The following is a 141,665-nucleotide window of genomic DNA, read 5'->3' as shown; positions in this document are numbered from 1 at the left end:
ATTTCAACGACTTGAGATATTTGCAAAAATAAAGTTCATAACGGTATGTTTACATTCTGTCCAGCCTGTGTTTAAACCCCTGTTAACCCCGTTGATCCTGCACCCTGAATATATTCCATTTGAGTTTCTAGCGACGATATCCGAAAATTTACGAGCGAACGCGAGATTGGTCTCAGGCAGCTCATGAAAACGAGAGCGCCGATGGCGTTAAAAGCATAGGTGCAAGATACAGGGAAGAATGGCGTCACGTGGTATAATGTAGTTCGATATCGCCATCCGCGAATTTCTCAAATCAATAATTTCAAACAATTACCGACTATTTAAATAGATAATCTTTCCATTTACATCAGTGTTTGAAACGCTTATGAAAAATAATTACCCAAGCCTTTCAAAATTTAAGCACGGACTGATCTGTATCGATTCTTTTCTCTATTCTTTTCACAAATGAAAATAGACGCTACCCTATTCGTCTGCGTCAAGAATTTGTCGTAAAACTTGTGGTAAGCGTTAGATGCAGACGTGCACAACAGATTGAGTTCTGAATACAGATTTCTGAATGCAGATTTTTATAGAAACTCCTCACAGCAGTTACTTCCCTTGCTTCGCCCGGTCAGTAACTTCTAGTATAAGGGAGGCCACTGCGTAGGAGATTGAGATTTATAGTGCAGATAGAATTGTTTTACGAACGAAATTTGTTATAGGTTATAAGAAGATTTTTTGACATAAAACGGTCTTAGAAAAATTCACTAAAAACGGTGTCAGCAATATTCTTGGAAGAAAACGTTAGAAAAACGTTTCCAAAAAAAAGTTGTAAGAATGACCATATACTAAATTAAATAGATATTTCGTCTGATTTTTGATCAGGTAAGGCTTCATAAAGGGCAACCGATGGATGTGGATTTTCGAAATGTGGTATATACCATAAGCATAGGTGCGTAAACGCACCTATGCTAACAATGCCGTGCGTTCGACGCTGTCCGAAGACAATCTCGCGTTTGCTCGTAAATGTTTGGATATCGTCACGGTAAATTCACATGGAATAGATTGTGAAACAAAAATGTTTGGCTATTGCTATAAGGAACACTGATTTTTTATTGCTTAATTCTATTTTACGAAATATGCGTTGATTTTGAGTATTTATGTGGCTTTAACGGATGAGCCACTATCTCGGGTAGGCTTAATTTTCAAACAGCCGGGTTCCTCGAGTAAACTCTAATCTCTGGTTTATTGGTTACCATCGGCTGTCTCTGTAACACCGTGGCCATTCTATCCCACATTTTTACTTGCTAAGTATACTAAGCAGATCTGTTGCTGACTACTTTATAAATTTGATTACATTTGTGTGATGGTTATATTGGGAGCAAAATATACAGGCATCGTATAATTAAACTAGTTAAGTTCTCTTTTACGTTTATTAAAATCATGTCCCCGGAGTCAAAACTTACCAGGCCCCTTGGATGACATGATTAATGTAGACTTATCCAGTAAATATCGTTAACAATCGTATTTTCTGAATCGTCAAGGGGAACGAGTTTAATATTTGGCGAATAGCATCGTATTATTGTCCTCTCCTTAGTTTATTTAGATCATGACCATGTGGTCAAAATTGTCCTAACCATATTGAATACATATTTTTATGCATACAGTCAAAACTTGAATGGGTTCTTTTTCTGTCTCAGACCAAATCAAATCTGTCTCATGCAGAGTAAAAAAAATATGATAAGAACCAGTTTTAACGCAAACATAACAAAGCCTGCACCTAGCAGTGTTACCTTCATGTCTCATATTAGCGAGATCGAGCCTTTAGGGACTCTTGTTAAATATGTCAAAAGTGCTCAGAATGATGAGACCGAAACTCCACCAACCAGTTCCAAAGATAATAGATCGCAATTCAAGGTCAAAGCTCCTATGTAAGAAATTAATGTTAAGCACTTTGACAGGATAAATGTTTTGGTCCAGCATGTGCGTATTCCAAATATCTATGAAGTACGTATTGATAAGCATGATGAGAAAGAGTGTCTTACACAAAAACGAAATTCCTCTTTTTCATGTCACACTTCAAATTCAAAGATAAAGTATACCAAATCAACCTTTAAGAATTCATCCGGCGTGGATTGAGGTTTAAAACCATTTGCATATATGACAAAGGTTGCGAGTCGAAGTGTCAACCACAAGAACCAGTAACTCATGTCCAAGTTCAATGTCAAATATAGTAACAAACTCGAAACACATTGTGCGGAGCATACTAATATCCTTGACCGGCATGAATGGATTTTCAAATAACATTGAAGAAGTGACAATCATGTTTTGTCAGAATTTCACACACAGGAACATGGTTTCTAGTTCTAAGGTCACAATTCACGCTGATCGATCATTATTTTGTCTTGTGCATAACTTGACATTGGAAGCGAATTTGTCAATGTACCGGCCGTTGACAGCCACGACCATGAAGCCCACTTTTAAATTCAATGTAAACATTTAAAACCACACAGAAAAAATGAGAATGAATTATATACATGCATTTTTATGGTATTGGACTTTTAACAATTGTAACAACTACATGTAGCAACATACATAAATGTCAAAAATGGCCTTTTAGCTCAAATCTAGATACACTATAATTCATGCATATACAATATGTTTGTTCTGCGGTTATCCATCATGTTTTATGCATTGGTCAGATTCAAATGTACTCTACATGATGTGGAGACATATTGCGTGTAAATGACTTGTTTCAATAATGGCAAAGTATGAATTATTTCAAACGAAATCCACTCACCCATCCCATTTTATTTCAAAATACAAATGAAAATCTTAAAACTGTTTTGTGATCAAAATATCTGATAGTTCTATCGAATATGGTCAATGAGTAACGTCCACATCCCATAATGCCAATTGTCAATGCCTCAGCCGATGGCTTGAGCATAATTTTATTTTCAAAGCCGATGTCATGACCATCTACTAAGTAGCCACGGCCGTTGTATTGAGCCGTTTTTCTTGAACCCCACTCGAATTTAAACGTTGATAAAAATGTTGTCTGTTCATATGGGATGCTGTAATTTGGAATAACCGAAGAGAAATGATTAAATATTTCAATGAAATGTTGTTCATATTTATCTTTGATCTTAATCATGTGTAATTAGAGTTTTGACAAAGAGAGTGGTGAATTTTGTTTGATTTTTTTACCATATTCTAACGGATTTCTTTAAAAGTAAGCAGCTAGGAAGGTAAGGATTACGTTCCCAAAGTCATTCCTAATTTGGCTCTCAAAGAACACACGCAAATCTGTTCAATTCATTGCGTAAAATATAAAGAATAGGGAAATACTTACACTCCGCTCGACATATATACAGTACCGCAGCCGATGGATGAACCACAGACGATGCGTTAGTAACGGTGGCATGGAGGTGACATTCACTCCTCTTTTTTTAAATTGCACTCCTCTTTATTCTATCTCGTGGCCACGAGTTAGCTAAGTCGGGATCTCGAGATAGCTATGTCGTGGCCACGAGATAGAAAAAAGAGGAGTGCAAAACTAAATAAAAGAGGCGTGCAATTAAAAAAAGAGCGGTGCAGTAAATAAAGGAAGGGAGCATTAAACAAAAGAGGAGAGAATGTCGAGATCTCGAGATCCCGACTTAGCTAACTCGTGGTCACGAGTTAGTCAGCCAATCAAATACTATCTTGTTCCCTCAAATTAATCAGCCAATTAAAACGTCCCAAAAGCAAGGCTCTGCTATAACATAATATACTACTATTAGTACTACTATTACTACTGCTACTACTTCTGCTGTTGTTGTTGCTGCAGCTACTACTACTACTACTACTACTACTACTACTACTACTACTACTACTACTACTACTACTACTACTACTACTACTACTACTACTTCTACTACTACTACTACTACTACTACCACTACTACTACTACTGCTACTGCTGCTGTTGCTAGTAGTAGCAGAAGTAGTAGTAGTAGTAGTAGTAGTAGTAGTAGTAGTAGTAGTAGTAGTAGTAGTAGTAGTAGTAGTAAAATTAGTAGTAGTAGTAGTAGTAGTAGTAGTAGTAGTAGTAGTAGTAGTAGTAGTAGTAGTAGTAGTAGTAGCAGTAGTAGTACTAGTAGCAGTAGTAGTAGTAGTCGTAGTAGTCGTAGTCGTCGTCCGTCGGTCGTCGTCCAGTCGTCAGTCGGTCGTCTGTCGGTCGTCCATCGTCCGTCCTCCGGTCGTGGTCCGTCGGTCGTCCATCCGGCGTCGTCCGTCCATCGTCCGTCCTCCGGTCGTCCGTCGGTCGTCCATCCGGCGTCGTCCGTCGGTCGTCCCTCGTCCAAACATCGGTCGTCCGTTGGTCGTCCATCAGTCGTCCCTCGGTCGTCGTCCCTCGGTCGTCGTCCCTCGGTCGTCGTCCCTCGGTCGTCGTCAATCGGTCGGCGTCCGTTGGTCGTCCGTCGTCGTCAACGTCGAAGTGGTAGTCGTAGAAGTTGTAGTAGTAGAAGTAAAATTGTAGCAGTAGCAGTAGTAGTAGTAGTAGTAGTAGTAGTAGTAGTAGTAGTAGTAGTAGTAGTAGTAGTAGTAGTAGTAGTAGTAGTAGAAGTAGTAGTAGTAGTTGTCGTAGTAGTAGTAGTAGTAGTAGTAGTAGTAGTAGTAGAGGTAGTAGTAGTAATAGTAGTAGTAGTAGAAGTAGTAGTAGTAGTAGTAGTAGTAGTAGTAGTAGTAGTAGTAGTAGTAGTAGAAGTAGAAGTAGTAGTAACAGCAGCAGCAACAACAACAGCAGTAGTAGTAGTAGCAGTAATAGTAGTACTAATAGTAGTATGTTATGTTTTATCAGAGCCTTGCCTGCTTTGACCAGCTATACATGTGCGTACAGAATATTTACACATGTTACGCAAAATTTGATTGGCTGACTAACTCGGGATCTCGAGATAGCGAAAATTCTCTCCTCTTTTGTTTAATGCACTCTTCCCTTATTTACTGCACCGCTCTATTTTTAATTGTACGCCGCTTTTATTTAGTTTTGCACTGCTTTTTTTCTATCTCGTGGTCACGAGATAGATAAAAGAGGAGAGCAATTTAAAAAAAAAGAGAAGCACCGCTCTTTTTTTAATTGTACGCCGCTTTTATTAAGTTTTGCACTCCTCTTTTTTCTATCTCGTGGCCACAACATAGCTAACTCGTGGCCACAAGATAGAAAAAAGAGGAGAGCAATATAAAAAAAAGAGAATTGAATGTCACCTCTATACCACCGTAGTTAGTCGATTGCACGGTGTGATTATTATCCAATCGAAATAGATGATGCGTTTAGTCCTTTTCCACCAGGGATTAGGATATATTGATGTTGTGATTTTTTTTGTATGCAATTGGAAAATGACTAATTTCAAACCGTAAACAGGATTTTAAAGTAATATAGGCCTGCTTACAGACAGCGAAATAATATGGTCTTTAACTCTTTCAGTGCTGGAACCGAATTTTGAAGGCCTTTGCAAACAGTTTGGGTCCAGATGAGACGCTACAGAACGTGGCGACTCATCAGGGTCTAAACTGTTTGCTATTCTGATAGTATTCTTAGAAAAAAAATCAAAGGGTTAAGCAATTTGTGTTTTTAAGATTGTATTGAATGTGTTGCCTTAGTTCTCAGCAATGAGTTTTACACTGTTTGCTCCGTGTAAAGTGCTCAGTGAATAAACGGCAACGACTATGCATGACATCAATTAAAACATATATATATATATATACTCAACTGAAAAGTGAATACCTTTAGTACAAATTAATTAATATGAATGAAAATTTGATTCAAGTTACTTCTTGCTGCAGTGAAAGCCGGAGAACAACATGGGCGACCACATTGAGAAATTCATTCAAACGCGTCGCAGCGGTTTCTTTTTCTAGCTTAGTATTATATTGGCAGCCGAAATAAAAACAAACGATCTATTTATATGGCTTTTCCGAACGTATTTAATATTATTATTATTTAATAACGTATGTAATTTAAAACAAATCAGCATTAATGAACAGTCATATTGCGCTATACGATAATATAAAGATAGTACAAATATGGATAGTCTTTTTTCCTGAAAGGTATCAGAAGCATGACAGAGTTAAGTCAATTATTCACAATACTCAATACGGGTTAACGTACATGTTCAAGCGTACAATTGAACTAAATAAAGTAATTATTTTACTCAGTTTTGTATCCAGTAGGGATAAATATAAATTTACACAGAACAAGTTCCACTCTTTTCTGATATCTTTCGCCTAAATAGGCTTTTTCAAAGTTTGTTTTAACAAATTTACAATATAAAAAACAATATTAAATATAAATTATATATTTTATATTGTATATGCAATTGTTTTGTTGAGGAATAGAAAGAAAATGTAGTTAATTTGTTAAATTAAACTTTGAAAAAGCCTATTTAGACTCCAAGATACCTGAGATAATAGAATGCGCTGTTAACAGCTCAAACACATTCGTCAAATTAATTCAACAAAATATCAATCAAACATCCATAAATATTTATGAAATTGCATTTCATGCAAATGAATCAATCATTATTCTTTCTTTCATAGGTTGAAGCTGTAAGTTATAACGTTGTAATTGCCCTGAACTGTGAATGTTTCTTGAATAACTCGATTACTAACATGCATATTTCAAAACGCTTCGAGGCTCAAATTTGGTTCGGTTTTTGTCAAGATTGGAATTTTACCTCAGTGTTAGATAGTGCATTCATCTTCGTAGAAAAAATACATATCAGATCATTTAGCATTGTATGATTCTACACACACATAGATTAATAGAATAATCGTAATTCAATTATTTTTACATGAAAACGTTGCCAGTTTTAAAATGTTATTGTTTTTACTACAAGTGACATATAGACTGTCAAGACATAACCACAATTCTATTGTAATTATAAAGCGACACAGCGCATTGTATTTTGCAGTTTGGGAAACATGTTTCTATTGGCAATACACATATATATATATATATTGGCAATTTGACAATGGTAGTTTTATTTAAGTTATGTTTGAGCAATTGTTATTACCTTTTAAAACAATATATTAGATTTATATATTTATAGCAGTTGTAGCATCGTGTCTGTAAACATTGTACATGTAAACAAATCAATAGTCTAATATCTCCAATTGCAGGCTGATTTCTACACCTAAGTGGCATGTGCTCGATTGGTCCTTGTCGGCTCGGGTACTACTTAAATGTACCCCGGGTACTCTTATGTATACTTAAATGTATTTCGGGTACGGAAAACATACTAAAACGTACCCGACCAATTTAGACTGTACCCGAGTGTTATTCCCGCCTCAAATTAGATGTCGTAAAACGCGCTACGAGATACAGAACACATTTTTTTTAACAAAACCTGCCTCAACATGCTTTTTGAGTATAAGTTTCGATAATATAGAGGCCATTTTAAAAAAATATTAACATACATATGAACATAATTAATTTGAAAAAAAAAGCCGACAACGACAAATTAAGCGTCCCGGGTACGCTTTAGTATATTTTCCGTACCCAGGGTACCGTTAAATATACTTAAGACTAGATCTACCCGGGGTACATTTAAGTAGTACCCGAACCGAAAATGATCAATCGAGCATCGATTGTATATTCAAATCAAGTAATATTTATTTATAAAGTCGGGTATTTCAAACATGATAATACAAGCTCTGAAGAGCTTTTAAAGCCGACTTACTCATAACATTGCATGATAACAAACATGATATATAGCACATACAATGAAACATAATTATAATAATCCTGCAGTTGAGAACAACAGAGAATATGAGTATTAATAAAGTATTGCTTTAAAAGACTAGAGGTAACTTAATATTACTTTAAAGTTACATTACTACTCAAAATCAACGAAAATTTTGTACAATTTGTCGTAAAATAAACTTAACCAATTAAAAATCAGTGTTCCTTGTGGCAATTGCCGAAATTTTTACGTCACATGTGGTCTGGTAAAATACGTTTGAAGATACAAAATGCTCGTTTTTATTATTGTTTTGCATATTTAATTCCATTTTAATTTCCCGCAACGATATGTATTCATACGACACATGAACACTAACATGGTGTTCGTGTGCCGTATGAATAGATATATTCGTGGTAAATTAAAATGGAATTAATTGTGTCACAAATAAATAAAAACAAGCATTTTGTATCTACAAACATCTATTAAACATACCACATCTAGCGTTGAAATAGTGGATATTGCAATACGGAAAACTGATTGTTTAGGTGTTAACTTTATTTTACGAAATACTTTACGAAATGTTCGTTGATTTTGAGCGTTAAAGAGGCTATCGTGTACATGTACTTAAAATATCAGACATATTAAGTACTACAGAGCTTAGTAATTAATAAAAAGCTATAAAACTTGTACTTCTGCTGCAGCAGAAAAAAATGCTGCTAATGCTGCCCGAGCAGCATATTTGCGGCTCGAGCAGTATCTAGATGCTGCTCGACCAACAAAATTCCTGCCCGAGCAGCATTTTTCTCTGATGCAGCAGAAAAATCATGCTCGACCAGCATATATTTTTAGAATAAGCCCTTGAACCAGTCAGCCAATCAAATTTGAGCTTACAAACGGACGACATAAGCCACCTATACGGAAACGAAATAGACATGACAATAACTTTAGAAACAAGAGGGCCATGATGGCCCTGTATCGCTCCACTGTTTTTTCTTTGCAAAAAAACGTGCAATGCGCATGGGTTGAAATGTACTTAAGCATGTGACTTTCTCTTTCTATCCCTCGTCCCACTGGGGGTTTAAAGTTGGAAGGGTGAGCATTTTTATATATGGAAAAAGTTACTACCGTGTTAACTAAACAGACTTAAAAGCCCGGGAATTGTTGCACAGGTCCTTTGCTTATAACGTAGGTACATTTATCACTCCAAAAGATATTGGCGTTCTTTCTATGTCACAAATTTTTAGATGCTGAAGATCAAATCTATACATTTGATTTGGAAAGGCCTGAGAATATTATGATAATCTAAAGATTATTTCTTTATATTTATAAATGTATTTAATTAAGTAATACATTTGACTTCTAAGATCAATTCATAACTTATATTAAGAAAATTATAAAATGGTCAGAAATATATATGGATTGTTGAGCAATTTACAATCATATCCACAATTCATGAGTCACGATTCACAAATGGAACAATGAATCATTAGTTATTAAAAAGCAGCATATACGATAGTTAAGAACATTGCACTTCATTAATTTCAAAACCTTCTCTTGGATACAAAGTTTGAGCTTACCGTGCAGTATCATATATTGACTTTTCTTGAAATAATTATGTTCATGGAAGTTGTGTTTTTAAAATCAATAATATATTATTAAACTTGTTTAAACACTACAAAAAAGACATGAAATTAACATGTCATACAAAATATTTTCATCCGGATATATGGTCACTTTCGACATATTTAAATAAAACCCGACTTTTTTCAATTTGTAAGAAAAACATTCATAACACATGTTCTTACTTCAACGCCTTTGTAAGCAGTCACCATCTGACCTAAAATGACACTAAATGACAGGGTTTTATCTCATGTTTTCAAGATGTTGATGTTGTTGTTGGTCACAGCCAAACGGCCGCAGTAATCTCCACTGGTAAACGTCACACGTTCAGTTTTGTGAGCCCCGGAGCCGGGTCAAATTTGAGCCCAGGGGAATAATTTGAACAAATTTGGTAGAGGACTATTAGACATTACTACATACCAAGTTTAGTAGCCCTAGGCTCTATAATTAAGAACAAGAAGATTTTTAAAGTTTGCACACAATAAGCCTTATTTAAGCATATGTTCATTTTTGTGACCCCTGGGGCAAGGTCAAATTTGTTCCCAGGGGCATAATTTGAACAAACTAAGTAGAGAACTATTATATGTCACTACCTACCGAATTTGGTAGAAATAGGCCCAATGGTTATGGACAAGAAGATTTGTATAATTTGCACAAAATGGGCCCAATATAAGCATATGTTCAATTTTGTGACCCCTGGGGCAAGGTCAAATTTGATACCAGGGGCTTAATTTGAACAAACTTGGTAGAGGACTATAAGATGTCATTACATACCAAATTTGGTAGCCCTATGCCATACGGTTATGGACAAGAAGATTTTTAAAGTTTGCACAAAATAGGCCTTATATAAGCAAATTTTCGATTTTTTGACCCCCCATGGCAGGGTCAAATTTGACCCCAGGGGCATAATTTGAACAAACTTTGTAGAGGACTATTAGATGTCACTACATACCAAATTTGGTAGCCCTAGTCCCAATGGTTATGGACGTTAAGATTTTTAAAGTTTGCACAAAATAGGCCTTATATAAGCAAATTTGCAAATTTTGACCCCCCAAGGCAGGGTCAAATTTGACCCCAGGGGCATAATTTGAACAAACTTGGTAGAGGACTATAAGATGTCACTACATACCAAATTTGGTAGCCCTTTGCCCAATGGTTATGAACAGTTAGATTTTTTTAAGTTTTCACAAAATAGGCCTTATATAAGCAAATGTTCAATTTTTTGACCACCCGGGGCAGGGTTAAATTTGACCCCAGGGGCATAATTTGAACAAACTTGGTAGAGGACTATAAGAAGTCACTACATAGAAAATTTGGTAGCCCTAGGACCAATGGTAATGGACAAGAAGATTTTTAAAGTTTGCACAAAATAGGCCTTATATAAGCAAATTTTCAATTTTTTAACCCCCCGGGGCAGGGTCAAATTTGACCCCAGGGGCATTATTTGAACAAACTTGGTAGAGGACTATAAGATGTCACTACATAGCAAATTTGGTAGCCCTAGGCCCAATGGTTATGGACAAGAATATTTTAAAAGTTTGCACAAATAGGCCTTACATAAGCAAATTTTCAATTTTTTACCCCCCCCCCCGGGGCAGGGTCAAATTTGACCCCAGGGGCATAATTTGAACAAACTTGGTAGAGGACTATAAGATGTCACTACATAGCAAATTTGGTAGCCCTAGGCCCAATGGTTATGGACAAGAAGATTTTTAAAGTTTGCACAAAATAGGCCTTATATAAGCAATTTTCAATTTTTTAACCCCCCGGGGCAGGGTCAAATTTGACCCCAGGGGCATAATTTGAACAAACTTGGTAGAGGACTATAAGATGTCACTACATAATAAATTTGGTAGCCCTACGCCCAATGGTTATGGACAAGAAGATTTTTAAAGTTTGCACAAAATAGGCCTTATTTAAGCACAAATTTCAATTTTTTGACCCCCCGGGGCAGGGTCAAATTTAACCCCAGGGGCATAATTTGAACAAACTTGATAGAGGACTATAAGATGTCACTACATAGCAAATTTGGTAGCCCTAGGCCCAATGGTTATGGAAAAGAAGATTTTTAAAGTTTGCACAAAATAGGCCTTATATAAGCAAATTTTCAATTTTTTGACCCCCCGGGGCAGGGTCAAATTTGACCCCAGGGGCATAATTTGAACAAACTTGGTAGAGGACTATAAGATGTCACTACATACTAAATTTGGTAGCCCTAGGCCCAATGGTTATGGACAAGAAGATTTTTAAAGTTTGCACAAAATAGGCCTTATATAAGCAAATTTTCAATTTTTTGACCCCCTGGGGCAGGGTCAAATTTGACCCCAGTGGCATAATTTGAACAAATTTGAAAGAGGTTCACCACATGAACATTCCTGAGAAATTTCATCAGAATTGGACCAGTAGTTTAGGAGAAGAAGATGTTTAAAGAAAAAGTTCACGCACGCACGCACGCACGGACGCACACACGACGGACACAGGACCATGACATAAGCCCCGCTGGCCTTTGGCCAGTGGAGCTAAAAACTGCAACAAACTGATAATATGTGTTTAAATCAATTATTATTAAATTGTCATCCTTTTTTTTCGTAGTTGTTCATCAAATAATAATTAAGCTTTTAAATCTATAAGTCATGTAGGAACATGCAAATTTGGTTGATCAATTGCTCTAACGTTACATGATTTATGACAATGTGTAATCTCTTTCTGATTGGCTGATTCCATAATCTAAAAATAATGGTCGAGCAGAATTTTTCTGCTGCAGCAGAAAAAATGCTGATCGAGCAGAAAATTGCTGTCCGAGCATCATCTAGATGCTGCTCAACCAGCAATTTGCTGCTCGACCAGCATTTAAATGCTGCTCGACCAGCATTTTATTCTGCTGCAGCAGAAGTTATATATATATATATATATATATATATATATATATATATATATATATATATATATATATATATATATATATATATAATACGGCTCAAATAAACGTTAATAGTCTTTATAAAATAGGGAACCTGATTAATTTACATTGCTTGCATGTACACAAATATGTAAACACATGAAAAGCAAAACATAAGGGTAGACATAAGGAAGAAAAACAGGGATTATAAGCACTTAAGTTTACAAACTAAGGCACAGAGTAAAGATCATGCAGAGAACCATATCTAAGAGGAGACAATAGCAAATACAAGGACGTATTTTATATAATAACCTTTTCAGTGTCACAGGCTACACATTTTAATATTTAAAATATATTTAATTATTGATGCAAGACGGACAAGAGCAGACTGATCCATTCCAGTACCCAAACATGGATTTAAAGGAGTTGAAGGATGAAATTTGTCAAAAATGATTTGGTAAATTATTCCAGAGTTTTGCAGCTGTGTATCTAAAAGAGTTTATACCATAGCCTAATTGTAATTGAATACCTAAAATTATAAGAATGTTCTTTAATTTCAACAAAATCATTTAAATAAGAGGGTCCATCCTTATTATTAATTTAGAAAAATTCTTAGGAAATTATTCTTAAGCGCCTTATTTTAAGGGATGGAAGACCAGATCTTGTGTGAAGAGCATCATAATCTGAAGTAAAATCATCGTAAATGAATCTAAGTGCTCTTTCTTGATTTTGGTTTTCAATTTTCTTTGTATTTGTTTCATTTGTAAAGTGCAAGGTAAGTGGGCAATAATTAAAGTTTGATTACATAAAAGATTGATACATTGTGATTTTACAAAGCTTATTTAAATTATGGCCAATTCGCTTCATTACATTTAATTGTCTTGATGCCTTAATACAGATGTTACTTATGTGAGAGTTAAAACTAAGATTAAAATCTAAAGTAACACCAAGAAGAACAACTTTATCTTCAAATTATATGTTTACATCATTAAATTGGAAAATAATATCTAAGTTGTGAGTTTTCTACCCAAGGGACATTTATCAGGGTTTGCTTGCATTGTATTTTCATGGAACCATTTAATGAGACTTAATCATTTTCAAGAACATTGACCAGATGTTCTTGTGACGTACTTCTAAAAGCGAGTGTATTTCCAAGTTTGATTCTGTTATAAATTCAAATATATCATTAATAAATATATAAAAAAGGACAGGACCTAGAATAGAACACTTAGGAACTCCCTTCAATGTCTCTTGGAAAGAACTATGGACATCACCAACCCTGAAACATTGCTGCCTTTGTGATAGATTACTATCAATTAAAGATGAAGACTTTTCATCAAGACCATAGTACATGTATTTCAATTTCAAAACTAATAGATTATGCGGTAAATAGTCGAATTTAAGCCTTTTAGAGATCCATCAAAATAGCTGGAACGTAATGGTTTTTATCAAGAGATGCTTTCCAATATTCAATGATTTAAATAATTTCAATGAAAATAAATGCAAGTTTGATGAATACAGACTTTCCTCCTCTTCATTGCAGAGGTGTGTTAAGGCGGTGGTCATTAATTCACCATCATTCTTCTGAGGCAACAGTTTGTGGACTTCTTTGATTGTCTTTTTCAGCACACCAAACTGCTTCTCCATTCTCGATATTGCCTTGTTTTGGACTTGTTTGAGTTTTTTACACCTGGTGGTAGCCAATGTTGCGCCGCGGAACGGCGTTGACACAGCCCCGGGCATAAAGGAATCATCTTCTCACCTCGAAATGTCACTTAGGACAAGCAGCTCTATGTAACGGCCCTCCATTTGATTATATCTCTTTTTTACGGCCTCCCTGGCCTCTTCATTTGTTCCAAACACCACAAGGCAATTTCCACTGTGGCGTTTGAGGAAGTTTACGTAGACCGGCGAAATCGGCTTCAGAAAATTAAACACATCTTCTGCCTTTGCCTTCCTGGGGAGGCCTCTCATTAGAGTTTGTGCCGGTTCCATTTCTCCTTCGGTGACACTCCAAAAAAGATGTGGATGGCAGTGTCGCTAGGGGAGTTGTTAAAACTAAACGAATTTGTTCCGTGGCAGCCCCAATTTTGAACACACTGGAACTGGAATCCTGCTGAAATACTGGCTGTAGCTGCTGAGAAGCTTGCTGCGTTTTTTTTCTGTGCGCTCTCTTTTATAACAATCTGTGAACTCATTTGTTTTCTGAGCAATACGATTGTGGTCTGGGGCATTGTGCTGGTTAATGCATTCAGCTTGATCACTGAACCAATTTCCCTCTCGTTTGTTGTTGGTCGCTCGACCTCTGCCTTTTTCTTGTTCATGCACAGGTACAGATGCTGCAATTTTCCTCTCGTGTGTTGTTGGTCGCTCGACCTCTTCCTTTTTATTTCTTGTCCATGCACAGGCACACTTTCGTATCGTCGGCATATAAAAAGACTTTGCTGTCGTTTTTCATGGACGCAGGGAGGTGGTTTATAAAGGCGACAAACAAAAGAGGACCCAAAACGGATCCTTGAGGAATACCGATTGTCACATCTTTGGACGTAGAGCTTTCATTATTCACTACTACTATATGTTTTCTTTCAGACAAAAAAGCCTTGATCCAATTTATGTACACTGGGCCGAATCCATACATTTGTAGTTTATGTGTTAGCAGGCGATGACTAACTTTGTCGAACGCCTTCATAAAATCGCAATATGCGGTGTGTATGTAGTAACCAGCGTCTATAGAATATGTCCACATATCAAATAAAGTAAGTAGCTGTAGAAAAGTTGATCTCCTTGGTATGAATCCAAATTGCTTATCTGTGAATGGTTTATTTATTTACAGTCATGTGTTTTATCATATGTTCACGAACGATAAAATCCATTACCTGGCAAATTATGCATGTTAGGCTCACCGGCCTATAATTTCCTGGATCCTTCTTGTACCTTTTCTTGTATATTGCAGTTGAATTTCCACTTGAAAGCGGTTTACTTAGCACGGAACACAGTTCTTTCAATACTCTTGAACTAATATAATCAGGCCCAGATGACTTGTCTATTTAAAGCTTTTTCAACTGTTTTTCACAATTACTGGAGTTATTTCTATACTGTTTGCATAATCGTTATTTTCAATAACAGATGCTGCAATTTCCCTCTCTTTTGTTGTTGGTCGCTCGACCTCTGCCTTTTTGCTTGTCCATGCACAGGCACAGATGCTGATTGTTTAACGGGTAAGGCTTTTCTTGGGGCGTTGTCCAATCATACATGCAATGGATGTCTTCCTGTAATTTCAGACAATCTTCATAGTTTCTGATTTCGCGAAACAAATTTGAATCGTCGGCATATTAAAAGACTTTGCTGTCGTTTTTCATGGACTCAGGGAGGTCGTTTATAAAGGCGACAAACAAAAGAAGACCCAAAACGGACCCTTGAGGAATACCGCTAGTCACATCTTTGGATGTAGAGCTTTCATTATTCACTGCTACTATATGTTTTCTGTCAGACAAAAATGCCTTGATCCAATTTATGTTCACTGGGCCAAATCCATACGATGACTCACTTTGTCGAACGCCTTCATAAAATTGCAATATGCGGTGTGTATGCAGTAACCAGCGTCTATAGTATATGTCCACATATCCAGTACAGTAAGTAGCTGTAGCACAGTTAATCTCCTTGGTATGAATCCAAATTGCTTATCTGTGAATAGTTAATTTATTTACAGCCATGTGTTTTATCACATGTTCACAAACGATAGAATCTATTACCTTGCAAATTCTGTATGTCAGGCTCACCGGCCTATAATTTCCGGGATCCATCTTGTCCCCTTTCTTGTATATTGCAGTGACTTTAGCAAATTTCTACTCAAATGGAAGTTTAGCTTCAGACAGAGATTTGTTAAATATTATTGAAAGCGGTTTACTTAGCACGATAAACAGTTCGTTCAATTCTCTTGGACTAATGTTATCAGGTCCAGATCACTTGTCTATTTTGAGCTTTTCCAACTGTTTTTTTTTCCAGAATAACTGCAGTTATGTCTATATTGTTTGCATAATCTTTATTTTCAAGTGCGACTTCAGGCTCCTATTATGTGGTAACGGGGCAAATACGGGCCAGTTAGCGTACCTTCGGTGACAATTTAACCGGAAACGATGGCACTGAGACGCGCGATCGAACTTGGCGCATGCGTGACCTATCGGGACACACAAGTCTGCCAAGTTTCGTCGCTCTAGCACACCTACTCTGAGAGATAAGTGCGACTTCAGGCTCCTATTATGGGGTAACGGGGCCAATACGGGCCAGTTAGCGTACCTTCGGCGACACTTTCACCGGAAACGATGGCGCTGAGACGCGCGCTCGAACTTGGCGCATGCGTGACCCATCGGGACACACAAGTCTGCCAAGTTTCGTCGCTCTAGCACATCTACTCCGAGAGATAAGTGCGACTTCAGGCTCCTATTATGGGGTAACGGGGCTAATACGGGCAAGTTAGCGTACCTTCGACGACACTTTCACCGGAAACGATGGCGCTGAGACGCTAGCTCGAACTTGGCGCATGCGTGACCCATCGGGACACACAAGTCTGCCAAGTTTCGTCTCTCTAGCACATCTACTCCGAGAGATAAGTGCGACTTCAGGCTCCTTTTATGGGGAAACGGGGCCAATACGGGCCAGTTAGCGTACCTTCGGCGACACTTTCACCGGAAACGATGGCACTGAGACGCGCGCTCGAACTTGGCGCGTGCGTGACCCATCGGGACACACAAGTCTGCCAAGTTTTGTCGCTCTAGCACACCTTCTCCGAGAGATCAATGCGTCTTCAGGCTCCTATTTTGGGGTAAAGGGGGCCAATACGGGCCAGCTAGCGTACCTTCGGCGACACTTTCACCGGAAACGATGGCACTGAGACGCGCGCTCGAACTTGGCGCATGCGTAACCCATCGGGACACACAAGACTGCCAAGTTTCGTCGCTCTAGCACACCTACTCCGAGAGATGAGTGCGACTCCAGGCTCCTGTTATGGGGTAACGGGGCAAATACGGGCCAGTTAGCGTACCTTCGGCGACACTTTCACCGGAAACGATGGCACTGAGACTCGCGCTCGAACTTGGCGCATGCGTGACCCATCGGGACACACAAGTCTGCCAAGTTTCGTTGCTCTAGCACACCTACTCAGAGAGATAAGTGCGACTTCAGGCACCTATTATGGGGTAACGGGGCCAATACGGGCCAGTTAGCGTACCTTCGGCGACACTTTCAACGGAAACGATGGCACTGAGACGCGCGCTCAAACTTGGCGCATGCGTGACCCATCGGGACACACAAGTCTGCCAAGTTTCGTCGCTCTTGCACACCTACTCCGAGAGATAAGTGCGACTTCAGGCTCCTTTTATGGGGTAACGGGACCAATACGGGCCAGTAAGCGTACATTCGGCGACACTTTCACCGGAAACGATGGCACTGAGACGCGCGCTCGAACTTGGCGCATGCGTAACCTATCGGGACACACAAGTTTGCCAAGTTTCGTCGCTCTAGCTTACCTACTCCGAGAGATAAGTGCGACTTTAGGCTCCTAATATGGGGTAACGGGGCCAATACGGGCCAGTTAGCGTACCTTCGGCGACACTTTTACCGAAAACGATGGAAATGAGACGCGCGATCGAACTTGGCGCATGCGTGACCCATCGGGACACACAAGTCTGCCAAGTTTCGTCGCTCTAGCACACCTACTCCGAGAGATAAGTGCGACTTCAGGCTCCTATTATGGGGTCGGGGCCAATACGGGCCAGTAAGCGTACCTTCGGCGACACTTTCACCGGAAACGATGGCACTGAGACGGGAGCTCGAACTTGGCGCATGCGTGACCCATCGGGACAGACATGTCTGCCAAGTTTCGTCGCTCTAGCACACCTACTCCGAGAGATAAGTGCGACTTCAGGCTCTTATTATGGGTAATGGGGCCAAGACGGGCCAGTTAGCCTACCTTCGGCGACACTTTCACCGGAAACGATGGCACTGAGACGCGAGCTCGAACTTGGCGCATGCGTGACCCATCGGGCCACACAAGTCTGCCAAGTTTCGTTGCTCTTGCACACCTACTCCGAGACATAAGTGCGACTTCAGGCTCCTATTATGGGGTAACGGGGCCAATACGGGCCAGTTAGCGTACCTTCGGCGACACTTTCACCGGAAACGATAGCACTGAGACGCTAGCTCGAACTTGGCGCATGCGTGACCCATCGGGACACACAAGTCTGCCAAGTTTCGTCGCTCTAGCACACCTACTCCGAGAGATAAGTGCGACTTCAGGCTCCTATTATGGGATAACGAGGCCAATACGGACCAGTTAGCGTATTTTCCGCGATACTTTCACCGGAAACGATGGCACTGAGACGCGAGCTCGAACTTGGCGCATGCGTGACCCATCGAGACACACAAGTCTGCCAAGTTTCGTCGCTCTAGCACATCTACTCCGAGAGATAAGTGCGACTTCAGGCTCCTATTATGGGGTAACAGGGCCAATACGGGCCAGTTAGCGTACCTTCGGCGACACTTTCACCGGAAACAATGACACTGAGACACGAGCTCGAACTTGGCGCATGCGTGACCTATCGGGACATACAAGTCTGCCAAGTTTCGTCGCTCTAGCACACCTTCTCCGAGAGATAAGTGCGACTTCAGGTTCCTATAATGGGGTAACGGGGCAAATACGGGCCAGTTAGCGTACCTTCGGCGACACTTTCACCGGAAACGATGGCACTGAAACACGCGCTCGAACTTGGCGCATGCGTGACCCATCAGGACACACAAGTTTGCCAAGTTTCGTCGCTCTAGCACACCTACTCCGAGAGATAAGTGCTACTTCAGGCTCCTTTTATGGGTAACTGGGCCAATACGGGCCAGTTAGCGTACCTTCGGCGACACTTTCACCGGAAACGATGGCACTGAGACGCGCGCTCGAACTTGGCGCATGCGTGACCCATCGGGACGCACAAGTCTGCCAAGTTTCGTCGCTCTAGCACATCTACTCCGAGAGATAAGTGCGACTTCAGGCTCCTGTTTTGAGGTAACGGGGCCAATACGGGCCAGTTAGCGTACCTTCGGCGACACTTTCACCAGAAACGATGGCACTGAGACGCGAGCTCGAACTTGGCGCATGCGTGACCTATTGGGACACACAAGTCTGCCAAGTTTCGTCGCTCTAGCATACCTACTCCGAGCGATAAGTGCGACCTCAGGCTCCTATTATGGGGTAACGGGGCTAATACGGGCAAGTGAGCGTACCTTCGGCGACACTTTTACCGAAAACGATGGCACTGAGACGCTAGCTCGAACTTGGCGCATGCGTGACCCATCGGGACACACAAGTCTGCCAAGTTTCGTCGCTCTAGCACACCTACTCCGAGAGATGAGTGCGACTTCAGGCTCCTATTATGGGGTCGGGGCCAATACGGGCCAGTTAGCGTACCTTCGGCGACACTTTCACCGGAAACGATGGCACTGAGACGCGAGCTCGAACTTGGCGCATGCGTGACCCATCGGGACACACAAGTCTGCCAAGTTTCGTCGCTCTAGCACACCTACTCCGAGAGATGAGTGCGACTTCAGGCTCCTATTATGGGGTCGGGGCCAATACGGGCCAGTTAGCGTACCTTCGGCGACACTTTCACCGGAAACGATGGCACTGAGACGCGAGCTCGAACTTGGCGCATGCGTAACCCATCGGGACACACAAGTCTGCCAAGTTTCGTCGCTCTAGCACACCTTCTCCGAGAGATAAGTGCGACTTCAGGCTCCTATTATGGGGAACGGGGCCAATAAGGGCCAGTTAGCGTACCTTCGGCGACACTTTCACCGGAAACGATGGCACTGAGACGCGAGCTCGAACTTGGCGCATGCATGACACATCGGGACACACATGTCTGCAAAGTTTCGTCGCTCTAGCACACCTACTCCGAGAGATAAGTGCGACTTCAGGCTCCTATTATGGGGTCGGGGCCAATACGGGCCAGTAAGCGTACCTTCGGCGACACTTTCACCGTAAACGATGGCACTGAGACGGGAGCTCGAACTTGGCGCATGCGTGACCCATCGGGACACACAAGTCTGCCAAGTTTCGTCGCTCTAGCACACCTACTCAAAGAGATAAGTGCGACTTCAGGCTCCTATTATGGGGTCGGGGCCAATACGGGCCAGTTAGCGTACCTTCGGCGACACTTTCACCGGAAACGATGGCACTGAGACGCGAGCTCGAACTTGGCGCATGCGTAACCCATCGGGACACACAAGTCTGCCAAGTTTCGTCGCTCTAGCACATCTACTCCGAGAGATAAGTGCGACTTCAGGCTCCTGTTTTGAGGTAACGGGGCCAATACGGGCCAGTTAGCGTACCTTCGGCGACACTTTCACCAGAAACGATGGCACTGAGACGCGAGCTCGAACTTGGCGCATGCGTGACCTATTGGGACACACAAGTCTGCCAAGTTTCGTCGCTCTAGCATACCTACTCCGAGCGATAAGTGCGACCTCAGGCTCCTATTATGGGGTAACGGGGCTAATACGGGCAAGTGAGCGTACCTTCGGCGACACTTTTACCGAAAACGATGGCACTGAGACGCTAGCTCGAACTTGGCGCATGCGTGACCCATCGGGACACACAAGTCTGCCAAGTTTCGTCGCTCTAGCACACCTACTCCGAGAGATGAGTGCGACTTCAGGCTCCTATTATGGGGTCGGAGCCAATACGGGCCAGTAAGCGTACCTTCGGCGACACTTTCACCGGAAACGATGGCACTGAGACGCGAGCTCGAACTTGGCGCATGCGTAACCCATCGGGACACACAAGTCTGCCAAGTTTCGTCGCTCTAGCACATCTACTCCGAGAGATAAGTGCGACTTCAGGCTCCTGTTTTGAGGTAACGGGGCCAATACGGGCCAGTTAGCGTACCTTCGGCGACACTTTCACCAGAAACGATGGCACTGAGACGCGAGCTCGAACTTGGCGCATGCGTGACCTATTGGGACACACAAGTCTGCCAAGTTTCGTCGCTCTAGCATACCTACTCCGAGCGATAAGTGCGACCTCAGGCTCCTATTATGGGGTAACGGGGCTAATACGGGCAAGTGAGCGTACCTTCGGCGACACTTTTACCGAAAACGATGGCACTGAGACGCTAGCTCGAACTTGGCGCATGCGTGACCCATCGGGACACACAAGTCTGCCAAGTTTCGTCGCTCTAGCACACCTACTCCGAGAGATGAGTGCGACTTCAGGCTCCTATTATGGGGTCGGGGCCAATACGGGCCAGTAAGCGTACCTTCGGCGACACTTTCACCGGAAACGATGGCACTGAGACGCGAGCTCGAACTTGGCGCATGCGTGACCCATCGGGACACACAAGTCTGCCAAGTTTCGTCGCTCTAGCACACCTACTCCGAGAGATGAGTGCGACTTCAGGCTCCTATTATGGGGTCGGGGCCAATACGGGCCAGTTAGCGTACCTTCGGCGACACTTTCACCGGAAACGATGGCACTGAGACGCGAGCTCGAACTTGGCGCATGCGTAACCCATCGGGACACACAAGTCTGCCAAGTTTCGTCGCTCTAGCACACCTTCTCCGAGAGATAAGTGCGACTTCAGGCTCCTATTATGGGGAACGGGGCCAATAAGGGCCAGTTAGCGTACCTTCGGCGACACTTTCACCGGAAACGATGGCACTGAGACGCGAGCTCGAACTTGGCGCATGCATGACACATCGGGACACACATGTCTGCAAAGTTTCGTCGCTCTAGCACACCTACTCCGAGAGATAAGTGCGACTTCAGGCTCCTATTATGGGGTCGGGGCCAATACGGGCCAGTAAGCGTACCTTCGGCGACACTTTCACCGTAAACGATGGCACTGAGACGGGAGCTCGAACTTGGCGCATGCGTGACCCATCGGGACACACAAGTCTGCCAAGTTTCGTCGCTCTAGCACACCTACTCCGAGAGATAAGTGCGACTTCAGGCTCCTATTATGGGATAACGAGGCCAATACGGACCAGTTAGCGTATTTTCCGCGATACTTTCACCGGAAACGATGGCACTGAGACGCGAGCTCGAACTTGGCGCATGCGTGACCCATCGAGACACACAAGTCTGCCAAGTTTCGTCGCTCTAGCACATCTACTCCGAGAGATAAGTGCGACTTCAGGCTCCTATTATGGGGTAACAGGGCCAATACGGGCCAGTTAGCGTACCTTCGGCGACACTTTCACCGGAAACAATGACACTGAGACACGAGCTCGAACTTGGCGCATGCGTGACCTATCGGGACATACAAGTCTGCCAAGTTTCGTCGCTCTAGCACACCTACTCCGAGAGATAAGTGCGACTTCAGGTTCCTATTATGGGGTAACGGGGCAAATACGGGCCAGTTAGCGTACCTTCGGCGACACTTTCACCGGAAACGATGGCACTGAAACACGCGCTCGAACTTGGCGCATGCGTGACCCATCAGGACACACAAGTTTGCCAAGTTTCGTCGCTCTAGCACACCTACTCCGAGAGATAAGTGCTACTTCAGGCTCCTATTATGGGTAACGGGGCCAATACGGGCCAGTTAGCGTACCTTCGGCGACACTTTCACCGGAAACGATGGCACTGAGACGCGCGCTCGAACTTGGCGCATGCGTGACCCATCGGGACGCACAAGTCTGCCAAGTCTCGTCGCTCTAGCACATCTACTCCGAGAGATAAGTGCGACTTCAGGCTCCTGTTTTGAGGTAACGGGGCCAATACGGGCCAGTTAGCGTACCTTCGGCGACACTTTCACCAGAAACGATGGCACTGAGACGCGAGCTCGAACTTGGCGCATGCGTGACCTATTGGGACACACAAGTCTGCCAAGTTTCGTCGCTCTAGCATACCTACTCCGATAGATAAGTGCGACCTCAGGCTCCTATTATGGGGTAACGGGGCTAATACGGGCAAGTTAGCGTACCTTCGGCGACACTTTTACCGAAAACGATGGCACTGAGACGCTAGCTCGAACTTGGCGCATGCGTGACCCATCGGGACACACAAGTCTGCCAAGTTTCGTCGCTCTAGCACACCTACTCCGAGAGATGAGTGCGACTTCAGGCTCCTATTATGGGGTCGGGGCCAATACGGGCCAGTTAGCGTACCTTCGGCGACACTTTCACCGGAAACGATGGCACTGAGACGCGAGCTCGAACTTGGCGCATGCGTAACCCATCGGGACACACAAGTCTGCCAAGTTTCGTCGCTCTAGCATACCTTCTCCGAGAGATAAGTGCGACTTCAGGCTCCTATTATGGGGTAACGGGGCCAATAAGGGCCAGTTAGCGTACCTTCGGCGACACTTTCACCGGAAACGATGGCACTGAGACGCGAGCTCGAACTTGGCGCATGCATGACACATCGGGACACACATGTCTGCAAAGTTTCGTCGCTCTAGCACACCTACTCCGAGAGATAAGTGCGACTTCAGGCTCCTATTATTGGTAACGGGGCCAATACGGGCCAGTTAGCGTACCTTCGGCCACTTTGCCCTCGATCAATGCCGGGCTCCAAACATTACACAGGTACTCAATTATGCGCAAGAGGAAGGAAATGAAAGCAGCAGGGCACAGACTAGTTGACGATGTTACGGCTCTCAACAGTGCATTGATGAATAGACTGTCCCTACATCCAGCCATAGAGACAACTTGGTTTTTTGAACGGTTCGATCCGTGTTTGCGCTCACCAAGAATCAAGAGCGCAGCAGGGCAGCAAATAAGATTTCATGTCAATTAGTTTTCACTGCAAGATTTTTGAAACAATTAGTTTTTTTCCCTCAAATCAATTTGTGAAAAAGTTTTTTTACAGTTGATAACAAACTTACCTTTATTTCCAGATGAGATGATCTCTTTAATTTTCGGCTATGACAATTTGTAGCAATTCTTATTGCAATAGATTAACTTAAGTCATTATGTATTCACATTTTCAATGTTTGTTTGTTTATATTAATGAATTCATATAATTGTCTATTCACAAAGCATATATGATGAGTTTTTTTAACACTCTTGTGTTTCAGTCTCAGAGCAGTGTTTTGCACTGATTTTTTCCTTTTCTGTCACAACGTGTGATATTAATTCCGATTAAACACGAACTTGGATGTGAAAATTATGTGTCTATACAACTACTAAAGCACTTGAGATCTTACATTGCTCAAATAAGAACAGGTACCTTGCCGATGCGGATTGAAACCGGACGGTTTAGAAACCTAAAAATCGAAGAAAGACTGTGCCTTCTGTGTAAAACACCCAATCAGGTCGAAACAGAATACCACTTCTTATTTGAATGTCTATTTTACCTTTGTTTAAGATTATCATATTATAACTGTGCATCAAATATAAAACCAATCATAACTAACATTCCATATAACGAGAGGCTAACATGCATGCTGACTGATCCGACTTAAATGAAAACAAATCAATATGTAAAGTATATTACCTATGTAAATAATATTAGTTATTTCTACATGAACTTGCAATACTATGATTGTTAGTCCACTTTTTAATTATTAACACAAGTTATTCATCTATACTATCCATGTTTATACTTTAAACAATTTAACTCTTTTTATTTTCGTGATCTTCACACTATTTTGCACTATTTTGATGTAATTTTATGACTTCACCGATAACATGTCAACTCAGTGACTCGAAAGCCATTTATATGGCTGGGTAGTACAATGTTTTTGTGAATATTTTTGCTTATTATTATATTGATCGTATTATTGCTGTAAATACCAATGATTATTTATGTACTATGCGTCACTTTAATAAAATATACAACTACTACTGAAACACTCTTTACAACGTATTAACCCGACGGTTCGTTTCGCGTTACAAATTGAAAAAACATTCTTAGCACTTCCGCGTTTAGAACTTGATGCTGACATGTTCGCGTAGTTTTTAAGATGGAAGAAATGTTTTATGTAGACACCATTCTGAACCAGTGTTCATAAATACTTTTCACTAATGTTACACCTGCACTAAAGGTAAAAAATATACTAATTCAAATCGAACACAGGACGTAGGGAATCGGTAAAATAAAACGACAAATAATCGATTGCATTTTTTTCCAATTTCGTAATCGTTTATTGTACGATCGATTATTTATTTCAATTCGTTTTCTGTCTAATGCAAATCGTAAAAACGATAAAACGATCCTTATCTGTTGACCTGGCGCATAAAGTTTGACATCCAGGACAACATCAACAATGTCATAAGCGAATACCGGGAAAACCGTCAGAAATGAACAATAATATTGTTAGACAGTGTGGACATACCAGGACGTTTGCTAGTAAGAAAATAATTATAATAGCACTAATTATATTTTATGATTAACTATCACTTAATCATTTAGGGCTTATTCTTAACAGTATTGTCAAATAGCACTTTCTCTAGCCGAAAACTGTTGTAAAAACCAAAGTATTTTTGTGTATTGTTAAATTCTCGAGAGACGTTATCTACGTCTCTGAATTCTCTAAATGAAAAAGACTGAACAGCTTTAAATAACATGACTTCTTGATTGCAGTATCATTGAATTATTTGTGATTTTGTGTTTTAAGATCAACTGTAGTATTAATGGCTTATCCTTGAAATATAGCCAAATGACATTGTATTTAGCTGGTAACTATTGTTGAAATATAATCAAGTCTTTTTGTATTGTGACCATACCTAACTGACTATACAGCTTTAAAGTGTATGGCTATTTCATATATAGCAGTTCAAAGGTATTTTTGTAAAAGGCTGACACACTCCAATAGCTCAATCTATGCATAAAGGTTATTTTGAACATGTACATTTGTATATTGATCTAACATATTCCACCTGTAGTTGGGCATATGCCCAATGGTCATTTTAACCATATGCACAGTCGCGATTCTTTTAGCTCAGCTATATTTTTAATGGACGTTTATAGGCTCATGTTGAATTGTCGTTTTCAACCAAATGTAACTAGATAGACTCTATATAGTATTATTCCCAATAATTGCGGTTATGTCCGAACATTTTTATTAAATATACGATATCTAATTGCAACACAACAACTTATTTTCGGTCAATAATAATGAAGTCATTTATCTTATCTATACTGATTAATCACCCCATTCTAGAGACGTCGCTGTCGTTAGTGATATTGCATGGTACGTATTGCAAAAATTACATGTTATATATTTTAATTACGCTTTCCAGCCTTTTAACGGAGACATGTCTTTGAACTGTGCACCCGCTAATCATAAAAAATTTCTCGTATAGATCTATAAAGCAAAGACCTACCAATATGTATATTGATAGGTCTTTGCATAAAGTCACTTAATTTGAGAAATAAAAATAGGCACCAATACATTGTTTTCGTATTTAAAGAAAGAACTCGCCGTGAAGCCATGGAAGGTCATGTCAGGAATAATAATAACAAATAACAAGAGAGTTTTTTAATTCTCTTCACAAGAAGAAGATAGTATTATATCTACCTAACATAAATGTGCCTTTTATTGTTTACGGAATTTACGTGAACACATCCCAGGTGCTATCGGTTAGAGCGCCCGCATTTTAAAGGATTTGAGTACCAAACAACTACAACAACAACATAGTAACAACAACATAAAAATTAAAATGTCTCAATTCAAGAAAACGGGTAAAAAGAATTTCCGCCAAAGGAAACGATCGTCGGAAAGTGATCTTGATTCAGACGAAAATGACAAAACAAGGTTCATAATGACCTTATTTTCATTGACGTGCAGCGAAATATGTATTCGCGATTATGCCATGTAATTTCGTGATGCATTTATAATTCGGTACTTTATTTACATCAACAGTAAACGTTGACCGGTTAGAACACTCTGAACAGTCTTTCAGTAAAAAAGAGGTAGTATATTTATGCCCCCCTTCGAAGAAGAGGGGGTATATTGCTTTGCACATGTCGGTCGGTCGGTCCGTCCACCAGGTGGTTTCCGGATGATAACTCAACGGATCAATAACATATTTCTAATGCATTCATCTAGGACATGGATCACTCATAATTATTATTATGCCCCCCTTCGAAGAAGAGGGGGTATATTGTTTTGCGCATGTCGGTCCGTCGGTCGGTCCGTCCACCAGTGGGTTTCCGGATGAAAATGCTTAGGCCTAGGATCATGAAACTTCATAGGTACATTGATCATGTCTCGCAGATGACCCCTATTGATTTTGAGGTCACTAGGTCAAAGGTGGAGGTCACAGTGACCCGAAATAGTAAAATGGTTTCCAGATGATAACTCAAGAACGCTTATGCCTAGGATCATGAAACTTGATAGGTAGATTGATCATGACTCGCAGATGACCCCTATTGATTTTGAGGTCACTAGGTCAAAGGTCAAGGTCATGGTGACCCGAAATAGTAAAACGGTTTCCGGATGATAACTCAAGAACACTTATGCCTAGGATCATGAAACTTGATAGGTAGATTGACCATGACTCGCAGGTGACCCCTATTGATTTTCAGGTCACTAGGTAAAAGGTCAAGGTCACGGTGACCCGAAATAGTAAAATTGTTTCCGGATGATAACTCAAGAACGCTTATGCCTAGGATCATGAAACTTGATAGGTAGATTGACCATGACTCGCAGATGACCCCTATTGATTTTCAGGTCACAAGGTCAAAGGTCAAGGTCACGGTGACCCAAAATAGTAAAATGGTTTCTGGATGATAACTCAAGAACGCTTATGCCTAGGATCTTGAAACTTGATAGGTTCATTGATCATGACTGGCAGATGACCCCTATTGATTTTCAGGTCACTAGGTCAAAGGTTAAGGTCACAGTGACCGGAAATAGTAAAATGGTTTCCCGATGATAACTCAAGAAAGCCTATGGCCAGGATCATGAAACTTCATAGGTACATTGATCATGACTGGCAGATGACCCCTATTGATTTTCAGGTCACTAGGTCAAAGGTCAAGGTCACAGTGACAAAAAACATATTTACAAAATGGCTGTCACTACATCTGAGAGCCCATATGGGGGGAATGCATGTTTTACAAACAGCCCTTGTTTGTTAGTTAGTTTAAAATTTAAGTAAGTCTAGAATAGTTGGTAGTGCAATAAGTCAAATTATAAGAACATCGTACCAACAAGAAGACTCACCCTCAGCATGCATGAAAATACCTTCTAAATACCATCATGTAAAAAGGATGTACCATGTTTCGTCCCATCACTAATTCACCCCATACCGGCTCGCCCCGCCTGCAATTCAGTTAGCCCCGCCTGCAACTCAGTTCGCCCCATCAGGTTTTCACATCGCCCCGCCCATCTGCGATAACCGATTCGCCCCATATCTTAAATATCAGTGCCTTATATATTTACGACCTTGATGAGTAGGTGTGAAAATATTATTTGAGTGCCTCGTTATCTTGAATGATTTACATTCGTCTATTCGTCTGTAACATTACATATCTTGGAGTTATAAGGTTGTATATGAGCGGAAGAATCGTGCAGAGACTGGGGCATATGTTATACATGTGTCACTCATAAATCCATAAATACATTATACTTGCAAATTATCACCCGGGGTTGACAGTGGCTGTAGCCAAATTCATTTTGTTTCTTCTTTGTTTAATGTAAAATTTCATGGTTAATCAGAACTTCGTTAAACCGAAGAAATTGTTAATTTGAGGTGATTCTGTCGGTCCCAACACTATAATTCGCAACTAATTATCAATCACTAATCCGAAGTCAAAACTGCATACACCAATTAAAACCAGCTGCTAATTGAGCATAATTTCGCACGTTTGTTGTCTGCGCGTGGCGTGTTAATTTTTATGTCCCCCACTATAGTAGTGGGGGACATATTGTTTTTGCCCTGTCTGTTGGTCTGTTGGTTGGTTGGTTTGCGCCAACTTTAACATTTTGCAATAACTTTTGCTATATTGAAGATAGCAACTTCATATTTGGCATGCATGTGTATCTCATGAAGCTGCACATTTTGAGTGGTGAAAGGTCAAGGTCATCCTTCAAGGTCAGAGGTCAAATATATGTGGCCAAAATCACTCATTTTATGAATACTTTTGCAATATTGAAGATAGCAACTTGATATTTGGCATGCATGTGTATCTCATGGAGCTGCACATTTTGAGTGGTGAAAGGTCAAGGTCATCCTTGAAGGTCAGAGGTCAAATATATGTGGCCCAAATCACTTATTTTATAAATACTTTTGCAATATTGAAGATAGCAACTTGATATTTGGAATGCATGTGCATCTCATGGAGCTGCACGTTTTGAGTGGTGAAAGGTCAAGGTCATCCTTCAAGGTCAGAGGTCAAATATATGTGGCCCAAATCGCTTATTTTATGAATACTTTTGCAATATTGAAGAAAGCAACTTGATATTTGGTATGCATGTGTATCTCATAGAGCTGCACATTTTGAGTGGTGAAAGGTCAAGATCAAGGTCATCCTTCACAAGGTCAAGGTCATCCTTCAAGGTGAAACATCATTTAGGGGGACATTGTGTTTCACAAACACATCTTGTTATAAATTTGTCAAAAGCCGATAATTACTTATTTGTGTTGTTGTGCATTCTTTTATCACAAACAAACGAGATATGTTAGGTCTGAGTAAATGTTTTCTAATGAAATGCACCATATATAAACTCTACGTTTTTAAGATGATATCAGTACAAAGTGTATGATAGAAAGATGTCGACGCCGTTACTTTTTTCCCAACCTTACGTCGATAAATCTGGAGAAGGGCCCAGTACCAAAGCAGGAGAATATCCGGCAGTTAATAAAAAAGGGGGTCAAGCGGCGTGATGGACAAAAACGAGGAAGTCGAGGAGGAAGCAAAGTCAAAGCTTCAAATAGCAGATAAATTTGGCGTTACTTTCAATAAGAGAAAAATGAAAAAATAAAAAGTATTTATTCTTCCAATCGTTACAAACATACCGGTAAATTTTATATAGAATTAGTTTTATGTTATTTAAGTAAAACAATTATTTACAGTAGCGTGTAACCTAACCATGTGAATTCTGCAATTTTATTTACAGAAACACAAAAGTCTTCTGTCAGATGTTTATTTCGAATTATCGTTAATCCAATTTATTTTTTTAAGGTCCTGACAACTTCGAAATAATATTTTTAAAACGTATATGTAATAGTATTCTGTTTTGGTTAACGCTTAATGAACACCTTAACACACATAAATTTATAATGGGGCGATCTGATAGGGATCTGGGATGATAAGAAATATCATATGGGGTGGATCGATGGGCGAGTCGGTATTTTCAGCATGGGGCGATAGTGCGTCGGGGCGAATCGTCTGGCACCCTGTAAAAATTACTACAGACTCAGGGCCCTCACACTACTTTGGGGGAAGGGGTCCGCAGCCCTTAGGAGGGGGAATTTTCGCGGCGTTTCCCTTTTTGGGGGAATTTTTTACTAACTCTCTCATTATGTCATTTGTACATGTTTGCACTATATTCATTGCATTTTTCATAATTAAGTATGTTTGAAAAGATTAAATTGAAATAGAATTGAAATATAATAATCATGAGACACATCTTTCTATCAAAAAAAAAAAAAAAAAAAAAAAAATTTTTTTTTTTTAGGGGGAATTTTTCCCCCCAAAAGGGGAAAAAAGTATACTTTTCAGGTGGGGGACTGCCGCCGAAATTCGGCGGCAGGTTTGATAGATTGAGGGCCCTGAGACTCAACGCATTTTTCCCGAGGACCATCAGAGATTGGAACAAGCTGTCGCTGACATAGTATCTGTGGGGTCAATTGAGTGCTTCAAAGCTCAATTGGCCAAGCACTTTATATATAAACTGTAAAGAACTCTGTTTTTAACCTGTACATTCTGGACTTTTAATTGTTTGTTCTTCAACTTTTCTTCAACACCCACACTACTACATAATAATCAACGAGTTGATTGTGGTTGTCAATCGGTAGAAGTAGAAGAAGTAATCCAACTCCTAGCTACCGTCTCTCTGTGTCTTGAATGAGTTTTTGAATGCTTTTATGAGTACATATGTACAGCTCTAAGTTCTTTTATGAGTTCATATGTACAGCTCTCAGTTCTTCATCAAAGAGCCAAAAACCATGAATAAAATTTGTCTCAATTATGTATATTAAATCAAGTTCAATCAACCTTATACAAAGTTACAATACTTGTTACAATAAACATCAATTTGCTTGTCTTTTGTGTAGAAATGCTCAAACAAAGTTGATTAAAAAAAAACATGAAGCCAAAGCAAAAGTTTTGATTCGACTCCACGCGTCAAGGCGATCTTTCTTGCAGGGGATTCTTGAGATAGTAAATGTATATTTTACTTATATTGTATAATTGGTATGCTCAGCCTTGTTAATTGCAATTCTCACACATTTCCATGAACCGCTGACGTGTTGAAACTTGTATATGTTAAGATTATTATTCTGCAAGTATACCAAATCAATTCTGCAAGTATACAAAATCAGGTTAGTTGATTTGGTATGTGTGTTAGAGATAAATTTATAATATTTCTGTGTTTATTTATGGCAGAAAACATTTGATGTGGCTCATATTACGGATTAAATACAGGCAGCAAGTTTACATGAAAAAAGCACTTACGCGTTGCAACTCCCAGTGACCCAGAGGGTCAGGAGGTGGAAGTTGGATTATTGCAAATTCGTCGATAATCTGTAAAATGAGCCACATAAAATGTTTTGTGGCATAAACAACCAAAAACGTATAATGAATATGTCATATTTTACTTATACACTACAAACTTTCAACTGACAGCATCATACCAGACAATCATACACTCAGATAAAAAAAAATAGTGCAGCTTAATCTTTTCCATTCCTTTGATATGATTGTAAATTCAAAACTTCCACTTTCTTTTTGATAAGTGGTATGCTGTTAGTGTATTTATGACACAGTTTTAATATACTCTTTGTAGAAAAAAATATCTTTATGTCTTTAAAAGTAATGTATTATTGAAAAGAGAACCAAAATTGATATTACTTATCATTAAAATATTGAATACTTACAATCTTAAGTCAATTCTGCAATATCTGGTTGCTCACAAATTAATAGGATGTGCACAGGTGTCGGCCTAGGGTCAAATTTTAGGGAGAAGTCATTTCTCTCTTGACTGGGCATAAAGGAAAATTAAACAATCAAGAAAGAAGAAATCAACAAAGCAAAATACTCTCATATACCATTCAAATGTGCATGACAATGCATAATATATTTACATCCATACCATACCCCACAAAATGTTTTTGGGGGTTGGGTGAGGTTATATTTTGGTATTATAGATTTAATAATAATTTATTTTATTTTTAACATTATAATATGCTTGAAATCATATTTCTAGTTGAAACAACAATAAAACCAGTTAAATACACAGTCATTTAAAATCACACCAGTGTTTCGGAATGTCGTCAACAAAAAACTTTGCCTTAAAAACTGCAAGCCTTTATCTACACCTACCAATTCTGTTGGTCTTTGATGCGAGTTTCTAGGGAGTTTAAGCGGTAAGCTTTGTAACACCATCATCTAGTGGCCTTTTCAAAAGGCATTATTTAACATTCCATTACCAGAGGAATGCAACATATTCAATAGGGCATTAATGAATTAGCTTTAATAGAGAGAATAAGATGTGTAAAACCTTTAACATTTAACTGAATTGGATTTTCAAAGGGTGTGTAGAAATAAATTATGTTTGCTATAATTTAAATGGGAGGTTCCTTTACAAGTAATGTTTTTTAATCTATTGACAAAATGAGGGCAAAATTAATTTCTCATGGCTGTTTAAAAAGCAAAATAAGTCTACTTTTTTCCAAATGTTTGCGCAAGTTGAGCTCTAAGCCAACCCTGTGTGCGTTTTAGTTTTTTGCAGCTTCTAAACAACTTTTAAGCTTTTAAAGCAGTTTTTGGAGTGTCTAGATTTTGTTTTAATATCACTATGAGTGAACATCCACTCTTTTGTAGTTCAAAGTTGGAAGACATTAAAGAATTACAGAAGACCAGAGAACGCCAAAAAGGAGTTGATATAGTTGGTTTGGCGCTTGGAAAGAAAATTCCCATCACAGAGGAAAGAGATAGTGTAAGAAATTCTGCTACAATCATGTTGATTAATGTTATACATCTGTGTAATTTGTTAGTGTCATTTTAGCTCAAATCGACTGATTATGTTTAAGTTTAGCTCTTGTGACTGCCTTTTGTCAGTCTTCCATCATGTGAATTGGACATTTGCCTGTAGTTTTGGTGCCGCTTTTATTGCCCAGTCTTGATATAATTTAGTGACAACATTTGTCCAAATGAAATCTCAGCCAGGTTTAAACTTGATCATCTTTGATCTATAACTTGATCACTTGGTTGTATAAAAGAAAAAGCTTGTGAACACATGTAAGAGGCCACATTTCAAGCCCAGCACTTACTTATGTAACTAAAACTTGATCAGAAGATTTGTCCCAACCATTTCCTGCTAAGTTTGAAGCTGGGTCACATGGTGTAAACAAATCTAAGTAAAAAAGGTCAACTTAAACAAAGGTTGTGAACACTCTAGAGACCTTATTTATTGCCCAATCTTCATGAAACATGGCCAGAACATTTGTCCAAACGATATCTCAATTGAGCGTGAAACTGGGTCATGTGGCATCAAGATCACTAGATCAAAGTAAAAAAAAGCTTGTGAACACTGTAGAGGTCACATTCCTTGCCCAATTTTCATGAAACATAGCCAGAACATTTGTCCAAATGATATTTCAAAGAAGTGTGAAACTGGGTCATGTGGGATCAAAATCAAGATCACTAGATGGAAGCAAAAAAAAGCTTGTGAATACTCAAGATGCCTTTTTTGTTGCCCAATCTTTGTGAAAGAACATTTGACTTGATGGTATGTTACCTGGGTTCATGTGGGATTTAAACTTGGGTATTATGACAGATGAGATATAAATTAAATATGGCCGCCAGGGGCAGGGGCATTTTCCTTATGCGGCTACTGTGAAACCTTGTTAACAGTCTAGAAGTCACATTTTTATTCTTTCATTTATTAAAGTACTAGATCATTTGTTCTAATGATATCTTGGCTCAACTTGAAAATGGTTTTGATCCTTTGAAATAATGGCAGCAAGGGTTTAAGTAAGTTTCTCTTAAAGGGCTTAAATGAAATTACTTGAATTCTGCAGAAGTCACATTGTCTGTCAAATTTTCATAAAACATTATTAAAACATTTTTTCTTATGATTTATCAACTGAGTTTAAAATGGGTCTGGTCCTTTGAAAAACATGGCTGCCAGTGACCAGAGCATTTTTTGTTTATATGGTTGTGAAACACTCGTGAAAGTCACCCTTATAATTTTACCTGATCATCAGTAAATTGTTGAGGACATTTGTTCTGAATATTTCTATGCTGAGTTTGAAAATGACTCCTGTCTGTTGCAAAGCATGGCTGCAAGGAGGCTAAGCAGTTTCATGGAACTTGCTCAGAACATAATGATATATCTCGGCTAAATTTGAAAATGATTCCAGTCCTTAAAATCATGGCCATAAGCTGACGTCCAGTTTTCCTTGTATGAAGTTGGTGAAACCTCGTTAGCAAGTTGGAAGTCACATTTTTTGCTCCATTCTCATGGAACTTTCTCAGAGCATCAAAATTTTCTTCGAATTATATTAAGGTAAAGTTGGAAAATGATTCCTGTTCATTGAAAAATCTTAGTTGCCAGTGGCCGTGGCAGTTTTCTTTATAAGGCAAGGTGCAACCTTGTGAACACTTTAAAGTCACAATTTTCACCCAATTGTTTGAAACTTACTTAGAGCATCTGTTGTGATAATATCTCAGATAAGTTGTAAAATGGTAACGGAAACATCTCATGAGCTTCTCAGAACAGATAAGTTCCTTCTGGTCTCAGTTGTGTGTTTGTGCCTTAGTTGGCTCTCTTGTATTTAATAATGTAGAATTTATTTACTTTAAATGAATTTGCACTAAATTAGATCATATTATTTGCATACCATGAAAAAGCTTTAAATAAAACTTGTTTTAGAAGATTATTGATGTTGATCCACATAATTTCACCTGTGGCTGTGCTATTTTTATGTCCCCAACTATAGTAGTGGGGGACATACTGCTTTTGCCCTGTCTGTTGGTCTGTTGGTTGGTTGGTCTGTTGGTTGGTTGGTTTGCGCCAACTTTAACATTTTGCAATAACTTTTGCTATATTGAATATAGCAACTTGATATTTGGCATGCATGTGTATCTCATGGAGCTGCACATTTTGAGTGGTGAAAGGTCAAGGTCATCCTTCAAGGTCAGAGGTTAAATATATGTGGCCAAAATCGCTCATTTTATGAATACTTTTGCAATATTGAAGATAGCAACTTGATTTTTGGCATGCATGTGTACCTCATTGAGCTGCACATTTTGAGTGGTGAAAGGTCAAGTTCAAGGTCATCCTTCAAGGTCAGAGGTCAAATATATGTGGCCCAAATCACTTATTTTATGAATACTTTTGCAATATTGAAGATAGCAACTTGATATTTGGCATGCATGTGTATCTCATGGAGTGCACATTTTGAGTGGTGAAAGGTCAAGGTCAAGGTCATCCTTTTAGGTCAAATATATGGGTCAAAATTGCTCATGTAATGTAACTTCTGCAATATTGAAGCTAGCAATTCTATATTTGACATGCATGTGTATCTCATGGAGCTGCACATTTTGAGTGGTGAAGGGTCAAGGTCAAGGTCATCCTTCAAGGTCAAACATCATATAGGGGGACATTGTGTTTCACAAACACATCTTGTTGAAAATATTTATCTATCTCATGAATTAAACTGGATAAGTTACCAAAACCACCTAGTATTATCTACAAATCGTAAAAAAAATACTTTTTATGTCTGTTACAGCATGATCCATTCAAGATGATAACTGGTGGCTATGTAGACATGAAAGCTTTAAAGTCTAGGTAAGTGATAACTGGAGGCTACGTAGACATGGAAGCTATAAAGTCTAGTTAAGTGATAACTGGAGGCTATGTAGACATGAGAGCTTTGAAGTCTAGGTAAGTGATAACTGGAGGCTATGTAGACATGAAAGCTTTAAAGTCTAGGTAAGTGATAACTGGAGACTACGTAGACATGAAAGCTTAAAAGTCTAGATAAGTGATAACTGTAGGCTATATAGAAATGAAAGCTTTAAAGTCTAGGTATGTGATAACTGGAGGCTATGTAGACATGAGAGCTTTTAAGTCTAGGTAGGTGATAACTGGAGGCTATGTAGACATGAATGCTTAAAGTCTAAGTAAGTGATAATTGGAGGCTATGTAGACATGAAAGCTTTAAAGTCTAGGTAAGTGATAACTGGAGGCTATGTAGACATGAGAGCTTTAAAGTCTAGGTAAGTGATAACTGGAGGCTATGTAGACATGAAAGCTTTAAAGTCTAGGTAAGTGATAACTGGAGGCTATGTAGACAAGAAAGCTTTAAAAGCTAGGTAAGTGATAACTGGAGGTTATGTAGACATGAAAGCTTTAAAGTCTAGGTAAGTGATAAGTTGATAACTGGAGGCTATGTAGACATGAAAGCTTTAAAGTCTAGGTAAGTGATAATGAATACAAGATTGCATATGATTGTATCATTTTATTAGCTCATCTATTTTTTGAAAAAAAATTATGAGCTATTGTCATCACCTTGGCGTCGGCGTTGGCGTTGGCGTTGGCGTTGGCGTTGGCGTTGGCGTCGGCGTCCGGTTAAGTTTTGCGTTTAGGTCCACTTTTCTCAGAAAGTATCAATGCTATTGCATTCAAACTTGGTACACTTACTTACTATCATGAGGGGACTAGGCAGGCAAAGTTAGATAACTCTGGCGTGCATTTTGACAGAATTATGTGCCCTTTTTGTACTTAAAAAATTGCAAATTTTGGTTAAGTTTTGCGTTTAGTTCCACTTTTCTCAGTAAGTATCAATGCTATTGCATTCAAACTTGGTACACTTACTTACTATCATGAGGGGACTGGGCAGGCAAAGTTAGATAACTCTGGCATGCATTTTGACAGAATTATGTGCCCTTTTTATACTTAGAAAATTGACAATTTTGGTTAAGTTTTGTGTTTAGGTCCATTTTATTCCTTAAGCATCAAAGCTATTGCTTTCATACTTGCAACACTTACTAACTATCATAAGGGGACTGTGCAGGCAAAGTAATGTAACTCTGACTGGCATTTTGACAGAATTATGTGCCCTTTTTATACTTAGAAAATTGAAAATTTGATTAAGTTTTGTGTTTAGGTCCACTTTATTCCTACAGTATCAAAGCTATTGCTTTCATACTTGCAAGATTTATGAACTATCATAAGGGGACGGTGCAGGCAAAGTTATGTAACTCTGACTGGCATTTGGACGGAATTATGGGCCCTTTATACTTAGAAAATTGAAAATTTGGTTAAGATTTATGTTTTGGTCACTTTACCCCTAAAGTATCATAGATATTGCTTTCATACTTGGAACACTCACAAACTATCATAAGGGTACAGTAAAAGGACAAGTTGCATAACTCTGGTTGTCATTGTTACGGAATTATGGCCCTTTTTTGACTTAGTAACTTTTAATATATGGTTAAATTTTGTGTTTCGATCCACTCGAAGTATCAAGGCTATTGCTTTCAAACTTCAAATACTTACATGCTATCATGAGGTTACTGTACCTGGCAACTTGAATTTTACTTTGACCTTTGAATGACCTTGACTCTCAAGGTCAAATTATTAAATTTTGCTAAAATTGCCATAACTTCTTTATTTATGATTAGATTTGATTGATACTTTGATGAAACTACTCTTACCTGACATACCACAATAGACTTCACCCAAACCATCCCCCGTGCCCTCCCCCCCCCTCCCCCCCCTCCCCCCCCCCCCTAATTTTTTTTTTTTTTTTTTTTTTTATAAGATCATCTCACAAATGACCACCACACCCTCACACTATACCCCCACCCCCACCCCCCCACCCCCCCCCCCCAAATTTTTTTTTTGATTTTTTTTTTTTTTTTTTTTTTTTTTTAAGATCATCTCACAAATTATCACCACACACCCTCACACTATACCCCCCCCCCCCCGATTTTTTTTTTTTTTTTTTTTTTTTTTCGCTTTTTTGGAAGATAATGTAATAAATGTCCACAACCCCACACTATACACCCCTCTTCACTCCACTCCTCCCTCCTTTGTGATTGAAAATGAGAGTCCCTTCACCTTTAAAAAGAAAATAGATGAGCGGTCTGCACCCGCAAGGCGGTGCTCTTGTCTTAACATGGATTATTAGAGACAAATAGATTTATTTGGGTATTGGAAAAATACAGGCCACCATTATTTATGTCATTGATGTTTCGTTGACTTTATAACTCTGTATTGTAAAGATAGTCTGTCGAATTTAAAAAAGGAAATGTGATTGTGTTTTACTAATTTTTATGTTTTAGTACTGAGATATGATTTTTGAAATGCATTTAGGGGCACTCCACTGACAGAAGATGAGAAGGAAGCCATTGGAACTGCCTTTGCAGCAGAAACAAACAAGAGGGATGAAGATGCAGAGATGTATACGACATTCTTAATTTCATTTTTAATACTTGGAACTTTTGCGTGACCATTCTTGAAACAGGAGCTTATGATAATTTTTGTCAAGTCATATTATTGTCTTCAATAGTATGCTAAATTGGAGAGCTGGCCGAATGGGTAGGGAATAAGATATTAAGGCTACTTAAAGTCTGAGTGGTTTGAATACTTATGGAAAAATAATGTTTATTTCATCTGCTTAATCCCACAGGGGGTTATAGGAATTCCTATAAACAGTTGATCCATCTGTCAATAAGAGTTTATTTCGGCTCCATATTTCCTTCATGAATTTTCATGAAACTTGTTTTGTAATTTGAGATGATGTGCTAAATATATTAGTCAGGCTGGCAGCTCTAGGTCAAAGTCGCATTTGAAGGTGGACGTTTGAGCATGTATATTAGTCAGACTGGCAGCTCTACGTCAAAGTCACATTTGAAGGTGGACGTTTGAGCATGTATATTAGTCAGGCTGGCAGCTCTAGGTCAAAGTCACATTTGAAGGTGGACGTTTGAGCATGTATATTAGTCAGACTGGCAGCTCTATGTCAAAGTCACATTTGAAGGAGGACGTTTGAGCATGTATATTAGTCAGGCTGGCAGCTCTACGTCAAAGTCACATTTGTAGGTGGACGATTGAGCATGTATATGTAGTCAGGCTGGCAGCTCTAGGTCAAAGTTACATTTGAAGTAGGACGTTTGAGCATGTATATTAGTCAGGCTGGCAGCTCTACGTCAAAGTCACATTTGAAGGTGGACGTTTGAGCATGTAAATTAGTCAGGCTGGCAGCTCTACGTCAAAGTCACATTTGTAGGTGGACGATTGAGCATGTATATGTAGTCAGGCTGGCAGCTCTAGGTCAAAGTCACATTTGACGGTGGACGTATGAGCATGTATATTAGTCAGGCTGGCAGCTCTACGTCAAAGTCACATTTGAAGGTGGACATTTGAACATGTATATTAGTCAGGCTGGCAGCTCTACGTCAAAGTCACATTTGAAGGTGGACGTTTGAGCATGTATATGTAGTCAGGCTGGCAGCTCTACGTCAAAGTCACATTTGAAGGTGGACGTTTGAGCATGTATATTAGTCATGCTGGCAGCTCTAGGTCAAAGTCACATTTGAAGGTGGACGTTTGAGCATGTATATTAGTCAGGCTGGCAGCTCTACGTCAAAGTCACATTTGAAGGTGGACGTTTGAGCATGTATATTAGTCAGGCTGGCAGCTCTACGTCAAAGTCACATTTGAAGGTGGACGTTTGAGCATGTAAATTAGTCAGGCTGGCAGCTCTAGGTCAAAGTCACATTTGAAGATGGACGTTTGAGCATGTATATTAGTCAGGCTGGCAGCTCTACGTCAAAGTCACATTTGAAGATGGACGTTTGAGCATGTATATTAGTCAGGCTGGCAGCTCTACGTCAAAGTCACATTTGAAGGTGGACGTTTGAGCATGTATATTAGTCAGGCTGGCAGCTCTACGTCAAAGTCACATTTGAAGGTGGACGTTTGAGCATGTAAATTAGTCAGGCTGGCAGCTCTAGGTCAAAGTCACATTTGAAGGTGGACGTTTGAGCATGTATATTAGTCAGGCTGGCAGCTCTACGTCAAAGTCACATTTGAAGGTGGACGTTTGAGCATGTATATTTGTCAGGCTGGCAGCTCTACGTCAAAGTCACATTTGAAGGTGGACGTTTGAGCATGTATATTTGTCAGGCTGGCAGCTCTACGTCAAAGTCACATTTGAAGGTGGACGTTTGAGCATGTATATTAGTCAGGCTGGCAGCTCTACGTCAAAGTCACATTTGCAGGTGGACGTTTGAGCATGTATATTAGTCAGGCTGGCAGCTCTACGTCAAAGTCACATTTGAAGGTGGACGATTGAGCATGTATATTTGTCCTGCTGGCAGCTCTACGTCAAAGTCACATTTGAAGGTGGACGTTTGAGCATGTATATTTGTCAGGCTGGCAGCTCTAGGTCAAAGTCACATTTGCAGGTGGACGTTTGAGCATGTATATTAGTCAGGCTGGCAGCTCTACGTCAAAGTCACATTTGAAGGTGGACGTTTGAGCATGTATATTAGTCAGGCTGGCAGCTCTACGTCAAAGTCACATTTGAAGGTGGACATTTGAGCATGTATATTAGTAAGGCTGGCAGCTGTACGTCAAAGTCACATTTGAAGGTGGACGTTTGAGCATGTATATTTGTCAGGCTGGCAGCTCTACGTCAAAGTCACATTTGAAGGTGGACATTTGAGCATGTATATTAGTCAGGCTGGCAGCTCTAGGTCAAAGTCACATTTGAAGGTGGACGTTTGAGCATGTATTATCAAGTCAGTGCACTTAAACCGAATTTCATTATTCTTTTCTCAAATATTAATCAAAATAAGGCATGAGGAAATCACGCCACCTCAAGGTCAGCATCACTTTCTAAATGCCAAAAGGATCACAATTGGTAATATTTCTATCTTTAAGTCTGCCATGTTTTCTTCATTTTACAATTATTTAAAATTATTCCATATTTGATAGTTTTTTCGCAAAATACAAAATATAATGTCATTTTTTCAATATACCTAAGTCTTTGAACAAGCTGCTTGAACTAAATTTATTGTCCTCTTATAGATGAGCTTGGGTATTTTTAAATGCACACAACAAGCCAGTCTTTCTGATTCTAGGCAAAAGTATGTGGAAGAAGAGCTCAAAAGAAGGAAGGGACATGTTACAGATGAAAGCATCAAGCCAGGACAGTCAGTGGTCTAAGTTACTTTCAAAACATATCTTTCATGACATTTATTAACATATAATGGAGCAATTAACAAACCATACTTTGCCCCACCATATGTCTTTGTTTGTATGTCTTCGTATGATAAAAAAATGTGTTTTGCAATGGCATGTTGTTTTGAACCTCTGAAATATACAGAAAATTACAGATATTGTATGTGAGTCAACTTCATGCTTTTTATGTATGCTTTAATGTTAAATAATAAAATGAGCCGCTAAGTTCGAAAATGGGCCTAAGGAAATACCCGAATAGTGTAGCTTCAGATATGCCTCTGCATCCATATACTCTTATGAAAAATGTCATAATGTCCTCATAGTAGACCACAACATCTTGTGTAACAGCGGGGCTTCCTCTGGCTCAACATTTTCTGTAGCCAAATTTACCTTTTTATGTTTGAATTCTTATTACTTTGGATATTTTATGGATGATAATGTAGAAAACATTTTAGCCAAATGGAGTTTTTTGTAGCCAAATTTCTGTGTTCGTAACCATTGGCTAATTTGGAGAATCGCAGAGTAAGCCCTGGTAAAAAGGTAACTCCTGACCAGAATGCAGAGGATGGCCTTGAACTATGCTTTCTGCGTTTGTCATAAACACATTTTTGCATGATGCGGCCCAAATATCATCAGTTTTGCATGACTGGTTATGTGTGTTTCAGATCTTCTAGGGAAGGCACTGGTTTGTTTGAATTGCCTGACAACCTGAAGTCAATTCAGTCACGCTTCAAGAAGTCAGAAGACATGTTGTCCAGTCAGATGCTGTCTGGTATTCCAGAGGTGGACCTAGGCATTATGTAAGTATTGGTGATTTATTTTTTATTTTACCTTTTTTTTATTGAATTTGTTTTTATTTGAAACTTCATATTTAATTATGTCTTTATATACAGGTAATTGACAAATAGCTAGAAAACCAAAAAACTGTTAAAATCAATTAAGTTCTGTCAAATCTGATTATACATGCATACAATTTGTTGCAAAAAGCATTATGTGAATGATGTAAATATTCAACTGTCTCTGTTAATTATTTATGAAAATACATGTATACATGTATCATTTCCATCTGAGCCAGGGGGGTTTATATGTTAGTGAGCATGCACACAAAGTCAATATATGATAGGTATGATATGGGTCCAATAATTATTTATAATGAATTAAACTAATAACTCATTTTCACGATATACATCAGTTTTTTCTATTGTTTTTATTGTTTTCAAATCAGGTGTTTTAAAATGAAATACAAACCCCTTGAAATTATTTGCACAATGGTTGCATACTTACACAAATATTGGGTTATTTTACCAATATGTGGGGACATATTTGTACCAATCAAAAGTGCAACTTATTATAATGTACTGGCTGTTCTTTTCAAGATTGGTTTGGCAGCACTGTTTACATGAAAGATCATAACCTATCAATATGGTCATAATTTAGGGCAAAGATTCGCAACATTGAGGAGACAGAAGAGGCTAAACAGAAGCTGATTGATGAGAGACGTCGCAAGAAAGAGCAGGTGTCAGAGTTTGTGCCTACAAACATGGCCGTGAACTTTGTGCAACACAACAGATGTAAGTTTAAGAAAAAACATTGAATGATCCTTCAACGGTCAGGATGCTTTAGGATTTGAAATTGTGAAATATTGAACTGTGGTTGTCACTTTAGTATTGAATGGGTTTTATAGTGAGGGGCTATGAGGTCCTTTAGCATCGAAAGCAAACCTACCTAATTATCCCCCACCATAGGCGTTTGTTTGGGCGTTGTCCGGCCGGCCGGCCCTCTTGTGTCCGGAGCCATATCTTGGAAGTGCTTTGGCGGATTTCATTGAAACTTGGTATTGGTATATATAAATATAAATATAAGAGGATGATGCACACCAAATGGCATTGTACACCATTTGTTAATGACGGAGTTATGGCCCTTTGTATTTAAAAAAAATGCTTTTTTAGCTCGACTATTATATATGTAATATATATAGTAGAGCTATCCTACTCACGTCGGCGTCTGCGTCAGCGTTAGCGTGCAAATGTTAAAGTTTTCGTACTACCCCAAATATTTTCTTTGTCCCTTGACATATTGCTTTCATATTTTGCATACTTGTCTACCAACATGACCCCAACCTATAAACAAGAGCAGACAACTCTATCAAGCATTTTGTCATAATTATGGCCCCTTTTCCACTTAGAATATGCAGCAAATGTTATAGTTTTATATAACCCCATTTATTTTCATTGTCCCTTGACATATTGCTTTGATATTTTGCATGCTTGTTTACCAACATCACCCCAACCTATAAACAAGAGCAGACAACTCTATCAAGCATTTTGCCCCTTTTATACTAAGAATATGTATATTATTGATAAATCTATGTTAAAGTGTGCGTACTACCCCAAATATTTCCTATATCCTTTGACATATTGCTTTTATATGTTGCATACTTGTTTACCAACATGACCCCAACCTATAAACAAGAGCAGACCACTGTATCAAGCATTTTGACATAATTATGACCCCTTTTACACTTAGATAATTGAACATTTTGCTTAAATTGCCATAACTTCTTTATTAATGATCACATTTTATTATTACTTTGACAAAACAACACTTACCTGAATACCACAATGGATTCCACCCAAACAATACCTCACGCCCCTACCAGAATCCCTCCCCCCCCCCCAACCTCTCCCCCCAATTTTTTTTATTATTTTTTTTAAACATCTAATAAATTACCACACCACACATTATACCCCCCTCTCACCCCCCATCCCCTACCCCCCCACCCCCCCTACCCCCCCACCCCCTCAATTTTTTTTTTGGAACATCATCTAATAAATTACCACACCCCACATTATATCCCCCTCTCACCCCCACCCCCCAATTTTTTTTTTAAACATCATCTAATAAATTACCACACCCCACATTATACCCCCCTCTCAACCCCCCTACCCCCCCCCCCCCCCCCCAAAAAAAAATAAAAACAAATTGTTTTTTTCCTTTTTTATTTTTGAAAGATTGTCTAATAAATTATTGAATATGAACAATTTCTACATGATGGCTTACGTTATACTGTCAAGCACTCGAATAGTCGAGCGCGCTGTCCTCTGACAGCTCTTGTTTGTGCCAGAAGCCATATCTTGGAAATGCTTTGGCGGATTTCATTGAAACTTGGTATGAGTATATATATATGCATAAGAGGATGATGCACGCCAAATGGCATTGTATTCCATCTGTTAATAACAGAGTTATGGCCCTTTGTATCTTGAAAAAATGCTTTTTGTTTGTCAAAAATAACATTTTTGGGTCCAGAAGCATATTGGCGGGGATATCAATTCAACGAATTTGCTTGTTAAATTACTCGACTCGTGAAAGTTGCGATGCATTTCAAATTATTGATGCAAGTTCCAGCCATTTAATTTTTACTGAAATATTTTTTTATTTGTTCGTGATCTTGTACTGTTGGGGGAAGCCATAGTACCCTGAGGAAAACCCACCTGTTGGTAAGGTGAACACCAACAAAGCTCACATGCCCTGGGAGCAAGGATTGAACCCAGGTTGCTTAGGTGAAAATGGCGTGTACCAACTACTGCGCTAACTTGACAGGCAGTAGTCAGTGATGGCTTCTTTTTTATTTCAAAATGATTTTTTCTGTGTTTGCCATTTAAGTTAATTCTGTTACCTAATTTCAGTCAATATTGAGGACACAGCTTCCGTGTTGAAGAAAAAAGAAGAGCCAGTGCCAGTGAAAAAGGCTCGAGTGGGTGATCTTCTAACTGACAAGGGTAAGTAGATGAGCATCAGAAATGTTATGAGTATTCTGAAGTAAGATATCTGAATTCAAACACCTGTAAATGGCTTATCGGGCTATAATAAGATTACATGGAGAAATAATTAAAATTATATTGTGGAAGCTTTTATGTATCTTGATTTTTAGCTCGGCTGTTTTCGGCGAAAATCCGAGGTATTGACATAGCCAGCTCGTCGTTTCGTGTCCGTCGTTGTCCGCGTCGTGCTAAAACCTTAACATTTTGTCAAGGTTTTGAACATTGGCTCTAAAATCAAAGTGCTTCAATCTACAACTTTGAAACTTTATATGTAGCTGCACCATGATGAGTTCTACATGCCACACCCATTTTTGGGTCACTAGGTCAAAGGTCAAGGTCACTGTGACCTCTAACAAAAAAAACACACAAAAAAACAATCTGACAAGCTTTCATTTATTCAAAACTGCACCTGCAGCCGAGCGTGGCACCTGTTATGGGGTGCTTTTGTTTTAATGATGCAGCACAGGTGTGCAACATTAGAGTTTACATGGTTAAATAGAGTAAGCTTAGCTTGGGAAACCTGTGGTCAATGTTGGTATATACAATCTTACTTTTTTAACAGATAGACCGACAGACAGACAGTTTATTCAAATGTATGCAAATGTACATTGTCTTCATCCTCACTCATTATTCTCTGTAATACTAGACATAACATCATTACATCACATCAAATAAATACAATAAATGGTAAGAACATGTTGGTTCAATCAAAGCAGGAGTGAAGTTTATTGAACAGTATTATTATGAATTGTATTTCTTCTAACAAAAGCTTCTTTGATAAATTTGCACACATAAATTATTGATTTTTCACATGAAACTAGTAACTTGTGGAATTTATTTACAGATAGCTAAATATATAATGTACGGCTTATATATTGTTTTCTTAAGTCAGTGTAACAGCCCCATATACTTATAAAATGGCATTCATTTTCTAAATCAAAGTCATTACAACATAGCAAAAAATGTTCATTTCGTGGATTGTTACTTTGAGTGTAAATGCCAGTTTGTATTCTCAACAGGTGTGCAGAGACTCTAAATCATACAAAAAAGCGCATTCTTCTTGGAAGTAAATTATCTAAATATTCTTCATATTCCAATGAGTTTGGAAAACTTATTACATATTTTATACAGAATTATTATTCATGTTACCATACCATTCTTGTTTAAAGTCGTCAACAAGTCTGCCTTTAAACTTGCTAATAAAACCAAAACAGCTAATATAATTATCAATAACAATCGGGGATACAAGTTAAGTAGAAGTGGTACCAGAATATAAACTTAATAAGAATTGTATACAATTGCAAATACTTTTTATTTGTACAGTCAACAAAAAATTCATGTAATAATGACTGGTACTTCCTAGTGTTGGGAAATCCCTAGTGTTGTGCATATTGCTCTTAGGTCACATAGACACAATTTGGGGTTTGGAAGAAGTACAAGTAAACTGGTCAATATTGTTGGATATTGGGTGTATTAGTCATGAAAGTAAACAAAATTCAATTTGTTGTATCATTGAATTATGATTTATGTAATTCATGTTACTTTCCTCATTCATATACAGGTCATAATATTGACTTTGAAATCGTATCTACTGGTACACACTTTTCCAGGTCTTGTGAACAGATTTAAAGTAGCTGAAAAAAATCATTAGGTGTATTGAACTGAAAAAAGTATAGCATCTAAAATAATAAGCATTATTATAATATCTGAGAGATTTTTTTTTATATATTTGCCTCCACTATGATTGAATTTGGATGTTTTTGAACTTAAAGGCATATTTAAAAAGGTATGTAATCGTAATAAATAGTTTCCAAATAATTGACCAATTACATATGCTTTGGAACAATTTCTTAAGATCTGAGCGTATTTTAAAGTAACTTCACAGGAATTATCATTGGGTGACCATCTTTCAAAGTATCGTTAGTTCAAATCCTTCTGGTCAGCTGCAAGTGTACACCATCAACCATATTTGTAAAAATGAAAACTTCAAAAATCTCTAAAAACCCCATAGGTCAGGAGTTTAATATTTGGTGTTACATCATCAAGTGGTCCTCTAGTGAGTTAGATCAAATCATGTCCAAGGAGTCACATGATTTATACAGATTTTAATAGTAAATACAATGTAACTTCAAAAATCTACTCTGAAACCACAGACCCAGAGATTTGATAATTGGTTTGTAAAATTAGAGAGTGGTCCTGTACACAGTTTTTTAATCTTGGCGTCAAAATTAGCCATTCCCCAGGGTCACCATATTTATATGGACGTTTATAGACTTATAACTTTTTTTATGTGAAACCACAAGGCCCACAGCTTTTATATTTGGTATGCAACATCAGATAGTGGTAATCTACAAATCATGCACAGGGGTCGAAACCGACCATCCATAGGATCACATATATATGAAATGTTATGGAAATACTATAGTTTTCACTCCATTTTCAAAATAGTAAAATAATCCAGAATTGTTTTTATTGTGTTTAAACCACAAAACTGAGACATTCATAATCTCACATTTACTCTGCAGCTTTTATTGTTAATTTCAGATGGGCGACCTCTTACTGTACAACCCGATGAAAAAGCTACAGACAACTACCACTTCGACAAGTTCAAGAGACAGATGCGCAGATGACCAAAGTTGATCTGCCATACTGTGACAGAAATGCCTTATGACCTTCTCCCTTGGGGTTTAGCTGTTGCTGAACGTTGATAGTATCATGTGACATGACAGAACAATGAGCTTACCTAATGTAATACTGTAACAATACTTGATGTCAAAAGCTTTTCTGTACTGCGCGCATTATCAGGGTGACAGTATTTTGGAGAAAGTTGCTGGAAACATTTGCAGAATAAAGACTGGCTGCGTGAGCATTTATTCTAATTGTTAATACATCACTTGAACTTTACTTAATAGTTTATACAGTGCATAATGTATGTTAAATTAAAACTTGTTTAAAACTACAGGCAGCTATTGCCTGTCACAATTGGTAATTTATGGTAAGTTGTATATATTCTAAGAATGCTTCATATTATCATCAGAGGGTTTTGTGAGGAAGTGCAGCAGAGTCGAAGGACCATAACTCTTTAGTATTTTAACACTAATAGCACTTTGTTTTTTTTTTATTTTCAGAGCATATTTGCAAAAGTATTGAAGGAATTGTAAATAAGACCTCATAATTGCATTGTTTGAGGACATTTCGAGCTGAAGTGCAGAAGAAAACCTCTATTATGTTTTAGCATAATACAAGGACCATTAAACTTTCTTATTTATATCCAGAGTTATTGCCCTTCAATTAATGTTCTTGTGTGGAGACACATGCTTTAATGCACTATAAAACATTTGCACCAATCATATATAGGCTAATCTGGGTGATGTTGGATCAAAGCATGTGTACAGGGCCAAATAATAGAAAAGGCTTTTGCTCACTCTAGTTCAAGTTTTTGTATTTGTAAGAGATGCCTCTGGCTTCTGACTCATTTTAAAATATGTAAAATGAAAGGATGTGTGCAATAGTAGGTGAAAAAAAAGTGAAGACAAAAAAGCACAGGCTTAAGAATGGTAGTAAAAATGTGTTATACAATTGTCAGTTATAAAATATCAAAAGAATTATTTTATAGAAAAATTACATTTTTATGATATGATTCTGTGGTTAAATTGTTACTTTAAAAAAAGAATATAACTGCATGTAAGTGTAGCGAGATAAATTTTGATGAATTAAAATGTTACGGCGTCTTACAGAGAGTGTTACAGTGCATTTACTACAACATGTTTAAGGTTACGGTGGGTGCTAGAGGTTTCGGTAAATAACAAGTTCGGTAAATTGTATTTATATAGTAAATGCTGTGGAGGGTTCGGTGAAATGGATCTTTATAGAGGTAATGCCACCTATTATTGCCTTACATCAGGGGCATATATTTGCAAACTGGTGATTAATTGTTAATTGGTTAATACATGCAATGCCTACAGTAAAGAATTTAGGGGCATGAAAGAGCTACTACTGAACTTTTTAAAAAGAATAATTTTAGGTACCAAACCAAAAAATGTAGATTGAATTTAAAATGTATTTTTATTGAAAGTAAATTAACAATTTAAATAAACTAATACTAAAATGTTTAAAGATTTGGTGCATTTATTAAAAAAAAAGTAATAATAAATGTTGATTTAAAGACTGAAATAATAGAAGATCTTCAATTTAGATTAATGCTATTAACAAATGTTCAAAGTCTTGTAAAATATTGTAGTACTGATTTATTTTAAACAAGAAATATCTTTAAAAAAGATATACGGCGTTGATTGTGGTTGGATTTGGTGAAAGGTAAAGAGTTCAATGAATGAGATCAAAGATAGCGAATGTCTTTTTCTTAGCAGTTCTTAGCTGCATCACACACAGTACGGGATGTTACGCGGAGTTTTCGCGGCTTATTTTACATTATTACATATTGCTAATCATAAACCTATAGATACAAAACAAAAAACCAAAAGAAGAATTGAGTGAATTTAAAACATTAAGTCAACCGGCCACACGCAAAGTATCCGTACATATTTTAAATATTCATACGCGCGTTCTTCGAACAAACCTGTTTTAGTGGTTTGTCGATTATTAACAGTATCGAGAATCATCGCGCTCATGCTTAATACATTAGTCAATATGGTGGAATAATTCTTGTTAAATTACCCGGTAATAAAAAATATTATTTATCATGGTTTTGTTGAAAAAACATTAAGAATCTAGTATTGGCATGACATAATTATATCGCTGAATATTTTCATTTAACATATTTCTGGTCTAAAGAAAATTCCACAGTCCAGGGTATATTGCCCGAGTCGAATAGACTTCAGCCCTTATCAGCAATACAATAAATGTCTGTAGCTGTTAATGAGATAACATGCTGAGAATGACCCTTTGAGGAGGTTAACCCGAGTAAGTGATTTATTGCTGCTGACCACAAGTCTTCCGGATAACCCAAACACTTCACCTATAGTTCACGCGAGAGCGTCTATTATATAACGATTATTTCACTGGCCGCGAACGACCATGATACTGGCGCTTGAAATCCTCTGAAAATAAAAGGTGCACGCACAAACTGCATTGATGTCGAGAGTTGAGTGTAAAACTGTTCTATCCGTCAAGTATTTTCATTAGAGATAAAATTGTTTCATGCAGTAAAACAGTGTTACAAAGACGCTTCCATGTTTCCAATGTTCTGGTGGTATGTTCAAATCAGCCAATTGAATAAATGAAGTGTATTCATTTGTATTTAGCCGCGGGAAATTTTATTTGAATTTTATTAAACACTTGCAAAGGTCAGGTAAGGTGAAAATCTGGCTTATACAGCTACGCCGAAAAAAAGATCAGCAAATATTTATGAATTTGCGATTTTAAGATTAATTCAGTCTTTAATTAAATATGTAAACTATTATTTTATATGAAAATAAAAGTGCCAAATCTTTAAAAACTGTATAACTGATTGATTAAAAAAACGCCATAATCATGGCATAATGAAATATAAAAAAATATTACCCAAATGAAGTCTTGCTTTAAAATGACCTTAATATGTTATTGAATTCCCCACTTTCGAGGTGTGAAATATATTTTACATTCCTGTTAAATTCTTTACAGTAATTGAAGTAATTATTAGCTGTTGTTGTTGCAATCAATGACAACCTCCATAATCCCGTCCGAAATGCTACTATCGTGGAACGAAATCTCCATGGTTGTAAATTTGACTTCTTGCAGGCGCTGAAACGGTGTAAAGAAGACGCCGTAAGAGAAGATACCGTAACATGTACACGGAGTTGGCATGCTACAACTTTTTTGCACAATCGGATAGAAATCACCAATAATAGTATACAGATGGGCATCACATGTTTGTAAAAGAGTGAATTTGATACAAATCATTGAAAATATTCATCATGACAAAAACTGCAAGCCGGAAACAACGAATTTATTTGATGTTCTATGTTTTGAGCTTGCACTTCTTTCTTTTATCATGATTTCACGCTAGAAAATGTCACGATAGCTTATGAAGCGAGTAAAGAAACATTAATAAATGAAAATAAATGCCATATCCCGTATGGCGTTTTACGTGTAAGTTTAAACACAGAATTTACCTAAGTAAACGCGTGTGTATGTCTACAACTGTCAAGACGCTGTAACCGTTGTAGCTATGACGCCGTTTCGCTTTGTCGTACAGACGCAACTCTAATTGTAATGTAGTTCAGCGGGGGTGATTTAAGTCAATGTTTTATATACACGGTGTGAATAAATATTTCCTTGTTTATAATGTTCCATATGTCCCGTGTTTCCTTATATTGAATGTTCTATATATTGACCCTGTTTCATTATATTCAATGTTCTATATTTCCCGTCTTTCATGATTAGTTGCATGTATGCGCATCTTGATAAACGGCGCGGCAAAGCGTTTATATTGTTTAAGGTTGCTATTTCAGCTGTAATGACTACGATATATGGTATTCTATCAATAAGATATTTTATCAACATTTGAGCATGAACAACCCCTTGGAAAATGGCACAACGACGGTAAAGTACTTGTACTTAATTAACTATCACTGTGGGGAAACGGACACCGGACTTTATATACAAAATATTTATTTCTAGGTACGCAGCAGTCAGCTTATTCGGTTAAGGGCAAGATTTTCTACAGTAATACTCTTTAAAGGTGTACATACGCAGAAACAAATCGGTTTAAATAGTTTATCTCTATCATGTTACTACAACGCAATGTAAATGCAGTAATTTCCATAAGAAGTTTTATGTATAGGTCCGTCTAGCTTATGCCACCTTATTGAAAACCATGTTTCAAATGATATCTCAAATTTGCAAATTAAATGTGTTTTTATGATAATATTAAATATAACTTGTTAAGTATCCTGTACCACCTTGTGTGCTCCAAATAAACATCATTCGTTTAAATTTTAAGAAACACAGACCAACGTGTTCATCAATACATGAACATGTATTAATATGGTTGCGTATAAACCATCAAACATGCCCATCTAGTTGTTATAAGGGATGGCAACGAATACCGATATTGGTATTCGGATATTCGGTCATCCTTCCGAACGAATATTCGGATATTCGGTCAACATCTGTTAGAAAAAAATCAACTATGTTTACCGTACCATTACTCCATGAATTCTACTTTCGTTTTTACCGGAAGTTCCCCGGAAGTGACTAAATATTGACACAGCATTGCCGTCGCTAATTGTTAAAATTGAATGACGAAAACTGTTTTTAAACTTTTAATATTGTAAATCAACAATAGAACGAGAAACATAATATTTACATGACGACAAAACAATTACATAACAAAACAGTTAGATCTATAAATAATTTAAGCTAAACTTAAAGATAGTATTTACATAGCGAACACGTGCTTTAATATTGTACATCAACAATAGAACGAGAAACATAATATTTACATGACGACAAAATAATTACATGACAAAACAGTTAGATCTATAAATAATTTGAACTGAACTTAAACGTATTATTTACATAGCGAACACATGCAAACAAAACACCGTTGCCACATTTAAAAGTCACTCGGATCGGCGTCACTGGGCACATGAACATTGTTCTTATTTAAAAACACGATTGCGTCGACCAGATCACTGGCGAGTCTATTTCTTAGTTTATTGATGAGCAATCCAGTGGTTGAGAATATGCGCTCAGATGGCATAGAAGTTGCAGGTACATATAGAACACTCCTAGCAACATACGCGACTTTCGGAAATTCGCTCTCGTGACGTTTCCACCAGTCAAGAGGTTTAGCGGTTGGCTCCATTTTCACAAGCAAATATCTCTGAAGTTCGTCAGAATTCTCTTGCTCGGTTAGAGGTTGAGTAAATTATTTTCTAAAAGCTTTTTTGATCGGACAACGTGATTTTAACCATACGATCTTTTTTGTTTTTCACACCAAGTCGGCACTTCCTTTACTTATTTAATCTTTTATCATGTTAAATGTAATTCGAGTTATTAGATCAAGACGGGTCGGTGTTTTAATTGCCATACGGTCTTATTTGTTTTTTTACACCAAGTCGGCTTTTCCTTTACTCATTTAATCTTTGATAATTTTAAATGTAATTCGAGTCATTGGATCAAGTGCAGGTCGGTGTTTTGATTGCCGATGCGATTAGAACCTATCATAATTTTGACACAAAGTGACTGTCTTTGTTAGGCAATTAGCGGGATTTATGACCGGTATACTGTCATCACCATAGCGACGAATTATCCGGACTAAACATTATGACACGAGGAACGACTTTTTGTACAATGTTTGAAGCAAATTTCACGAATACTAAGTCTTTGAAATTACTCGATTTTTTTATTTTTTTCTTCCGAATATTCGATTCGGAAAATAGTATCCGAATATTCGGTCCGGGACCGAATATTCGGATATTCGGATATTCGTTGACATCCCTAGTTGTTATCTAATTATATTCATATAAAGCCACATTGTATGAGCAAACATACCGGTTAGCATATGTACAAACATATAATGCCCCCTTCGAAGAAGAGGGTGTATATTGCTTTGCTCATGTCGGTCGGTCGGTCCGTCCGTCCGTCCACCAGGTGGTTGTCAGACGATAACTCAAGAACGCTTGGGCCTAGGATCATAAAACTTCATAGGTACATTGATCATGACTTGCAGATGACCCCTACTGATTTTGAGGTCACTAGGTAAAAGGTCAAGGTCACGGTGACCCGAAATAGTAAAATGGTTTCCGGATGATAACTCAAGAACGCATACGCCTAGGATCATGAAACTTCATGGGTAGATTGATCATGACTCGCAGATGACCCCTATTAATTTTGAGGTCACTAGGTCAAAGGTCAAGGTCACGGTGACCCGAAATAGTAAAATGGTTTCCGGATGATAACTCAAGAACGCATATGCCTAGGATCATGAAACTTCATGGGTAGATTGATCATGACTCGCAGATGACCCCTATTGATTTTGAGGTCACTAGGTCAAAGGTCAAGGTCACGGTGACCCGAAATAGTAAAATGATTTTCGGATGATTATTCAAGAACGCATATGCCTAGGATCACGAAAATTTATAGGTAGATTGATCATGACTCGCAGATGACCCCTTATAATTTTCAGGTCACTAGGTCAAAGGTCAAGGTCACGGTGACCCGAAATAGTAAAATGATTTTCGGATGATAACTCAAGAACGCATATGCCTAGGATCATGAAACTTCATAGGTAGATTGATCATGACTCGCAGATGACCCCTATTGATTTTGATTTCACAAGGTCAAAGGTCAAGGTCACGGTGACCCGAAATAGTAAAATGATTTTCGGATGATAACTCAAGAACGCGTTTGCCTAGGATCATGACACTTCATAGGTACATTGATCGTGACTCGCAGATGACCCCTATTGATTTTCAGGTCACTAGGTCAAAGGTCAATGTCACAGTGACAAAAAACGTATTCACACAATGGCAGCCAGTTCAACGGACAGCCCATATTTTGTAGGGCAATACTAAGGACGGTTAGCTGCAATACCCATAGCACCAAAATAGTTGACATATCGATACTATCTAGGCCTATAGGACATTCGATTTGTCCATAACATCTTCATTGTTCAACGAACACAAATAAACTTTTAATAGTTAGTCTAAAGTAATTAAATAAAGTTTGTCTATATAGCATGTTGATTTATGCAAAGACCTATAGATAACATGTTATCTATAGGTCTTTGATTTATGCCTTTTTGATTATTTAATACGATACCGAAACGAGGAATAATGACTATTTCTACACACTTATTTTACAGGGCATAATTACAACACAGATTGTACAAATCCTAATATCGTACGATAGACAAATAATCGGAAAATATACATAATTCACTTTAACACAAATTAAAATGTATAAGTATGAGAAATCCTTTTACAAAGGAATGACCAACTACGAACAATCTTATTGCTATTTCTGAACAGAAAAAATACGCAATATTCGGAGAACGTTTCCCCACAGTGGACTATGGACCCATTTCCAATGCATGAAAGCCATAGCCTCACATTATGATTTGAGCTATAACAACGCGACGGAATTTCATTAAATTTGCTAATTAAATAGCTTGATTCAAAAGTCTGCATTACGTATACAAGCCTTAATGACACTATTGTTTCGCGCAAGTATGGTGCCTGGTTTTCGGTGATGTAAGTCAAACCGTTTGTTATCATTCTGGACGCATTTTTCGGCATAGCTGTATAAGCCAGCTTTTCACCTTACCTGACCTTTGTTAGTGTCCTATAACATTCAAATAAAATTTCCCGCGGCTAGACACGAATGAATAGGAGGTTTTGGGGATTCCGATAATGACGTCACGTTTGCGCATGCTCAAATTTTGGCCGTCAAAACTGCGGCCATTCTGCTATTGTTTGCATTGATGAAGCGCACTTCATTTATTCAATTGGCTGATTTTGAACATACCACCAGAACATTGGAAACATGGACGCGTCTTTGTACTACTGCATGAAACAATTTTATCTCAAATGAAAAGGCTTGATAGATAGAACAGTGTTACACTCAACTCTCGACACCAATGCAGTTTGTGCGTGCACCTTTTATTGCCAGCGCCAGTATCAGGGTCACCTCGCGGCCAGTAATAATCGTATAATATAGACGCTATCGCGTGAACTAGGTGAAGTGTTTTGGGTTATCTCGAATACTTGTGGTATTCAAAGGGTCAATCTCAGCATGTTATCTCATTAACAGCTCCAGACCATTATTGTATTGCTGATAAGGGCTGAAGTCTATCTGACTCAAGAATCTGGCGTATAAACTGGACTGTGGAGTTTTCTTTTGACCAGAAATATGTTAAAAGAAAATATTCAGCGATATAATTATGGTATGTCAATACTAGATTCTTAATGTGTTTTCAACAATCAAATTATAAATAATACTTTTTATTAATTTAACAAGAATTATTCCACCATATTGACTAATTAAGCATGACCGCGATGATTCTCGATACTGTTAATAATCGACAAACCACTAAAACAGGTTTGTTCGAAGAACGCACGTATTTATATTTAAAATATGTATCGATACTTCTCGTGTGGCCGGTTGACTTAATGTTTTAATTTCACTTCCATTCTTCTTTTGGTTTTCTATTTTGTATCTATATGTTTATGACCAGCAATATGTTATAATGTAAAATAAGCATCGAAAACTCCGCGTAACATCCCGTACTGCGTGTGATGCAGCTAAGAACTGCACAGAAAAAGGCATTCGCTATCTTTGATTTTATTCATTGAACTCTTTACCTTTCACCAAATCCAACCACAATCAACGCCGTATATCTTTTTCGGTGTAGTTGTATTAAGCCAGCTTTTTACCTTACCTGACCTTTGTAAGTGTCCAATAAAATTCAAATAAAATTTCCCGCGGCTAGGTACGAATGAATACACTTCATTTATTCCATTGGCTGATTTGAGTATACCACCGGAACATTGGAAACATATCCGAGGATTGCTTGCGCAAAAGCGTTTATAGTTAAAGGCTATGTTCTCATATTTAGTACTTACTTCCATATTCCTGTCAACATGTAAAAGTATAAAGAGCAGTGGAAGCGAGGCCTCACTTCGATGCATTGCATTTAAACCCGCGAGGTATCGGGTAAATTCGCGGCCAGTATGTGAATGTCAGAGTTTATATACAGGTCATCACCGGAGTTCGCGGCCAGTAAAATAATCGTTATATAATAAAGACGCTATCCGTGAACTAGGTGACCTGGAATTTTCTTTAGACCAGAAATTTGTTAAATGAAGATATTCAGCAATATAATTATGGTAAGTCAATAGTAGATTCTTAATGTGTTTTCAACAATACCACGATAAATATTATTTTTGATTAATTTAACAATAATTATTCCACCATATTGACTAATGTATTAAGCATGAGCGCGATGATTGTCGATACTGTTAATAATCGAATCAAATAGCAATGCCCGACAAACCACTAAAATAGATTTGTTTGAAGAACGCGCCTATAAGTACGGATACTTCGTGTGTGGCCGGTTGACTCAAATGTTTTAATTTCACTTCCATTCTTCTTTCTGTTTTCTGTTTTGTATCTATAGGTTTATGACCAGCGATATGTAATAATGTAAAAAAAAGCCGCGAAAACCCCGCGCAACATCCCGTACTGCGTGTGATGCAGTTAAGAACTGCACAGAAAAAAGACATTAGTTTAAACCTATTAATTTTAGCTCGATTGCATCGACAGCCTAAGGCTCCCGAGTCCGTTTCCTGGGCCTACATGGTGTCTTTGGGGGAGATCTTTGGAACGCTCCCACGGTGGGGATCGAACCTGTGACCTTTCGGTCGCTAGGCGGACACCATATCCATTACACCACGGCGATCTATAAAAAAGTCATTCGCTATCATTGATTTGATTCGTTGAACTATCAACGCCGTTTATCTTTTTTAAAGATATTTCTTGTTTAAAGATATTTCTTGTTAAAACTATGTTGGTATCTGTAGTGAACCAGTCACTGGTAGTGTGATGCATGAAAAAGACGTTTTATCGAACTTAGACAAATATCTAGAACATTCGCATCACGCTATAAAAGGTGTGTGTGCATTCATACTGAATGTTCCACACCTTCGATAATCAGGGACTCTATTGTCTCGGTGAAGGTTCATCTAACATAGACTCTATTGTCTCGGTGAAGGTTCATCTAAAATAGACTAAAAAGCAAAATAACGTTATCAACAGCTTTGCATGCGTTTTTAACAGGTCGGGACAAAGATCCACCAATACAAATGAACGTTTATAAGTCTCCGGTTGGACATGTGTCTGTGAAAAAAGCTCATACGTATCATAGTTGAAGTCAGGGTCACAATCTGGATCGAAGATTTTGTCAAAATATTTATTTTAATTAAATAACCATGTTATATTGTTTATAACTCGTTACTTTCGCGCTACATATTCAGGGATGCTTTGTCGCGGATCAATACTCTTCGGTTTATTTACAGTAAAATGAATACTGGTCTTGCGGCGGGCATACAAAAAATGTTATCTTTTGTTTATTTCTGTATAAGATATTCCTCTTAAAATATCAGCTATAATTACCTCACTTATACATGCATCGTCATGTGTTAATGCCAAACCTTTGGGACAAAATGAGCCGCGTCGTGCGAAAATGGGTTTTAAGACATATGTGCCTAGCGCAGCTCCAGACCATCCAGCGCAGTTGAGCATTCCGGTCAGAAGCTACCCTGTCCCGTATAAATTCACGCACTTAGAGTGTACAGATTAAATTCTGAAGCTGAACTGCTCGGATATTGCCTTCGACCCATTCCCTAATACTGCGACTCAAATACGAGCATCTTACGTGCGTATCATTCGTGGGCAGCTTGAGTTACAAGATGTTATAGTCTGTGTTAGGTTTAAACCTTTGCTTTGTGTAAGCACATGTTGAGTGTTCATGTGTTTAACTACAGTGGTTGTTTCGAAAGTGTAGCTTTAATTATTTAATATAATTAAAAGCCTTATGCTATAGCGGTCATCAGAGATCCAGACCGCCTTGTGTATAGGCACAGATTGGTATGAAGCTACGCTGTCCGCTACAAGGGAAGCTGCTGACCAGACTTCGTGACCGTAGCTACCCTGGTATATATAGCATAAGACCCATTTTTCCATGACGTCGGTCATATTGACTTATTGCCGCTACAACACATAAATAATTGTCATAATAGATCCCTGAACTAGCTCAAACATGTGTTGTATTTTCATAGTAATTAGTGTTCAATAAATAAATAACGAATACACAATAGTCTAAATTTGCATGGTAATAATTGATTGAGCCTATATTTGGATATAACTCATATTGTGTCCTATTCTTGCAGTAACCGAAAATGTGAATATGCATACAATAGTTAGATGCTGATTAAATGCATTTAGAACATAAAGGTGGTGATTTAGAACACAAGCACGCCATGATTTAAATTTAAGATAGTAGTAAAGGCACGCGTACTATGCACTATTAATGTGACGGCTTTATATAAACTAGAGGATTGGCACGTCCGAAGCAGCCGCTGTGATTATTCTAAAATGTCATTTGGTCCTAAAGCGAAGGATTGCAAGGTGTAGGCTCATAGAACGCACAGGCGCTACTTCACACGATGACATCAGCAACGGAAGAAATAGAACGCTCGCTCGGCGGGACGTGGCTTCTAGAGCGTAGTGAAAACGTGACGGAATATCTGACTGAACTGGGTGAGCGCTTGAAATTCATATTGGAAAAAAAGTACAACAAATAATACCAGTATACAATATCAAGTTGAGTTATACTAAACAGTATGAAAAATGCAAACGCAGCACTTTTCAAACTTTCTTTAGAGGGTCGGATAATGCAAGGATACATAACTATCATTAATACGATTTTCTTGATATGTTGCTCGTTAACATGAAAGCTCATTTAAATAATTCTGCTATCGGATGCATGTTTATCACTATTATGATATCGTGATGTGTTTGTATTTCATGCAACATTTCGTTTCTCTCTGCGTATCGTATTAAAAGTAGGTTTGGATAAGTGATTCACAATAGGTTGGAGGGAGTTCAATCAATATTATTGAACGATGAAAAACGGGAACGAACTTCATTAGAAATCTAAAACCAATAAGCAACCATTTCAGCGGGAAATGGAAGTTAACTTATGTGAAACATATAACAACTAGTTGACCCTTCGAGCTAGATCGATGGTCTGAGTAGTATAAATACTACGTCGGCTGTCTTTCCTTTTTCATATTGATTTCATTGATATGCTGATTATTATTTTTTTACAATTTAAAGTTCCATCGATAGGCCGACAATAATCAATTTTCAAATGTGTATCCTGCACTCATTTGTGTTCCAATAAATTACCTCCTAGCATTATTTTTGTAACAGCCACGGGGACATAATCAGAATCTTTCATACCGGGGTATATGGTAAGATATCGGACGGTAGCTCTTAAGTATCTTGTTTCTGAATCAGACAGGAGTCGGAAACTATGTAAGGCGTTCGATGACTGAAGTTGAGTCAACGCAGACGATAAGCGTATTCGGTGACGTCATACGTCTAGAGATGAAGTGCGGTGACAAACAACACGTAAAACTTGAATTCCGATTGAACGAAGAATTTCAGATAGATGCCGGACAACCTAGTTTGGTATGTGAATTTAAAATATTGTTACAATTTTCTAGATTTAAACGATGCGCGATCAAATGCATTTAAAATAGAAATGGTGGCAGAACCAAGATCTTCGTTACAATGAATGTGTCTGCAAATTATCCGACACATTAACAATTTAAGTTTGTTTTACTGGATGTATCATTATGCGCTTATAGCACAATACTTCTATTTAACGCGCAAGCAACCATATCTTTAAAAGTTCTCCTGGCTACATGGCCCGACTCATTATCCAGTGGCCCGCGAATGAGTTCAGTCCATACTGAGAAAGTCGACATACTAGTTATTGTAATTATAGAACGCAATTAATATATAGTTCAAAGTATGTTATTTGTCATCTTTATCACACGTACCCCCACAGGCAAGGGCCTGTTGGGAGCACGGCGCCCTTGTGCTGACGGTGCGACGTCTGGGCTGTCGTCGCCTCCAGGTGATAGAACGGCGCCTGGTAGGCGACAGGCTGGTGCAGGTATGAAACGGGAATGAGGGTTGAACTTTAATTATAATCTAGAATTTTTTATATGCTAAATATCAGTGTTCGGTACAGTTTAATTTCAATAGTTGCCTACAAGTATATGTACGATCATTCGGAGTTTATTAACTAATTAAATTCTGATGTGGTCATACTGTCCTTTGTTTGTGTCCAGACGATGAGATGTAACAATGTCACGTGCACACGTGTAATGAGGAGAATGCAGACCACGTGAACAAGAAGTGACATCACTTATCAGATCATATAGACATGCTGTGCAGTTCGTGTACTGAACATCTGGTGCTTTTCCAGAAAATTAATTGTACATTTGATGAAATGAGAGGCATAAAACGTGACGATAATTTATATAATAGATGTATAATATTCACGTTGTTATGTTGAAAATTGTACAAATCATCAACAACAATAAACACAATAAGAAATAGAAATGACATTGGGAAACAGAGGTACGTTACTGGTACACAAACATGTCATGTTAAGATCTCTGTCATATTAAACACTATGTACAATTTAGAACTAAAGCTTTGTCACAGACGTGACGAAAACCCCCACATGCCGCATTGACACAGAATATTTTGCATGTTGTCTTCACAAAAAACAGCGGACACCATGCTCAATGTTTAAAACGCACTAAGTGACCCCGTGACCTGGTTTTTGACTCTGCATGGCCCATGTTTGAACTTGACCTACACATCATCCAAATACAACTTCTGACCAAGTGTGGTGAAGATCGGATGAAAACTACTTGAATTAGAGAGCAGACACCATGCTGAATGTGTAAAATGTACTAAGTGACCATGTGACCTAGTTTTTAACCCGGCATGAACCATATTCGAACTTGACCTAGACATCATCTAGATACAACTTCTGACCAAGTTTGGTTAAGATCTGATGCAAACTACTTTAATTAGAGAGCGGACACCATGCTCAATGTTTAAAACGCACTAAGTGACCCCCGTGACCTAGTTTTTGACCTGCCATGACCCATGTTCGAACTTGGCTTAGACATCATCTAGATACAACTTCTGACCAAGTTTGGTGAAGCTCTGATGACAATTACTTGAATTAGAGAGCAGACAACATGCTGAATGTTTAAAACGCACTGAGTGACCCTGTGACCTAGTTTTTGACCCCGCAATGCCCATGTTCGAACTTGACCTAGAAATCATGTAGATACAACTTCTGACAAAGTTTGGTGAAGATCGGATCAAAACTACTTGAATTTGAGAGCGGACACGGACGGACCGACCGACAGACCGACCGACCGACAGACAAGCTCACTCCTATATACCCCCCTAAACTTCGTTTAGTGGGTGTATAATAAGTATAAAATACAAGTAAAATTAAATTCCATTTGTTTCTTCCTAGTATTGTTATGATAACAACACGGAGTAATAACAATAAAGCAAAAATGCACTTTTAATTTTTTTAAATAAATAATCAACAACCACTCAGAATAAACATGTGATGTTCTTTAACAGGTGATACATTGTTATTCAAATCTAGAACTGTGTCACAGACACTGACGCTCCCACAACAATTGTTTGGACAAAGAAAAAAGATGCTTTATAGTCTGCAAAGGACAAAAAGACAAAGGGTAATAATTTTGCCAAAACTGTTGGAAGCCTAATATTGCTTCCTTTATAATCATTTAACTGTGAAAGTTTTGAGCTAGTTCCACCAAATACATGTAATTAGAGGAGTTGAAAACAAAAGCTTTGTCACATGTACGTACATACATTGAAACTGAGGGGTGATGAATGAAAAACACATGTATGCACGGACAGTTCATCCTTAAAACTTCCAAATCCGTGACTGGGTAAAGAAATACAAATGAAACATGTTTAGAAAATATTTTTTATCTTCAATATGTTTTATTAATTATCTTAAATTGCAACATGGCAATCCAAAAACTGCTATATCCCCAACCTGATCCTATTGGCCTTCAAGTGTTAACCTTGGCCTTGAGATGTCATGACTGTTTCATGCCTTCACAATACTGCTTCAATGTGATAAAGATTTCAAGCATGTTTCAAGAAAATAAGTTCAAAGGCTTCAGAGATATAATACAGAAAAGACAAAGGCTTCATAGATATAATACAGACAAGACAAAGGCTTCAGAGATATAATACAGACAAGACAAAGGCTTCAGAGATTTAATACAGACAAGACAAAGGCTTCAGAGATATAATACAGACAAAAAACGGACATAAACATATACAGACTCAATCATGCAACCTTCAAGTATGACCTTGGCCTTGAACTTGTGTTGACTTAACTGGTGTATGACTTCTGCACATGACTGCAGTTTTAAAAAGTTAATGCAAGTCCATTTTAGGCAAAGAACCCTTAAATGGTTTTAACAGTACAAGAGATATGAATGAAGAAGACACAAAATGGAAACTCAAGAATTTGACCTCATGGTGAATCATTGAGTTCCAGGTTGTAATAACCAAAAATATTTGAGCCAAATTTCCTGAAAATAAGAAAATTTTAGCTGACCCCAAACAGATGGGTGGAAAAAAGGCAATCTCGGAGCCAAATAATGAAGTGACAGACAGATAGCTGGGAAAAATGGCAATCTCAGAGCCTAGATAAAGAAGTGACAGTTCGATGGCTGGAAAAAGGCAATCCTGTAACCCCACTTTTGTGGAATGGGATTAATGAACACCATGACAAATTCAACATATTTGTATTTGGCTCTGATCAAGACTGGGATTATTTGCTCACAATTATAACAGTTGGTTCAATTACCTATAGATTAAGTTTACAGACGATTCTCTTCTTTATTTCCATGGATCATATTTGCTGAGATGGCTTAATTTTGCAAAACAGACATAACAAAATTTGTAATACATCTACATAAAACATGAAACAATCAGTAAACAGCAATGTAGATACATAAATTAATATAGTATTATATAGTACCAGTTTTGTTTGGATTGATAGTAAATGCAATTCAGAAACATACAGTTTAGATTCATCACTGGTCCGGGTTTATTTATGTGTGACAAATGTATTAATTTGTTGTAGCTATGATGGTACAGAAAATAATGGATACAAAAAGAAACATGGCAAAGCCATAAAAACATGTTTTCAATGTTAAAAACATAACATATAATTGTGTAATAATTATGCCATCTCTACTAAAGTCATCACCATTCAAACTCAAATTAATGAGCAGAAACTATTTTCAGAAACTATGTTTCTATTTCATCAACAGTGACCTTTACTTCTATCCATCTAGCCCAAATTATAATTTAAATGTCTAAATGAAAGCAACTTACAGTGCAATACCTCCATCTAAACCTAAGTTATATAGGGGAAACTGTTTTCCTTTCCCTAGTTACTGGTGACCTTGCGCTTTACCTGATATTGTGAATGGCCCAAATGCAAATCCAAGCTAGGTGTGCAGGTAAGACAGCAACACACAATTATTGTGTAATAACTCCTTACAACATAAAGTTATTAAGCAAAAACTGTGTTTTGTTGTTAGTAACAGTGACCTTGACCTGACTGCCTTATTATCTTAAATTAAGATCTCAATGTAAGCTACATACACCTACAAAACTAGAATGAAATACTTGAATCTAAACTTGAGCTCATGAGCAAAATTGTTTGTTCTTTTTTGTAAGTGACCTTGCCCTTGATAGTTCTAGACCCAAATACAATCCAAGGGATGAGGACAATTACAACGAGCGAGGCATGGTATAGGGGAGATAACCCTGTGTTATGGTTAGATTAGGGTTAGGGGTCGGGTTAGGGTTAAGGGATGGGTTAATGCTAACCCTAACCCAAACCCGACCCCTAAACCTAACCCTAACCCGCCCTTGCGCATTACAATACCATGCCTCGCTCGTTGTCGTTGTCCGCTTCCCACAATCCAAAGCTGAGTCTCCTTTTAAGCTTGCTCTGTTTCAAAAGTTTCAAACAGATAGCTTAATGAGAATTTAAGATATTAACTAAATAACCACATATTAGAAAGCAGACAATATTAAATTAGCAAATTTGGGATAAATCAATAAGTTCTTCAGGAGATATGGCTGAGTATTGAACTTTATTTTAAGGGCCAAACTTCTAAAAAGCTTTATGCAATCTGGCTTGTTATCCAACTTGACCAAGATATTATGCAAACAGACATTTTTAACTAGTTTCATGATGGAAAGTTTAAACTTGTTGAGATATTGAGAAGACAATGTTCATCTGGACACCGCCTGCCGCAGGTATTCCAATTATACACCACATGTTTATAACAGGCATGTAGAAACTATGAAACCATTGTGTTATCATCAACATATTATAATAAAGATGTTTTAAAAATGTGTTCATTTTTTATTCAAATGACCATAAAATAAGTTGATACAACCCAGCTTGTTTTTAAATAAACTTAACAGACAAAATATTAAGAAAAGTGTTTCACATAAGTAAGAGCAATATTTTAATACCTTACAATTGATAACAATGTTCAATCACATATTGCACTTATAGGATATGAAAAATATCAAATTAATTGTACAATTCATTTTCAAATACCAATACAATAAAAGAAATGCCAAATTGTGGGAAATGGCTTTGGCCGGAGAAAATTAAGCTAATACATTGTGTTCAGTGTACTAACAAACTTCTACATATATTGTAATGAGTTCCAGCAGATCCAAGTTTCATACTTTTTATGATACGCTATTGATTTAGATCCTTGAGGACGTTACAGCTGAGATAAATTGATAATTACAATAATTATAGATGCCTATCATAATTAAAGCTGTATTCCATTTAGAGACCTGATACATTAGTTTACATGTGTACTTTAATTTCTGGTTAACAAATTTAATAAAAATTTTACACACTAAACTCCTACCATATTTAAAACATTTTAAACAAACGCTGATGTAAATAATCAACAAACCAGTAACAAAGACAGAATAAGTTTAAGTAAATGAACACTTACACATGAACACATTCATATTCACTAGAGCTATGAAGATCACATACAGTGTGATCACCATGAAGGCTACAGACACAAATGAGATGTTGAACTACCATGGCCCACTATTACAGTCCTGGAAATATTTTTATTCAAAATAATAAATGGAACCTGTAAGCAAAGATGATGTGAAAATGAGTTTTATGCCATATCCGGTAAGAATAGCTCCAGACCAGCCTGTGCCATCGTGCAGTCAGGTAAGACCTACCCAGTCCACTTTAAAGTCATACAAACTTTCAGTCTCATAAGTGGATAGGAAAGCTCTTGACCAGCCTGTGCCATCGTGCAGGCTATTGTGGAGCTATGCTAGCCACATTTGACATAAGCCCCATTTTGCCATGACATGGGTGATATCACTGATTTGTTTGAATGTCATGATGATCTGTGGCACATTTACCACAACACTTAAACTAGGATTAAGGATGTACATAAATACTTATTTGCTGAGCTTTCTTCATTTTAGGTCATTAATTTTGTGTGGATTTAATAAATACAAAACATCAGATTGCACCTTTCGAACATCCATCCCATTACTTGCGGATGATCCCTAACTCTTCACAAGGACCACTTGCACACTATTGTGGAGCAGTTCTAGTCCATAAAGCTCCCAGGAGTGGTTGCCATGCCGATAGTCACCGGTGAAGCCAGCTCAGGCTCCAAAAACATCTCATCATCAGTATCCTCCTGTAAAGCAAGTGAAGCCACATATTTATATTGATATACATCTTCAGCAGAAGTTTTCTTGTTCATGTTGGATTTCATAGCTTTTTTTAAAACAAAACTGTTCATATAGTATGTAAGCTATTTAGTTATCTAGTATTTTTTCAATTTCAACAAGACCTGTGATTAATGCCCCCTATTGTGCTTTGAAGCCACACAGAAGCTAGTTTAGTGAATATTTATAAGTCCAAGGCCCATAACTTCGTCAAAAATCAATGGATCGGAAAAAAAAAACTCACACTTCATCTGTAGGTAATGTAGGTTGACACACTTACCAAAAATCAGCTCAATATCTGAAAGCGGTGTGTAAATAGTCTGGAAAAAGGAAATTTTCAAAGTCCTACGCCCATAACTTTGTCAAAAATCATTGGACCAAAATGAAACTCACACTTCATCTGTAAGTCATGTAGGTCAACTCACATACCAAAATGAACTAAATATATGCAAGAGTTTAGCAAATAAAACTCCGGAAAAAAGAAAATTTTGAAGTCCAAGTACCAGAACTTTGCCAAATATTAATGTTCCTGAATGCAATTCACACTTCATCTGTAGGTCAGGTAGGTAGACTCACATACCATAAATCAACTCAATATCTGAAAGCATTGTGTAAAAATGGTCATAATTGAAAAAAATAAGTCCAAGGCCTATAACTTCGCCAAAAATCAATGGAACAGAATGAAACTAACACTTCATCTGTAGGTAGACTCACATACTAAAACCAGCTCAATATCTGAAAGCTTTGTGTAAAAAAACTTCGGAAAACGGAATGCCGGCCGGACTGACAGATGGACAGACTAATGGACGGACAGTGCAACTGCTAATTGTCACCCTACCGGGTCATACAAAAATAACACAGGACACATACAATAGCGATAACAATATAAGCCAAGGATATGTACAAAATTTAATTTCATTATAACAGCTTTCTATTAATAATAAAGAAAACAGGTCCTTGGCCATAAACCCACCCACTCCATATGCTATTGAAAGGTCTGTCTGGATACAAGGTTATAAATGTATCATTTATCATAACAATAACTTGTAACAATAATTTGTTAGCAAAACATTAATTTGAATCAATTTTGCTTTTTTTGGTGACAGTGGCCATCCCCTGACCCATCCCAAACATAAACCCAAAGGGGTTGGGGGTCTCTTGGTACAAGGTATCTTCATGTGAAGTTTAATGAACATATCCAATATTGATGAGCTGTAACCTGTCTATATAACTTATATGTAAAATTTCAAACAGAAAAAAGGGCCTCAATAATTGAACATTTCAAATTACAGTTATTAAACTTGGCTTTTGGACAACACAGGGGCACGTACAATATCTCATCTTTCCTTTGAAAGAAACGAGCTCAAAATTATCTGTACAATGATATAAGCAATTCTGGACAAAAAATATCATTCTAATAACTAAGAATGTAGGTAATGATTTGAAGGGTACCTCTGCAGATGAGTCGTCTATGTTCATACTTTTGTCATACGCCCGATACTGCTCCTCAATGTAGTGTTTCGATCTGTAAGTTTAAGGCATTTATTACACATATGAATTCAATGCATTTTAATAAAGTAGCAAAGCTGCATGTATATCCAGAACAACAAGAGATGTGTTTTTCAGAAACACAATGTCCCCTTTTGTGCCGCTTTGAAGCCATATATTTGACCTTTGACCTTGAAGGATGACCTTGACCTTTAAACAATCAAAATGTGCAGCTCCATGATATACACATGCATGCCAAATATCAAGTTGCTATCTTCAATATTGCAAAAGTTATGACCAAGGTTAAAGTTTAGTGACAGACACACAGACACAGAGGCCAAAAACAATATACCCCCGATCTTTCGATCCGGGGGAATGAAAATTTCCAACAGTAAGGCTACCAAAGTCCTTAGGTCCCTCACATAAGACCAGAAAGGAACTCAACTGTTCTCAGCAGTTTAAGTGATGTTTCCCTAATCATTAATTTTGAGAAATCAGCTCAGATATGACCAAAACAAATGCTCTGGGCTAGTTTCATGAAAACTTGACAACATTTTCCAAGTGACCATGTTTTTTAGACTTGAACAATCTTTTCACTTTGACAACACATCTGAAGGACAAAACTTCTGTGCCAAGTTTCAAGAGGATAATGCAAAATGGGTCTTCTGCAGCATTCACAAGGTTTCGTTATAAACATTCATGGTAAAATGCCTAGTTCCTTGACTGCCATGTTTTGCGATGGTTTAGAACCATTTAAAAATTTTGGCAGTGATGGGTGCAGATCTTAAAGAAACAAACAAATTCGTTGAATTGATATCCCCGCCAAAATACTTCTGGACACAAAAGTTTTCTGGACGGATGGACAACGCCAACGTGCATCATCCTCTTATCCATATATATACTCATACCAAGTTTCAATGAAATCCGTCAAAGCAATTCCAAGATATGGCTCCGGACACACACAAAAAGCATTTTCTCAAGATACAAAGGGCCATAACTCCATTATTATCTAATGGTGTACAATGCCATTTGGCGTGCATCATCCTCTTATCCATATATATACTCATACCAAGTTTCAATGAAATCCGCTAAAGCACTTCCATGATGTGGCTCCGGACACAAAAGTGCCGGACGGACGGAAAGACAGACGGTCGGACAAAGCCAAAACAATATCCCTCCGCCTATGGCAGGGGATAACAAAGGGCAATAATTCTTATTTAACAAAATGAAGGGTTATGGTTCTTATGCATGGCTCTTCTCCTCATTGATATATATACATGTACACCCATGAAGTTTCAAGTTGAAATCTTGTATAGTTTTTTAGATCAAGCCCTTAAAAAATACATCATACATAAACAACAAAGGGAAACTTTTTTTAAGACATTTGTGGAAGACTGATGGACAAACTGACACAAACTGACGGACAAAATATTATATTGAAAACCCAAATATTTTGTCCCTCCACATTTTGCTGGGGATTAAAAGGTTCTGAGCAAGATTCTAAGAATTGTACTAAACATTTGACTTCTAGAGTGTTTACAAGGTTTCACAATAGCTTTATACAGAAAACTGCATATTTTTCCATGGAATGGAACCATTTTTTTAACTCAGCTGAAAAATTATAAAACAAAATAATCTCAGCAACTTTCATGGTAAATGGGTAAAAAAATGTTATTTCACATTTTTAACAAGCTTGTTCTTCCATCTGACTTATTGACCTAGTTTTGACATCACATGAACCAGCTGATATCATCTGGACAAATATTCATAAAGAAATAAGAGTTTTCACAAAGTTAATGTTAACAACACATAAGGATATAGCACAACAGATACCAGACAAGCTCACAAAAGTTCACAAAGGGGATGTTGAACTAGGTCAGCTACAAGAGGCCCATGAGGGCCTGAATCGCTCTACTGGCTGGAATCAATAGGGCTCAAGCCCTTGATAGTATGAACAATCTGAGTAAGTTTTAAATAAACTGACCCAAAATGGGAAATTTATCGCATAAACAAGAAGAAACGTAAAATTTAAACTTCAAATGGCTCCTTTTCAACAATAAGTTGGACAAATTGTCTTCACTCTCAATGGGGTTCTGGCCCTTGATGATATAAAACATCCGTTGAAGTTTCAAAAGGATAGAACTTCATATGTAAATAAACAAGAAATGTGTTTGTCGGAAACACTACGTCCCCTTATGCGCTGCTTTGATTTATTTTTTTGACCTTTGACCTTGAAGGATGACCTTGACCTATCACCACTCAAAATGTGCAGCTCCATGAGATACACATGCATGCCAAATATGAAGTTGCTATCTTCAATATTGCAAAAGTTATGGCAAAATGTTAAAGATTTTCATTTTTTTCTCAATTTCAAGGGGAGATAATTCTGGACTTATAACTCTGATATTGCTCATTTTCAATATGGTTTGACTCATCATTCAGATAAAGACACTGTGCAAGTTGGGAATTGATTGGATGAAAACTGTGGACTAAATTGCGTAAACAAGCCTTATTTCACAGTTTTCTCAAATTCGAGGGGAGATAATTCTGAACTTTTTACTCTGATGTAACCCATTTTCAATAGGCTTCGAGTCCTCATTAATATAAAGACACTGAACAAGTTTGAAAAGGATCGAATGAAAACTGTGGACTTTATCACGTAAACAAGAAAAAGTCTAACGCACACACGCACGCACGATGGAAACCACACCATGACATAAGCTCTTCAGGCCTTCGGCCAGTAGAGCTAAAAAATGAAAAATAAACTTTATTAAATTTAGCTGCATATTTCTCTCTTTAAAATTCTAATATACTGCATGCTAATGGTGTACAGGGGTAGCTAAATATTAAATTAAATTACTTGTTTGTTTAAAAAGCAATACTTGCCACATTTCCGTGAATACATTTGTTATGTAATTCCAGGCAATATTTTGCAAAGCACTGTCTATGAATTCTGTGGTAAACTGATCAATATAGATAAATTACTTTCTAATCCCTGCTGTATAATAAAAAACTTTTGAGCAGGATAAACTCCAGGGCCTGTATTCACCAAACAATTCTTAGACTTAAGTCTAAGAATAAAGAAAATTCTTTAAATTAGAATTTTCAAGAATTTCTTTAATTTTGAGTCAAACTCTGCAGTAAACATCTCTATCTATATTATTCTTCATATAGAACATTTTGTTAATGACATAATCACCAGTGGAGGCCTGTATATATTCAAACACTGAATACATTTTTCTTGGTTCGAAGTCTATTATTTATTCTTAAGTCTAAGAATTGGTTGGTGAATACGGGCCCAGGGTCACTTATGGTAAAAAATGTATCTTTAAAAAAGTGTTGGGAAGCCAGTCTCTTGAAATGTTCGAACAAATTACAATTCAGTTTTTATTTCTCCATTGCTTGTTCTTACTGATTTTCAGCATAGTCTATTGATTTATCACTAAAACATGCAAACATATATTTAACTTAAGATATAAATGTTTTGTTTTTTTTAAACGGCCATCCTAGAGTGGAAGAAGGAGAGGGGGGGGCAGGGAGCAAGGTGTAGTACCTCTTTTCATACTCGAGAACCAGTTAATCAAATACTCGCCCTCACCTGTCCAGCAGATATGGATCGAAGGGAAAATACGCCTCCAGGATCTTCTGTGTGCCATCACTCACCACTGGGATGTAGGAGCGTGCATTCCTCTGAATGATGTTATCACAAAATGCTAGCTGATGTTGCCTGGCACATACAAACAGAGGGCTTGTTGGTCAGAAATAAACATGTTTGAACAATATTTATTTTATCATGTGTTTGTTTTGCAATAAAATTTTCACATGATTCAAAAGTAAACAAGAGGGCCAGAGGCCCACAGTCAGTCACCTGAGACTTTAGGAAAATGGATTGCCCTCAGCATGTTTTGAGATGTTTCTGAAACCGTTTTTCTATAGCCATATAAGGAATAATGCCCAGCCTGCAGGCAACAGGGGACAATGTTTTTCAACAGACCGGAACCATTTTTAAACTCAGCCCGGATATCATTAGAGCAAATGTTCTGAACAAGTTTCATGAAGATTGGACTAAAATTGAGACTTCTGGAGTGTTAACAGAGTTTTACTTTATCAATATAAGAAAAAATGCTCGCCTCCAGGCAGCCATATTTTTTTTTTTTAGATGAATCATGACCATTTCTTTACTCAGCCGAGCTATTATAAGAAGAAATGTTCTGGCCATGTTTCATTTAAATTGGACCATAAATGCGACTTCTAGAGAGTTAACAAGGTTTTACAATAGCTATATAAGGAACAAGAGTGCCAAACTGTCACAAGATACGCCCGTTTGAAGGTTTTGGACAACTTGATAACTTTAACATGACACATATTTGAACTTGACCTACATATCATCTAGACACAACTTCTGACCAAATTTGGTGAAGATCAGATGAAAACTACTTCAACAAGCAAATTCGTTGAATTGATATCCCCGCCAATATACTTCTGGACACAAAAGTGTTATATTTGAAACTCAAAAAAGCATTTTTTCAAGATACAAAGGGCCATAACTCCATTATTAACAGATGGAGTACAATGCCATTTGGCGTGCATCCTCTTATCCATATATATACTCATACCAAGTTTCAATGAAATCCGCCAAAGCACTTCCAAGATATGGCTCCGGACGGACAGAAAGACGGACGGACGGACAGACAACGCCAAAACAATATCCCTCCGCCTATGGCGGGGGATAGTTAGAGTGCGGACACCATGCTTAATGCTTGAAATGCACTAAGTGACCTCGTGATCTAGTTTTTGACCCGGAATAACCCATATTTGAAATTGACCTAGATATTGTCTAGACACAACTTCTGACCAAATTTGATGAAGATCGGATGAAAACTAATTCAATTAGAGAGCAGACACCATGCTTAATGCTTGAAATGCACTAAGTGACCCTGTGACCTAGTTTTGACCCTGCATGACCCATATTCGAACTTGACCTAGATATTGTCTAGATACAACTTCTGACCAAGTATGGTGATTATCGGATGAAAACTACTTCTATTACAGAGCGGACACCATGCTAAATGCTTGAAATGCACTAAGTGACACCGTGACCTAGTTTTTGACCCGGCATGACCCATATTCAAACTTGACCTTGATATTGTCCAGATACAACTACTGACCAAGTTTGGTGAAGATCGGATAAAAACTACTTCAATTAGAGAGCTGACACCATGCTTAATGCTTGAAATGCACTAAGTGGCCCTGTGACCTAGATTTTGACCCGGCATAACCCATATTCGAACTTTACCTAGATATTGTCTAGATAAAACTTTTGACCAAGTTTGGTGAAGATCCGATGAAAACTATTTGAATTAGAGAGCGGACACTGCTGTGGACGCCGCCCACCCGCAGCCAAGTTTTTAAAACGGGTGTATAAAAATGCCCCACCACCTGGTGGCAATATTTTTAAAAAGACTGTAACCATTTTCAAACTCATCCAAGATATCATTAAAACAAATGTTCTGACAAAGTTTCATGAAGATTGGAAAAAAATGGAACTTCCAGATTTTTAACAAGGATTAACTATAGCCATATTTGGAAAAATACCCCGCCCCCTGGAAGCCATGTTTTTTAACAAACCGAACCAATTTCAAACTTGTCCAAGATATCATTGGGACAAATGGTGGCCATGTTTTTAAACGAACAAAAACCATTTTTGAACTTGTCCGAGATATCATAGGGGGGCAAATTTTCCGACCAAGTTTCATAAAGATTGGACAATAAATGTGGCCTCCAGAGTGTTAAGAATGCAAATGTTGACAAGGCATGACGGACAAAGGACGAAATGCAATCACAAAAGCTCACCATGAGCACATTGTGCTCAGGTGAGCTAAAAATAAAACATTAAGTTCTCTTTTATCTTAATCCTTAATTTGTATGCATACTAGATAATAACCTTACTTCAGTTATGTCTTAAATTTATTTCATTCATCAAAATCCATTACTAGTACTTTTTTAAAGCCTGTGATCATTAATGTTTAATTACATCTGCTACAAACAGTATATCCTATTGCTTGATACCCTGATTGTTAGGCTTTACAAAATACCTGCAAATGGCAGAAAATGTTTTCACAACCAATGGCAGACATATTTTCAAAGGGTTGAGTCGGCTGTGGACAAGATGTTGAATCTGCAAATTCTCTGCCCATTTCAGCCCTGAAAGCAACATTTTCTGATAAGAACCATTTGCACACACAAAATCCGCAATACATTGTGTAGTTATATTAATTGGACAAACAAACTATCCTTAAAGTGTTTCAATAGTTTGACAGATATATAGATATATAGATCGATATATCTGGTTGTCATTTCATCTAATATTTCATTTGACAAGTTTTGAAATTTTTCAGTAAGCATTATTAATTACATGATTTTAAAGGTGTTTTCTTTTCCCATTTTAGGAGAAAATCCTATAAAATGTGTCTACCGAAATGACATAATTTGGCATTGACAATGTTGTTGTTTTTTTCAGACAAATAGGTGATTAGTCAACAAGCCATTTAAAATGCTTATAATTTTATTGTCAACATGTTAAGAATAATTTTTGCAATGGTTGTATTATATGAACATGGGAAGCAAAGTAAAGGATAAGATAAAAATATTTTCAAATTAAATGTTATTGATAAGTATTTACCTTTTTTAGTTTCAAACAATTCTTTTTGTCTGAAAGCAAACACATAGAAGACGGCCTGACAAACAGAGTAAAATGCCGCATGATGCACTAGGTCTGCCATGACAGTCTCGAGACATGTGAGCGTGTACGCATGTGCCCAGTTCATCATCAGGTCGATAGTCCGCATCACCGTCCTGTGTGACAGAAAGGCAATTAATTGGGGCAGCAAAACCATGCATTTCTTTGTCAGACAAAATCTTATTATGTTACATTTATAGTTGTGTTATTTGCATACATGCCAGACGTGCCAATCTTGAAGGGACAGTCCTGCTTTTGGGGTGTTTGTCCCGATGTTCGGATATGAGACAATTTGTCCCGACATTTGTCAAAAACAATGCACGTTCTATGACTACACAATAAAATTCGCTATTCAAGCTCCGTCTGGCTTAAATTTACCATTGCTTATCCCTTTATCGCCCCCGATTAACAAACCAATTCTAGTACTCGAGGGCTTCAGTATTGTTATTGACACCGGATCAGCAATTTATTGGCAAATTATTAATTTTATTAGGCAATAAGGTGTTTTTATGATTGGGATCGCTTAAAGTTATCGATTAATGCATCATAGTGAATTAAAATGCGACTGCTTTTGTATTTTATGTTCCAAATCAAGTCCAAAGATTTTGCGGTATTCTGTATATTTTACCACCAGAGGCTTAAAACCGTGTCAAAAATAATTTTTAATATCAAACAAATTGAGTACTGACAGATACAGATGGATTTGTCACAAAAATTTACTTTTGTTTTCAACTGATTTTCAGAAAATAGTTTGTACGCATTGCAATAATCTAACTTTCAAGTTAATTGAATATTGGTTGAATAAAAAACGTGCTCATATTTATAAATGGAAATAATTATTCCAGCTGACATATAAATTAACATCTGTGAACACAGGCAATAAAAAACACTTAACTGCTTTACAAGTCCCATACATCGTACAATATAAAATTTAAATGTGAATCAAAGTTATAACAAGATGCTGCACTCAATAGAAGGCGATGCATCAAAAGAAACCTGGTCAGTATTGATAATATATTGAATGTTGAATAGAACTGTAAAAGCATGAGAGCAAGTTGTATTGATGTTAATCATCTTTTTGAAATAACCAGGTAGATTGCCATCCTGAATTAGTCCAAATTGTCCAAAAGTAGGTGAAAGTAGTGGTCCAATGTGGTCCGGTGATGTGGTCAGGTGATTTGGGTGTGTTTATGGTGTTCAAAGACATCGTGATTGCAAGTAAAAATTGAGTGTAGGTAGCATTATTAATGATAGACGTAACAGATTATTTTGGATTAACCAAGAATTAAAACCTTCTGAGTCAAAGTCCAAAAGTATGTCAGTCTCAAAGTCATAAAGAGATAAGGGTGATATGTTCCTATATAAAATTAAAGTAAGTATCACAGCTTTGTAGCATGTGGTATTGATGGTACAAAAAAATGTGTGATTTTTGTTTTAATGAAGAATTTATCTGCTAAAGCAGACTTTATACACAAGATGGTCAATAAGAAGCTCAAAACAAGGTCAATGATGTGGGTGTGTTGCTATTTCATAGATTACATACTCTCTCACACAAGTATAAAAACTTTTTAACACACATTATTAATGTTATAATTTGTTTAACTCTTTATCACTTAGATATGTATTTTTAGGCATTTGAAGTAACCTCAAAAAGTTAAATTTTATTAAAGGCTTTTCTAGATTCAAGTTTTAAAGGTTTCAGTTCCAACCCTTAGATACTGATGAGCAGCAAACAGCATAAAACCTGAAATGACTGCAAGTCAGACTGCCAGTTACTCGCACGCTGTTCTGATTTATGCTGTTTGCACATAGCCACCTTCACTTTGCTTCTGAGTGGGAAGGGTTTAGGTTAATCTTGTAAGAACAGCTGGCAGGCAGACTAAATAGCGAATGAACAGCCACTGCAATCATTGAACAGCTGGCAGACAGACTAAATAGCGAATAAACAGACACTGCAATCATTTTATGCCATTCAGCATCAGAAGATGCTGGGAGCATAATTAAACGTTCCTGAAGTTCCATACCTGATTCCCACAAACGTGCCGCGGGCCAGCAGACTGCCCATGTACGTCACTGCCGTCTGTCTGTGCACTGCTGGCATGTTGGGATCCTGCACCAGCTTCCAGAGGTAGTCAAGGTAACCATCACAGATTTCCTGTGAACACAACCAGTAAAGGATAACCTCAATAGTGGAACCTATCTCATAGCTAACACACCCAGTTAAGGATAACTTCAGTAGTGGAACCCAACTAATCAATCAAAAGGAATCACAAAATCTTTGATTCAAAGCAATATTAATGACATTCTTCGAATTAACATCTGACATATAGAATACTATAATTATATCGTCAGCATGAGTTATGACAACTTAAGTTGGGATGCTTGATTGAAGTCTAAATACATAGTTCATAGATATCAAATGACTTGCTAATTGAAAACTCCAGATTTTCAATGGCTTTTTTCCACTTACAGATCTGAGACTGGTCAGATAGAACATGAGGAACTGTACGTGAGAGCAGGCGTAGGTGGGCAGGATGATCCTTTCAAACAGGTACAGCATCTCCCGATAGAACTGCTTGGTCGCCTCCCATTGCAGTTCTTCTGCAAGCAGTTATATACCAATGGATGTTGCTCAGCTGTTTCCTTAGTATACATTGCTCACTCATTTAATGACTTTTTTAATGGGAGTTCACACATTGTGTTTCATGATTTTGATCAATCAAACAGGATTACTTACATAGCAGAAATAGCACTAACACAAAGCCAATGTTGACACCAGCCTCAAGATCTGAATACAGATGGTAATGTGCCATGATAAATGCAAAAATACTAAATTGCTGAGCCTTTCCATTTCTAAGCGAAATTATAAAAAACAAGAGGCCCATCATGAGGGCCTGAATCGCTCTACTGCTATAAACACTGTGCAAGTTTGGAAAGAATAAGATGGAAACTGTGTACTTAATCGCGAAAACAAGGAGAATGTTCTCAAATTCAAGGGGAAATTATTGAGTACTTATTTCTCCAATACTGCTCATATTCAATAGGGTTCAAGTCCTCATTGATATAAAGATACTGTGCAAATTTGGAAATAATTGGATGAAAACTGTGGAATTAATTGCGTAAACATGCGGGATTTCAAAATTTTCACATATTCAAGGGGAAGTCATTCTGGACTTATTGCTTCAATATTGCTCTTTTTAAAAAAGGGTTTGAGTCCTCATTGATACGAAGACACTGTGCAAGTTTGCCAAGAATTGGATGAAAGTTATGGACTTTATCACATAAAACAAGAGGCCCATGAGGGCATGAATCGCTCTACTGGTATAAACACTGTGCAAGTTTGAAAAGAATAAGATGGAAACTGTGTACTTAATCGCGCAAACAAGCAAAATTTTCTCAAATTAAAGGGGAGATTATTGTGTACTTATTTCTCCAATACTGCTCATATTCAATAGGGTTCAAGTTCTCATTGATTTAAAGATACTGTGCAAATTTGAAAATAATTGGATGAAAACTGTAGAATTAATTGCGTAAACAAGCGGGATTTCAAAATGTTCTCATATTCAAGGGGAAGTAATTCTGGACTTATTGCTTCGATATTGCTCTTTTTAAACAAGGGCTGTTTATAAAACATGCATGCCTCCCATATGGGTTGTCAGTTGTAGTGGGAGCCATTGAGTGAATATGTTTTTGTCACTGTGACCTTGACCTTTGACCTTGTGACCTGAAAATCAATAGGGGTCATCTGCTAGTCATGATGAATGTACCTATGAAGTTTCATGATCCTAGGCCTAATTTTTCTTGGTTTATCATCAGGAAACCATTTTTACTGTTTCAAGTCACTGTGACCTTGACATTTGACCAAGTGACCTGAAAATTAATAGGGGTCATCTGCCAGTCATGATCAATGTAGTATTGTACCTATGAAGTTAAATGATCCTAGGCGTAAGCATTCTTGAGTTATCATCCGGAAACCTTTTTACTGTTTTGTGTAACTGTGACCTTGACCTTTGACCTAGTGACCTTAAAAACAATAGGGGTCATCTGCCAGTCATTATCAGTGTACCTATGAAATTTCATGATCCTAGGCATAAGCATTCTTGAGTTATCATCCTGAAACCATTTTACTGTTTCGAGTAACTGTGAATTGACCTTTGACCTAGTGACCTGAAAATCAATAGGGGTCATCATCCAGTCATGATCAATGTTCCTATGAAGTTTCATGATCCCAGGCGTAAGCATTCTTGAGTTATCATCTGGAGACTATTTTATTGTTTCAAGTAACTGTGACCTTGACCTTTGACCGAGTGACCTGAAAATCAATAGGGATCATCTGCCAGTCATGATCAATGTACCTATGAAGTTTCATGATCTTAGGCGTAAGCACTCTTGAGTTATCATCCGGAAACCATTTTACTGTTTCGAGTCAATGTGACCTTGACCTTTGACCTAGTTACCTGAAAATCAATAGGGGTCATCTGCAAGTTATGATCAATGTACCTGTGAAGTTTCATGATCCTAGGCCTAAGCCTTCTTGAGTTATCATCCGGAAACCATTTTACTATTTCGAGTCACTGTGACCTTGACCTTTGACCTAGTTACCTGAAAATCAATAGGGGTCATCTGCCAGTCATGATCAATGTACCTATGAAGTATCATGATCCTAGGCTTAAGCGATCTTGAGTTATCATCCAGAAACCATCTGGTGGACGGACCGACCGACATGTGCAAAACAATATAACCCCTCTTTTTTGAAGGGGGGCATAAAAAGGGTTTGAGTCCTCATTGATACAAAGACACAGTGCAAGTTTGCCAAGAATTGGATGAAAATTATGGACTTTATCACATAAAAAAACTGAATTTTCATTTTTTTCTCAAATTCAAGGGGAGATAATTATGGACTTATAACTCCGATATTGCTTATTTTCAATAGGGTTTGACTCATCATTCAGATAAAGACACTGTGCAAGTTGGGAAATGATTGGATGAAAACTTGTGGACTTTATTGCGTAAACAAATCTTATTTCACAATTTTCTCAAATGCAAGGGGAGATAATTCTGGACTTTTTACTCTGATGTTATCCATTTTCAATGAAAAGAATCGGATGAAAACTGTGGACTTTATCGGGTAAACAAGAAAAAGTCTAACGCAAGCACGCACGCACGACGGAAACCACGACATGACATAAGCTCTTCAGGCCTTAGGCCAGTAGAGCTAAAAATTGAATTTTTTTTTCTCAAATTCAAGGGGAGATAATTCTGGACTTTTTACTGTGATGTAACCTATTTTCAAAAGGGTTCGAGTCCTCATTAATATAAAGACACTGAACAAGTTTTAAAAGAATCGGATGAAAACTGTGGACTTTATCGCGTAAACAAGAAAAAATATAACGCACTCACGTACGGACGACAGAAACCAGTAGAGCTAAAACACATAAACATATGAGGAAAACCAGCAACCCCTTTGGGGGGGAACCAATTTTAACCCAGGAATACAGGAATTTTGGAGTGGACCTAGATAAGATGCTATATATCAAATATTACTCAACTGGGAATTGTTCCTTTAGAAAAAGATATTTTAAAAGTGTTTTTGCAATAAAAGTATCCTTAAATTGCCTGTCCCTTAGGGTAATGTCAATTATTTACCCACGAATAATGATTTGAGCAAAATGTTCATGATGACCACCACGTTAAATTCAAAATATCACAAATTCAAGCCTTGACGTTATAAGAAAAAAGCTTTTTGTAGTTAACATTTAACATATCTGTTTTTCACCATGGAGACTAACAAGAGGCCAACAGCAATTATTTGAATAACTTTGAAACCAAGAATTGTTGCTGTTAAGTTTCACGTAGATCTACCAAGTGGTTTAGGAGATGTTGTTTGACAACATTGTTGACGACTGACAATAGATGACACATTACAATGGACACTAGGTATCATCCACCAAAACATGTCACAATCAGTACTTAAAGCTGAGTTGAGCTAAAATGTTTTGTGATACAGATAACAAGTAATTGTACTGGAATGCAAGATCTGATACTTCTTAACTTTGTACAGCACAGTTAAACAAGTGAGCCAAACTGGACGTAATTGTACTAACCGTTCTTAAAGCAGACACTCTTAACATACTCAAACAGCAGCACCATCATGACATCCAGCTTGTCTGCAGCCTCCTGGCAGGATCCCAGCTCCTCCTGCAAACAGAGGAAAACAAGTGTACCAGCAGGGCCCACAGGAAACAAGTGTACTAGCAGGGTCCACAGGAAACAAGTGTACTAGCAGGGCCCACAGGAAACAAGTGTACTAGCAGGGTCCACAGGAAACAAGTGTACTAGCAGGGTCCATAGGAAAACAGTGTACTAGCAGGGTCCACAGGAAACAAGTGTACCAACAGGGCCCACAAGAAAACAAGTGTACCAGCAGGGCCCTCAAGAAAACAAGTGTTATGGCAGGGTCCACAGGAAACAAGTGTTCTAGCAGGGTCCACAGGAAACAAGTGTACCGTCAGGGTCCACAGGAAACAAGTGTACTAGCAGGGTCCATAGGAAACAAGTGTACAAGCAGGGTCCACAGGAAACAAGTGTACCAGCAGGGCCCACAGGAAACAAGTGAACTAGCAGGGTCCACAGGAAACAAGTTTACCAGAAGGGCCCACAGGAAACAAGTGTACTAGCAGGGCCTACAGGAAACAAGTGTACTAGCAGTGCCTACAGGAAACAAGTGTACTAGCAGTGCCTACAGGAAACAAGTGTACTAGCAGTGCCTACATGAAACAAGTGTACTAGCAGTGCCTACAGGAAACAAGTGTCCTAGCAGTGCCTACAGGAAACAAGTGTACTAGCAGTGCCCACAGGAAACAAGTGTACTAGTAGGGCTCACAGGAAACAAGTGTACCAGTAGGGCTCACAGGAAACAAGTGTACTAGCAGGGCCTATGTGAAACAAGTGTACCAGCAGGGTCCACAGGAAACATGTGTACTAGCAGGGTCCCAAGAAACAATTGTACCAGCAGGGCCCACATGAAACAAGTGTACCAGCAGGGTCCACAGGAAACAAAGTATTCTAGCATGGTCCACAGGAAACAAGTGTGCTAGCAGGGTCCACAGGAAACAAGTGTACCAGCAGGGCCCACAGGAAACAAGTGAACAAGCAGGGTCCACAGGAAACAAGTGTACCAGCAGGGCCCACAGGAAACAAGTGTACTAGCAGGGTCCACAGGAAACAAGTGTACTAGCAGGGTCCATAGGAAACAAGTGTACTAGCAGGGTCCACAATAAACAAGTGTACCAACAGGGCCCACAAGAAAACAAGTGTACCAGCAGGGCCCACAAGAAAACAAGTGTTATAGCAGGGTCCACAGGAAACAAGTGTTCTAGCAGGGTCCACAGGAAACAAGTGTACCAGCAGGGCCCACAGGAAACAAGTGTACTAGCAGGGTCCACAGGAAACAAGTGTAAAAGCAGGGTCCATAGGAAACAAGTGTACCAGCAGGGCCCACAGGAAACAAGTGTTCTAGAAGGGTCCACAGGAAACAAGTGTACTAGCAGGGTCCACAGGAAACATCTGTACAAGCAGGGTCCACAGGAAACAAGTGTACTAGCAGGGTCCACAGGAAACAAGTGTACTAGCAGGGTCCACAGGAAACAAGTGTACTAGCAGGGTCCACAGGAAACAAGTGTACCAGTAGGGCCCACAAGGAAAGAAGTGTAATAGCAGGGCCCACAGGAAACAAGTGTACTAGCAGGGTCCGCAGGAAACAAGTGTACTAGCAGGGTCCACAGGATACAAGTGTACCAACAGGGCCCACAAGAAAACAAGTGTACCAGCAGGGTCCACAGGAAACAAGTGTACTAGCAGTTTCCACAGGAAAAAAGTGTACCAGCAGGGCCCACAAGAAACAAGTGTACTAGCAGAGTCCACATGAAACAAGTGTATTAGCAGGGTCCACAGGAAACAAGTGTACTAGCAGGGTCCACAGGAAACAAGTGTACCAGCAGGGCCCACAGGAAACAAGTGTACTAGCAGGGCCCACAGGAAACAAGTGTACTAGCAGGGTCCACAGGAAAAAAGTGTACTAGCAGGGTCCACAGGAAACAAGTGTACCAACAGGGCATATAAGAAAACAAGTGTACCAGCAGGGTCCAGAGGAAACAAGTGTACTAGCAGGGTCCACAGGAAACAAGTGTACTAGCAGGGTCCACAGGAAAAAAGTGTACTAGCAGGGTCCACAGGAAACAAGTGTACCAACAGGGCATATAAGAAAACAAGTGTACCAGCAGGGTCCAAAGGAAACAAGTGTACCAGCAGGGTCCACAAGAAACAAGTGTACTAGCAGGGCCCACAGGAAACAAGTGTACTAGCAGGGTCCACAGGAAACAAGTGTACAAGCAGGGTCCACAGGAAACAAGTGTACCAGCAGGGCCCACAGGAAACAAGTGAACCAGCAGGGCCCATAGGAAACAAGTGTACCAGCAGGGCCCACAGGAAACAAGTGTACCAACAGGGCCCACAAGAAAACAAGTGTACCAGCAGTGCCCACAGGAAACAAGTGTACTAGCAGGGCCCACAGGAAACAAGTGTACTAGCAGGGCCCACAGGAAACAAGTGTACCAGCAGGGCCCACAGGAAACAAATGAACTAGCAGGGCCCACAGGAAACAAGTGTACGAGCAGGGTCCACAGGAATAAGTGTACCAGCAGGGCCAACAGGAAACAAGTGTACTAGAAGGGCCCACAGGAAACATGTGTACTAGCAGGGCACAGAGGAAACAAGTGTACTAGCAGGGCCCACAGGAAACAAGTGTACTAGCAGGGTCCACAGGAATAAGTGTACCAGCAGGGCCCACAGGAAACAAGTGTACTAGCAGGGCCCACAGGAAACATGTGTACCAGAAGGGCCCACAGGAAACAAGTGTACTAGCAGGGCACAGAGGAAACAAGTGTACTAACAGGGCCCACAGGAAACAAGTGTACAAGCAGGGTCCACAGGAAACAAATGTACTTGCAGGGTCCACAGGAAACAAGTGTACTAGCAGGGTCCACAAGAATACAAGTGTACCAGCAGGGCCCACAGGAAACAAGTGTACCAGCAGGGCCCACAGGAAACAAGTGTACCAGAAGGGCCCACAGGAAACAAGTGTACTAGCAGGGCCCATAGGAAACAAGTGTACCAGCAGGGCCCACAGGAAACAAGTGTACCAGCAGGGTCCACAGGAAACAAGTGTACTAGCAGGGTCCACGGGAAACAAGTGTACAAGCAGGGTCCACAGGAAACAAGTGTACTAGCAGGGCCCACAGAAAACAAGTGTACTAGCAGGGTCCACAGGAAACAAGTGTACTAGCAGTGCCTACAGGAAACAAGTGTACTAGCAGTGCCTACAGGAAACAAGTGTACTAGCAGGGTCCACAGGAAACAAGTGTACCAACAGGGCCCACAAGAAAACAAGTGTACCAGCAGGGTCCACAAGAAACAAATGTACTAGCAGGGTCCACAGGAAACAAGTGTATAGCAGGGTCCACAGGAAACAAGTGTACTAGCAGGGCTCACAGGAAACAAGAGTACCAGCAGGGCCCACAGGAAACATGTGTACCAACAGGGCCCACAGGAAACAAGTGTTCTAGCAGGGTCCACAAGAAACAAGTGTACTAGCAGGGCCCACAGGAAACAAGTGTACTAGCAGGGTCCACAGGAAACAAGTGTACAAGCAGGGTCCACAGGAAACAAGTGTACCAGCAGGGCCCACAGGAAACAAGTGAACCAGCAGGGCCCATAGGAAACAAGTGTACCAGCAGGGCCCACAGGAAACAAGTGTACCAACAGGGCCCACAAGAAAACAAGTGTACCAGCAGTGCCCACAGGAAACAAGTGTACTAGCAGGGCCCACAGGAAACAAGTGTACTAGCAGGGCCCACAGGAAACAAGTGTACCAGCAGGGCCCACAGGAAACAAATGAACTAGCAGGGCCCACAGGAAACAAGTGTACGAGCAGGGTCCACAGGAATAAGTGTACCAGCAGGGCCAACAGGAAACAAGTGTACTAGAAGGGCCCACAGGAAACATGTGTACTAGCAGGGCACAGAGGAAACAAGTGTACTAGCAGGGCCCACAGGAAACAAGTGTACTAGCAGGGTCCACAGGAATAAGTGTACCAGCAGGGCCCACAGGAAACAAGTGTACTAGCAGGGCCCACAGGAAACATGTGTACCAGAAGGGCCCACAGGAAACAAGTGTACTAGCAGGGCACAGAGGAAACAAGTGTACTAACAGGGCCCACAGGAAACAAGTGTACAAGCAGGGTCCACAGGAAACAAGTGTACTTGCAGGGTCCACAGGAAACAAGTGTACTAGCAGGGTCCACAAGAATACAAGTGTACCAGCAGGGCCCACAGGAAACAAGTGTACCAGCAGGGCCCACAGGAAACAAGTGTACCAGAAGGGCCCACAGGAAACAAGTGTACTAGCAGGGCCCATAGGAAACAAGTGTACCAGCAGGGCCCACAGGAAACAAGTGTACCAGCAGGGTCCACAGGAAACAAGTGTACTAGCAGGGTCCACGGGAAACAAGTGTACAAGCAGGGTCCACAGGAAACAAGTGTACTAGCAGGGCCCACAGAAAACAAGTGTACTAGCAGGGTCCACAGGAAACAAGTGTACTAGCAGTGCCTACAGGAAACAAGTGTACTAGCAGTGCCTACAGGAAACAAGTGTACTAGCAGGGTCCACAGGAAACAAGTGTACCAACAGGGCCCACAAGAAAACAAGTGTACCAGCAGGGTCCACAAGAAACAAATGTACTAGCAGGGTCCACAGGAAACAAGTGTATAGCAGGGTCCACAGGAAACAAGTGTACTAGCAGGGCTCACAGGAAACAAGAGTACCAGCAGGGCCCACAGGAAACATGTGTACCAACAGGGCCCACAGGAAACAAGTGTACCAGCAAGGCCCACAGGAAACAAGTGTACTAGCAGGGCCCACAGGAAACAAGTGTACCAGCAGGGCGCACGTGAAACAAGTGTACCAGCAGGGTCCACTGGAAACAAGTGTACTAGCAGGGCCCACAGGAAACAAGTGTACTAGCAGGGTCCACAGGAAACAAGTGTACTAGCAGGGTCCACAGGAAACAAGTGTACCACAAGGGCCCACAAGAAAATAAGTGTACTAGCAGGGTCCACAGGAATAAAGTGTACTAGCAGGGTCCACAGGAAACAAGTGTACTAGCAGGGTCCACAGGAAACAAGTGTACTAACAGGGCCCACAGGAAACAAGTGTACTATCAGGGTCCACACGAAACAAGTGTATTAGCAGGGTCCACAGGAAAGAAGCGTACCAGCAGGGTCCACAGGAAAGAAGTGTACCAGCAGGATCCACAGGAAACAAGTGTACTAGCAGGGCCCACAGGAAACAAGTGTACTAGCAGGGCCCATAGGAAACAAGTGTACTAGCAGTGCCAACAGGAAACAAGTGTACTAGCAGGGTCAGCAGGAAACAAGTGTACCAGCAGGGTTAACAGGAAACAAGTGTACAAGCAGGGTCCACAAGAAACAAGTGTACCAGCAGGGTCCACAGGAAACAAGTGTACTAGCAGGTCCCACAGGAAACAAGTGTACTAGCAGGGTCCACAGAAGACAAGTGTACCGGCAGGGTCCACAGGAAACAAGTGTACCAGCAGGGTCCACAGGAAACAAGTGTACCAGCAGGGTCCACAGGAAACAAGTGTACTAGCAGGGCCCACAGGAAACAAGTGTACTAGCAGGGTCTACAGGAATCAAGTGCACCAGCAGGGTCCACAGGAAACAAGTGTACCAGCAGGGTCCAGAGGAAACAAGTGTACCAGCAGGGCCCACAGGAGACAAGTGTACTAGCAGGGCCCACATGAAACAAGTGTGCAAGCAGGGCCCACAGGAAACAAGTGTACCAGCAGGGTCCACAGGAAACAAGTTTACCAGCAGGGCTCACAGGAAACAAGTGTACCAGCAGTGCCCACAGGAAACAAGTGTACTAGCAGGGCTCATAGGAAACAAGTGTACCAGCAGGGTCCACAGGAAAAAGAGTGTACTAACAGGGCTCACAGGAAACAAGTGTACCAGCAGGGTCCACAGGAAAAAGAGAGTACAAGCCGGGCCCACAAGAAAACAAGTGTACCAGCAGTGCCCACAGGAAACAAGTGTACTAGCAGTTCTCATCGGAAATAAGCGTACAAGCAGGGCCCACAGGAAAACAAGTGTACCAGCAGTGCCCAGAGAAAATAAAGAGTGCTAGCAGGGCCCACAGGAAACAAGTGTACCAGCAGGGCCCACAGGAAACAAGTGTACCAGCAGGGCCCACAGGAAACAAGTGTATTAGCAAGGCTCACAGGAAACAAGTGTACCAGCATGGCCCACAGGAAAAAGAGTGTACTAGCAGGGCTCACAGGAAACAAGTGTACTAGCAGGGCCCACAAGAAACAAGTGTACCAGCAGTGCCCACAGGAAACAAGTGTACTAGCAGTGCTCACTGGAAACAAGTGTACTAGCTGGGCCCACAGGAAACATGTGAACTAGCAGGGTCCACAGGAAACAAGTATTCTAGCAGTGCTCACTGGAAATAAGTGTACTAGCAGGGCTTACAGGAAAACAAGTGTACCAGCAGGGCCCACAGAAAACAAGTGTACAAGCAGTGCCCACAGGAAACAAGTGTACAAGCAGTGCTCACTGGAAACAAGTGTTCAAGCAGTGCTCACTGGAAACAAGTGTACTAGCAGTGCCCATAGGAAACAAGTGTACTAGCAGTGCTCACTGGAAACAAGTGTACCAGCAGTGCCCACAGGAAACAAGTGTACAAGCATTGCCCACAGGAAACAAGTGTACTAGCAGTACTCACAGGAAAGAAGTATACCAGCAGTGCTCACAGGAAACAAGTGTACCAACAGTGCTCACAGGAAACAAGTGTACCAGCAGGGCCCACAGGAAACAAGTGTACCAGCAGTGCTCACAGGAAACAAGTGTACTAGCAGTGCTCACAGGAAACAAGTGTATTAGCAGTACTCACAGGAAACAAGTGTACTAGCAGTGCCCACAGGAAACAAGTGTACTAGCAGTGCCAGTGCCAACAGGAAACAAGTGTTCTAGCAGTGCTCACAGGAAACAAGTGTACTAGCAGTGCCCACAGGAAACAAGTGTACTTTTAGGACCCACAGGAAACAAGTGTACTAGCAGTGCTCACAGGAAACAAGTGTACTAGCAGTGCTCACAGGAAACAAGTGTATAAGCAGTACTCACAGGAAACAAGTGTACCAGCAGTGCCCACAGGAAACAAGTGTACTTGTTGGGCCCACAGGAAACAAGTGTACCAGCAGTGCTCACAGGAAACAAGTGTACTAGCAGTGCTCACAGGAAACAAGTGTATTAGCAGTGCTTACAGGAAACAAGTGTTCTAGCAGTGCTCACAGGAAACAAGTGTACTAGCAGTGCCCACAGGAAACAAGTGAACTTTTAGGACCCACAGGAAACAAGTGTACTAGCAGTGCCCACAGGAAACAAGTGTACTTGTAGGGCCCACAGGAAACAAGTGTACTAGCAGTGCCGACAGGAAACAAGTGTACTTGTAGGTCCCACAGGAAGCAAGTGTACTAGCAATGCTCACAGGAAACAAGTGTACAAGCATTGCCCACAGGAAACAAGTGTACTAGCAGTGCTCACAGGAAAGAAGTATACCAGCAGTGCTCACAGGAAACAAGTGTACCAACAGTGCTCACAGAAAACAAGTGTACCAGCAGGGCCCACAGGAAACAAGTGTACCAGCAGGGCCCACAGGACACAAGTGTACTAGCAGTGCTCACAGGAAACAAGTGTACCAGCAGGGCCCTCAGGAAACAAGTGTACCAGCAGTGCTCACAGGAAACAAGTGTTCTAACACGGTCCACAAGAAACATGTTTACTAGCAGGGCCCTCAGGAAACAAGTGCACCAGCAGTGCCCACGGGAAACAAGTGTACCAACAGGGCCCACAGGAAGCAAGTGTACTAGCAATGCTCACAGGAAACAAGTGTACTTGTAGGGCTCACATGAAACGTGTACCAGCAGTGCTCCCATGAAACAAGTGTACCAGCAGTGCTCACAGGAAACAAGTGTACTAGCAGTGCCAGTGCCAACAGGAAACAAGTGTTCTAGCAGTGCTCACAGGAAACAAGTGTACTAGCAGTGCCCACAGGAAACAAGTGTACTTTTAGGACCCACAGGAAACAAGTGTACTAGCAGTGCTCACAGGAAACAAGTGTACTAGCAGTGCTCACAGGAAACAAGTGTATAAGCAGTACTCACAGGAAACAAGTGTACCAGCAGTGCCCACAGGAAACAAGTGTACTTGTTGGGCCCACAGGAAACAAGTGTACCAGCAGTGCTCACAGGAAACAAGTGTACTAGCAGTGCTCACAGGAAACAAGTGTATTAGCAGTGCTTACAGGAAACAAGTGTTCTAGCAGTGCTCACAGGAAACAAGTGTGCTAGCAGTGCCCACAGGAAACAAGTGTACTTTTAGGACCCACAGGAAACAAGTGTACTAGCAGTGCCCACAGGAAACAAGTGTACTTGTAGGGCCCACAGGAAACAAGTGTACTAGCAGTGCCGACAGGAAACAAGTGTACTTGTAGGTCCCACAGGAAACAAGTGTACCAGCAGTGCCCACAGGAAACAAGTGAACTTGTAGGGCCCACAGGAAACAAGTGTACCAGCAGTGCTCACAGGAAACAAGTGTACTAGCAGTGCTCACAGGAAACAAGTGTACTAGCAGTGCTCACAGGAAACAAGTGTACTAGCAGTGCTCACCGGAAACAAGTGTACCAACAGGGCTCACAGTAAACAAGTGTACTATCAGGGCCCACAGGATACAAGCAGGGATCGTATTTTCCCGCAACATCAATCGGTCCGGATATAAATGGGGAAAAGTATCCGAAAATGTATATCCGAAATCATGACAAATTACGTTAAAATATATACCATTGATTTTGCCATTCATGAAGGTGGTATAATATCTTATCTTTTTATCTTTTTTATACTGCCAACCGCTCTTTCGAGCATTATAGGCAGAGGGACATTATCGAGTCCATTCCTGGGAAGAACCAGTACTAGGTGTCTATGGAGGAGTTAATGATAACGCACCCCGAGTGAGGTTCGAACCCACGAACTCCCGATCGCTAGGCGGACACCTCATCCACTACACCACCGCGATCTCTACGTGTACATGTACAAGTAAAATTCCCTTAGGCATTTTTTTTTAAACGGAACGAGTTTTCTCGACTGGTTTTATCATTTGGTATTTCATTGTTGTTTCGTGTGCTGTTTTATCAGACTTTTCATCGTTGTCAATATTATTAATCTGTGTAAGTCTATACCGATGTTTTAAATTGTTGTCGACTCGATAATAGCTTACAAACATGCACTGAACCAAACAAATGTCTGTGCGTAGGTTGGCTACTGACAACAACAAACCAAATCATTAAGAAATAATTTGTTGTCAAATAACCCACGGCCGATAGTTTAGATGCGTAGGGATTTAATCACGAGAGCGAAGCATTTGAAACCACGCATCTAATTTTCTGGTCGTGAGTTATTCAACAACAAAGTATAAAGTACACGAATTATTTCGATTCTAACACGGTTTTACTAAAGATTTATTCAATGTATATTATTTTTCTTGTGTACTATATTATGTGAAGTTCCGAACATAAAAATATCTTTCGGCTGTTCTGTCGATCAGTTCCGCGACTTTCATTCATAATTATATTTCCGGATTATTACGCTGGTGGAAAATGTATCGGCATGTTTTGTTTAGTTACATCGCGTGCATTCAGACCCGTCTTTTCGGATGCGTCTTTAATCCGCTGTTCACAAGTTTTTTATTCTTGGTCTGACGTGCAATAAACCGGTCCTGACCGGTTTAGAGACTGCAGCGAATGGTTTATCACACCTAATCGAGATAAGAATGTCATTAGGGTGTGTTAGCATGTACACTGTGTAATCGATTTCATGACATGTGTAATCGATTTCATGACATGGGAATTTTAATAGCAAACAGAATCACAGAATCGGACCGACTGTTTGGGATTTTCAATCGGTCTTTCATGACCCCAATCGGTCTAGGACCGACAAAACCGAAAAAAGTATGATCCCTGGATACAAGTGTACCAGCAGGGCTCACAGGAAACAAATGTACCAGCAGGGCCTGTAGTCAATAACACATTCTCAGATTTGAATATTCGATAATTAAAAGCCATGAACAAGAACTGCATAGTATAATTTTTTCCAGATCCCAATGTTCCATTTGTTAATGAATGCAATCATTCTTAATGAATTATGATGTAATTAGAGGTTAAAGGTTTTAAATACCAATTGTTAAACAGTTACACACCAAAATATTCAACTCCTGACGCTCGCGATTTCTGAGTTTGTTTTTATTTTGTACACTCTGTCAAGGGGTCCATACGGAACAGTTATTAGTTAACTCAAGAATGCCCCTATAACACAGAGAGATTAAGGATATGGCAGCATACTAAAAGCTTCCCATTAGGATTATGAAAACATGAAAACAACTTACCATTTTAAATATACTGCCTTCTTCACTCTCATCAGTATAACTTTCAACCAGTTTGCTGCGTGGTGCTTGTACCTGCAAAGCATTCATGGTCACATGGAATCAGATTTGTAATATAAAAAAGGTTTCATTTGGTCAATAGCTGAATTTACGAATATTTGAAGTGCAATATACAATTCTGATCAATAAATGCAACAATAATTACAATTATTGATGTTTTAATGAAATTCAATCATAATAACTAATCATGATGGCCTAATCAAAGCTTGTGATAAAAATACATGTACATGTATCTGATTTCAAGTAACTGCTCAAGACTAACAGATCTATCAGACAAATGAAAGCAAGTCCACACTGATTACCACAACATTTCTCAAGTGAATATCATGCATGCAAATTCAATCAACTTACATCATAGCAGATCATTTTGTGTATGATCTGCTCCATGATGGGTTGCCGTAGCGATGGTAGGTAGGTTGTGATGTGGAGCAGGTTCCTCATGTGACACTCCTGCACATAGGTGGGCTTTCCCTGGTACGGCGACATCTCCCCTAGCAACGGAAGCAGCATACCTGTAGAGCCCGCCCTGAGGTGGAATGTGGGAGGAGCATGATTAAATGTGTGGGAGGAGCATTATTAGATGTGTGGGAGGAGCAAGAATACATGTATGGGAGGAGCACAATTAGATGTGTGGGAGGCGCACAATAAGATGTGTGGGATGAGCACAATTAGATGTGTGGGTGGAGCATGATTAGATGTGTAGGAGGAGGATCATTAGATGTGTGGGAGGAGCATCATTAGATGTGCGGGAGGAGCATCATTAGATGTATGGGAGGAGCACAATAAGATGTGTGGGAGGAGCATGATAAGATGTGAGGGAGGAGCACGATTAGATTTGTGGGCAGAGCACAATTAGATGTGTGGGAGGAGCATGATTAGATGTGTGGGAGGAGCATGATTAGATGTGTGGGAGGAGCACAATTAGATGTAGGGGAGGAGCATGATTAGATGTGAGGGAGGAGCAGGATTAGATGTGTGGGAGGAGCATGATAAGATGTGTTGGAGGAGCATGATTTGATGTGTGAGAGGAGCATGATTAGATGTGTGGGAGGAGCATGATTAGATGTGTGGGAGGAGCACGATTAGATGTGTGGGAGGAGGATCATTAGATGTGTGGGAGGAGCATGATTAGATGTGTGGTTGGAGCATGATTAGATGTGTGATGATAAGATGTGTTGGAGGAGCATGACAAGATGTGTGGGAGGAGCATGATTTGATATGTGGGAGGAGCATGATAAGATGTTTGGGAGGAGCATGATTTGATATGTGGGAGGAGCATGATTAGATGTGTGGGAGGAGGATCATAAGTTGTGTGGGAGGAGCATGATAAGATGTGTTGGAGGAGCATAATTAGATTGTGGGAGGAGCATGATTTGATATGTGGGAGGAGTATGATTAGATGCGTGGGAGGAGCATGATAAGATGTGTGGGAGGAGCATGATTTGATATGTGGGAGGAGCATGATTAGATGTGTGGGAGGAGGATCATTAGATGTGTGGGAGGAGCATGATAAGATGTGTTGGAGAAACATGATTTGATGTGTGGGAGGAGCATGATTAGATGTGTGGCAGGAGGATTATTAGATGTGTGGGAGGAGCACAATTAGATGTGTGGTAGGAGCATCATTAGATGTGTTGGAGGAGCATGATTAGATATGTGGGAGAAGCATGATCATTTTTAAGTGTATTGTATGGCCTTACAATTAAAGACAATACTTTTGCAAACATTCCATAATAATAACGCTATGTATCCTGGAGTATAAACAGGAGTATGGCTTTGGAAACACAACAGGGGAGCCAATGTTTCCTCACCAATTTCATAATTTGCCAACACACTTCACTTTTTAAGAAATGCTTCTAAGTTAATTTTTTGGGGGTAAAACTGTATTGACAATTAAAGAGAGGATTTACGCCCTATGAGTACCCAGAGTGAGATCTGTCAACAAAAGGAAACTTTTCAAATTTCATGCAAGTAATATTGCATTTAATTTGTCAAAACACTATATATAGATTAAATTCAATAATAAAATGGGTTTCTTTCATTCTCTAATACAATTGAATTGGTAGAATAGGTTATTCATTATTCTTAATAAAAGACACATAACAGAACAAGAGTGCCAAACTGTCACAAGATACGCCCGTTTGATGGTTTTGGACAACTTGATAACTTTACTATGACCCATGTTTGAACTTGACCTACATATCATCTAGACACAACTTCTGACCAATCAAATGGTGAAGATCAGATGAAAATTCTTGAAATGCACAAAGTGACCTCGTGATCTAGTTTTTGACCCTGCATGACCCATATTTGAACTTGACCTAGATATTGTCTAGACACAACTTCTGACCAAATTTGGTGAAGATCGGATGAAAACTACTTCAATTAGAGAGCAGACACCATGCTAAATGCTTGAAATGCCCTAAGTGACCCTGTGACCTAGTTTTTGACCCCGCATGACCCATATTCGAACTTGACCTAGATATTGTCTATATACAACTTCTGACCAAGTATTGTGATTATTGGATAAAAACTACTTCTATTACAGAGCGGACACCATGCTAAATGCTTGTAATGCACTAAGTGACACCGTGACCTAGTTTTTGACCCGGCATGACCCGTATTCGAACTTGACATTGATATTGTCCAGATACAACTTCTGACCAAGTTAAGTGAAGATCGGATAAAAACTACTTCAATTAGAGAGCGGACACCATGCTAAATGCTTGAAATGCACTAAGTGGCCCTGTGACCTAGATTTTGACCCGGCATAACCCATATTGGATCTTTACCTAGATATTGTCTAGGTAAAACTTCTGACCAGGTTTGGTGAAGATCGGATGAAAACTATTTGAATTAGAGAGCAGACACTGCTGTGGACGCCGCCCGCCTGCCGCCAAGGTGAAACTATAATACGTCCCGTTTTTTTTAAACGGGCGTATAAAAAGGATAGCATTTTAAAGAATCAATTTCATGAATAAATTCTCTAGGAGAAAAATTAAATATGCTAGTATCATACAACATACATACATTGGGACTATTTTTGTAATAGCATGTAACATGTTGTGTGCATGTACGAATGCTTGGTTGTTGGCTCGAAGTGTTTTCTCATCTACCTCACTCTCTGATTCCTTTGTGCTCTTGATTTCTGCAAAGACAACAACAAGACTGTGCTTAACCTCTTTATTGCATGTATCAAACACATATATCTTATGACATGGGCTTGCTGGAACAATAATCAATGCATTCCTTATAACAAGCAAACTCATATAGCACACGACTACAGCAAGTCATACTAAGTGTGAGATATCCACATGACGTATTGTCAGCTAGGTCTCTCTTGGCACCTTAAATGTTCTGTTTGTGAGGACATGATAGATATGATTTCAACACTTACATCTATTATATTTTACAAATACAACTAGAGCTTTGTAACAGACGTGACGAATACCCCCACATGCCGCATTGACACATAATATTTTGCATGTTGTCTTCACAAAAAACAGCGGACACCATGCTCAATTTTTAAAATGCACTAAGTGACCCCTTGACCTAGTTTTTGACCCAGAAAGGCCCATGTTCTAACTTGGCCTTTAGATCATCTCCATAAAACTTCTGACCAAGTTTGGTGAAGATCGCATGTAAAATACTTGAATTAGAGAGCAGACAACATGCTGAATGTTAAAAAACGCACTAAGTGACCCGTGACCTAGTTTTTGACCCGGCAAGGCCCATGTTCAAACTTGGCCTTAAGATCATCTAGATACAACTTCTGACCAAGTTTGGTGAAGATCGGATGAAAACTACTTGAATTAGAGAGCGGACAACATGCTGAATGTTTAAAACGCACTAAGTGACCCCGTGACCTAGTTTTTGACCCGGCAAGGCCTATGTTCGAACTTAGCCTAGGCATCATGTAGATACAACTTCTGACTAAGTTTGGTGAAGATCGGATGAAAACTTCTTGAATTAGAGAGCGGACACTTAATACAGACCGACAGACAGACAGACCGACAAGTTCACTCCTATTTACCCCCCCTAAACTTCATTTGTGGGGGTATAACTAAGACCAAGTTGCACTATGATATACATAGCCTCTTAACCAGAAATGTACATGGGATCAAACACTTTTAATAATATTCATTAAGGTGCTGGTATATTGAAAACATAACTGTGATAAAATATAACATGCAACAGTTATAGGCCTGGTGTATATGGATAGATCTAGGATCATCAAAGGTATAGGGGAGCTAAATAAATGGGAAGGGTAGAAAGTCGCACCACTTCAGTGACATTATCTAATAGTTTGCTAGATCCATGGTAATAGTCTAACTAATGTTTTTTTCAAAATTGTTGGATTAGTCATGGAACCCTTTGGCATACATGCCAGAAATTGTCGGGTCCAAATCGGGACAGTCCATTAAAAATGTCGGGACATTTGACCAAAAAGCAGGACACCTAAAACGATCAATCATGCCACCTTTACTTAAGTCAGTAATCAGCTAATTACTTACAAAACCTCATAATTTCTGGCAAATATTGATGATAAATGTGTTTAGAATTGCATGAACACAGACGTTCTCCATTTTCCGGAAGTAAACAAACATGTGCACTATGCAGATGAACCCATTTGTGCAAAGGCAACGTTCAACGGGATGTGCGCACATCGAGCACTGTTTTCATTCAACCAATCATCCATTAACTCTAAATTTAGATTGATGCAATATGTACAAATTATTTTTTGAAAATCAGCCAAAAACGAAAGTAAATTTATGTCTCCGGTATCGGTCAGCGCTCGATTTGTTTGACATATAATACACTGAATACCGCGTAATAATAGTATCTTTGGACTTGATTTGGGCCATGAAATACAAAAACAATCTGCTTAATGCACTAAGATGCATCTGTCCCTAGCAATTAACGACCCTTATCATAAAAATACCCTGGTGTGAATGCCCGATAAAATCAATAATTTGCCGATATATCGCTGATAATGTGTCAAAAACAACACTGGATCACTCGACTAGTAGATATGGTTTTTTAATAGGGGGCAATAAAGGGATTAGCGATGGTAATTAAAGCCAGACGGAGCTTGAATAGGGAATTTTATTGTGAACTTAAAGAGCGTATATCGTTTAGTTCGAATGTCGGGACAAATAGTATTACATCGGGACACCGGGACAAACACCCCAAAAGCAGGACTGTCCCGCCAAGATCGGGACGTCTGGCATGTATGCCTTTTGATTAGGAAAAATCTAATCATTCTAACTGAAATTGGGTATTTTAAATTTCATTTTTGTTTCAATTTGCAATAAAAATACCTCTTTTGTTCAACTATTCTCAAATAATTTAGTTCTTGTCTATATTTTCAAAATTGCATAACATAATAATAAGTTATTTAACTAAAATTCATTCATAAAAATTTATAGTTGATTTAATAAGTTCTGCAGTTCAGTTGTCATTATCTGTTCCAAAGAGAACAATAATAGAACACAATACAGCTACAACTAGAAGAGCTGAAAGGCATTGGTGTATAAGTAATTGAAGACATTGTTTGTTTCAAAACTACATATTGTAACTTTTACTTGCATTTTATCACAGGTTGTTGGCATAATTTTTCAAGGTGTGCATCAATTTAGGAGTAAATCAATGGACAGGGAATGCCTGACATTGACAAAGGAGTTTCAAACCAAAGTTTGCTAGCACTCGTAAAACAGGATAAAAAAGGATGCAAGTAATAAAAACAAGAGCACCCCATAACAGGTGCCAACGCTTGGCTGCGAAAGCTTGTCAGATTTTTTTTTGTGTAGAGGTCACGGTGACCTTGACCTTTGACATAGTGACCCAAAATTGGGTGTGGCGTGTAGAACTCATCAAGGTGCATGTTAAGGTTTTAGCATGATGCCTACGGCGGCCAGCTGACGGCAGACCGCGGACGACGAGCTGGCTATGACAATACCTCGGGTTTTTCCGAAAACAGCCAAGCTAAAAATGGGTGTGGCGTGTAGAAATGAGGATGGTGAATGTATATATGAAGTTTAAAAGTTGTAGGTGGAAGCACTTTTATTGTAGAGGCTATGTTAAAGTTTTATAATAGAGGTCACAGCAACTTTGACCTTTGACCTAGTGACCAAAAAATGGGTGTGGCATGTAGAACTCATCAAGGTGCATGCACATATGAAGTTTCAAAGTTGTAGGTGGAAGCACTTTGATTTTAGAGCGAATGTAAAGGTTTATGTTAAAGTTTTATATTAGAAGTCACAGTGACCTTGACCTTTGACCTAGTGACCCAAAAATGGGTGTGGCGTGTAGAATTCATCAAGGTGCATCTACATATGAAGTTTCAAAGTTGTAGGCGGAAGTACTTTGATTTTAAAGGGATCTTTTCACGCTTTGGTAAATTGACAAAATTGAAAAAAGTTGTTTCAGATTCGTAAGTTTTCGTTTTAGTTATGATATTTGTGAGGAAACAGTAATACTGAACATTAACCATGCTCTAATATAGCCATTATATACATCTTTTGACGATTTTAAAACCTAACAAGGGCTGTTTGTAAAACATGCATGCCCCCCATATGGGCTGTCCGTTGTAGTGGCAGCCATTGTGTAAATACGATTTTTGTCACTGTGACCTTGACCTTTGACCTAGTGACCTGAAAATCAATAGGGGTCATCTGCGAGTCACGATCAATGTACCTATGAAGTGTCATGATCCTAGGCAAAAGCGTTCTTGAGTTATCATCCGAAAATCATTTTACTATTTCGGGTCACCGTGACCTAGACCTTTGACCTTGTGACCTCAAAATCAATAGGGGTCATCTGCAAGTCATGATCAATCTACCTATGAAGTTTCATGATCCTAGGCGTATGCGTTCTCGAGTTATCATCCGAAAACCATTTTACTATTTCGGGTCATCGTGACCTTGACCTATGACCTAGTGACCTCAAAATCAATAGGGGTCATCTGCGAGTTATGATCAATCTACCCATGAAGTTTCATGATTCTAGGCGTAGGCATTCTTGAGTTATCATCCGGAAACCATTTTACTATTTCGGGTCACCGTGACCTTGACCTTTGACCTAGTGACCTCAAAATCAATAGGGGTCATCTGCAAGTCATGATCAATCTACCCATGAAGTTTCATGATCCTAGGCGTATGCGTTCTTGAGTTATCATTCAAAAACCATTTTACTATTTCGGGTCACCGTGACCTTGACCTTTGACCTAGTGACCTCAAAATCAATAGGGGTCATCTGCGAGTCATGATCAATGTACCTATGAAGTTTCATGATCCTAGGCCCAAGCGTTCTTGAGTTATCGTCTGACAACCACCTGGTGGACGGACAGACCGACAGACCGACCGACAGACCGACCGACATGAGCAAAGCAATATACCCCCTCTTCTTCGAAGGGGGGCATAAAAATTATAAAGCGTTGCAACACGAAACGATTGAATAATTTGGAGAGTTCTGTTTTTGTCGTTAAATTTTGTAAAACTACGAAGATTGCTTATATAAGGTATAAAATTCGTCAAGAATGTGTACTCGGCGGAATAGCTCAGTAGGCTAAAGCGTTTTTACTTCAGGACTCTTGCAGGACTCCAGGGGTCACTGGTTCGAAACCTGCTCCGGGCAATGTTCTTTTCCTTTTTTTAATTTTTTTCTTGATTTTTTACTGGAGCTTTTACGATCCAATGTTTACATTTATCAATATAAAGCATTTAATGAATAAGTTAAAAAAATGCCAAAATCTGTGAAAAGGCCCCTTTAAAGCCTATGTTAAAGTTTTATATAAGAGGTGACAGTTACCTTGACCTTTGACCTAGTGACCCAAAAATGGGTGTGGCGTGTAGAACTCATCAAGGTGCATCTACATATGAAGTTTCAAAGTTGTAGGTGGAAGCACTTTGATTTTAGAGCCAATGTTAAGGTTTTAGCACGACGCCTACGTCGGACGGCTGACGTCGGACGACGAGCTGGCTATGACTATACCTCGGGTTTTCTCCGAAAACAGCCGAGCTAAAAAATAAGGAAGTTTCCATGGCTCACATATGGGAAAAATATATTATTGTTGGTGGGTTGGGGCCTTATACCAGCAAATGATTTAACCCCAAAAAGCACTGCTACTACATGTATTTGTATTAATTGTTTTAACGATATTCTTTTAATTTACCTTTAAATATTTGTAAAATCATACTAAATAAAAAAAAAATCACACTTATTGTGTTTACCAGACAATCACTTTGAAAATAATTCTATCAAAATTCTCTTATATTTTCAAAGCTTATAATTAAGTTAAACTATTACAATTATGGAAAAGGGTACATTTATTATTACAAACCTGTCTTTCTAGCGCAATCCCCATGATGCTTCACTTACCAGGAGCAAAAGTTGCAATGACCATCTTGAGACAAGGTCTGAGGAAGTGTGTGTGCACCGAGACCAGGTTTACAATCACTGACTGGTACATCTCTATGACAACAGCCGGCCTTTTCCACCAAGTCAGTTTCTGAGCAAAAAAATTCAGACATTCACTTGAGTAAAATTATATTCTTAACTATTTTAAATATTGAGCAACACAAATTTCTATACATATTCTTTGTTTGGCACCAATTGATAAGTTTGGTTTTCATTGAGAAAAAACACACAAAAGAGTCAATTCATATAATTTTAACAATTTAACAAGGGACAAAATTGTCACAAAACCAGGTTTTCATTGTGAAAAAAAATCTGATAAAGGGAGAAAACTCAAACTGAACTTTTGAAATGAACAAACAAAATTAACCCCCTTTGTAAGTTTGTTTTAAAATAAATCTATTTTTAGTCGTGGCGACCTTGACATTGGAGATATTGACGTGATTCTTTCGTGCGACACACCGTCCCATGATGGTGAACAAATGTGCCAAATGATTTTAAAATCTCATAATGAATGACATAGTTATAGCCCAGACAAGCTCATTTATGGCTATTTTTTACCTTTGAACTCAAAGTGTGATTTTGACCTTGGAGATATTGACGTAATTGTTTCGCGCGACACACCGTCTAATGATGGTTAACAAATGTGCCAAATGATTTTAAAATCTCACAATGAACGACAAAGTTATGGCCCGGACAAGCTTGTTCCGCCCGCCCGCCAGCCCGCCAGCCAGCCAGCCCGCCCGCATGCGCCAATCTAATAACCAGTTTTTTCCTTCGGAAAACCTGGTTAAAAAATGTGAACACACAATTTTTAAACTCAGAGTACATTTTTTTATTTTAATAATTACTGGAGAAATCTCTTCTACTTTTTATGATTTTATAAGAGAAACTACAAGTCACTGAATTAAAACCAGTTGCATTCTGCAGGAATTCACTCATATCAAAACATTCAATTAATTACTGGTAAGTTCATGTTTTTTATTGCTTTAAACTTACCAACAACACTGTGACCACTTGTATTGCCCTGGATTTACCAACAACATTGGGACTACTTGTATTGCCCTGGATTTACCAATTGTGACTACTTGTATTGCCCTGGACTACCAACAACACTGTGACTACATGTATTGCCCTGGACTAACAAACAACACTGTGACCACTTGTATTGCCCTGGACTACCAACAACACTTTGACCATTTGTATTTCCCTGGATTTACCAACAACATTGGGACCACTTGTATTGCCCTGGATTGGCCAACAACATTGTGACTACTTGTATTGCCCTGGACTACCAACAACACTGTGACCACTTGTATTGCCCTGGACTACCAACAACACTCTGACCACTTGTATTGCCCTGGACTACCAACAACACTCTGACCACTTGTATTGCCCTGGACTACCAACAACACTGTGACCACTTGTATTGCTCTGGACTACCAACAACACTGTTACCACTTGTATTGTCCTAGATTTACCAACAACACTGTGACTAATTGTATTGCCCTGGATATACCAACAACACTGTGACAATTTTGCATTGTATTGCCCTGGATTTACCAACAACATTGTGACCATTGTATTGCCCTGCACTTAGCAAAACACTTTGACCACTTGTATTGCCCAGGATTTACCAACAACATTATGACTTGTTGTATTGCCCGAACTTACCAACAACACTGTGACCACTCATAGTACCTTGGACTTGCCAACAACACAATGATCACTTGTATTGCCCAGGACTTACCAACAACACTGTGAGCACTTGCATTGCCCTGGATTTACAAACAACATTGTGACTACTTGTATTGCCCTGGATTTACCAACAACACTTTGACCACTTGTATTCCTCTGGAATACCAACAACACTGTGACCACTTGTATTGCCCTGGTCTTACCAACAGCACTGCAACCACTTTGTTGGTAACACTGTGATCAACAACACTGTGACCACTTGTATTTCCCAGGACTACCAACAACACTGTGACCACTTGTATTGCCCTGGATTTACCAACACTGTGACCACTTGTATTGCCTTCGATTTATCAACAACACTGTTACCACTTGGATTGCCTTTGATTTACCAACAACACTCTGACCACTTGTTTTGCCTTGGACTTACCAACAACACTGTGACCACTTGTATTGCCCTGGATTTAACAACAACATTGTGAATACTTGTATTGCCCTGGACTAACCAACAACACTTTGACCACTTTTTATTCCTCTGGACTAACAACAACACTGTCACCATTTGTATTGTCCTGGTCTTACCAACAGCACTGTAACAACTGTGTTGGTAACACTGTGACCAACAACAATGTGACCACTTATATTGCTCTAGACTTACCAACAACACTGTGACCAGGGAGTGATGCTCCTTGTCCAGCAGTGTGACACATGACAACAAGGAGCTCAAGTGCTTACTAAGGACAGCATCCTGTGACAAAAAAATGTGTATAAAACACATTAAAATCTAGAAACATTCGCAGATCTGCATTAGCAGGAAAGAACTTCTTCACATTTAAATTTATGAAATTTGCACAAAATTCACAGTCTTTTCATGGAAGGCTTTAACTTTTTCTAGTAATATAAATTTGGCGACACTTTGAGAAACGAAAATATTCCTGACATGTAATGCCTCTGTGATTAAATTGTCACTTATTAAGTTACATGTATGTAAGAATAATTTACATTGTATGTATATCAAACATCGACAAACATCTTTCTAATGTGAATCAACAACTCTTTGAGGTATATTCCAGTATACATTGCTCACCTTAACATCTGGACTAGCCAGTGTGCTGACAAATCTGTCATACTCATTTCTTGACCCCTAAAATATATTCAAAACATGTAAAAAATTAGGGCAATTTAAATATTTTATGTAAAAAAAGTCGAAATGTGCAAGACGGTAAAGATGACATACAATTGGCCATGTTAACAACAACGTTGTCACACTTGTTCACTTCAACGTATCAGAATGTATAAAACAATATCCTTATCATATATCCCTTATTCTCCAATTTGTCATAGTATGGGCCCTCCTCATAGTGTCGTGAATTTAACGGACAAAACCCTCAAGAAGAGCTGGGAAGTTAATTTTTGTCAATTTTTAGAAGTTGTAATTTATTTGATGGTCATCAATGACTATTCTGACGATCATTCTCATGATTTACGGTGTTCACTGGACAATAGGACATGTTTATTCCAGGGTGATGCTATGATTTTTAAATTACTTATAACTATTATTTAAGTTTGTTGGATGAATAGTTGCTGTATCAAAAGTTTTGTAAGCTGCTTATTTTTTAATTAAATGAAAAAATATTTTAAGAAAAACATGATTTTTTTTTTTCCATTAAGATACTATTTATAGAACAAGCACATGCACAGTTTAACAAATCCAAGCAACCAATCAGAAGGGCAAATATTATGACGGTCGCAAGACAACTCGCCCCAAAAATAGGACAAGTTGCCCGAAATCTATTGGACAACTCGCCCCAACCGATAGACAACTCGCCCCAAATGTATTAACAACTCACCATGAATTATCTTGTCATATAAAGAATACATTTAAAATACTGATCAAATAAACATTTATTAAAATACATACATGCCGGGCTAACTTAACAAAGAATGTTCAGATAAAATAATATTGATCATGAAACAATTGCACATACGAAAATAAATTGGGGCGAGTTGTCTTTTGGTTGGGGCGAGTTGTCCAATAAATTTGGGGCTACTTGTCCTATTTTTTGGGCAAGTTGACCTGGGGCGAGTTAGCAATTTGGGGAGTTGTCTGCACACCATTATGAGAAAATTGTACATGATACAGATTATCCTCGAGTATCCTAACATCGTGGTTATAACAAAAGTCGGCCTCGCGCAACGTAAACTGTCAAGAGATCTTGGCGGTTCAACACTTAAATATTAAGTTCGTGGTAAACCTACCAGGTTAAAATTGATCAACTTCCGGTTTCAAAATGTTATTTTTTGCATTAGGCCAATCAAAACAATTGTTAACTGTAACTAATTAACTTTCATTTACCTGAGAATTTTATGTGGGATTAACAAGTTCTAACTTTTGAACACTGAAAATAACAAAAACACTATTCACATGTCTCATTAAAACAGCACTTATTCCTCGGAACCAGGGGAGCAATGGATGCAGTAAAAGGGATCCCCAATCCTTACAACTCTTTTGTCACTGCAGTATATTAGGTGCACCCAATGAGAGCAAACAGCACACTGAACGTTACTACTCAAAATCAACGAAAATTTCGTACAATATTTCGTAAAATAAAGCTAAACAATTTAAAATCATTGTTCCTTATGGCTATTGTCGAAATTTCAACACCAGATGTGGTCTGGTAGACTAGATGTTTGTGGATACAAAATGCTCGTTTTAAGTATAGTTTTAACATGGTACCATTTTAGTGTTCATGTGTCGTATCAATAGATATAATCGCAGGAAATTAACATGGAATTTAGTGGTCACAAATAAATAAAAACGAGCATTTTGTATCTACAAAAATCTATGTAATCATACCACATCTAGCGTTGAAAATGTGGCTTTTGCTATAAGGAACACTGATTGTTTAGGTGTTAACTTTATTTTACGAAATACTTTACGAAATTTTTGTTGATTTTGAGCGTTATAGAGACTTTAACCCATTTAACTCAGTGCTATTTTATTGCAGACCATTGATAAAATGTCGAAAACAGCTTAAATATAAAGTCACTTTTACTGAAAGATAAAAATTGCTTGGCGTAAAATTTAAATACTCATATGCATATGCGGCCCTGGAAAGTTCACGTCGTCTGCTCTGTAAATGAAAAACAATGGGGGCAACAATTTGGGGCGTTATATCGGTCATTTTTCACGTGCTATGAACATGGAATAGTAAAATATCATTTTTTTAGAAAGGTGGTAATACATTTATTCTTATTTACCTGTTTGAATCACATTTTCGTTGAATTTATTATCGGACGCTGTGTAAACAAACCGCTGTCACTTTTGACATAAGTCGCACGCGGAAAAATAACGCGCGCGATGAGAGGTCACAAGAATAATGGATACCATGATGTTAGAACTCTCACGATGTTGGGATACTCGAGTCGACGATACTACAGGGTGCTAAATCTAGCCAGTATTTTGTCAAAAAAATGCCGATTTAAACGCAATTTTTGTTGTCCAAGAATACACATTTAACTATTGGTTTACATATAACACATGCGTGTTTTTGTATTTGTTCACTTCCAAAATGTGTATGCATTCATTAAGAGGGTCGATACTATCATGGACAAACCATCTTTCGAACCTCTTAATTTTTGACATGGCAAAAATAAAAATGGAAATAGTGAAACGTATTTGTAAGAGTTTTATGTAATAAATAAATTGTTTCTACATATATGACAACTTTAATTGTTATGTAAATCCTCTTTTGTTAACAGATTTGCGTAAGTTTCCAGCACCACCATATTATCTAAAACTGTAATGGCCGCAAAAACAATCGTACCTGCTTTCGGACCCTTCATTGTTTACTATTTCAATTCACAATTCTAAGCAGATTTTGTTCAGTTTTTTCTATGAAACTAGAAAATAACATTAAAACTTGATTTATAACTATTTTTTTATAAAAAAATATATGTTTTTATCTCAATTTTAATATTTTTACTCTTCACTTTTATGACATGGGCATTTGAAGACATCATTCCGCCTAACAACTTTCTGTTTGCAGCAATAAATCAAGTGTGTCCAATGTCCACAGTTTGGGTGATCACATTGTGCCCATTTTGTAAACACAAGGGAAACACAGTTTTTCAGTTCCTTGGGTTGAAAAAGTTTACACACACAACATTTGTCCTCTTCAGGAACATCATCTTCAGAAGACTGACTATCAGTTTCACAGATGTTAGAATAACTGCCAATGTGCGAAGGTCCAGGAAGAGGTTCTGGGAGGGGGGCATTACTTTGATTGACATTTGTTGCATTTGTTTTTGTTTGTTTTCTTTTGTTGATCGGAGAGACTGGTGTATCTTTGGAACGTGATAAAGGCTGTGACAGCATTTCTTGATTTATTTAAGCAATCACTGGTTATTTTCTGACCAGACACATTATTTCTTAAAGTCTTTTTTAGTGTATTGAAATGGTGTGATTTCTTCATTTCAATTATGTTTTTTAGCAGTTGTAAAATAATTGTCAATGCATGGCTGAATGTCAGAAGCCACTGTGTTTTCTTGAGGAACAACATATGGAATTGATGACTTAAAAATGTCAGCACTTATCACAGTTCTATTGAATGGAAATATGCCAGTCTTTTCAAAGGCAGCCCTCAGGTTATTCACGGATAATGCTGTCACATATGCATTGGATGCTAATTCTGCAATATTGTATCTTGTGATTTTTGAAGATGGATGTTCTCTGATGAATTTTTGACATGCATAATTATATATTTTCTGCAGAGGTCCATAGCAGGCTACGTCAAGGGGTTGAAGCACGTGAGATGTATGTGCTGGAAGGACAAACAAAATTATGTTGTTTTTCTTTGCCCATTCCAACACAGGGACATTGATGTGATATTTGTGGCCGTCAAATAATTTATATGATGATAATTTGCTGATTAGGATCAGATCTTTGAATGTACTTGATGAAGTGGTATTGAAAATATTCCAGAAAAATGCTTGAATAAGACCAGCCTGTCTTTGACATAATTGCATCTGATCCTGAAGAAGCACCTTGCATTAATGTTTCATTCATTCTCGCACCCTTGAAAACAAAGCAGGGAGTAATCTGTGTCCCAATTGCGTTACCGCCACCAATGACTGTGGTTGTTGCTGTCCGGGATGAGGTGATTGCGGGAGCTGATGCATTACCACTAACTATGTACGGTGGGGCATGTTCAGTTTGAAACCCTTTTTCATCTATGTTATATATACACTCAGGTTTGTCAATAAGGTTCTTACTTTTCAGTACATTTCCTAAATTTGTAAAATAGCTATCAACAGCTTGTTCATTGGTAGCTTCTGCCCTACATCTAGCTAACCCCCTTGGTTTTATTACTCTAAGCTCCGGCCACCTGATGCACAAGCTCTTAAACCATTTCATGGTCAATGTTCGCTTCTTAAGAAAGACTGCATAGTCATTTGCTTTTGAAACCACTTCTGTTATGGTAAAACCGTACCCCAAATCAGCCATCAGTTTAATGTGCTCAACTAATTTTGCCTCCTCTTCCAATGTAAATAGTGGACCAGAACCTGTCATCGTGGTTTCTGGATCCACGGGGCCTTTTACCCTGTCACGAAGGGTATTATGTGGCACTCCATACTGTCTAGCAGCAGTTTTAATAGGGATCCCCGTTTCTTTCACAAGTTTGTAAGCATTTGTGAGTGCTGATGGAGAATACCCCATATGTTTTTTAACTCTTTTCATTGGGAATTTCTGAAATTTGTTGGACAAATATTAAATAAAAAGTTACAAAAACACAATCAGAAACATATGTTTTAAGTTGCATTAATTAGTGACATGCAACATTTTACTTTGGTTAAAAATAGCTTTGTGGCATGATTTGACCATGGTCACGTGGCTTGTTGCCACAGACGAAGTGTTTTTTGTCAAGCATAGTTGAGATTGAAAGTAAGACAATGTTTTATAGGTTTTTACATAAAAATCATAATAAAGGTAAAAAAGCATTAAGAAAAACAATGATTTTTAAGTATTTTAGGTTTAATGTACTTATTTTACTTGTTTGTGACGCATTTTCGGAGATTGACAGCTACGGCAAGTCGTCGTAAACAATGCATAGGTACCCACAAAACGATGACATTGTGCGCGCATGCGCATAAAATGTAAACAAATGAAAGGTTCGAGAAAAGGCGAGGTTCATGAAGAGGTACTTTAACGATACTGATAGACATGCTACACAATGATTTTTTTTATTATCAAAATCATAATACATGTGATTTGTTCAAACAGTCTAAAATAAATGACACTTAAACAATAGTAAATTTATTCAATTACATACCTGCTTATACTTTGTAATTACAGATTTGAAATCAACAATTAGTTCCATTTATAAACACACGATTATTTATTCATGTCCGAATATGTCTTGTCCGGATGCTATTTAAATGGGCGCTTCGAATGAAAAAAGTAAAACATTCAATTATGCACCGTCTCAACTCAGGGAATTATTGTATACAATAATTGTATATCAAAATGATGTCAATGCGTAACAGAATGTGGGCAAAACCATTCAGTGTATTGTACTGTCATTATTCATGCAACATGTTACTGTTTACTTCCGTTTGTATGAAACGACACCATAGTGTTTCGCAGTGGTTACACCTCAGTAAATCATACTTTATGGAGCATTGGATTCGCATGGTTGTCACAATCACTCTGCATTAGCTAATACACCCCCCACCCCCTCCCCGATGCTTACCCACCTCAAAATTGTCCACAATAATGTGTTATGTTTTACTCACTTTTTGTTGTGTTACTGTGTAGAAGAAATTGACATTTTTGACGTTTTATGGAGGGGGGGGGGGGGGGGGGTAGCAGCTGGTGGGAGGGGTTAGCAGCTGGGTTGGGGCAGGGACCTATGCAAACAAATGTATAGGTCCCTGGTTGGGGGCAGTAAATGCAGAGTGCTTGAGATTGGTGTATTGTTTTAAAAGCCAATTCTATCATACATATTAACGAACTTCTTGTATAGGTTTAATTTACAATCATGTGTATTCCAATATATCATTGTGTGTGTTTTTAGGTGACAGTTATTATTATATCAATATATATCAAAGTATGCTCCTTTAAAAATTCAATTTATATCATGTGTTATTTATTAGTTATATGTAAGTGTGTGTGTTATATCCACGTCACACCAAATATTGATGACGTCTTCGAAAAATTCAGTTGTTAGAAAATGACATGGGCTGTAGTAAGAAGGTAGTACGAACCAAAAGAAACATATTTTGCAGTAACTGTCCACCATCACAATTATTGGTCTAGTCCAAAAAAGAAAAAGAAAAGCAGGACAGGAGTGATCTGAAGGAATATGATTAAGACTGTAAGGGTGAAGTGGCTCGTATAATACATGGAATTCTCTATAAAAATTATCCCTGCATAAGGATAGTTGAAAGACAAAACCCCCCTAGGCTAAGTTTTAATACACGCCTGTATTTCGTGAAATTATTTTGTCGATATTCCTTTTAAATTCCTCGTCAGGTCATTGTGATTGTTCTACAAGCTAAGTGTTTCATCAGTTGTCACTATTTATTAGTTCAATATAACTGTTTACAACAGTCTTCCTCTGTGTATTCTACTGGATTTTTTAGATGGGACTCGTTTGCACATGAGGAAAATTCTTTGCCGTCTGCTGAAGTGTACACGTTGCTAAAGATCTGTTATGGAGCTGCAATTGCACAAGATCCAAGTTTTGTTTAACAAATCTTTTCAAAATGTGTATACATTTAATAATCAGGGCTTGAAAATAATAATATTATTAGATGTTTACTTTTGTCATGTGGCCCACGGTGTGCAGTGGCAGCTGCAGTGTTGTATTGTTCTAACTTGGTATGTAATTAAAATATGTTTACTATAGGCTGCTTAAAGCAAGCCGGTGCCTTGCTTGTAATAACTATTTTTATATTAACTGTTTTGTCAATCTAATTCCGTGTTAAACGGATAACAGCTGATGAAAATATGTAATTTGCATTGTACAGAGTCTTAAATGGGCTAATAGGTGTCTATTTTGCAGCAAATTTTAACCTGTAACAACATTGCTTATACATCTAACTCTAATAAACTGACGCCAATCCAGAGTGCTTCTATTGTTTATTATAAACAGATCTATATATCCTCTACAGTCTAAACACTGACATCATACAATATGACAAAATTGTTTATTACGATTGGGGGGTAGTGCACATACAGCGAACCTAAATGACAAAACTAGTATCGGCTATCTAAGTGGAAACATTATGAGTTGTTGCATGAACCTAGTATGCTGGTATGTACTACTGGTATTATCTTCAGTTAATAATAACATGGCATAGACAGCAAAGCTACTTATTTAGTGTGTTTAATTCCACCCCAATACCTTGAACATTGGGCTAAAAGTATGTCCACATTTTAATGGCTAAATTGTTAAACAGTTTATCTAAATGAATGTCAAATATAATGAATTATGGCATTGTGTGCACATTTCAAAGTTACTAAAGTATTTTCACGGCTCTTAGACTTAATTCACTATGGGGACCTGGAGACTGTGTCCCAGCACTCCTACCTAATCAGTTTAAAACTCATGAAAGTTGGGACAAATTTTGAACAAGAGATGAAAATGACACGACACTGTAAAATTAATCCCCATAGTCATAAATCAAACAGCAATTCAAAGGAATATATAATATTATGATAAAACACACAAGCTGAAACAGGGTATTTTTGTCAACACTCAGTGAAAAAAAGGTTTCAATTTTAATAATTAAACGCATTTTACTGCTGGCCCAGTACCACAAATTATGGAATTCAGTTTTTCATGTTTGATTTAACAAGAGATGTGTTTGACAGAAAAACAATACCCCCTTTACAATAATGTGCCGATTTGATTTAAATATTTTTGTTTTTGATTATATCCCTTTCACCACTCAAAATGTGAAGCTCCATGAGATACACATGCATGCCAAATATCAAGTTGCTATCTTCAATATTGCAAATCTTCAATATTGCAAAAGTTATGGCCAATGTTAAAGTTTTCGGACGGGCGGACAGACTGACTGACAGACGGACGGACAGTTCAACTGCAATATGCCATCCTACCGGGGGCAAAAAAATGTGATCATAGTTGTGTCTTTAACACATGTAATCTAGCTACCAACACATACAATGACAGTGTCAACGTACACAATCTACACATATACGGTAATGATGAACTTCGGATACATTGTCAGCCTTATCACAAAAACATGACATTAAGACAAATACTTACAAAATTCATGATTTGGCATTTAAATGGTGTTGGTTATAAAATCGATTGTATATTTTCACTGAAACAAAATAAAGCAGGATTAGGCAATATCCTTTACAATAAATCATAATTACAAGTACTCACACTAAATGAAATCGAAAGATGACAATAAATGTGAATGTGTTCAATGCAATCAGAGAAATTGTCTTCAAATTGTTCCAATGTTATATTTTGCTGTTGAATGTTGTGAATCATGTTTATGTCTTGCTAACATATTAAGTTTCATATTATGTAGAGAGCTTTACAACTTATTGCATGATTGTGCACAATCAATTGACACAGCCGTCATGTTATTCTCGAGTAACAGAACAAAATAGAACTATATATCTAATTTAATTGCAGTAAGAAGGAGAAAATCACATAAATATCAAGTATGCCATACAGTACACAGTATTCTTATTAATACATACTTAATTTAATGGTTACAGCAATGTGTTCTATGAAGTTTGTGCTGTGTGATTTACAGAATGTAAGTTTTCTCCAAATCAATATGTCTCTGAGTGACATTTATCAAAGGGGACAATTTGTTTTACTGGTTAAAAAAACAAGAAATTCCAAAGAATCATTTGAACTCGGTCATCTTATTAAGATATTTAACTGCATTGTGTACAATATGGTGATATATTTGGAGCACACAGCTCACATACCATTTTGAACAAGCCAACAGGCAAGTCTAATGTGGATATGCCAGCTGTCTGGGAGTCCAAATATATCACAGTATTGAACACAATTTATCAATTTTGATAAATTTATCATGAACCTATTACATTATTTTACTTATGTGCATCATTCACATTCAAATACATTAAAATGTAAAATGCAAGAACCAAATACATTGTTTAAAGTTTCATGAAAAAATATATGTACAGAGCAGCAAAAAAGCTGCTCAGCCGTGTGTGCTTTTTAAATCAATCATTTACGTCTAGAAAACTTAGGCAAAAGTTGGATGATGCAACATAGTGCAAGATACAGGACATGCGTCATTCCAGAGATGACCTTGCTTCTTAAGAACCCAGATTTATTAGCAAGTTATTTGTAAAACTTGTCATGCCTTATACAAGTTAGTTCACTGGTATACAATTTCTCCATCATTAAGTTAGAGCAACAAATAGGATTTGAAGCGCAGGGAAATCTCTTTTGTCAAAAGGGCACTCTAGCGTACCCAGTTATTATATTCTTGTGCCATATTTTCAATAAATCATGTCTATATATGTAATATTATATGAACAGAGAAATATATTTCTATAATAATTAAATTATCATTTATTTCAAACATAAATTGAGATTGACACTTTTAATAAAATCTGTATTGCAATTGATCAGTTTTAAAAAGGGCATGGCAAAAATTCAAGCGGGCAGGATGGGACATTGGGGCTGCGAGATGCTACTAACTTTAGTCTATGACTAGCTGGAGCATATTGATTCAACATTTACTTATATCATGGTTAATATACTTAAACTTTTCCTGGGTAATGTTGTGTACCAGTACTTTATAGTGCACATACTTGTGCCATGAACTGACAACTGGCCTTAATATGGGGTAGGGAGGAATGGCTGTAGAAATGATCCCTACATAAGTTAATTATGTGACAGGAACTCAAATTTAACATACAATCATAGGATTTGTAGAACAAAGACAAGTAAATAGGATATGACTTCAAAGTGGGCAAGCACATAAAGAGTAGTCATCTTTTCCGTTAAGATCTGACCATGCAAACCATCAGCGACTAAACACAATTTGTTACAAAAAGCAGATTCTAGGAGTTTCAAAATGGGTAAAGACACTTAACTGTGCCATGAATAAATTGTGTCATAAATTTTCTCCATTATCTAACAGTGGCACAATTATTGAAATTCTACATATATACATAAATACTAGCCGTGTATGGGAAAAAGACATAAGTTATATATAAACTGGCCTTGGTGCGACTACCTTTTTTTTCATTTACAAAATATTTGAAAGTGTAACATTAAATGCATTCAGAGACAAAAGATTTACAATACCATCAAACATGTATTAACCATAATATTCTCTATAAAAACTATGTCTAAAAATCTTTAACAAAAATGAGACATGAACAATTTTATCAAAACAAACAATGTCAAAGTATTAACAATAATAAATATAATTCATCAATAATAAAACTGATATGATGAACTAACCTGATAAATAACACAATAATTAGGTTAAATGCATAAAATCAAGATCTGTCACACGACAGCACACTCGAATTTACTTTCACTTTGATAGTAAAATGTACATATTTTCTATCAGTAACATATTATAACAACCACTATGACACATCTGTAGAAGTTACATAGTAAATGTAAACTTCATAAAGGCAAAACATTTATAAAGTAAATAAAACGTGAGACTAACCATGCCATACATTTTTTACTTTTTCCCAATGAATTGAGTTGAATTTAATTAAATTTGCCAAGAAGGTCTGAACTAAAGTTACCTACACACAGATATACAGCACAATACATATATCCACATTTAAAGTACACAACAAAATCTTTCAACTTTTTAAATAACTTTGGCCTTGACCCACCTGGCCTCAAATGCAATCATACCCTAGCCCTAGGCCTTATTGTAAGCCACAATACGCGCAAAATTACAGCACGATACCTCTATCCAAACATAGGTGTGCAAGTAAGCTATAACTTCACACCAAATTACCAGTACACAAAATACCTTCATCCAAACTAAAGTTATTTAGCAGAACATCTTTTAATAGTTTTCATTACAGTGACCTTGACAACAATGGCACAAAATGCAATCCTTTGCTATATCAGCTTGTAACCTAGATTTACAAAATATCTGCACAATATTTCCTGCAAACATTTAACAGAATTTCCCATTTACAATAAGGGGAATAATTGCAGACCAGAGTTATAGAAATTGGTAGGTGGCCTCACAACATGATCCTTAGTTTCAAATTAATATTTGTAGTAGCTACTGAGATACGTATGTGTTGCACACAAACCTAACCTTAAACTTCATCTTGCATGCATACCTTTAATTGACTTTTTGAAGTAAACAAGGGATGTGTTTGTGAAACATATATTTGACCATTGACCTTGAATGATGACCATGACCTTTCATCACTCAAAATGTGCAGCTCCATGAGATACACATGAATGCCAAATATGAAGTTGCTATCTTCAATATTGCAAAAGTGTACATTAAATGAGCTATTTTGACCCATATATTTGACCTTTGACCTTGAATGATGACCTTGACCTTTCACCACTCAAAATGTGCAGCTCCATGTCAAATATGAAGTTGCTATCTTCAATATTGCAAAAGTTATGGCAAATGTTAAAGTTTGCACAAACAAACAAACAAACCAACAAACCAACCAACAGACAGGGCAAAACAATATGTCCCCCACTATAGTGGTGGGGGACATAATAAAAAGGGGGACAGAAGTCAGCTTACAGGCTGTCATAGATTTTGGTCAGTGACAATAATAATGACCCTGAAAACATGTGTAAAGTTTTAATATCTGTTGTAGACATAAAGATACGGAGTTGTGCCACTTGCAAACGTCAACATAACTTTTCCAAGTACAAAAAGGGCCATAATTCCGCTAAATTACCGTATGTCGTTATGGGCCTTGGTCAGTGGCCTTGCATGATCATTAAGAAGAAAAGTGTGACGATGAAATTAAATTGCTAGTGAGTAAAAGTTAAAGAGATATGCACTTGTTGCATACAAAGTTTAACCTGAATTTCATACAAATCTTAACCTGACTTATCTAAATACAAAACGGGAAATATTCTGCTAAAAGGCTGTCACAGATATAGGTCTTGGTCAGTTACTGTGTATAATAACCCTGAACACACGTGTCAAGTTTTATTTCAATATCTGTTGAAAACATGTAGATCTGGAGTTTTTGCACACAAGTATTAACCTGAATTTCTAAATACAAAAAGGATATAATTCTGCTAAATTGCAGGTAAGAGTTATGGGCTTCGGTTAAAAACCTCCAATGATGATCCCAAAACATGCTTTTAGATACACCTGAATATTTGAAGTTGTTTAAGAGATATGTATGTCTCATATGCAAACCTTAACCTGAATTTCATCTGTCGTGCAAACCATAACCTTCTGAAGTACAAAAGGGGCACAATCCTGCTTAAAGCTGGTCACATTTAAAGGTCTTTGTAAGTGACTGTTCAAAACATTCCTGTACATATGTACAGTTTTATTTCAATATCTTGATAGATATAAAGATATGGAGTTGTTATCCCAAGATTCTGCTTAATTTTAATTTGAGGTATTGAAATTGGTAAGTAACTAGACACAATAACAGGGAACACGTGTATGAAGTTTCAAGTAATTATCTGTAATAGAAACAGTGAAATGTTTATGCTGCGCTTTTACCTAAACCAGACAATTATGCAGATGCTGATGGCAGTGCGAACAATAAGGTGAGTGGTATAGCTCAGACCATTCAGTGAATAGTCAAACTCAAAACTGAAAATCCTTTGGAGAACAAATTTAGATCACATATTAATAGGTTTTCATAATATGTACATAACAATTGTACAGGACTGATGATGTCGAACAATTTGTACTACACAATTATATTGCTACTAATAAACTAACGAAATCTTCCATTTATTCAATTACATTATTCACTGACTTTTGAATACATTCAAGTCATCGGATTTGCAACATCCTTTCGAAAGGTACTTCAAGAAATTCATTTAATATCCAGATGCCCGTCCTCTGAAATTTTGCTTCCTGTGGTATCCTCTGCCTTTATTGTAAGAAGATCTTCTGATGAAAATTTCAATGCTGGATTGATTTTCCCATTGTGCTCGTCAATCGGCGTTATGGCCATGCCTTCACGATGCTCTGTGTTTTTGAGGGCGATCGCTTCATCAGGAATGTTCACAACGCACATAAAGATGTCAGCTTTAGGAGGAAGGATGCCATGTTCAAATACGTATTTGGTAAGATACGAAACGAGGAGTATAGTACTCAAGGAGATAAGCATACAGAGCGTTTTGAAAGGGAACAATTGCCCATCTTCTTCACTGTAGAAAGGATATTTGATGAGAACTGGAATCTTCAATGCAGCTTCCCCGCCAGCCAACCGGAAGAAGAGACCCACTATGTAGGCAGCCAGGGAGCCGTAGGTGTTTGTCCAGCGAATGTAGATGACGGACAACAGCTGGGGAAAGAGCACAACAAACACCAGGTCGGAGCACAGGAACCACAGTGCATAGATTGAGTCCACCGTTATTCCCATCAGTGTGGCTAACACTCCCACACCAAAAATAGACACCCGCATTACCCATAACACCTCGTTTTCTGATGCCTGAAACAATGAAAGAAACTATGGTATTTTGGAAATGTTACTTGCTTCAATAAACACTCTATAACAAATATACAAGTTAAATACAGACAATTTGTCTTCATTAATTTGGCAACTCGGGTCAAGAATTTATGATGAACATGTTAGACAATATCAGTGTTCAAGTATCGTGCATAATATGTGTACATGTAATTTGATGTAAATGAAGTTTATAGATCTTTCATGGTTTCATATACAAAGCAATACATTGTATGATGTGCAATTTAACAACTAGCTGGATGCCTGTCTGTAACACGTTGAGTCCATTGTCAACAATGCTTGAATTTTCTTTAAAAACAAGTGTGACCTATGCAAAAGAGGAAGACATTTTGAGCATGACAAACCATCTACAACTTAGTGAATAATAATGGTAAATTATTTTAAAAACTGCATGATGGATAATTAAGTTAAAATCTAGATAAACTTTCTATGCCCAATAGGGCATTAGACCTTAAATAATGACCTTGACCTTCCAGCTAGGAGGCAGGTCATACTTGACACAAGTCATATGCACATGGGAAACATTTGTTGTAAGATACTTTAAAATGAATAATGATGTTTCAGTCTGACAAAGCTGTAAAATGCTCAATTAAATTTTTTACTTTTTCGTAACCTTGACCTTGGTGCTAGGGACCTGGTCTTACATGTGATATGCTTTTTCCACTTGGTGAACATATTAGGTATGTTATTTTATAATTGCATGACGAGTGATAAAGGGAAAGTTTGCACTTTACATTATACTTCTCATTATGATCTTGACCTTTGCTCAAGAACAACACACTAGCTTGGTGAACAAGTACTGCACATTTGTTTTGCATTGCATGCTGTATGGTGAATACTACCTGACCAATGGTCAAATTGAAATTTTGACCTTGAAATGTAAAGATGACCTTCAAGCTAGGGTTTTTACACTTGACATGCCATCTCTACATGGTAAACCTTTATGGCAAATTATTTTATGATTGCTTAAAGAATGATTTAGTTACTGTTGTTGAAAGCTGTTTAATTGCCAAATTTGACTTTTCAGTGTTACCTTGACCTTTCAGAGGAGACAACAGTTGTACATGCAAACAGAGTCTCCTCATGGTGGACATTTGTGGTAAGTTATTTTAAAAGTGCATGTGGAATGATGAAGTTCAAGTGTAGACAAGCTGTTTAATGTCCATTTTGACCTTTGACTTATAAGCACGACCTTGAACTAAAAAGAAGAGACAGGTATTAAACGCCACAAGCTATCTCATAATGGGGGTAATTTGAAACAAGAAATATCTTTAAAAAAGATATACGGCGTTGATTGTGGTCGATGTTTATGAACGATCAAAAGTTATCTCTATGAGATAAAAAGTAGCGGATGCCTTTTTTCTGCGCAGTTGTTAGCTACATCATAAGCAAATCAATTACGGTGTGTTGCGCCAGATTTCGTGGCTTATTTTGCTTTATGTGATATTATTACTCAGATATCTATATTTACAGAATAGAAAAACACAAGAAACATGAAAATAAACGAGTGCATATAGGTCAGCCGGCAATACTCGAATCTTATTTAATTGCATAATTATAGTATAGCGAATTATTGTGGTCATGCTTAATAAACTGGTCTAAATGGATAAATATTTCTAATTAATTTTATCAAAATTGGTCCTTATCATGCAAATTTTGAAACCATATTAAAAATCGATGATTGACATACCACAATAATATCGCCGAATATCTTTATTTAGTATCTTTCTGATCAAAACAGACTTCAAGTGCACAAAGTTTACGAGACGGCGTTTATATAAAGATTTCTGCAACTGACCGCAAACTGACCTTGATACCTTGCGGATTGGAATGCAATGCATTACAGTCACTACGTTATTGTCAGTAAGACACAATGATCGCAACCCCTTTTGCGAACTCCGGTGATGAACTGTATATAAACTCTGACTTTCACAAAATGACCGCGTATTGACCCGAAATCTCGCGGGTTGAAATGCAATGCAAGTAAGTACTAAATATGACAACATAGCCTTTAGTTAAACGCTTTTGCGCTGGTAATTCTCTGAAAATAAAAGGTGAACGCACAAACTGTATTTATGTCGAAAATTGATTGTAAAACTGTTCTATCTATTGGGCCTTTTCATTAGAGATAAAATTGTTTCATGCAGTAAAACAGTGTTACAAAGACGCGGATATGTTTCCAATGTTCTGGTGTTATACTCAAATCAGCCAATGGAATAAATGAAGTGCATTCATTCGTAGCTAGCCGCGGGAAATTTTATTTGAGTATTATTGGACACTTACAAAGGTCAAGTCAGGGTGAAAAGCTGGCTTATTCAGCTTACGCCGAAAAATATTTTTTGTTATTGGATTTTTCTGGCCACTTATGAAAAAGACTGCAAAATCAGTCATAAGACTGGGAAATGGGAAATAGGGAATGACCCCTAGGTCAATGGTATCAGTGAAAATATGCAGATAAGAGTACAAATCACACCCCTGCAGTGGTGATGGAGAAAATTGACCTTGACCTCTATGTTTGACCTGGACCTGTGTAGTAGGAAGATAGGTGTTACATGGGACATGCTGTTTCTTTTTTGTTGTCATTTGTTTAACGTTATTTTAGAAATGCATAATACATGAAAAAGCTTTTGTCTGGACAAATTGCATATGCAAAAATTTAACATTTTACCTTTAAGTGCTACCTTGAACTTTGAGATAGGAAAATGGGTGTACACACCACATGCTAGTATACCTAGTGATAGTGACAATTTGTTATAAAAGTTATTTTGACGTTATGAATGACTTTAGTAACAATCTGGCTAAGCTAAGACCTTGTATCACACGCACACACATTGACAATGTTACCGCTAGCATTACAAAAGCCGGCTTTACGAAAACTTACTCACATATTGACAAATATAAATACTCTTTACAGCGTTTAATACCTTCTGCCTAAAGACAAGCTTATACACGTTACGAGCAAACATGGAGCTTGCTGAGAGAATTGAAGAGTCTGCAGATGACATCACTGCTGCGGACACTGCTCCAAGCCCACAGAATGCCACTGCAGGTGGGGTCAGATACTGCAGTACAAGGGGCAGCACAAGGTTATAGTCTTCCGGTGCTAAGGTACCGTTCACCAGACGGTCCCGGTGACGATATTCAGTCATGTTCCAGTCTAGAACAAAAGCAATTAGCATAAAGTGATGTTTTTTTCACAGACACCAAGCACCATCCCCTTTTTTACTGAGCTCTTTGGTTCGCATGTTTAAAACAATTAATTGCAAATTTGAATAAATGCAAACAAAGATCCTTTGAACATTTGGCTTTGAAAGGTCAGCGCTTTTTATTTTAATTATGGTGAAACAATTTCTTCGTTTAAACAAGATGGCCATGATGACAAAGACTGGACATGACCAAGTTTTTGACCCCATTTGACTCAGATTCAAACATGGTTATATACACTACATATTCATTGAATTACAATATATTATTTTGTAATGACCAATATATCACGAGTCTGCCATAAATCCCTTTTTATTTTTCACGTACTTTTTTCTTTTTTAATCAGATTTTCATGCTATCAATGTACATAACATATAAGCTTCACGGTACAGTGCAAAATAAAATAACCCCAATAACCCACTTGCCAAACATCACAGATAAACAGATTCACATCAATGAGCATGCCATCCTTGACAAAATTCTCTATTACGCTTGCTTTTTACTGAAATGATATAAGCTGTCGATCAAATTCTTTTCAGTAATTGCAGAAGCCATCAGTGGCCAGACTGCCGAATACACGTAAAGACATTTGCAATAACAGTAAATATCATAGATCAATACTGACCTATCTCAACTACAGAAGTGCTCTAAATACATAGCATATACATGTTTCCCCAATTTTTCAATTTTTGTAAAGGCACCATGAATTTTTTAAACCAAAAAAAAAATCAAAATTCTCAGCGCTTCAAAGTTTTTATTCAGCAATCAAATATTGGAGCCCTTCAAACCATGATATAACGAATCTGTAGTGTATTGTCACAATATGCATAATGACAAAGTTTCATCAAGATTGAGTAATTGATGTGGTTTCCACTGTGATAAGCAGGTTTTTCTACGAGTTAAAAATGTGGCTTCTATAAGGCAACAAGTTTTTTGTTAGATTTGACCGGATGACTTGGTCTTTAGACACACCTGAACCGGATTAGAATTTGATAGAGATACTTTCAAGATAAACATTCTGTCAAATTTCATCAAGATGGATGAAAAAGGTGGTCTTAAGAGTGGTAACAAGTTAAAACTTGACAACAAAAAACATATGACACACAACAAACCACGATGGACGCCGGACAACACAGGAAATATACACTGATCAAAATAGCTCACTATAAACACTTCATGCTAAGGTGAGCAATAATATATTATTTATTGATGATATTTTACTCTTATAATTTTGAGTACCTAAATATGCATGTAAATTAAAGTAAAATAGGTAAATAGTAAAAGGTAAGAAATTGTGAAAGGACAACCAAATTTTACAACATATTACATAAAAATTACTAAATTGCCTGTAAATTACATTCCAAGTAGCCCGTCTGTAGATCTGCCATAGTCATTAGCACTTTTCTATGGAATTCCATAGAAAATATTATAGAATTCTACGGAAATCGATGGAAATCCATGGAATTTGATGGAATTCCATCCACTTGCCAATTTTCCATCTGAAGCTGTTATGGAATTCCACGGAATATCGACTAAAATTCCATGCATTTCCACGGAATGTATGGAAAACACCATGGAAAGTTGGACTTAGCCATTTTTTTCAACGGAAATCGTTATGGAAAATAACTTATACATTTTCTTGGATGGAAATCAATGGAAAATAACTTAGAAAATTTTCGCTGGTTGTCTGAAATGTATTTGTAGTTTAATACATGTATGAATTTATTTGCGTCATGTATTTTGTATTTAAAAGAAAATGCAATAAAGATAATTATAAATTTGTTCTAGAAATTGGAACAGTTCTGGAACTGTTCCATATTTGTGTTCTAAAACGTATGTTCTGGAATTGTTTCAAAACAGTTTTTTTAGAATAAATCCAGAACATTTGTGGAAAATGGCTTAGGACTGAAACTGTTCCAATAATTTCAAGAACCTTTTTAGAACATTTCAAGGACAAAATATGGTAAAAAATTTCTTAAAATGTTTTAAAATGTAGTTCTAGAACACATCTACAACGCTTTAAGAACCAGTAAGTTCTACAAAAGTTCTTATGGGGAATAAGAACACATATAGAACACCTTACACTTACAAATAGTCAAAAAGACTTCATAGTAGCGACAGCAGCAGCAGCAGTAGTAGTAGTAGTTGTAGATGTAGTAGCTGTATTAGTAGTAGTAGTTGTTGTTGTTGTAGTAGGTGTTGTTGTTGTAGTAATTGATGTAGTAGCAGTAGTGTTTTTTATATCAGTAGAGGTTGTGGTGGTAGTAGTAGTAGTAGAAGTAGTAGCATTAACAGTTTCTGTAGCAATAGTAGTAGCAATAGAAGTAGCAGTAGTAGCAGTTGTTGCTGTAGTAGCAGTTGTTGCTGCTGCTGTTGCTGCTGTTGTTGTTGCTGCTGTTGTTGTTGCTGCTGTTATTGTTGCTGTTGTTGTTGTTGGTGGTTTTGTTGATGCTGTAGTAATTAAAGTAGTAGTTCTGCAGAAGTAGGAGTAGTTGTTACTTTCAAAGCAATTTCTACAAGTTTAAATTCCTTAACCCTGTCCAAGTGGTATACACACTGTTTTTTCTCAATATCAAACTCAGCCAGTCCAGGTTGTCAAATAACAATCTATCTGATAAGCCAAGCATGTGTTATACATCAGATGTTGGGTATGTTTACTGCAAATCTATTGGTTATAAAATATAACAGCCTTTTCTAATTGGCTGAATTCAAATACAGAAAGTTTACCTGTTAGATTGAAACATGAAACATGGTGGACAATGTACTGGTTTAACTTGTTAAATAAAGTTAAAGACATTTAACAAACAGAAGAGTTCATTAGTTTTTCCATTAAAAACACTTTCTTAAAATACTTATGTATTTATATCATTTGGAAAGTGACAAGAAATATTGCTAAAGAGTGATGCATACAGTGTTTGAGCAGTCTGTCTAGGAATAGAACAACAACTGAAGGTTTGTGATTTTTATTATTTCTAAATATTCCTTTAAATTTAATCTTCTTATGACATTATTGTAGACCTTTTTATGTGATATTTGAGGTTTTAGTATAGCAAATATTAGTTTAAAAGCAGCTGTCACCCAAATTTTCACTTAGTGGAGTTTGCAGGTTGAAAAAGGAAGTAATAAGACCTATGTGGAGAAATTAATAACGTTGAATGTAGTATTGGAATTTTATCATGCAAGGTTATGGAACTGCAGGCTAAGGAAGTTTTTTACTGTGCATGTTGAGTACTCAATGCTCATTAATGGTGTTAATGTTTATTATTATCCCCCGCCATAGGCGGAGGGATATTGTTTTTGGCATTGTCTGTCCATCCTTCCATCCTTCCGTCTGTCCGTCTTTCCATCCGTCCGTAGCCATATCTTGGAAGTGCTTTGGCAGATTTCACTGAAACTTGGTATGAGTATGTATATGGATATGAGGATGATGCATGCCAAATGGCATTGTACACCATTAGTTAATAACAGAGTTATGGCCCTTTGTATCTTGAAAAAATCCTGTTTGTGTGTCCAAGGCCATATCCTGGAAGTGCTTTGGCGGATTTCATTGAAACCTGGTTCGAGTATATATATGGATAAGAGGATGATGCACGCCAAATGGAATTGTACACCATCTGTTATAAACAGGGTTATGGCCCTTTGTATCTTTAAAAAATGCTTGTTTGAGTGTCAAATATAATACTTATGTGTCCAGAAGCATGTTGGCGGGGGATATCAATTCAACGTATTTGCTTGTAAATAAAAAATTAAACCAATGGAATTGGTTTTTAGGTATCTGAGTGTGCATTTTCATACCAATAGAATTACACATCATTCTAATTATAGCAATAATAAATTTGTACTAATCATACCAACAAATTAAGTTATGCTTTGTGCTTTGCGATGTATTCACTTCGTTTTTAGTTCTCTTTTGAAAGACCATTTAACAACTTAATATTTAAAACAATTCATGAATTACGTTCCCTATACATTTTCATTATGTGCTTTAATTACCATTGACCAGTTGACGGAAGATACTGCAGAGTTTGGCAGGGAAATAATCCAACAGCAAAGCGGCTCTTTAAGCGCATTTACCTAGAGGACTTACAGGGCCACAAATTCATGGTAAATATTGTCATGCCCTGGGCTAGATAAGTTATTTAATGTTAACCACCTGAAAGTATTTTGTCTTTTTGGAATTCAATATATTGGTCTAAGTCAATTACACTTTTCTGGATCCTGGGATAACTTTAAAAGTTCTAAGTATTTTTTCATGAAACTTGAAACATGAACAGATGACAATAAGGACATTTTGCACGTCATTTCATGTTGTTTATAATGCAAGAATTCTGGTTGCTATGGCAACAAATATATTTAACAAACTTAAAATAGTGAAGTTTAACAGGTAGGGGACCATATTGCTTTGCAATCTCTTGTTATAGTTTGAATGTAAATAACTCTTTGCTTTAGACATTTTTATGATTTTTTATTCTGTAGAGCACATGTGAGCAGTATACAATGTACCTCATACCAAAAAGGACCCGGAGGCAGTGACTGGTGTTCAATATTCTCAGAAGAAAAGGAAAATGGCAGTGGAAGACTTGGACAAACATTTTTAAAAACTAGCCTCTGTGTTAAGCCTGGCAGTCTGTGGCTGGTGACATGTTTTATTTTGGTTACTTCTTGTATAAAAAAGACCAGTTATTTATTTTGTGAATTGTATTTTGTGTTTGTTTTTTGTCTTAATATATTTGTTGTTGTTTTTTAATTTAGGAAATTGAAACTTGGATAATTGAATTAAGTCCATGTTCAACAGTACTGAGCATAGTATAATAAATAACAAATTTACAACAGTTGTTAATTTGTTATGTATTATTATTAACTATGCTCAGTACTTGAATACTGGCTGTCTGCATGGGAATTTGTTTTCTAGAAAGTTGGTTTCAGACTTAAATATTAGAAGTTAACCTTCGGAACTTTTCTAGAATTGTACTGGAACACATCAACTAGAACTGAACTTCTGTTATCATACTGAAAGTGTTCTAGAATTAATAAGGAACAGTTGTTGAACTTTAAAATTTATGAGAAAAAACTCTAGAACAATTGTGCGTGATGTGTGTGTGCATGTAATTGTGTGTGTTTATGAACATATGTGAGAAAGGAAGAATACTTGTCATAAGAGAAATGTAAAATTCTACTTCTATGTTTTATATTGTGCCTTTTATAAGTTGTTCTTTTCTCACCTGTATATGCGTGCATGTTTATGGATGTGTTTTTGAATGTGTGCATGCATGCCTGTGGTTAAGAGAGATGGTACTTTATGAAAATGTAAAACCACTCATTTTTGAATATGCACTGTGACTGCATGTGTGTGGTTAATGATTGATGCCAGATCTTGTTCTTGTTTAACTTCTATGATGAAACCTTTAGTTACATTCACATTTGTTTTTCAAAATCAATAAACTGCCTTTGATCTATAATCTGTTTTTTTTTCTATTTTATTCCAGCTTTTTATTAAATTCCATAGCTTTTCACGGAATTCCACGGCATTCTATGGAATTCCACAGCATTCTATGGAATTCCACGGCATTCCATGGAATTCCACGGCGTTCCATGGAATTCCACGGCATTCTATGGAATTCCACGGCATTCTATGGAATTCCACGGCATTCTATGGAATTCCACGGCATTATATGGAATGCCACGGAATTCTATGGAATTCCACGGCATTTTATGGAATTCCATCCCATATCAAGTCCCCCTTCTGTTTTTTTTTCACTTTTCCATTGATTGCATGGAATCGGATGGAAAGTTAGTGCCAATACTCCACGGAATTCCATCTAACAATTTCCATAGAATTCCATATGATTCCACGGCAGATCTACAGACGGGAAACCAGCCCGGTCAATGAAAGCAAACCAATGTATATCAATAAGTGAACGTTAAAGCAAATATGAACTTACAACAGTTTCTATTTAAGAAATAATCGACGGGTAACCGTTGGTTATTGCGGTAAAAACCAATGTTATGGAGTTCCGATGCGTAGGAATTAAACCACGAGGGGTTTGATGACAAGCATTGGAACGACATACCGTTGGTTATTACCGCAATAACCAATTCTTAAACATCGATTATTTCGATTTTAACACAATTTATGCGCGAATAAAAGGTTATAAATTAAAATTATTCTCATCGAACGTCCTCGACTTTTCTGCGAAAACGTGAAGTCACCACAACAATGGAAATCAAATGACGTCATGACGTCGTCTTCATTCATAAAAATTGCGCGGACAATTAAAGTGACGTCACTTTAAACAACCGTTGGTATATCGGGGTAATAACCAACGGTAGTTTTCCTTCATTGTATATAGAAAACAAGTCACATGCAATGGTAGAATTACAAATAAGGCACAGAAACAACAAGAAAACAAAAAGAACTAACAAAATACCTGTATTGGCGGCAACAGCTCCAATCAAAATGGAGGGAATAGCCATGATGACGCATCCAAATGCAGCTATGTATGACAACAGCTGGGCATTGCGCACAGTACTAGATGATAGGACCCGTTGGAAATATACCTGGAAATGCATTAAGTATAAAGATTTTGAAATTGACATACAATTGCATTTAAACTCATGCGTACTGTTTTCAATACATTTTGTTTTTACTTTATCTATACTGAATATTGTTACTAAAGATTATAAATATGTGCAAAAAAATATATACCCCTGCATTTGCATTTCAATGCTATGAAAACATTGAGATCCAATCAAAGGCATGATGCACTTAAAAATATAAATATTCTTGCACAAAAATAATCAGAGAACCATGAGCGACAAATTGTGTATATTTTTATTTCATTTTTCAAAAAAATAAAAATAAAAAAAGTTTGTAAAAATAGGAATAAAACAACTCTACAAAAATAAATATATATATAGTCTAAATATAATGAGTAATCATCATTTAAAATAAATATTAAAATGGGTTTGTAAAACAATATGATGGATGTTTAATGAATGCCTCCTTGTTTAACGTTAAATTGCTGAAAATGCTGAAAACATGTGATTCCTTTAAGGAAAAATACAGCTTAACTAGAAATGGCGCAGCAATGGCTGACGCTGATCCCCACGCCGCATGTTTGACCCAGGGGCGCCCCAGCATTGGTAATGGGGCCATGCATAGCTGAGATTGACCGTATTGTCATAAGAGAGGTTCAGTACCAATTTGAAGTGAATTGGTGTAGAAATGAAGAAATTATAGTAAAAGGCAATTTTGGGTGGGCGTGGACTATGTGGGCGGGGTGCCCTAGGGTTGGTAATGGGGCCATGCATAGCTGAGATTGACCGTATTGTCATAAGAGAGGTTCAGTATCAATTTGAAGTGAATCGGTGTAGAAATGAAGAAATTATAGTAAAAGGCAATTTTGGGTGAGCGTGGCCTATGTGGCCGGGGCGCCCCAGGGTTGGTAATGGGGCCATGCATAGTTGAGATTTACCTTAGTGTCATAAGAGAGGCTCAGTATCAATTTGAAGTAAATCGGTGCAGAAATAAAGAAGTTAATGTAAAATAACATAAAAAAATGAGTGAAAATCTCTGACCCGGCCCCGCCCCTACCCCCATAACTTTTGACCCAGGGGTCAGATCAAAGTTCCGTCACTGTCACCGTCGCACATATGCTCATAGCTACCATGTATGTAAGTTTCAAGGTTCTAGTGCTTATAGTGTAGGAAAACATGTGGCCAGGATGGACGGACGGACCGAAGGACAGACGCACATCAATACAATATCCCCACTTTTTCTCCAAAAAACTTGGGGATAATAATTAAATGCAAAGTGATTAAGGTGCTCTTTTTTTACCAGAATTTATAATGGATGAATTATTGTTTTTTATCTCTCCTGATACAAAATAGCTTGTATTATACAGGAACTCTCAGTTTTAAAGCTTACAGGTGCCTTTTCACAGATTTTGGCATGTGTTGAAGTTTGTCATTAAATGCCTTATATTGATTCATGTAAACATTCGATCTAAAAAGCTCCAGTAAAAAGAAAACAAGAATAAAATTTAAACAAAAAAAACAAAAGTAACCCTCAACTGAGCTCGAACCACTGACCCCTGGAGTCCTGGGGTAAAAGTCTACCGCTTAGACCACTCGGCCATCCGTGCTCACACAATGAGGGATGTATTTTATACTTTATATAGGCAATCCTCGTAATGTCACTTAATGTCACGGCAACAACAGAACTTTCCAAATTATTCAATCGTTTCGCATTGCAACGCTTTATACTTTTCAGGTTTTTAAATCGTCAAAAGATGCATATAATTGATATTTTAGAGCATGGTAAATGTTCAGTATTACTGTTTACTCACAAATATCATAACTAATACTAAAATTTGCGAATCTGAAACAATTTTTTTTTTATTTTGTCAATTTACCAAAACGTGAAAAGGCCCCTTTAAAATTGTTACATTCAGTTACGGAATTTCCAAAATTTATGTAGTAAACAAGTGCTATCTAATGAAAGTTATATGGAGTTTACCTGCCAAGGAATACCACCAAAGATGAGGAGCAGATAGCTGTCGATGTACTGGCCAGCGTACTTGCCGTCCATGCTCTTGATCCACGTTTCCTGGGCATGGGTCTGTATGCTGCTCACTGGCGCCGCAGTGAACGCAAATGGAATGGATACCCACTACAAGATCAAGAGATGATGGTCAATCATGTTCATCTTCAACTATCAAATATGTTACAGACATTTAATAGATGATAATGATAAAGATACATCCGTTAAAGGTAAATATTACGGATTGTATGCACAGGCAAGTTAAGCTCAAAGTATAAGAGACTATTAAATTATATAGAATACACTACATCTAGCGCGATATCTGCCATCCACCTCACTCCCACTGTGGACAATTTTTCGTGAGCATGGAAAATCACCGAGATCAAAAGGTGTTTCCATCATGATAGACAGTGGCTGAACACCGCGGGCCATATCAGGAAATCGATCTCACGGTGGACCACCATGATCGCGGTGGACCACCGCAGCCTCGGTGGTTTGTGGTGAAATACAGGTAATTGTGAATGAACATGTATATTTCGATATTGCAGATCGTATAATTTTTGCAAAGTTCTAGAATGTTTTGCTACATTTATATGTACATTTGTATACATTGTAACTTGGTTGTTAACAATTGTCATTATTTTCTATTGTTTACCCTCGTTCCAGAATCATTTGACATGTCGTACATCGAGCGTGATGTGCTTTATGTTTTGTTTCTACAGTTTCTGCGTGAAGATTTACTTGTTGTTTGTTTAAAGAATTGTTTGTTTTTGTTAAAATTTCGGAAATGCTTTCTCGTTTGTACATGTATAGCTTGCGGTATCCAGACAAATGGCACCCGGACAATCGGCAACCTATTTAAAGTACCCGTTCATAGCTATATATTGACAGAATCGTTGCGATAAAAAGTACCATCTCCGTGTATTGTGGTGTTTTCAAATTATATATTGTATACATGTACATATATTTTGTTTGGGTAATGGTGAGGTTGATCAACTGCGCTTGAAGTAATACATCGGATGCACCGGTTTTTATTTTAAATTGATTCTCGCTTGTAATTGATTATCCCCACATTTTTCGGAGAAGAAGTGGGGATATTGTATTGATGTGCATCTGTCCGTCCGTCCCTCCGTCCTGGCCACCTGCTCCTCCTACACTATTAGCACTAGAACCTTGAAACTTACATACCCGGTACATGGTAGCAATGAGCATATGTATGACGGTGACAGTGATAGAATTTTTATCTGACCCCTGGGACAAAAGTTATGGGGGTTGGGGCGTGGCCAGGTCAGAGATTTTCACTCATTTTTTTATGTTATTTTACATTAACATCTTCATTTCTGCATTGATTTACTTCAAATTGATACTGAGCCTCTCTTATGACAATAAGGTCAATCTCAACTATGCATGGCCCCATTACCAACCCTGGGGCGCCCTGGCCACATAGGCCAAGCCCACCCAAAATTGCCTTTTACTATAATTTCTTCATTTCTACACCGATTCACTTCAAATTGATACTGAACCTCTCTAATGACAATACGGTCAATCTCAGCTATGCATGGCCTCATTACCAACCCTAGGGCATCCCGCCACATAGGCCACGCCCACCTAAAATTGCCTTTTACTATAATTTCTTCATTTCTACACTGATTCACTTCAAATTGATACTGAACCTCTTTAATGACAATACGGTCAATCTCAACTATGCATGGCGCCATTACCAACCCTGGGGCGCCCCGCCCACATAGGCCACGCCCACCCAAAATTGCCTTTTACTATAATTTCTTCATTTCTACACTGATTTACTTCAAATTGATACTGAACATCTCTTATGACAATACGTTCAATCTCAACTATGTAAGGCCCCATTACCAACCCTAGGGTGCCCCGCCCATAATAGGCCACACCCACCCAAAATTGTCTTTTACTATAATTTCTTCATTTCTACACTGATTCACTTCTAATTGATACTGAACTTCTCTTATGACAATACGTCAATCTCAACTATGTATGGCCCCATTACCAACCCTGGGGCGCCCCGCCCATAATAGGCCACACCCACATAGGCCAATGACACTAAGGTAAATCTCAACTATGCATGGCCCCATTACCAACCCTGGGGCGCCCCGGCCACATAGGCCACGCTCACCCAAAATTGCCTTTTACTATAATTTCTTCATTTGTACACCGATTCACTTCAAATTGATACTGAGCCTTTCTTATGACAATACAGTTAATCTCAACTATGCATGGCCCCATTACCATCCCTGGGGCGCCCTGCCCACATAGGTCACGCCCACCCAAAATTGCCTTTTACTATTATATCTTCATTTCTACACCTATTCACTTCAAATTGATACTGAACCTATTTTATGACAATACAGTCAATCTCAACTATGCATTGCGCCATTACCAAATCTGGGGCGCCCCGCCCAAATAGGCCCCGCCCATCCAAAATTATCTTTGACTATAATTTCTTCATTTCTTTGCCGTGCCATTTCTAGTTGATCATGTTGTGTAACAATTTTATGCTGATGGAGTTGTTGCATTAACATTAAGTATAAATAAAATTCGGTATTCTGTGTACTACTAACATTTTACTGTGATCCAAATTGTATTATTTTTTGTTCTTTACATAGATATTGATTTATTTTATTGATACAATGACATATTAAAGCAGTTCCATATATAGCTAGATACACTGTTATCATGTTTGTCTAAAATAGCTGTAAAGTTCATCCATTACCTAATTATGATATTTCTGTAAGAAAAACAACGACTTACTATATTCATGTATTTTGTATTATCATTTTGTTTAACACTAGAAACTGTAAAGTTTATGTGTAATAAAATTCTGTTCTGTTCTGATAACACAGTTTGTTGATGGGATTTTTTAATCATCTCTTTCACTAAAGCAATAAGACGAATTAGTTCAACAAGGTGCTAACAGGCTTTATCGATCGCATTCAATCGGGTTCCGTTTGTACGGGTATACAATTAAATTGGGTGCCGTTTGTCCTGATATACAATTAAATCGGATGCCGATTGTCCGGGTCGACAAATTTACAGGGTGCCGACTGTCCGTGTATGCAAAAAAACACTGGGTGCCGTTTGTCCGGGTGCCATTTGTCCGGATACCGCAAGCTATATGTGCACAAACGAACGAAAAAGCATTTCCCATATTTGAACAAAACCAAACAATTCTTTAAATAAACAACAAATAAATCTTCATGCAAAAACTGTAGAAACAAAATATAAAGTACATCACGCTTGATGTACGACATGTCAAATGATTCTGGAACGAGGGTTAATAATAGAAAATAATGATGATTGTTAACAATTAAGTTACAATGTATACAAATGTACATACAAATGTAACAAAACATTCTAGAACTTTGCAAAAATTATACGGTCTGCAATATCGAAATATACATATTCATTCACATTTACCTGCATTGCACAGCGAGCCACCGAGGCCGCGGTGGTCCATCGCAATCATGGTGGTCCTGCCTGCGATCAATTTTCCGATAACACAGAGACTGACACTGCAATTCTCCACGGCGAAATCACCGTTTTCAACGGTGTTTCGTGGTGAGATAGTAATTGTCCACTCTGGGCTGAATCACGGTGATGTGATGTGGATGGCAGAAATCACGCTAGACGTAGTGTATACCACACTTTATAATTACACTCTTGTCTGGCACAAAGGACCAATACTGCATAATTTCAACACGTTGCAAACAATTTGGTCTGTAAGTGACTTTGTCAGACACAAAAATATAAATTGGGACAAATTGTCTTAAATTTAAAAAACAATCAAACCAAATTTCTTTATGTGTTCTTAATATGAATCAAATATCCTTTATTTTCATATATGATTTTTGATAGGTTTTTAATCATATATGGTGCTGCAATCTTAGCATTATGAAAAAGAGATTTTCTCAATTTTAAACAAGTTATGTGTTTGTCAGAAACACTATGTCCCTTTTATGAATCTATATATTTGACCTTTGACCTTGAAGGATGACCTTGACCTTTCACCATTCAAAATGTGCAGCTCCATGAGATACACATGCAAGCCAAATATCAAGTTGCTATCTTCAATATTGCAAAAGTTATTGCAAATGTTAAAGTTGGGACAAAAAACAAACAAACAAACAAACACACAAACCAACAGACAGGGCAAAAACAATATGTCCCCCACTATAGAGGTAAGGGAAATAAAAAAAGTCTCCACAATGTTTCAAGATGGTGTCGACTGCTGCACATAAGTGTTAGGGTCATGATTTGTTGGATATGTTTAGAGGCTCAGATAATGTCCTCAAATTTGTATAAGCTGTGAGATATTAGTCCCACCTTAAATTATTACATCATGCCAGAACACTGCATTTAATAATATTTTATATTAAAATGTGTAGTTATTGCTTACTATTAAGCTAGAACCTGGAAGGTCACGGGTTTGACCTCCACTGGGGGAGCCTTCTAAAGATCTCCCCTAAAGACATCAAGTACTAGTTCTACCCAGGTAACAGACTCAAGAGCATTTCAATAAATCTTTGCATTTCAATGCAAATGAGCTCTTAAAGATAAAATGTAAAAAAGACCAAACAATTTGTTACATTCTATTATCTCAAAAATTTAATTGCAATCTCACACAGTAACAATAAGTAACAAAGAAAAAACAACCGCATTTTATTAACTGCTACATAAAATTATGCTTTGTTTATGTTCTAAATGTGACTATAACAAATATGTGAGAAATGTAAGAATAAGACGGACAGTTTCATATGGCTTTTAATATGCAACACCAAGAAGATAATTGTTCAATATTGTAACAAGCACAGCAGCAAAATGGACATGGCAAGAAAAAGCTCTCCACTTATGGTGAAATTGACATTTTTATTAGATTTGGATTCCCTCTTATAACAGATAAAAGAATAGAGCTTCCGTCAATAAATCCAAGCACAGCCTAACTTCTATGAAATGGATTTTTTCCTAGCATCCATAGCATAAATGTCAAATGCTGCATTGGGCGTCTTTTTCCATTAATAGACATCATTCTTACGGACATTTTTAATACGCTTCAGAAGAACTTGATCAATAATAGGATGATACAGTGCACAGATTCTCAGAATCTTTATCTTAATATTATATGTATTTCTTGGATATTGGTTATAGGAAAAACACAATTCAAACTAATTTAGCTATATTGAGCCGAGACCTGCCATTTGGATAAGTGCAACTGGTAATCCCCAAATACCGGGTATGTATCATTGTATGGTATATCATACCCAAAATAACAGATTAAACAAGGCATTGACAGTTTTCAAAAAATACAGAGATCTCTTACTAATTAAAACCCTAATACAGTATTTTGTGGCTAGTATGAATATGGTCTATATCTGAGAACTGCAAGATCAAGGGTAATCTTGTATGATTTTCAAGCTTATCAAAGTTTTGCAAATGTTTATAGAGATGATCAAATGATAAGAGGAAGGAATTGAAAGACAGACATATTGCAACACTATACCTCAATGTTTATACCAAGTTTCATGATAATATGCCAAGTGTCATCAAATTATCTTCAGTACTTTTTGAGAAATTGCAGGATTTAGTTTTAAGGCCAGATCAACTGACGGACTGAGTGAATTAAATGACAGACTGATGGTTGGTAAACCTATAGACCCCTCCAGTGAAAAAACAATAAAGGACCAATACTGTTTATCAACTTATATGATCAGTATAATGTCATGAAATTATATAAGTAGAACAAATACTTGACATTCCCTAACTCTTAGCACACAGCGAGACAGCATCTGTACTGTTCATGAGTATTATGAATCCTCAACTGCTTTATGACATTTATTGGACATCAAGGTTTCAATGTGTTTTAAGCTACTACAAACGCTTCTTCTGAAAGAGCATTCCTTTTCATTTAAGCATTCTTATTCAATCCATTTAATAAAGGAATATATCCATGAATATTACCTTGGTAATAAAGCTATATGTATTGGACATTATAATCATGCACAAGTCCTTTTCTAAATCCCTGTGTTAAAGTAGCATGTGACGCTGTTGTTGTTTTTTCATCATTGTCCTCCATATTTCATTTATACCAGGCAGTTAGTGAACATAAATTGTTCATGTGAAATTTAGTTTCCCAGAACTAAGTGCATAGGCCAGCAAAAAAAATGATTTGGACTTACATGTAATGATTATTTTTATTGTCTTCATGGGAACATTTACTGTAGTCTCAATCAAATTGTAAATATTTCATAAATTATGGCATTATCTGTCATGTCAAGGTTGGTGACTCACCAAGCCTACAAATATACAGATGAGTTGCACGACGTCTGTGTACGCCACAGAGTACAGGCCCCCAAAGAGCGTGTAGAACACAGCGATACAGGAGGAGATGACGATAGAGATCTTAGTGTCCAGCTCCAATATCACTGACAATGTGGCACCTATAAACACCAGGGGCTGCTTTTCACAAACATCATAAGTGAACATTTCTTATTTATTCTTTCATTTAAAACGTTGCTTTTTTATTATTTAACCATATTAATAAGTCACCTGTCTTTGTCATGTCACCTGTCTTCATCATGTCACCTGTCTTTGTCATGTAACCTGTCTTCGTCATGTCACCTGTCTTCGTCATGTCACCTGTCTCCGTCATGTCACCTGTCTTTGTCATGTAACCTGTCTTCCTCATGTCACCTGTCTTCGTCATGTCACCTGTCTTCGTCATGTCACCTGTCTTCGTCATGTCACCTGTCTTTGTCATGTCACCTGTCTTTGTCATGTCACCTGTCTTCGTCATGTCACCTGTCTTCGTCATGTCACCTGTCTTTGTCATGTCACCTGTCTTTGTCATAACACCTGTCTTTGTCATGTCACCTGTCTTTGTCATGTCACCTGTCTTTGTCGTGTCACCTGTCTTTGTCATGTCACCTGTCTTTGTCATGTCACCTGTCTTTGTCATGTCACCTGTCTTTGTCATGTCACCTGTAATTGTCATGTCACCTGTAATTGTCATGTCACCTGTCTTTGTCGCCAAAAAATGAAACATAGTCACATTGCTGCTGATAAAATAGAAGGAAAGTATTTTTTTAACAATGAAATTGCATGGAAAGGAATATAAATTTATTTCACAATATATAATATTTTGACCAACGCATTAATGTCTTCACACTTGTCATTTCCCAAGTGTTACGTACCGAGAGCTGCGAGGATAGCTGCTGACCAGAAGACCTCGCCCAGCAGGGCAGGGATGTACAGCAACCCGCCCATACGCTCACCATACTTCTGTGAAAACGGGTCAAGCATCGTCACATATCCCTGCGATCGCATCTTCTTCGCAAAGAAGAAACCCCCTTAAAGTATCGAGTAATTGCTAAAAGATGTTGTTTTTCATTCATCAAGAAGAAGTGTGATGAAGTGGTAAAATCTGTGGTAAAGTAATACTGATAAACGGAATAAATTAACATCCTCTTTTCATTATTTGATACATACATGTATGTAAAATTCAATAAGATAAAGTATGATCATTATAAAACTATGATCTAAAATCATGTAAGCAAGAGCATGATTTCCAATCCTTACCATTATCGAAAACGGTTTTTTCGTTATGAGTGCTAACATATACATATGTGTCTTGTTCTGAGAAAACTGGGCTTAATTCATGTGCGTAAAGTGTTGTCCCAGATTAGCCTGTGCAGTCCGCACAGGCTAATCAGGGACGACACTTTCCGCTTTTATGGTATTTTCAGTTTGAAAAAAGTCCCTTCTTCCTAAAAATCAAGTTTAAGCTGAAAGTGTCGTCCCTGATTAGCCTGTGCGGACTGCACAGGCTTATCATGGATAACACTTAGCAAACATCCATTAAACCCCATTGTCACAGAGCAAGGCTCATTTTTTATTATCAAATCTACTCACCAAAGATAAGGGACGCTGCATAGCCGAAGGGGGCCTGACACCACACAAAGCCCTGCCTCACAATGACCTCTGATGTTCCATTGATGAATCCTCCCCCAACCCAGGTAGCTGAAAACAAATGAGGGTGGTTTGAGTAGGTGTCACTCCATATGAAATAAAGACTTTGAAAACAAATGAGGGTGGTTTGAGTAGGTGTCACTCCATATGACATTAAGACTTTGAAACAAATGAGGATGGTTAGTGTTGGTGTCACTCCATATGACACTAAGACTTTTGAGAAACTTAAAAAACCTCAATGTACGTTGCCAGCAATTCGGGATAAACACATAAATGTACTAGGTTTTTTTATAGTTAAACACTTTGATATTACCAATGGTTTGAGTAAAACGTAAGTACACATATATCATTATTAATTTTATATACACTAAAAAGGAATAGAGTCAGGACAGTATCACCATGGGTCCAGAATTGCTCCAAACCAGCCTCTACATTCGCACAGTTTGGTCAGGAGCTATCATGTCTGCTATGAAGTCACCCAAGGTTTTGTGGTCTCATAAGCAGAAAAGGTAGCTCCTGACCAGACTGCAAAAATGCCTATGCTGGTCTGCAGCTGCCCTGGCTGCATATGGCATAATACCCATTTTTGCATGACATGGCTTGTTTTACGTTACTATACACGTTGATTCCAGTAAGGCTGGCTAGATATGACATTCTCACAACAAGCTTATATAAAAATGTTTGAAAGATCAAGTCTATGTACAAATTTATGAGGTAGGTCAGACAGCAAATCAAAGATATATCTCAATCCCTCCATGCCCATACAAACACTAAATGCGTTTAAGAACTGAACAAAAATCAGGAGACTAGTTTTGCCTCACCAGCAATAACCCTGGCACCCTTGCATTTGAGAATTCCTCTTGTGGCATTCAAGGAAAGAATTTGTCTTGTGGCATTTAAGAAAAGAGGGAAATGTTACTTCCTAAAATGAGCATTTCTCATCATGCTGAATTGTTTTGTGGCAAAGCCCCATAAATCATGGTGTTGTTCATATACTATTCATCTCAGGAAGGAACACTGAGTCTGACAAAGGAAAATATTCTTGGCATTCAAGAGATTTAGTGTGTGCTCAAAGAAATACATTGCTTTTATTCCAAACAATTGGAAATTAAAAAAAATATTTACAGTTTTCTTATTTTCTTCAAACCTTGAAGTTAAATGATCTGCATTCCATACTTAACTTGAATTATCTTCATTAATCAATGTGCTTTAGTAAAAAGATATTTAGTTCTTTTATTAAATATATATATTTTAGGGATGAAAATGATTGTAGGTTATTTCAGTAATCACATGTAATGAATGTTATACTTTAAATGACTTGTAAGAGTTCAGAATATGCCATGTCAAATTGTAAGACATTGCAAGTAAATTACTGTAAGACATTGCATGTTCAGGGCTGTAGGACATTGCATGATTAAGACTGAACAACATTGCATGTAATGAGCGGAAGGAATTGCATGTAATTTGGACTGAAAGACGTTGCATGTAAAGGAATGTTAACATTAAAATGACATGTAAGATAAAGGAGGCATGTGAAGGACATCCCCTTGCAAGAACAGCAATTGGCACCCCTCTTGCATTACATAAGATTTACCCTCTAAGTGCATGGATATTAACATCATTAACAGGGAATATTGAAATAACTTTTTATACTGTATTAAAATACCTCTTAATAATAATATTATTATTTTAATAGTCATGCATAAATTCTACCATCATATGAAATATGGTCCTCATTATCAATGTATGCTGACAAATGTTGAAAATCAAGGCAATTAAGAAGACTAGTGAAATCATCAATATGTTCTGACATCATGTCAAACACCATTAATTGGTGGTTTTCTAGGGTCGTTAGCTTCCATACAGACATAGAAACATTATGGAGATTTCCCAGACACAATTTGATCAAGTTTCCATAATTGGCTTCCACTAGATTATCTGTGAACAATACAATCAAGCTGCACCTTTCCGATATTGATTTAAAACACCAGCTGGGAGCAGAGGCTAATTTCCCATAGGCAGCAGACACAAAAGTAGAATAAATTGCATATGATAAAACCAATCCACAGCTAATTTAAATATTCAGAAACTTGACAAATTTAAAATAATTATATTTATATTCAAATCATGTTTTAAGTGAAATAGTCTTTTTATTAACCATATTATATGCAGATTTATTTGCATAAAACTAACATTTATTGAATGTTCTATTTGATATCGTCCTACATGGCAAGCAAATATTTTAGATGATCAATTTATCTCAATTCCATATTTCACCCACATGGTAAAATCATGAAGCTTGAGAGATTACCTTTAACCCTTTGCATGCTGGGAAATTTGTCGTCTGCTAAAATGTCGTCTGCTAAATTTCTAAAATTAGCATTTTCTTCGATTTTTTTTCAAAGAATACTATCAGAATAGCAAACAGTTTGGATCCAGATGAGACGCCACGTTCTGTGGCGTCTCATCTGGATCCAAACTGTTTGCAAAGGCCTTCACAACTCGGTTCCCGCACTGTAAGGGTTAAGTATTATTTACCTAATATTTTGTATTTTCTAAAAAAAGTTACAAATGTGTCCATTATCACACATTTTTACAATAATGAAAAAGATCATTAAATGTACATTTTCAGATTATCTCATCTTATACAAGAGGGCTCTTATGGCCTAAATAACACTTAACCGTGTTCCTGGTACACCAAAGGTACAAGACTTGACCTCAGGTGACCTTTTTTTGGACACTTAATGACTTCATTCAAACATGACCATATAAACATTCTGACCATGTTTCAGTAAGACTGAGTCATCATGTGAGAGTGATACCGAAGGTTTTGTCTAAGATTTGATGTGGAGACCTAATTTTAGGGAACATATTATCAGGTTTCAAACTTTGTAAGATAAACCCTAATTCCAAGTTTCATCAAGATTCAGTCATCAATGTGGTACTACAATAGTATAAGCTAAAAGTTCACATGACAAGGTTTTTCTAAGAATTTACATGGTGACTTATTTTTAAAACACGGGTGACCCATATTCACACGTGGTCCATATTATCAACAGTACATAAGTCCCAAAATAACACTTTACCCAGGTACTATCAAGATATACATTCTAACCAGTTTTAATCAAAACTGAGTCTTCTAGAGTGGCAACAAGGTTTTTTTCAAGATTTTTCCTGGAGGCTTCATTTTAAAGAACACTTGACCCTGAATAGAAATCCGCCTAGATAGTGTCAAGACAAAAATTCTGACCAAGATACATTAAGGAATGGTAAAAAATATTACCTCTTTAAAGTGTTAACAAGATAAAAATTGACACCACACACCAAATAAAGCTTAAGGCAAACTAACCCTATTCAGGACTTCCTGATTGATAAAGACCTTAGGTCATCGATGTGAGAAAGAGATCACTGTTATTTAGCAGTTCTTCCTCCTTAAAAGATGTGCTGACCAGTCGCATACCCATAGAGCATTGTAGATTTTATTTCGTAAGATACCATCAGCGCAACACAAGAATGCTGTATGTCACACCATTTCAAACTTTGAACTTGCAAGGTTTTACTGACCATTTGTAAATAAGCGTAGATAGATAAACCTTTACAAACACTTAAAATACCTCTTAACCGGATGCCAATAAAAACTAACATTTTAACCACCTTAAGATTACAAGGGCTTGTCCTGAGTATGACAAAGAAGCAGATTTTAGGACATTATAAATTGTTAACAAGTATATATACAAAAATATATGACAAAGAGATGGACGGCAATACATCCAATAGTAGAGAAACAATTTATTTTCATGCAAACTCAAATACAAAAAAAACAATTGAATGGATGGACATCCAAAGCAGTGACTATGCATTCCCCTTTTGGGGAGCTTAAAAAATCTTTGTAAAAAGTCATGACCTTTTTAGTCGTAGAGCATCTTCAAAATACAAAGTTATGTGTTGAAAGTGGTTTTGCATAGAAAGTATGACAACACCAAACAAGAAGGCCAAAGATCCTAAGGCACTCACCTGCAATTAGAAGAAATTTAACTGTTCCGAGAAGGCAGTGTTCACAAGGTTTCACAATAGACTAACAAGGAAAACTGCCACAACATAAAGCAGCCATGCTTTTTCAACAAACCACTATCATTTTCAAACACATCGCAGATATGATAACAACACAATTTTCAAATGTTTGAAGCAAGTTTTATAAGTGGGTTTTAAGTATTTATAATAGATTATTCTTATAGTTTAACTATTGCCACATAAGGAAAACTGCCAAGCCTCATGGACACATGTTTTGCATTGAACTGGAAGTTTTTGAAGTTGAGTTAAAAACAAGATCACCTGAGGTCAGATCTTCAACAAATGATGTCTGTGAACTCTTGTAAGCGCTTAATATGTCCTTATTGTTTCTTAAATGTCACCCAGTGATCTTGTTTTTGACCCATTGTGACCCAGTTTCAAACTCTGCTGTGATTACTTTATGACAAATATTCCGAACAAGGTTCATGAAGTTTGGACAAAACATGTGGCCTCTAGTGTATTCACATGCTTTTTGGTATTTTTGACACAATGACCTAGATTTAAACTGCACATTTTAATTTGGTCAAATGATCTAAGTAAGTTTCATTAAGATTGGGCAATAAAAATGGCCTCTAGAATGTCCACAAGGTTAATGTTTACAATGAGAGACACAAACAGAAAAAAGGCATCAAAATAACTCACCATTCTCATATTGTTCTAAGGTGAGCTAAAAATGCTCATTTTAGATAATTTAATGGCAGTTACGCAAGCAATATGTGTTGGATATTGGTTAACAAAACCTCAAAAGTCGTCCAATGTCTGAATTTTAACGAGAGTTAGATGAATGTGTCAATGTGTCACTAACATGTATGCTGATAGCCCCCACTCTCCGTACTTTGCTAGTTAAATGTTTGCGAGTAAAACAAAACAAAAGCGCCAATTATCAAAATGTACTCCCTGATTGTAACCACTGATTTATTTCTGTATTACTTTGTTTGTTGACATGTTATTTAATATCGTCGATGGTGTAGTATGTAATGTTGTAACTAGTCCCCTGGCAAGTTAACAGAATGTCGCACTCAAAACGTAAAATCAAACAAATAATACCACGAAAGAAGCATGAATTTTTTTTTCAAGTTAAACTTTTCCCCAAATTGTAACCGGTTAACTGGTCATTTTGCTAGGTTAACTGGTTAACCTCTTGCATCCCTAATTGACAATTGTCAGATTATATATATATATATATATATATATATATATATATATATATATATATATTTGTTGCCATAGCAACAAGAATTTTTCATGTAGGAGCAAAATGAAATGGCGTGCATAATGTCCATATTGCCATCTTTCATGTTTCAAGTTTCATGAAAAAATATGAAGAACTTTTTAAGTTATCGTAGGATCCAGAAAAGTGTGACAGA

The 141,665-nt window shown here is 38.0% G+C and overlaps 4 protein-coding genes and 2 long non-coding RNA genes across 8 annotated transcripts in view; 4 read left to right on the top strand and 2 right to left on the bottom strand.

The window, feature by feature from the left end:
• Positions 1-26,830: 26,830 nt before the first annotated feature.
• Positions 26,831-48,671, top strand: LOC127865883 (telomere length and silencing protein 1 homolog). The gene is made up of 9 exons (XM_052405927.1): positions 26,831-26,969; positions 33,206-33,320; positions 36,118-36,176; positions 38,709-38,795; positions 41,483-41,554; positions 42,248-42,382; positions 43,020-43,153; positions 45,269-45,361; positions 47,948-48,671. Exons 1-9 carry the CDS (start codon positions 26,875-26,877, stop codon positions 48,031-48,033), a joined length of 876 nt encoding a protein of 291 aa, XP_052261887.1. The 5' UTR covers positions 26,831-26,874; the 3' UTR covers positions 48,034-48,671.
• Positions 38,995-40,997, top strand: LOC127865899 (uncharacterized). Its single transcript, XR_008042816.1, has 6 exons — positions 38,995-39,189; positions 39,252-39,313; positions 39,937-40,060; positions 40,247-40,432; positions 40,619-40,680; positions 40,805-40,997. It is a non-coding gene; the product is annotated as an uncharacterized LOC127865899 (long non-coding RNA).
• A 7,545-nt stretch (positions 48,672-56,216) lies between the features above and the next one.
• Positions 56,217-61,480, top strand: LOC127865890 (fatty acid-binding protein 12-like). Of its 3 annotated transcripts, none has more exons than XM_052405940.1 (4): positions 56,217-56,291; positions 60,428-60,601; positions 60,984-61,091; positions 61,270-61,480. In XM_052405940.1, exons 1-4 carry the CDS (start codon positions 56,289-56,291, stop codon positions 61,327-61,329), a joined length of 345 nt encoding a protein of 114 aa, XP_052261900.1. In that variant the 5' UTR covers positions 56,217-56,288; the 3' UTR covers positions 61,330-61,480. The 3 variants fall into 3 exon arrangements, with proteins under 3 accessions (XP_052261900.1, XP_052261901.1, XP_052261899.1); XM_052405941.1 differs by lacking the exon at positions 56,217-56,291 and adding an exon at positions 59,354-59,665; XM_052405939.1 differs by lacking the exon at positions 56,217-56,291 and adding an exon at positions 59,355-59,665 and having other exon boundaries at positions 60,432-60,601.
• Positions 61,481-62,522: 1,042 nt separating this feature from the next.
• LOC127865874 (RNA polymerase I-specific transcription initiation factor RRN3-like) lies at positions 62,523-108,402 on the bottom strand. The gene is made up of 15 exons (XM_052405903.1): positions 108,112-108,402; positions 102,867-102,923; positions 102,438-102,527; positions 100,049-100,178; positions 94,700-94,817; positions 92,021-92,195; positions 91,613-91,684; positions 81,146-81,239; positions 77,512-77,642; positions 77,066-77,196; positions 74,985-75,157; positions 74,398-74,506; positions 71,901-72,029; positions 68,267-68,339; positions 62,523-66,783 (listed from the first exon to the last, which is right to left on the bottom strand). The coding sequence occupies exons 1-15, from the start codon at positions 108,157-108,159 to the stop codon at positions 66,691-66,693; spliced, it is 1,623 nt and encodes a 540-aa protein (XP_052261863.1). The 5' UTR covers positions 108,160-108,402; the 3' UTR covers positions 62,523-66,690.
• A 1,503-nt stretch (positions 108,403-109,905) lies between these two features.
• The window catches only part of LOC127865873 (high-affinity choline transporter 1-like), a 75,530-nt gene continuing 43,770 nt past the window's right edge, over positions 109,906-141,665 (bottom strand). Inside the window, exons 3-9 of the mRNA XM_052405902.1 lie at positions 136,171-136,278; positions 135,453-135,608; positions 134,551-134,699; positions 128,209-128,361; positions 126,119-126,248; positions 119,411-119,643; positions 109,906-116,450 (exon numbers count right to left, since the gene is read on the bottom strand). Coding sequence (XP_052261862.1) covers positions 115,830-116,450; positions 119,411-119,643; positions 126,119-126,248; positions 128,209-128,361; positions 134,551-134,699; positions 135,453-135,608; positions 136,171-136,278 — 1,550 coding nt within the window. The 3' untranslated portion in view covers positions 109,906-115,829. The remainder of the gene's footprint in view (positions 116,451-119,410; positions 119,644-126,118; positions 126,249-128,208; positions 128,362-134,550; positions 134,700-135,452; positions 135,609-136,170; positions 136,279-141,665) is intronic.
• Positions 123,347-124,391, top strand: LOC127865895 (uncharacterized). The gene is made up of 2 exons (XR_008042813.1): positions 123,347-123,794; positions 124,167-124,391. It is a non-coding gene; the product is annotated as an uncharacterized LOC127865895 (long non-coding RNA).

Source organism: Dreissena polymorpha, chromosome 2 (genome assembly GCF_020536995.1).
Source record: "Dreissena polymorpha isolate Duluth1 chromosome 2, UMN_Dpol_1.0, whole genome shotgun sequence".
NCBI classification, from domain to species: domain Eukaryota; kingdom Metazoa; phylum Mollusca; class Bivalvia; order Myida; family Dreissenidae; genus Dreissena; species Dreissena polymorpha.
The sequence above is the reverse complement of the archived record's forward strand: the minus strand, read 5'-3'. Positions and strand labels throughout refer to the sequence as shown.

Bases quoted from the DNA above. Each gene is read 5' to 3' on its own strand.
- LOC127865883 (XM_052405927.1), top strand. From the start codon at position 26,875: ATGTCTCAATTCAAGAAAACGGGTAAAAAGAATTTCCGCCAAAGGAAA. The intron at 36,177-38,708 runs GTAAGTGATAAC...AAATGCATTTAG, and splicing joins ATGAAAGCTTTAAAGTCTAG to GGGCACTCCACTGACAGAAG. The intron at 43,154-45,268 runs GTAAGTTTAAGA...ACCTAATTTCAG, and splicing joins CTTTGTGCAACACAACAGAT to TCAATATTGAGGACACAGCT.
- LOC127865890 (XM_052405939.1), top strand. From the start codon at position 59,572: ATGACATCAGCAACGGAAGAAATAGAACGCTCGCTCGGCGGGACGTGG. The intron at 60,602-60,983 runs GTATGTGAATTT...GTACCCCCACAG, and splicing joins ATGCCGGACAACCTAGTTTG to GCAAGGGCCTGTTGGGAGCA. The intron at 61,092-61,269 runs GTATGAAACGGG...GTTTGTGTCCAG, and splicing joins TAGGCGACAGGCTGGTGCAG to ACGATGAGATGTAACAATGT.
- LOC127865874 (XM_052405903.1), bottom strand. From the start codon at position 108,159: ATGGAACTAATTGTTGATTTCAAATCTGTAATTACAAAGTATAAGCAG. The intron at 81,240-91,612 runs GTAAGTTGTTTT...CTCTGTTTGCAG, and splicing joins AAGGCAGTATATTTAAAATG to GAGGAGCTGGGATCCTGCCA. The intron at 74,507-74,984 runs GTAAATACTTAT...TGTTGCTTTCAG, and splicing joins ATTGTTTGAAACTAAAAAAG to GGCTGAAATGGGCAGAGAAT.